Source organism: Pinus tabuliformis, chromosome 3_2 (genome assembly GCF_031772625.1).
Source record: "Pinus tabuliformis cultivar Carrire ecotype Pingquan chromosome 3_2, CPIR1, whole genome shotgun sequence".
NCBI lineage: Eukaryota > Viridiplantae > Streptophyta > Pinopsida > Pinales > Pinaceae > Pinus > Pinus tabuliformis.
Window position 1 is genome coordinate 1,229,043,197 of NC_142302.1, and position 144,179 is coordinate 1,229,187,375.

Consider the following 144,179-nt stretch of genomic DNA (forward strand, 5'->3'; position numbering starts at 1 on the left):
GTGAGGTGAGATGATATGGGATTCGTATATATAGGAAGGAGCAATGAATTATTGACATACAGGAGGAGCGATACACATGCCTTGAGGAGGAGTTACGTATGCCAAAATAGGAATGTAACTTATGCCATAAAGGAGACGAGTGTAACTTATGCATTTAGGAGAGAAGTGTAACTTATGCATTAAAGAGTTGTAAGAGGAATATTTTTATGACGGGTCATTAAAGTGTGTAAGAGAGTGTAAGAGGTGCATAAGAGAAATAAAGCGAGAGAGGAATGAATCCATTAAGAGAGTAACATATGCATTAATTGAGGGGAGTTACATATGACATGCTTGAGTCTCATGATTGAGAGACTTTAATTTCTTTTTAATAATACAATAATATCATAATAATAATAATAATAATAATATTAATATTAATATTAATATTAATATTAATATTAATGATAATATTGATGATTAATTTGAAATTGAAGTATTAGGATTGATTGATGATCAAAAGGGATTTTCCATCAACAATACTTGATTACCAATTGATACAAGGTGATTTACTATTTTTGGAAAGTCATACTTGAGACTTTTTATTTTTAGAAATTCTATTTTTATGAATTCATCCCTAAGCTGCCAATTTTCAACACTCCCTCTTAGCTAGGGAGGAATTTTTTTTCTGTAAAAAAAAAAGATATTTTCTTTCTCTACTCATCTCTATTCATCTCTATTATGTATCATCTGGAACAATAATGTCTCACTCCAATGAAGAAGAATCATCATAGGGGAGATTCATCCATCACCCTATATTCACTTAGGGGAAGTGCCACTTGCCAACATATGACAAGGATCTCACACAATCAAGTCTCATCTCTACTTGGGGGGATCCAATTGTTAACACATGACAAGGATATAGCACATCCAAGGATCATCTATGCTTAGATGATCCACTTGTCAACACATGACAAGGATATCACACATCCAAGGCTCATCTTTGCTTGGGGGATCGACTTGTCAGCACATGACAAGGATCTCGCACATTCAAGGCTCATCACTTCTTAGGGGTGTCCACTTGTCAACACATGACAAGGATCTTACACATCCAAGTCTCATCATTTCTTGTGGGGATCCACTTGTCAACACATGACAAGGATCTTGCACATCCAAGGCTCATCACTACTTGGGGGGATCTGCTTGTCAACACATGACAATGATCTTTCACATACAAGTCTCATTAAATGTCGAGTGGTGGAACACCTACATCCTAGACAAGTCTCACTACACCTATTGGCCAGATAGGTGGCTCTTCCCACGTCCCAGACTATGGTTCGGATGCATATTGAGGCCTACTCTTGCAGCACACACTAAATAAGAGGTCCCTCATCCTCAGGTTATTTTTGACATCATTAACTAATCCTATGAGCTCTAACAGGAGGGAAAGGCAGTATAGTGTTCTCGAACAGTTGTGACCACTTCCCAGAAGAGTCACATTCATAAGTCCAACCTACTCTCTAAAAACCAAGAACTTTCCTTTTGGTAAAGGATTGGTAATAATTTCAGCTATCTAATCATCAATCAGAATATGATGGATCCTCACTACTCCTCTCTGCACCATATCCTAGATATAGTGATATTTGATTTCAATGTGCTTGGACTCGTCATGGAACATAGGAGTTTCTGTAAGATAAATCCCACTCTTATTGTCACAATATATAACTATTGTGTCTACAACTTGCTCAAATATCTCTCCAAAGAGATTCCCCATCCATACTTCCTCATAGCTAGCCATGTTAGCAGCAATGTACTTAGCTTCATCTATACTCAATGCAAAAGACTTTCTAATTTTTTCTTATCCAAGATATCATGGAAAATCCCAAGCTAAAGTAGCACCTAGAAATGCTCTTTCTATCAGCGAATTTATTAGCCCAATCAGCATCAGTATATCCATGAAATCTTATGTTTTCAGTAGTATATCTCAATCCAAGATTGATGGTCCCATGTAGGTATATCAACACATGCTTTTTAACAATCCAGTGTGCATCTGATTTCTTAATCATATTTTCGCTCAAATTGTTAACCGCAAAACATATGTCTAGTCTAGTGTTCACTAAGAACATCAATGCCCCAATTAGTTGATGATACTCAAAAGGATTTTCCAAATTTGGACCTACAAATTCACCACATAGCTTCTTGAAATTCATTTCCATTGGAGAATTCATAGACTTGCATTATGTCATGCCAAATGATTCTAGTAGCTTGACAATATGTTTTCCTTTGGAAAGGAAAATCTCCCTAGGTCTCTGCCATACTTCAAGACCTGGAAATTAGTGCATCAAATGAACATATTCTATTTAAAATTAAGAATATAAATCACTCTTACACTGGAGGATAAGTGGTTCACCACCAGTCATAAATAAAACATAAACATATAATACCAAAATCAATATGCATACCTTAGACTGTCTTGAAGTAAAGATTTGGATCAACATTATTTCTAGTAAAAAAAAGCTTCATCAAGAATCTACCAATGCAGGCATACCAAGCTCTTGGATCTTGCTTCAAACCATATAGGGATTTCATCAATCCGAACACATGAGTTTTCTGGCCATGTACTTCAAATCCTTGTGGTTGCTCCACAAATACTTCTTCCTTAAGGAAGTCATGAAGAAAAGCAATATTCTCATTCATTTGGTGAAGGGACCACCCTCAGCTAGCAGCTAGAGCCACAATAGATCGGATGGTTGTATAATGGGAAACGGGTGCAAATATTTCATCACAGTATATTCCCTCTTTCTGAGAGAAACCTATAGCCACAAATCTAACTTAATATTTTTCAATACTATCATCAGCACCATGTTTAATTTTATACAACCATTTAGAAGACAAAACAGATTTACCTTGGGGTCTTGGAACCAATTCCCATACATAATTATGAATGATGGATTCATATTCTTAAGCCATTGCATATTTCCACACTTGAGCCTTCATAACTTCTTCAAAAGTGCATGGTTCAACTTGAATAATTTTTCTCATGGCTACAACATATCCCTAGAATCGGCATGATTTCATGCTTTCTCTTAAGGTTCCTCTAGGAGCATCATGTCTATCAGCATCATGTAAAGTGTCACGAAACCATAATCATATTTTTCTACCACATGGAGAAGGATACAAGGAGTCCATGGAATCCATGGGTTCATTAGCAAGATCAAGCTTAGGCTTTGGATCTTCTTGTGCATCGAAGGCATCATTTTTTCTTTCAACATTAGTAGGAGGCAGAGTGTCTATGGCTTGTCAAAGAGCTACATCTTCATCGAATGTTATACCTTTTCTAAACTGTATAGTTTTTTGTCCAGGAACATATATTCTATAAGCTTTATAATTTTCACAATAACCAACAAACATACTTTTCTTACCTGAAGCTTCGAGCTTGGTACTATTTTTCTTTGGCACATGAAAGTAGATAAGGAAATCAAAGATCCTTAAGTGCCCATTTTGTTTTGGGTTATATAGTACAGTAGTCTCTTTCTTGATTCCAACTTCTTTGCAGAAGTCTTGAGCTCGTCCACTTCATGTCCACTCAAGTCATGGGATGGCTCGATACCTTCCTCAATCTTGATACAAATAACTGTTATAGCTCCAAATCTCACTCTTATGGTTTGTGATGCTGCACTTATGGCCTAGGGCAACCCCTCCTTCCAGACCTGGTCCAAAAATTTAAAAAACAGTGTTTTATTCCCTGTACGCGACTTTGCCCTGTGTTAAACGCGTGTACACGCGGGTCTGTCATACCCAACCCGCGTGTATCTATTAAAACACTTAAAAAAAAAAAATATAATTTCCTCTTTTTCGGGCGGTGATCGCGGGTTTACCTGCTGGATCACCTGTTAGTGCCCGTGGCCCAACTGTTCCCAACCAACTCCTAACTAAAAAACTACTTTGGAGAGGGTATAAAAAGACATCAAAGGGAAGGCCAAAGGGAGAGAGAAAGGAGAGCAAGATTATTATGCTGAGATTTTTCCCTTAGACCAGGTCTGAAGTCCTTGGTGCATCCTGCACTTCCCCCATTTTGCATAGGAAACCCTTGTTTCCATGTGTATTGGTGATCATTCATCCTTGACACCATCATTGAGTAAGACTTGGAAGGAGCTCTTGTTGAAGGCTGGAGGCTGGAACGAATCCGGGAGGAAGCTTGCTTGGAGCCTGCTGAAGGTGTTCAGGTGATATCTTTCCGATATATGTACTTTATTTGCCTTTATATATAAAGAAACACGTCTTTGTTCCCGAATAATCTTTCTTTATGCTTATGAGATTCTTGTGTTGAATACTTATGAAAGTAGTTACTTAAAGATTATTTATAACTAACTTTATAGCATAAAGATGATTTATACATAAACTTCTATACATGTACTGTTGATTTCTTTGATTTGTTTGTCTTGCAGGTCAGAGAAAGAAGAAGGGAACTCCAAGAAGGGTTTGCACCCTAACGGTCTTCTCGGACGTAGGACCTTAGGTATGTACCCTAAAACATTAGGATTTGCTTAAAAGTAAAAAAGATGGCTGTGTGTGAGTGTTTCTTTGTATAAGCAATTTTCAGTCTGGTAGAGTCTCAGCCCAAAGGACTCTAGGGGTACTTTCCCTTCAACCAGAATTGGCGACTCCGCTGGGGACAACATTCTTGTTGTTCCTAGTTTGGGTAGTCCTCAAGCCAATCTAGGCTCAGTGCCTCTGTTTGTTGGTTCTGACTGTTTGATATTTTCTTGAACTCCAAGCTGTTCCAGTTTTTCAGTTTGTGTTTTTTATTTTTCTTGAAACACTTCATATACGCACTTTTTCTGGATTACAGAAGCGTATATACGCAAGTTGCACTAAGTAAACCCGCGTATACGCAGGTTTCCTTAGTTACAGTCGCGTGTACACGCATTCTGCAAATAATTGCAGGCGCGTATATCACATAATTTTCAAGATTTATAATTTTTCTTTTGGCTGAATGTCTGTCTGGTGGTTTGGGTCAGTTTAAAGCAGTCAATTTCCAGTGACAGTTCTCTGTTTAACAGGGGGCATCTTGTTTCGAACTCTCTCTAGGAGTGCTAGTCTTGTTTTTCGTTGATTGCAAGCGTCATTGATTTTTGACACACAAGGTTTCTGTTTAAGAGTCTTGATTGCTCTGTTTCGGCAGAGTGGGAAGATTGTCTTAAAATCTTTGGGTCCATTTTGTTTTCATGACATTTGTGTTTGCTTAACGAAATCATTTTTATGACCATTTGCTCCTTCGTTTCGGGAAAGTTGTTTGTTACCATTTCCTTGAAACTTGTCTTTTGATTTCTTGGACTTTCATTGCTGCTTTTGATTGTCAAAAGCGACTTCGAACACATTTTATTTTTGTTGAGTTCTCATCATTTCATTGGTGTCAATTCACAAAAGTGTTTGGTTGTTTGTTTATCAATCATTGGTGTCAGTATTTTTGAGAGTTTTTCCTTTGAAAAAGACTTTTTGGTTTGATTGAAAGAAAATCTTTTGAAAGTTTTTGAGTTTCGCTTTCTTAAACTTGCTTCTCATCTGATTTCCTTTTTTGCGAAGTGAAAGTGCTTTGTTTTTTATCTTAAAACTTGTTTTTATTGTTTGGACGAAATGATTAGTAACAAATCATCTTCTATCTAAGCATTTTAGTGGCAAGACAAAATTTGGTAAAGCAGCAACTTTCCTTCTTTGAATTTAGAGTAGTCTTTGAATTGTGCATCCACATTTAGTTCTTGCATTAGGAAAAGATTTGCATCTCTTTTTAGGCATATTTAGTTTTGTTAGTTTTTGTGAGTGTGGAGTCTGAAAAGAAAAAGGAAAATTTTTGTTTATATTACAAGTGCCTTCTGAACCTCATAGAAATTGCTATTCATCGAAAACAAAAGTGCATGTGCATGTAGCTAGGTTTTATTAATTTCTTTTGCGTCCATAAAACACCACAAGTTTCACCTACATTACCTTTGACTTAAAGAACAGCCTAATAAAATCAAGCGCTTAATTAAAATCCACTAGAACTTTTTGTTTTAGTTATTACACCAACAAGTTTAGGATTTTAGGGCCTTGGATTAGGCGAGTGGAGAGTTAACTCTCCAAGGCCACACAAAACGTCAAACATAAGAGTCTGATTAAAGAGAGTAAATCCAATAGCGTTAGGGAGACCAGGAAGACTCCGGATCTGGGAGTTAAGCACGAGGGTCTGTGAAGACAGGGAAGAGAGATACCCCCTCTCCTACTTGTCCGAACTTACCTCACGACTGTTCCGCCTGGCTTCTGCGACGAGTTGGTACCCATAGTTGCCTTTCCTAGGGATCTGCATAGGTGGCTGCGGAGGGGAATCCCGTGGCACCTGAGGTCGACGTTGTATCACTCTCGACAGTACTTCCGGAGGGCACCCTTGCGAAGCTTGGGGGCTTGCACCGGCGCAGACTGTTGTTAGGAGGTCAGCGTAACTTCCTCTGATACCTTCGCTGATAGGACTGGGCCCTCATCATCCCAGACTATCCTCGGAAGGCCCTTTGATTCACTTTCTCGTATTTTGGTGTCCGGTCTCAATCACCCGGAGCGGAAATACTTGAAAGTTGTTTGACTGGCTGTATCTTTAGGAACTTTTTAGTGTGTGCTCTGTGCTCCTAGTTGGCCTAGCTTTTAATTTTTTGAGTCTTTAGATAAGATCATAACAAAAAATTCAAAGTGGCTGACCGGTCTCCTAGACGGTCTCGAAGACTTCGTGGTCTCTCGCCACCTAGTTTAGAGCCTTCTCCTAGAAGGCGCAGAGGGAATACTACCGGTGGGGTTCGTCCCACGCCGGCTGACGCATCGGGGATTGATCCTCCTCTCGGGGATATTAGCGGCCAAGCAAGGCCTGGTACTTTTGAACAAGAGAGGGACGCTCCAGTCTTTTCTCAAGTTCGCTTTCAAGCGGAGGATAACGTAGAGGTAGAAGAACTTTCAGAATCATTAGTGATTCCAAATTCTCCACTACCATCTAGTTACCCAGACGTATTGCAATACGTTGGGCCTCCATTATATAGACCAGCGAGTCCAGGTTACGCTACGCGCTTACCATTTATGATCACTACTGGAAGCATGGCTTCCACAAGTGCCGCGACTATGCAAACCCCAACATCGGTGCAAGGGGGAGGAACCATTTCCATCCCCTCCGCTTCCTTGTTCGGATCGTTTGCTAGCACATCTTTGGTTGGGTCTACCTCCATTCCGTCCACGAGTGGAAATGCCCAAACCAATGCTTTTAGTACTGGTTCCTTCCTTTTTGGCACCCAATCACAGGGTATTCCGTCAGTTCCGTTCAATGCCGCTACGTCCATGATGGGCGGATCGGCTTCATTTCAGGGTTTTCCTTTTGGAAGTGGTCATATTCCACATTCCAACCCAACGGTAGGATCCATGCCTTTTTCTTCAATAGGACAAAGCAGCAATCCTTTCCAAGGTTGGAATAACCCTGGGGCTAGTAACGCAGGAACTGCGAATCCATTCATCGGTCAACAAGGAAGTAGGCCGTATTCCACGGTTAGCATGTTTCAAAGTATTCCTCCCCTCGCTTCGGCTTGGAACCCATATCAGGGGTTATCGACTCCTTACAATTCTATAGGAGGAAACTTTGCAAGCTATGGAGCTTATACGGCAGGAGTTGGTCAAACTCCGAATTTTGCTGGACCACAAGGCTTGCCCTTTGGTTCAGCTGGTTCTACTGGTCACTTGGGGCAGCCTGGTGCCTCTCAAATCCCAGGACAATCTTTTCAGAACTTGGGGAGTTCTGCCCAGTCTGGGTGGAATCCCCTAGGTCCTCCTAGGCTTCCATTTCTGGCAACGTTAAACTTGCCAGATCTCACTAAGCTAACGAACGACCCTATCAGATACAATCCAGCCTGGCCTCCGGTCCCAACCAAACTCCCTTCGGACATCCCAAAATTCGAAGGGAAGAGTGGTGAAGATCCGGGCGATCATGTAACCACATTCCATTTGTGGTGCTCATCTAACTCCCTCATCGAAGATTCGGTTAGGTTGAGACTTTTTCAGCGCACCTTGACTGGTAATGCGGCTAAATGGTACATAGAGTTGCCAGGGGGCAGCTTTACATCGTTCGCAGACTTAGCTAATATCTTCTTGAATCACTTTCAGTTGCCTGTCCGCTATGATGCCGGAACTGAACTTCTGGCTACCTTTCGTCAAGATAAGGCAACCCACATTTCTGATCACATACAGGAATGGAGACGGAGAAAAAGGCTCATTAAAGCCGAAATCCCTCCGGAGTACCGTCTAGAGTGGTTTTTGAAGTCTTTGCAACCTGAGATCTCCAAGGATGTCTCCATGTCTGGGGTCTATTCTGAAGAGCAAGCCATTTTCAGGGCCCAGCAGTTAGAACTGATCTACTCTCAGTCTGGGATCCTCCAAAAGTACTTGCCAGATGCTCCTGGATCTAAGGTTGATTTAGCTAAGCCAAAGCCAGGTCCGCATGCGGATGGTATCGTGGGGTCTGTAGACTCAACTACAGTGAACTTGCTAAATCAATTGCAGCAGTTGTCATTACAAACTGCTCCTAACAACCAAGTCACAATGTCTAGTCCTCCTGCTTCCCAAAATTCTTCCATTAACGCCGTCCAATCCAATAACCCCAAAGGAAATCAAAATTCCGATGGGAAAAAGAAAGGACGTGGTAAAAAGAAGAACTCGGATGGGAAGCCCGATGCAAATAAATCCGGCAACAACGCTGGTGGTGGCAAGGGTGAGTCGAGAAAGAAAGTCAAGTTTCCTTGCAAATTATGCAGTGGAGACCATCTAACTCATCTTTGCCCTAAAATCGAAGACGCTCAGCGCTTGTTAGCACAGCAAGGGACTTCTAGTTCGCAAGCTGTGTTGACTAACCCGTTTCCCCAAGGGCAGCAACTTCTTGCTGGCGCGAATTCGAATCCTGGGACCTCCTCTGGGGGCAACCAGGAAGGGGAAAAAGCATCAAATGTTTTTATGATGGGTTCAAACGTTAACGTGACTACTCGGTCACGTGATTATGGTGAAGCCGAAACATCTAAGGATAAAACGGTTCCCGGAAGTAATGACCTTCATATTGAGCGACCTCCTGTTGAGACTGTACCTAGGATACCGAAAGGTTCCGCCAAACGCGCGACAATTAACCCCAATGCTAGAGCTGCTCAAAATTACTCCATTGTGGAGGATTTGGCTCAAAGCCCATGTGCTATGTCCGCTTTGGAAGTTCTCCAGTCGTGTCCGTCTCAGAGAAGTGCTTTACTTTCCGCCATTGGAGCAGTCGATTCAGCTAACTCTCTAGTGCTCTCTTTTGACATGTCAAATGTCAAAAAGAGACTCCCTCATCATATGGCTTTCCAAGTAAAGTCAACATACCGGAAAATCAATATTTTTCGCACCGTTATAGATGAAGGAGCTTCCACATGCGTCATGTCCATGTCTTGTTGGAAGGCTATCGGTTCACCTTCGGCTGTTCCTTCACCAACCGTCTTAACTGCATTTGATGGCCATTCTCACAAGCCGCATGGGATTATCCCGGCCTTTCCTATATGTGTTGGAGGGAAGGTCGTTAATATCGAAGTTGAAGTCGTAGATGCTAACCTAGACTATAATCTCCTATTAGGAAGGAACTGGGTGTACGAGATGGAAGCCGTTGTTTCGACTTTGTTTCGTGTCATTTGCTTTCCTCATGAGGGGAAAATCGTTAAGGTTGATCAATTGGACTATGCTCCAATCGATCCTCAAGCAACCTCCGACTCTACTATTCCTTTGGTGGATAACCCTCGCCCGCCGACTGAGAATTTAGGAGTAGGGATGTATTCCTCATTGATGGGTACGTTTGATCTTCCCTCTCCTTTTGCAAGAATCAATGCTATTTCATCATCCAAGGAATCTTCTCGAGAGGGGTTCTTCCGAACTCATCATTTTTCCGACCCTTGGACCTTGCCTTCACCTACGACCACATTAGTTGAAGGGCAAGTTAATGGAATGGCGTTTCCTATATCTGCAGCTGAGCTTAGATATCAGGCTATCGTAGACTCTGCAGATAACCATTCTACTCCCTTTTCCGAAGAGGAGCTAGATGGTCATGTGGCCCCCGCTTGGAGCTTTGATTCTAACTCTGCCTTGGACTGCTTAGATTCGGTTCTACCTTCTGAAGAAGCAATCCTCGAAATTATGATGGGTATAGATCGACCTTGGGAAGACTTACACCATCGCTCATATTTTCTTCCTCCATTGCAGGAAGTAGAATCTAGATTCTCCGAGCTCGTTGGTAGTGATGTTTGTACGGTATCGAACCCTTTGGCTCCAACACACACACGTGCTGAAGGTAATATGTCGGTAATCTCAAAAACGATACCTATAAACATCTCTAAAAATCCTAACATCATCGAGAATATCTTCATCGGAAGTGAGTGTTCCCCTGAAGAAATTCAAATTTACACCGACCTATTCAAGGAATATCGTGATGTATTTGCTTGGTCTTATGAGGAAATGCCCGGCATTGATCCTTCTATAGTCCAACATGAGATCAAGACGTACGAAAACGCAAAACCGATTCGTCAAAGGCTTCGGCCGGTTAACCCTAGGAAAGCAGCGGCTATCAAAGCTGAGGTTGAGAAGCTGCTAAGGGCGAGTTTTATATACCCTGTTCCTCTTACGGATTGGGTTTCGAATCCAGTCCCTGTGGACAAAAAGCAAGGAACAATCCGCGTATGCATCGATTTTAGGGACTTAAACAAGGCTTGTCCAAAAGACAATTACCCCACGCCATTTATAGATCAAATTATTGACGAGTGTGCGGGTAATGCGATTTTCTCCTTTATGGATGGTTTCTCAGGTTATAATCAAATCTCTATCCGTCCTGAGGATCAGCATAAGACTGCCTTCATATGTCCCTGGGGTACCTTTGCATATCGGAAGATGCCCTTCGGTCTTAAAAATGCTGGAGCCACCTTCCAGCGGGCCATGTCTTACGCTTTCCACGACATCAAACATATCATCGAGGCATACTTAGATGATCTCGCTGCTCGTTCTCGCAAGAGAACTGATCATCCTAGTCATCTTCGATTAGTCTTTGAGCGATGTCGTTTTTACAAAATCCGGTTGAATCCTAATAAGTGCGTTTTCGCGGTTACATCAGGTCGGTTGTTAGGGTTTATAGTTTCCAATGAAGGGATACGGGTTGATCCCTTCAAGGTTGAGGCAATAGTTCAGTTGCCTCCCCCGTCTTCAATTCGTCAACTTCAAAGTCTTCAAGGGAAGGCCAATTTCTTAAGAAGGTTTATAGCAAACTATGCCGAGATCACTAAAGGGTTCATGCGTTTGCTACGGAAAGGAGTTCCATTCCTGTGGGACGACTTTGCGCAGCGGTCGTTCGATGCTTTGAAAAAGGCATTAGTCTCTGCCCCGCTTTTGAGTCCACCGGATTACGGTAGAGACTTCCTTTTATATCTCGCTGCCGCAGAATCTACCATTGGTATGGTTCTAGTTCAGGAAGACGATGCTCTTGTCGAGCACGTGGTTTATTATTTGAGCCGAGGCTTGATAGGCCCTGAACTCCGCTATTCTCCTGTTGAGAAGTTGGCCTTGGCAGCAGTCCATGCTGTCCAGAGGCTCCGTCATTACATTTTGCTACGCAAAACTTTTGTCTTAGCGGCGGTCAATCCATTCCAATTTGTCCTCAGTAGGCGAGTGATTGGGGGCAAATATAATAGATGGATAGTCATTTTACAAGAATTCGACCTCGAGTTCTTGTCCGCCAAGTCTAAGAAATCTATGGTCTTCGCGGAGCTAATTTCTGAGCTTCCTTGTGGAGAGGATGTTGTTTATGAGGAAAGTTTACCCGACGAACATATATTCCTCATCTCTTCACAAGACCCTTGGTATGGAGATATCATTGTTTATCTCCAGACTTCGAAGTTTCCCTCTACTTCCTCCAAGGATGAACGTCGCAAGTTACGTCACCTGGCTAAAAACTATGTTATCATTGGTGACACTTTATACCGTCGAGGGGTTGATTCAATTCTTCGACGTTGTTTAACCTTAGAGGAAGCAGAGTCTGTTCTTAATGATTGCCACAGTGGAGCTTGTGGTGGTCATCTATCCGGGCTTGCTACAGCCCAGCGCATCTTACGTGCCGGCTACTTTTGGCCTTCACTCTTTAAGGACTGTGTGGAAGCGGTAAAACGCTGTCACCCGTGTCAAATTTTTACTCGCAAGATGCGCGCGCATCCAGCTCCCCTTTTTCCCGTTGTCACCGTCGGTCCCTTTACGAAGTGGGGTATTGATTTTACGACTTGTAATCCGCCTTCAGCGGCAAATCACAAGTACATTATCGTGGCTGTAGACTACTTCACGAAGTGGGCTGAAGCCATGCCTACTTATAAGAACGACAGTGACATGGCAGCTTTGTTTCTTTTCAATCAAGTTATCTCAAGATTCGGTATCCCAAGAGAGATTGTCACTGACCATGGCAGTCATTTCCAAAATCAGCTAATGTCCGAATTGGCTTTTAAATTAGGTTTCCGTCAAGAGCATTCGTCTCCTTACTATCCTCAGGCCAATGGACAGGTCGAGGCGGTCAATAAAACTCTTAAGACGATACTCCAACGGACAATCGATAAAAATCGGTCCAATTGGCACATTATGTTGTATCCGGCTCTTTGGGCATACCGAACCTCCGTTAAAACGGCTACTGGTTTTACTCCTTTTCAGTTAGTTTACGGGGTGGAATCTATCTTTCCGGTCGAATGTGAAATTCCATCTCTGAAATTGGCTGTCGAGCTTCTTCCTGAGACTTCGAGTCTCGAGGAGCGCCTAGTTCATCTGGAACATCTCGATGAGCAGCGTCGAGATGCTGCCACGACGAATGAGGCCCATAAGAAAAGGGTCAAAACTCAGTATGATAAGTCTGTCAGACCTCGTGTTTTTTCTGAAGGTGACCTTGTCTTGGTCTATGACCAAGATAAGGACGCCTTGGGGGCAGGCAAATTCAAGCCTATGTGGTACGGTCCTTTCATTATCAAACGAGTCTTAGAAAAAGGATCGTACGAGTTAATTGATTTCGAAGGAAACAAGCTGGCGGAGCCCCGAAATGGGCTCTATTTAAAGAAGTATTTTGCTTAGTTTTACCAGGCAATGGCTTCTTTGTATTTTATGTATATTTGTACATATTTTATCGAGCGTTTTTCTGATATCAGCACTTTTGGTCTGCTTTGGCAGGTGTTGATGGATGATTTGGTTTATTTTGGATTCGCCGATGGTGCTAGTCGGCACACTCGGAATCTTGCTTCCGCAGCTTGGGTACTTTATTACCCATCTGGTCAGTTGATGACATCGAGAGGCGTGTGTATCGGTCCTGCTTCAAACAATATGGCCGAGTATACAGCTGTTATCAATTTATTATCCGAGGCAATCTCTTACGGGATCGACTCGTTGGTAGTGTATCTTGATTCTCAATTGATAGTGTCTCAGTTAAATAACATTTATCGGGTTAGAGATCCATCATTATATCGCCAATATTTAAGGGTGAGGTTGTTGCAAAGATCATTTATTTACATTAATTATTTGCACATTCCAAGATCTCAAAATTGGTTAGCTGATTCTATCGCTAATCAAGCATTAGACTGGCATATCAATCATTCATCATCATAAAATCATGCATCAAAAAGTCAAACTGTATATATATATATATCACAAAGCGTCTCGAGTGTACATATGTGTGTCCAAAAATATACAAAATTGGGACTCAAATGCCCATAATCATGTCAGGCATATCTAATGCCTCGGCTCTGGATGAGCAGCTAAATAACTAACTATAGCATTGGCCACGCGCCGAAAAACGCGAACCCAGTCACGTGGCATCCCAACCACATGACGCTGCATATCTGGAGGAAGGTCCTCTATCTCGGCCATTGGTACTTGATAGCTCAATCTCGCCAAGTGTCGCTGGACGTTGGCGAGGGTCCTTTCCGCATCCGCAGCCGCCTCTTCGGCTCCTCGGCCACGCCGTCCGTGCCGTGGGAATCCATCTGGTCGCACAGGCCCAATGTCTGAAACATGATCATCACATCAGTCATTTGAATCTCATCAAAAAATATATCTTTCAAAGTTCATCATTATGCTTGAAAAATCCTAAAAATCATAAAATCATAAAAATCAAAAAATCTTACCGATCTCGCCCCATGCTGCATCTGGTGGCAGTACTAGGTCAGGATCTCCTCGGAAATCCAGTCCAGCATAGGGGTAGTCGTCTATGGCGATGATCTGTTGCTCCCACCAAGCAAAAAAGTCGTCGTCGAATGCATTCCTGGGCACTTCCCCACCCCCCAGACGTTTCATCAAGTCAGCCCACCGGCCCATACGTGGATCACGTGGACTGCTGATGGGAACTGCTACCCTGGGACGGAGTGCAGGAACCTTCTCGAAGAAAAATGTGCATAAAATGGTCCCATACCCAAAGTTCTTGGTCTGTCCCTTCCTGATAGAAGCAAGCTGCTCCTTCATGTTGGCAAGTAGGGGAGTACACCAGTCAAACACCGTGGTGAGACAGTCCACTGCTACGCTCATGTTTACTCGTGATGCCTGATGTAGCGAAGATGACCCGTTCACTCGAGCTATGGTGAACAGGATTATCCGCAGTGACAAACTCGCCACGTGTGGGATCGAGATCTGACTCCCGACCTTCCGATGACCTGGGCAGTAAAGTTGTACATAGTCGTCTACACTGAGACTATTCCGGGTCCTGCCCCGGGAGTGGACTACCTCTCCCCTTCGGGAAAGGCCCGTGATGAAATATATATCTTCCACTTCTATCCTGAGTGGCATTTGATCAATCATAAAAGCTTCTTCCTCGACATCCCAGTAATCAATAAGTCTCTCGAGCAGACGCACATTTGCTTTCATATTCGGCAACTTAAAGAATTTTAACAATCCGCATCCCCGTAAGGCATCTAATGCCTCATCATTCTCCATAACTTCATTATCTACAGCTGAGTGCTCTCTTTCACGCCATGTGAGAGTCATCCTGGAAGAAAAAATCAATTTCATCCATTAGTTTTTTATATAAAAATTTTTCGCTGCGCACACGCGGTTTACCCTATACACAGTCGCGTGTAGGGCCGTCGTATACGCGATTTATATACATCCAACCCGCGTGTACGCCGCAGAGAAATTTTTTGCAAAAATCTAACGGTGAAACATTAATTAAACTTCCTAAAAACTATCACAATTGATTGCAAGACAAGTTTAGTGCTTACCTGGAAGTTTTCGGCAAGTTTGAACGGTTGAATAAGTCACGGGGAAAGTTTGCTCCTTTTGCTCCACAATTTGCTCTCCAAGTCAAACGGTGAAAATGGTAAGTTCAAAATTGCTTTTTATAAGTTTTGAAAATGCAAAATTTTTTCAAAATTTTATTTTGTTTGGTTTCATGTCACTTTTAACTTGGGAGCTTGGAATGTCGAGATTGAGTTGTTTTTCAGGACATTTTGGACATTTTTTCGACGGTTCGAGACGGTTCCATGACTGCTGACCCGTCATGGCAGGTATCGTGTTCTCACTGGCATATAGGTTAGGGACACCATTTTTCCGTTGCATTATGCATACTAGCCTCCATTTGACCGATACATCTGCCGTAGGGTCGACCCCATCATGTTATGGTTCGCAAGCCATTTTCACTCGCCGATTCTTTAAATCATGACATGATGGTAGAGCCATCCTTTTACATGGGCATCCTAGTTAGCACCTCACTGACATTTGTTGCCCATGCTGCTTCGTTTTGAGTAGGCTCGGGAGTCCTCTGTAGTCCCGCCATGACTTATGCGTTGAAGACTCATTCTTCCTTGCTTCTTCGCTTCGTTCTGGCCTTATACCCTAGAGGCTCCTATGTGTGTTGAGTTGTACTTCTGCATTGCATGTTGACCATTTGCACCTTTTGGCCTATAGCCGGCTTCACTTGGACTCGTGTTTAAGCCCACTTTTGACCATGACGTCTGCAAAAATCAACCTTGCATACCCTTGACCTCTGCAGCTTGACATACCCAGATCCGTGGAAGGGACATACCTCTGAGTGTCACTGACCAGTTTTTCACCTCCCTGCATTGAGCATAGGAACGTTCCTTTCCCAGGAACTAGAGCATCTGTTTCACCGACACTCGTTCTTTCCACTGTACCATAGCATTCTTTTATTCTTTTTCCGGCTTATCAGAAAAAGACAAAAAAATTAAATATTCCAAAAAGAGCGGGAACAGGGACATTATTTCCATTTATTGTTGGCAGCTAGAGTCAGTCGTGTCGCCCTTGAACAAAGCACTCAAAACAAAGTCTCCTCCGCATGGGTGGGATCTAGTTTGACTTAGGTAAGCCATAACCTTGTTATCGAGTCAGTTCTCCCCCGATTGGTTATCTCTTCCAGTCATATGGAGGGTTCGTTCGTGCCTCCTGCATGACGAACTTATACAGATTCATTATATGCTGCCACATAGTCACATTGAGTCGTGCTTTTGTTCAAGGGAAGTTAGCCTGAGTCGGCCTTTCTGCGGTGTCTCTTGACTCATTTTTCAGTCGGCCATCCCTGGTTGTCAGTGTCATGTCTATCATCACATCAGTTATATTGGTCCTTCACTCGTGCCGGTTTGAGAAGGTCCCCATTGACTTCTTGCTGGCGGGTCTTGTCCTTATCGACGACGACACATTGCTCTGAGGGCAGACCTAGAGACCGCACCCTGGCCCTATTTTCATTATTGATAGGTCACCTTGTGCTCAGCATCGATCAGTATCATGGGTCTTTGACTGGGTGGTTTCCCTTGTGTTCGACATCAGCATACATTATCACACATTGGGATTCGTGCAGTACCTTGGTTTCCATTTGACCCTATTGGTGGATACCTCGCCTCTGTGTCAGCTTTCATTATTGGTTGGTTCAGAGGGTTTCTGCCGTGCGCTAGCCACATCTTGTGTACGCCGGAAACGTACTTTCGGTTGGGTTACTACATCTTTTTCGTCCGATTCCTTCCACATTATTGGCCTACGGGTTACACTCGCGCTAGATTGATGGAGGATGCCTTAATGCCTTCCTTCTAGCGGATCTTTCCCTATCGACTCCGACTCATTGCTCTGGGGCAAAGATCTAGAGTCCATTTGGCAGTACCTTGGGGTTTGCAGTCATTAGTGGCAGATTCCTCGCTATCGACAGTGGGAAACCATCATTGTCTCCTGATTGATAGATTCTTACAGGTGTTCGACTTCAGCTCATTTATTCACACTTGTTAGATTGTACTGGGTACCTTGACGCTCATTATCATTATCGGTGAGTAGTCTCGCGTTTGTTAACGGTATACATCAATGACCGGTAATCAAACGATTTCTCACATGGTCGACTTCAGATCATTTATTCCCATGGTGTAGAAATGTACCACGGCGGTCGGTGAAGACCTCAGGTTGTATCAGCATTCATTGGTTCACTTGACAGTTGCTCCTGTTGCTGCTAGTTGATACCATTCCACCTTATATGTTGCAGTCAGTCATGGCGACATTCTATATGCTGGCACCTGAGTTTGCAGTGTAGTACCATCCTATTCCATCATGTTCAGTTGGTACCTTATGGGATCAGTCTTTGATTTCAGTGATCCGTTGCATCTTTCAGCATCATTGACAGTTTTATATGTGATATTCAGACATGTACTTACTCATTATGATCAGATGATCCATTATGTATTTTTACAGTCATTTATACTTGTATACTTAGTGGATCCGCTTGTACTTGATATGCGGACATGCTTTACTTTTCCTGAGCATGGGTATGCCCGCCTCAGACAGTGTTTCTTTCTGATCTCCTTTCGGTGGCTTGGCAGGCTGAATTCCGGTGAAGTCCTCCTCGGTTTTTTGGCGGAGTTCCTTTCCTTGTACTTACTTAATGTATTTCGGCCATCATGTTCCCCTTCTGACCTCATACATTAGGGGGCATCTGTTATAGCTCCAAATCTCACTCTTATGGTTTGTGATGCTGCACTTATGGCCTAGGGCAACCCCTCCTTCCAGACCTGGTCCAAAAATTTAAAAAACAGTGTTTTATTCCCTGTACGCGACTTTGCCCTGTGTTAAACGCGTGTACACGCGGGTCTGTCATACCCAACCCGCGTGTATCTATTAAAACACTTAAAAAAAAAAAATATAATTTCCTCTTTTTCGGGCGGTGATCGCGGGTTTACCTGCTGGATCACCTGTTAGTGCCCGTGGCCCAACTGTTCCCAACCAACTCCTAACTAAAAAACTACTTTGGAGAGGGTATAAAAAGACATCAAAGGGAAGGCCAAAGGGAGAGAGAAAGGAGAGCAAGATTATTATGCTGAGATTTTTCCCTTAGACCAGGTCTGAAGTCCTTGGTGCATCCTGCACTTCCCCCATTTTGCATAGGAAACCCTTGTTTCCATGTGTATTGGTGATCATTCATCCTTGACACCATCATTGAGTAAGACTTGGAAGGAGCTCTTGTTGAAGGCTGGAGGCTGGAACGAATCCGGGAGGAAGCTTGCTTGGAGCCTGCTGAAGGTGTTCAGGTGATATCTTTCCGATATATGTACTTTATTTGCCTTTATATATAAAGAAACACGTCTTTGTTCCCGAATAATCTTTCTTTATGCTTATGAGATTCTTGTGTTGAATACTTATGAAAGTAGTTACTTAAAGATTATTTATAACTAACTTTATAGCATAAAGATGATTTATACATAAACTTCTATACATGTACTGTTGATTTCTTTGATTTGTTTGTCTTGCAGGTCAGAGAAAGAAGAAGGGAACTCCAAGAAGGGTTTGCACCCTAACGGTCTTCTCGGACGTAGGACCTTAGGTATGTACCCTAAAACATTAGGATTTGCTTAAAAGTAAAAAAGATGGCTGTGTGTGAGTGTTTCTTTGTATAAGCAATTTTCAGTCTGGTAGAGTCTCAGCCCAAAGGACTCTAGGGGTACTTTCCCTTCAACCAATAACTTAGTTCTCACATTCATCAAATGTACCTATTGATCCCAGAACAAAAGCAAGAGCAATAGTAGAAAAGTAAATAAACATAATGAAAGTATCCCGAGTGATGAGTCAGGTACTTCTTTCTTTTCTAGACGTGAGAGTGATGTTGGGTGTGACTTTTTACCTATTTTCTACACCTTCTTTCCCCAGTTTTGATCCTATTATCCTCCAGGCCTATGAACTTTACATGCTTAATCATCCTTTTTCTCACTTTTATAACCTATTCCACTGTCATGTTATTTTGTCATATTTTGTTGAATAATACAATACTTTATTCCTTTTTGTGGCTAACTGGGGTGAGCATTGGAGTATTTTGGAAGCTTCTCCTTTTCAGGGGTTTCTCGTGGGAACAAGGTTATGGAGTAAACAGGTAGCGCTGATCAATTACAGAGTAGGATAGAGCAGTTCGTTGTTACACCCTGTATGTTGTTACAGGTTTCTATTACACATTGGATGTTGTTACAGGATGTTGTTACACTACATATTGATACAAAGGACCATTGTTACACCAAGGGTGTTGTCACCAGCGATTTTCGTTACATCACAAACCACTATTCACTCACAGGATGTTGTTGCACCAAAGCTGGCAAGTGTGGGTACTATTCCACATAACAGTTGTCGGCATTAGGAATTTTTTATTTTGGAAGCAATGGACCCAAGTGGTTGCAATCCTAACTAATGTATACTTGTATTTAGAAATAGGTTGTAACTACATTTATTTTTTATCAGCATTCTCATGACTGATCTGTTTATAATTTCAAGCATGTAATAACTATACAAAAACTCGATTTCCTATGTACAAGGACGGCATATAGAAGAGTATTGTTTCTTTGCTTCTTTAACTCTGAATCATTTTTAATATTAAATCACTATAGTGATACTTGTTGAGCCTCGAACCTGCACCTTCCCATACACCCTCTCAGCCTTCTTTTCCACTCATTTTATCCACCAAGTTGATTAAATCATTGTATTTTAGTTTTAAAACGAGCTTTTGACATGGTTTTCTAACTACGCTGGTGACTGTTGTTTGGTTTAGAATTTTGTTCAGACAGCTGCAGAAGCTTCTCAATTTCCGCAGCCGATATAGGTTTCCGCAGCTGACCTAGGTTTCTGCAGCTAGCACAGGATTCCGCAGCCGTTTTTTCAAACACCATGCTATAGGTGTCCTCTCAAGAAATGAGCCACATGGGCAAGTTACAGGAGTCAAGGACATGGATCGTGTCTCTCCAGATCATCCAGCATGACCATAAAAGCCCGCGGTCAAACAAGGGGCAAAGGATAGTCAACAGAAGTGTTCAGCAGTGGCACGGCTCTGTGTAGCTTTGTTTTTTAGCACGTGAAGCTACGTGGCATAATCCTTAGCCACGAAGACATCCTGATAGCGTGAATCCAACATCCATACCTCTCAGATTTAATAAAAATGATGACAGTTACCTAGATCCGGGCTGAAGAGGATTTACATGTCTCTGGCAGCGTGGTTAATAGCGTAGATTTAGTTAATCTGTTTTAGCTTTCTTTCCTTATAAATAATGCGTCCATGAACGCTGTACAGGTTAATCTTTTTGTAATGTAATCCGAAGCTATTGTATTTCCCCACTGCACTTTTACGTTGTTGTTTAATATATGAGAAGACTGGTTTAAATTTAAGCTTGTAGCTGTTCGTTGAATTGGTTGAAGTGGCAGAGGGCCCCTGCTTACTGAAGCCTTGTACAGTTGTTTTTTAACTCTTGCATTACTTTTTCCTGTTCATGTCTATTAGTTGTACAGTTGTCATTTAAATGATGCGTTTTATTTCAACATGTATATTAGCTGTACATAACAAAGCTCTTTGATTTCTGTTGATTTACATTCTCATTGCTGCTCTTTTATGGTTACAACTGATCAGTGTTTTTGCAGGTGTTCTTAGGTAGCCCGGGGCAATTTTTCACCTTTTCTTTCCATAACTATTGGCATACGAGATCATCTTGTCTTTGTCGCTGACTCTTGTTTTCTGAAGTTTGATTTCCAGTACTGTCATTTCCTTAAGTTGTACATTTATTTTCTGCTCTTAGATATCATGCTATTCATCTGTTAACGGTTCCTTTCTATAATCAAATAACTTTATTAGGAACCAGAATATCACTCATTATAGCTTGATTTAGTTTGCTTTAGATCTCACATTTCTTGACTTGTTCATGACTGTTTCTCACAGGGTAAATTAAGCTGAAAGGCAAAAGGTCAAGAAAGTTAAAGTAGTGTGATTAGTTTCTTTGATGCAGTTTAACTTCTTTTAGATTTCACATTGCTTAACATTTCATGATATCTTTTCACAAGGAAGATTGAGTTGAAGAGTTGAAATAGTGTGGACTAGTTGTTCTTACTTTTCATTGAATTTAGTGTAGATTTCACTTTCATTTTCATTTAGCAACAAAGATACTGGGCCGATGTCATAGTTCATTGTTTGATGTCTTTATTTCTTTTGAAGAATTGATTTCATTTCAGTTATTTTAAAGCTTTCTTTCTTTTAAGTTTTGAAAACCACTTAGAGATCACCATAATCATCCATATTTCACTTGCTTTATCATCTTTTCATCATCTCACAGTAGGGAAAGATAAATTCAAAAACAAACTTAAAAAACTAAAAACGACAAAAGACTAAGGAAATGGTTATCTAGTACATAGAGTACACTTCACTTCGTCAGTTTACGAACCCCGGCTTGACATTATAAATAGCAATTTAGATCACACTAAATTGACCAAACATTTTGGCGCCGTTGCCGGGGAAGTGAAATTAGGTAGCCAAGTTCTTAAAAAAAAAAAAAAAACAAGAAAATTTCAAGGAAGGAAAACTGATAACCTCTCAAAGTATGCTCTCCTCTTGCACTTAGTGTGATCTGGAGGATCAGAAAAGAGAAAGTTATTGGTTTAATAGTTTCTTGAGTATGCTCTCTTCTTGCACCTAGAGTGACCTGGAAGATCAGAAAGAGAATTATTACCCCGACTTGAAGAAAAATAAAAAATGACATGCATAGAGCAAGAGATTCTAGGGGAAGGTTTTTAGCTAGAGCCAAGAGTTCAATTTTTACAAGTCCATCTACTTCAAGGAATAGACAAGAGACACCTCCATCATCTCCAACTTACACTCCTAGCCCTAGGATTCCTGGAATTCAAGAGGCAGGAGTCGACTCTCCCACACCTTCCATCGAATATGAATTAGAAAGAGATCCTTTCCTTCCTTCTACAGAGAGACAAATTGTAATTGAAGAAGTAGAATCATCTGAAGAAGAAGAGGGAGAAATTCCTTCTCGTTCACCCTTAGTAGAAGAACCAGAAGACTCTGAAGTCTCCAGGGAAACTACCATGACAGAGGAAGGAGCAACTGGATTTGGTAGAGGTAGAGGTAGAGTAGGAGGAGGAGGAGGAAACAATGGAGGAGGTAGAGGTAACATTTGGCGAAATAGGGATGGAGATAACTCATTCGGATTTCCTATAGTCGATGAGGACTCCCGAGCCACAATGAAAAACATCTCACCATCTGTCCTCCCAAACTTCCATGGGTTAAGGAATGAGGACCCTGAAACATTTCTATTTGAGTTTGAAGTCGTGTGTCGAACTTATGATTATCTGGAAGACTCTCAAAAACTCAAACTGTTCCCTTCAACATTGAAAGGAGCAGCCTTGAAATGGTTCATGGGATTACTCACTCAATCCATTAGGTCTTGGAATGATATGAAACAAACATTTTTGGATAGGTACCTGGACTTTGTATGCCCACCAATCACAAGGATGAGGTATTCAAAATGATGCAAAGAGAAGATGAAAACTTGGAGGATTTACTTGAAAGATTTCAATACAACCTAAAAAGAGCAAAAATGAGTAACTTAGATGAGGAGACCTTGAAAGCCCTTCTATTAAAAGCCATTAGAGATGAATGGATAGATATTTTGAACATGATGGGGAAGGGAGATATATCTCAACTTTCACTCAATGATATAGCAGAGCTATGTGTCCATCTCTCAAGAGGGAAATCTAAAACTCAAAAAGGGCCCAGAGATCCTTCTCTCATCAGAGCAAACAAATCTGCAACTGGATCAGTAAGTAGGGCTGAGATTGGCAACATGCTTGATGAATTCAAAACTGACATCTTAGGGAGTCTTAGTGAGCAACTGGACACCCTTAAGATTCACAATAAGCAGAAAGCAGAAGCTGAGGCTTTGGCCATCTTTTTCCCAAAGTGTAGGAAGAAACATGCTCTAAGGGAATGTCCCTTGGATGCAAAAGTTGTAGAAACATGTGTAATTTGTTCAGAGAATCATGAGACCAAGGATTGTCCTTCAATTCCTGGGCTCAAAGCTGTCTTTCAAGAAGATCCAAATACAATCGAATCTCTCTGTTTTGTTGCAAGGAGACCTTGGCAGGGGCAACAAAATCAAGGGTTTAGCAACCCTATGAACTTTCAAAACCCACCAAATTGGAATCCTTAGCAACAACCTTGGTCCCAACCTCAAAATCCTTTTCAATCATGGGTACAAGGTATGAAAAATCCTTATGGGAGATTTGCTCAATTTTACCAATATCCTCCATCTTTTCAAAACCAACAAGCTCCACAACTTCCAAATCAAAATCCACAACTATCATTGCCATTTCCACAACAACAACAACCTTCTCAACAGAATTCAAATTCTCAACTCTTGCTTCCATTCCAACAGAAGTCAAATCAACTTCCTTCTCAGCCATTGCCAAACCCCAATAATAAAAACCCTCAAAATGCTTACATGATGGAAGGTCAACAATTTCCTACCTATATGATTGTTCCTCTCAATGAAGTACAACTCAGATCAGGTAGAGTCCTAGATAAGCCTTCTATAAATGCTCAAAAGCAAAGCATTTTTGATGAAGAGTCTCTTGAAGCCAATAAGGGTTCTGAAGCATCTCTTCAAAACCCAAAAACTCAAAAAGAAAAAGAAAAAGAATTAACCCCCACAACTCCCATAGTTGAGCAACCTGCATATTTATCCACACCTCCTTTTCCTGAAAGATTACAAATTGATAAAGGAGTGAAAAACAAATTTGGTTGCCTGACTATAATTTTCTAGATGAATTGAAGAATGTTTGTATCAAGATTCCCTTGTTACAAGCCATTAAAGAGATTCCTATTCTAGCAAAAACAATAAAGGAGTTGAGTCTTAAAAGACCAGGAAGGAAACCAAGAGATACCAGAAGAATCCACCTAGTAGAGAAAATTGCAGATATCATGATGGGAAAAATTACTATGCAGAAATATGTAGATCCCGGTAGTCCAATTGTCAAAACACATATCAATGGGGTAGAAATACCAAATACTTTGATTGATTTAGGGGCTGCTATCAACATCATGAGTAGACAGACTATGGAATAGCTAAAACTTCCTAATCTTCTTTTTACACCTACTTTATTGCAACTTGCAGATCGATCAATTATTAAACCAAATGGTGTATTAGAAGACATTCCAGTCTCCTTAGACTCTTGGGAATATCCAGTAGATTTCATGATTTTAACTCCCAAGAGTAATCTAGGAGGACATCCTCTTATTTTGGGAAGACCTTGGCTAGCCACAGCTGATGCTTTCATAAGTTGTAGGTCTGGGGATATGTATATTTCTGATGGTAATTCGACAAAGAAGTTCAATCTGTATCCTCCAGCAAAAGAAATCACAGAAATAGGAGATAATGAGTGGGTTGATGATGAAGATACTATACAACCTGTCTTTACCATTTCTGAAATCAGTGAAGATAGTCAAATTCTGAACACATTAGAAAACTTTGAACCATCTTCAGAATATGACCACACACAATTTCAGTTGGATTCTGACATTGAGTGTCTATCATCTAGACAAATGTCTCTTTTCTCTATGGAAGAGTTTGGTAGTTCTGCCATTGAGATTTTTCCAGGAAAAACATTGAATATCAACAGAAACTTGGAAATATCACAACAGGGGGAGCTAACCAAAATCTTGCAAAAACATTCTACTGCATTTGCATGGGAGTATACTGATATGAAAGGTATTGACCCTAAGACTTGCATTCATCACATCTACATTGAGGAAAACAGTAGACCAATCAGACAACCTCAAAGAAGGATGAATCCAAACCTTAGGGAGATAGTGAAAGAAGAGCTCCAAAAGTTACTTAATGTAAACTTCATTTACCCCATTTCAGATAGCTGGTGGGTTTCTCCTTTGGTTATAGTACCTAAAAAGAATGGTAAATGGAGGGTTTGCATTGATTACAGGGAATTGAACAAAGCAACTTTGAAGGATCACTTTCCTTTACCCTTTATTGATCAAGTATTAGATACTTTAGCAGGCAAAAAGTATTTCTCATTTTTGAATGGTTTTAGTGGTTACAATCAGATTCAGGTAGCACCTCAAGATCAGGACAAGACCACATTTACCTCTCCATGGGGAACTTTTGCTTACCGAGTACTTCCTTTTGGATTATGTAATGCACCCGCAATATTTCAAAGGGCAGTACTAGGAATCTTTTCTGATCTAATTCATGATTGTGTAGAGGTCTATATGGATGATTTTACAGTTTATGGTAATTCATTTGAAGAGGCATTAGAAAATTTGGAAAAATTCCTTATAAGATGTAAAGAAACAAATCTTTCATTAAGTCATGTAAAAAATTTTATGATGTTTACTGAAGGGATTGTTTTATGACATCATATTTTAGGAGATGGGATTAAAGTTGATAGATCAAAATTTGAAGTCATCTCCAAGTTACCTATTCCAAATTGTCAAAAAGATGTTAGAAGTTTTCTTGGATTTACTGGATATTATAGAAGATTTATTGAAAACTTCACCAAAATGGCATCTCTACTCTTCAAATTACTTACAAAAGACTGTGAATTCAAGTGGGATCCTGACTGTCAATCTGCATTTGAAACTTTGAAAACAAGAATATCTGAAGCACCCATTTTGAGAGGGCCAAATTGGAAACTTCCTTTCCATATTTCTACAGATGCTTCAGATATAGCTCTAGGAGCTGTGTTGGGTCAAAAGGATTTAGTTCCTTATGCCATTTACTACACCAGTAAAAATTTGACTCCTAGTGAGTTAAATTATACTGTGACTGAAAAAGAGTTCTTAGTTGTTGTTCATGCAATCAACAAGTTTAGACATTATATAACAGGCTATGAAACTTTTGTCCATACTGATCATTCTGCAATTAGATATCTCATGAACAAACCTGTTACTAATGGCAAAGTTACAAGATGGCTTTTACATTTACAAGAATTCAATATTACTGTGTTAGATAGACCAGGGAAACAAAATACAGTAGCTGATTTCTTGTCTAGAATCCAAAATACTAACGAAGATTCTCCTGTAGAGGATAAGTTTCCAGATGAATATTTGTTTGCAGTAAGTACTAAAACTCCTTGGTATGAAGATATTGCTAACTATTTGGTTACAGGGAAGCTACCTCCACACTTATTTCCTAATGAGAAAAGGAAAATCATTCAGGAGAGTTCAAATTATTCATGGATTTCTAATGAATTGTTTAAAACAGGGCTAGATTGTGTGATCAGAAGATGTGTTCGGGAAGATGAAATGCCTGACATCCTTAAGGCATGTCATGATGAATCGTGCGGTGGACACTTTGCTGACAAGAGGACGGCCTATAAAATCCTTTTTTTAGGATATTATTGGCCTTCTCTCTTCAAAGATGCAAAACAATATGTTAGAAGGTGTGACAGGAGACCAACTCTTTCAAATGAAATGCCATTACAGCCACAGGTACTCATCGAACCCTTTGAAAAATGGGCTTTAGATTTCATTGGACCTATTAATCCACCATCTAAACAAAAGAAGTATATATTGGTTTGCACTGATTATGTTACTAAATGGGTAGAAGCCAAGGCATTGCCTTCTGCCACTGAAAATTCAGTTCTTCAATTTCTTTTCGAGGATATTTTTACTCATTTTGGTGTCCCAAGAGAAATTGTGACAGATCAGGGAAGTCAATTTACATCTAACTTGATGGAGAAGCTGATGGAAGAATACAAAATCAAGCACAGAAAATCTACTCCGTACCATCCGCAAGCAAATGGTCAAGTGGAATCTACAAACAAAGTTCTTGAGAGCATCATCACCAAAACTGTTCATCTCCACAGAAGAGATTGGGCAGAAAGGCTTCCTGAAGCCTTATGGGCGTATAGAACTACATGGAGGAACACAAGAGGACATTCTCCCTATGAACTTGTTTATGGGAAAGAAGTCCTGCTCCCCATTGAGTTTCAAGTCAAGACCTTCAAGATGGCAGTTCAGTTGGGGATGAATCTATCAGAGGCCCAAAAGCACAGAATGGAGCAGCTGAATGAGCTAGATGAAATAAGACAAGATGCAATTTTAAGGACTAATCTAGTTCAGCACCAAAGAACTAAGTGGCATGACAGATATATCAAAGAGAGAAAGTTTCAAAAGGGAGATTGGGTGTTACTGTTTGATTCCAAGTTTAAAGACTTCAAAGGAAAATTTCAGACTCATTGGCTTGGACCATATGAGATTGACGAAGTCTTTAGCAATGGAACAGTTCGAGTTAAGACCATTGATGAGTTTCAAACTCCTCTCATTGTGAATGGCCACCGATTGAAAATTTATCATAAGCCACTCTCAAAAGAGGACTTTGTCAAAATGTTTCAAGAAAATTCTGCAATGAGGCTGGTGGAGAGGAATCCTTCTCCTCCATCAGCCTAGTCTTCATTTCTTTCAGTTAAAAAAAAAAAAAAAAAAAAAAAAAAAAAAAAAATCTTTTGTATAAGCCTGAAAACCAATCATAGATTGGCAGTCTTATACAGAAAATGTAGAGTGAAAATCAGGGGCACCTCACACTCTATATTTTCCAAAAAAAAAAAAAATCTCTCTCTCTTTCCATCTTCACTCCACTTCACTTGTCATTTCATTTCACCTCCATCTCATTTTCATCTCCATTCCACTTCACTCCACTCCATTTCCATCTCATTCCACTCATTTCATCAATAAAAGTCCCTCTCAGGACTATTTTATTCAGTTAGTTCTTCTCTAACTATCTTTGTGCAGTTAAAGGGGTGTTGTCTTAGTTTCCGCAGCTGGAAACCGTTTCCGCAGCTAGAACCAGTTTCCGCAGCCAGAAACGATTTCCGCAGCCAGCATCACTCTGTCTCCACAGCCGGCATCACTTTGTTTTCAAAAAAATCACAGTCAAAGGTTAGTGTCATCATCACCAAGTGCAGCAAAGACATGGGGCATCTTCAAGATCAAAGAACAACCATGGGTCAGAAGCCTTAATCAAGAAATGATAAACTTCCAAAGGTATGATCAAAAATCTCTACCAAATAACAATTCAATGTCATTATTATGCATAGTTATTTAAACCATGGCAAGTTCCACTAAATGCAATGATTTGATACGACAAGCCCCATACCACTCCTCTTCCACCAACGTCATTCCACACACCCCATTCATTTCTAACGGTTCCATGATCATTCTAAATTTATGGACTGCTCTTCCATTTATTGGCCGTACTTTGAGACGTGACCTACTGTACTACGGCTCTCCTTCACCATAATTTCCGCAACCGTCTGCTGAGACGTGTGCGCAAGTCATCTGATTTAAAAGGACTCAGCTGTTATTCTGCCCATTTATCACTTCACTCCCGCATGCGTTCAGTGTTGCACTCGTTACTGTTGCTTACCCTTTACTCCCTCGATACTCATACCATTCTCTGCTCTCCATTTCCGCTGCATCCACTACAGTTTGCTCCAAACCCTGGCTCCAGTCACCACATACATCCTGAACTTCGATTACGGCTACTCTAGTTACCCTAAGAATCCCGTAATCAGCCCATTTTTTTCCTGAACCTTCATACGCAGTAGAATTCTCAGTCGGAATTTAAAGCCGAGAATGGGAAAGCTACCAAGAGCTGAACCGGAGGGACCAAAGTACCTGGAGGGTTATCCTCAAACGAAGGAGTCGTTAAAGAAAGCAAGGTGGCTGAGATTCATTCAAAAGTTCACGGGCTATAATAAAGAAGTGACTAAAGCTTTTGCCAGGTCCTTTAATGGACAAACAGTGGAGGTTGGAGACTTGAAATTTACAGTGACCGAGGCCACAATAGCAGCTGCAACAAGTCTCCCACAAGAAGGCGAAAGGTGGTTCAAAAACAGAAGTGTGGACGATCAAGGATGGAAAATCATGCTCAAAAACCCAGGTATGGATACCTCTGTATTTACCAAAGGAATCCCTGTGCATGCAATAAAAGAAGAATGGTCCACGCTGTTATTACTTGTCCAGAAATTTATCACATGCGAGGGTCGTTTTGGTACCATGTACATGTATCATGCCAGGATAATGATGAATTTCATGGAAGGTTGTACCCTTAACTTGCCTTATTTTCTGTTATCAAGCTTGAAGAAAATGAGCTCTACTGTTCAAAAACACGTAGGTAGTATTGAATCCCATCTTTACCATCACGGGTTCATAAAAATCCTTATTGAAGATCAGTTGAAAAACACTAAGGATACTTGGGAAAAGTTTTTGACAAGAAACCACTTCCAAGAACTGACTGAAGCCTCTGGAAGCAGTTCCCCAAAAATTCCAAAGAGAAGTAGGAGGAAAGAAAAGAATATTACAGCCCAAGACTCTCCTACAGTAGACATTCAGGAAACTGTTCAGAAAGAAGAAGAGGAGGGAACTAAAAACAAGAAACAGAAGAAGGACAAAGGCAAGATAACCATTCAAGAAACCTATCCATCCCCTGAAAAATCCATAGAAGAATATTATCAACCTCTGTCAGAGAGGTTAATAGATCTTCAAGCTGCTGCCATAACCAAGAAAAAGCAAAGAGGAAAACAGGCTGCACAAGAGAAAAGTACTAGTTCATACCTGAGAAGGAGCACTAGGCTAAAAGGGAAGGGGAATAAAACCAAAGAAAAACAGTCTCATTTTATTGATTTAGATAAAGAGACACTTGAGAAATCCCCAACTCAGCCAAGCATTGAGCCAAGTCCTCCACGCGAGGAAAGCCCTTTTCGGCCGGAAAGAGAAAGCAGTCCTCCTTCACCAGAATTTGAGTTCAGGCCGAGAAAAACAACTGAGGTAGATTCCAACCAGCAAGAAGCATATAACTACTTAGAGTCCTTGGAACAATCAGCTGCAGGACCAAGCACCACCTTGCCACTTGATGCACAAGTACAGTCTTTAAAACAGGAAGTGTTTGAATTGGAAGTCTTAAATAGGCACATCAAACAGGAAAACAAAACACTCAAAGAGCAGAGCAAGGTAGACAAGATTGTCCATGATAACACTATGCTCCATCTAGGACTGTGGCAGAAGAAGAACAGGAAGCTGAAGAAGAAGTGTAAAAAGTTGAGCAGGGCATTGATTAATCTTAAGTTCAAATGTCTAGTCAGGAAACCAAGGACCATTTTAGCATCAAAGAGAAAGAGAAGAGGGCTAGATGTTCTTGCAGAAGCCTCAGAGCATATGGATTGAGGAAAAATAACTAAGTTTTGGTTGCATGAGGACATGCAACACCTTCACAGTGGGGGTATGTTGAGCCTCGAACCTGCACCTTCCCATACACCCTCTCAGCCTTCTTTTCCACTCATTTTATCCACCAAGTTGATTAAATCATTGTATTTTAGTTTAAAAACGATCTTTTGACATGGTTTTCTAACTACGTTGGTGACTGTTGTTTGGTTTATAATTTTGTTCAGACAGCTGCGGAAGCTTCTCAGTTTCCGCAGCCGATACAGGTTTCCGCAGCTGACCCAAGTTTTTGCAGCCAGCACAGGATTCCGCAGCCGTTTTGTCAAACACCATGCTACAGGTGTCCTCTCAAGAAATGAGCCACATGGGCAAGTTACAGGAGTCAAGGACATGGATCGTGTCTCTCCAGATCATCCAGCAGGACCATAAAAGCCCGCGGTCAAACGAGGGGCAAAGGATAGTCAACGGAAGTGTTCAGCGGTGGCACAGCTCTGCGTAGCTTTGTTTTTTAGCACGTGAAGCTACGTGGCACAATCCTTAGCCACGAAGACATCCTGATAGCGTGAATCCAACAGCAATACCTCTCAGATTTAATAAACATGATGACAGTTACCTAGATCCGGGCTGAAGAGGATTTACGTGTCTCTGGCAGCGTGGTTAATAGCGTAGATTTAGTTAATCTTTTTTAGCTTTCTTTCCTTATAAATAATGCGTCCATGAACGTTGTACAGGTTAATCTTTTTGTAATGTAATCCGAAGCTATTGTATTTCCCCACTGCACTTTTACGTTGTTGTTTAATATATGAGAAGACTGGTTTAAATATAAGCTTGTAGTTGTTCGTTGAATTGGTTGAAGTGGCAGAGGGCCCCTGCTTACTGAAGCCTTGTATAGTTGTCTTTTAACTCTTGCATTACTTTTTCCTGTTCATGTATATTAGCTGTACAGTTGTCATTTAAATGCTGCGTTTTATTTCAACATGTATATTAGTTGTACATAACAAAGCTTTTTGATTTCTGTTGATTTACGTTCTCATTGCTGCTCTTTTATGGTTACAACTGATCAGTGTTTTTGCAGGTGTTCTTAGGCAGCCCGGGGCAATTTTTCACCTTTTCTTTCCATAACTATTGGCATACGAGATCATCTTGTCTTTGTCGCTGACTCTTGTTTTCTGAAGTTTGATTTCTAGTACTGTCATTTCCTTAAGTTGTACATTTATTTTCTGCTCTTAGATATCATGCTATTCATCTGTTAACGGTTCCTTTCTATAATCAAATAACTTTATTAGGAACCAGAATATCACTCATTATAGCTTGATTTAGTTTGCTTTAGATCTCACATTGCTTGACTTTTTCATGACTGTTTCTCACAGGGTAAATTAAGCTGAAAGGCAAAAGGTCAAGAAAGTTAAAGTAGTGTGATTAGTTTCTTTTATGCAGTTTAACTTCTTTTAGATTTCACATTGCTTAACATTTCATGATATCTTTTCACAAGGAAGATTGAGTTGAAGAGTTGAAATAGTGTGGACTAGTTGTTCTTACTTTTCATTGAATTTAGTGTAGATTTCACTTTCATTTTCATTCAGCAACAAAGATACTGGGCCGATGTCATAGTTCATTGTTTGATGTCTTTATTTCTTTTGAAGAATTGATTTCGTTTCAGTTATTTTAAAGCTTTCTTTCTTTTAAGTTTTGAAAACCAATTAGAGATCACCATAATCATCCATATTTCACTTGCTTTATCATCTTTTCATCATCTCACAGTAGGGAAAGATAAATTCAAAAACAAACTTAAAAAACTAAAAACGACAAAAGACTAAGGAAATGGTTATCTAGTACATATAGTACACTTCACTTCATCAGTTTACGAACCCCGGGTTGACATTATAAATAGCAATTTAGATCACACTAAATTGACCAAACAATGCTATTACTGCTTTTCAGCTAATTCGTTAATTAATCTCGTGTTATTCCTGCACCCCTGCTAAGGAGGAAGGGCCCTCCTCTTTGGCAGGGACTGCAGTGGTAGAGGTAGTGTACATTCTTATTTCGTTTATTTGTCATATGGTTTCCTGCTTTTGTTGTACAAATTTTGAATTACATTCGTTGTTTTTCAATTTATATTATGTTGTTACACTGAGTTAATCAAATAGAATGGTAGTAACCAGTTGGAGTAGATATTAGTCATTGTGGGGTGTTCCCTTAATTTGGTAGTTGTGAAGTGTGATTTCAATTTTGTGGAGTTTTCCTATTTCTACATGAATGATTTGATTTTAGAAATTTGATTCAGTGACATCTTTTACTATTCTTTATATTTTTCATTCTTGGTTGTAGTGTATCGACACAAACAGTGTGAACTCCATTGAAACAGCAAGACCTACCCTGGGTTAACAATTAAATGTTGCAATCTCGGTCAACTAGGATTGATTAAAATAGCACTACATTTTGGATCGTTGCAAGGGATGGCAATTGACGATACAATCAGCCAACTTGTTTTTTTGATGATAGAGTGCTCCTAGTCCACAATCGTTGGGCGGTAAGAAAAGAGGTAAGAACTTGTGCATCACTCTAACATACTTGGGCAAGCTCACCATTGTGATCACTAGGGCACTTGGGGTATGGAATTTTGATGTTTGTTTTGCGTGTCTTCAACTCTTCATTCGTTGGGCGATAAGACGAGAGGTAAGAACCTGCTCATCGCTCTAACATACCTGGGAGGGCTCACCACTGTCGAGACTGAGACACTTAGGGTGTGAATTAATACACATAGGGTTCATGTGTGCAACTCTAGGAACTATATAAATACCAGAACTACACCCACTCTAATTAGTCACAGGAAAAACAGGTCATAGAAAGGAAAGGAAGAGTGTACAATTGGGAAGGAAAACATTTATCCAGGAACTAATCTCCAAGGTAGAAAAATAACAATGAAGCTCTCAAAGGGATGCAAGGAAAACAGGGCCACAAAAAGTTGTCACTCACATAACAAGGGAAGAAACATATGATTCCTCTATCTTAAGGCCATATCATTCTAAAGCTAGCACCCACACTCCCAAGATCAAGAATCCAATTCAAGAGCAGCAGGGTGAAGCTAGTAGCCAGAACTCTAGGACCAAAAGACAAGGGGAAACTGAGGGGGGAAATCAAACACCTAAGACAAGAGAATACCTATTGGTTTATCAATATCTAGATTCAGGTAGTGCGATGAAACAACCAACCCCGAGGATACCTGAGCCATCAATCACACCTGGAAGACTATCACAAGAATAGTTTGAATAATGTCTATTACAGCAAGGCTTAGAGGGATTAGTCATGAGGAATAACAATGACAGCAACGCTAAGACATATGCTACTATTACCACCTTTGAGTTCCCAATCGGGGATATTGGAGGTGAAGCTCCTATGAAAAATATTCCTCTATCATCCTTACCATCCTTCCAAGGGATGACTATGGAAGATCTAGACACCTTTTTATTTGAATTTGATGTCTTATGCAGAAGTTATGACTATATCTCAGATGCTCAAAAAACTAAAATTATTTCCTACTACTTTAAAAGGGGCAGCCTTGAGATGGTTCATGGGATTGGGCTCTGCTTCTATTCGAACATGGAACAATATGAAGGAGACATTCTTATCAAAGTACCAAGACTATTGCAGAACCAGGGACTTAAGGGAGGAAGTATTCAGAATGACACAAAAGGAGGATGAGAGCTTGGAAGACTATGTAGAGTCGTTCCAATATAATCTGCAGAGGTCTAAACACAGTGATTTAGAGCATGAAATATTGAAGACCATATTTATCATAGGAATGAGGGACGACTGAATTGACACCCAGAACCTACTATGGAAGGGTGATATATCGCAGGATCCATTCGTTGAAATAGTAAAGCTCTGTCTAAGATGATCTAAAGGATCATCTAAGGGGAGGAGCACAATTTGAGATGCCTCTGCCTGAATACAAAAATCTATGGGAGGAGGAGTAATCAAAGTAGAGATCAGGAATTTGTTAGAAAATTTCAAGACTGATATCCTTAGCACTCTCTCTGCCCAGATAACGAAAATTCAAATCAATAAGACACAAGCAGAAGCTGATACACCTTTGTTTGTGTTTTGTCTGAATTATCAGAAGAAGCATCCTTTAAGGGAATGTGAATTGAACAACATCACCTTGTGTAATATTTTCGATCTGGAACATTCGACAGGTCAATGTCCAGAGCTTCCTAGACTGAAGGCATTACTTAGAGATTCAAGCGAGGAGGTGCAGCCCTCTTATTTCATCGCACCAAGGAGGTCATGGCAACCACGACCTCTAGGTATGTGTCCACTTTTTTCCTCTTTCAATTCATGGAACAGTGCATATAATACTAAGAAATATACATGGAAATATCCTGCTCCTTCTTCAACACAGTTTCCTTCACCCTGGAACCAGTGGTCTCCATCTCCCTCTATCCAATATCCTCAATCTCAACCATACCCTTGGAACCAGAATTGGAGAGAAAATGCCCAGAATACAGCTTTACCTGGATTACCAATGCAGCAACAGTTGCAGTTACATCCTTTCAAAATTCCTGCTCCTACACTGCCTGTATGACCCCAATTAAATGTGCAACCTAACCCAAACCCGAACAATAAACCAGCTCAGGGCACAGAGACTCCGACTACCTTCTAGACCTACCTTATTACCCTTGTGGGGCTTAATGAAATTCAATTTCGATCGGGTAAGGTAATTAAACCAAGTCACTCTTGGGGCATGGAGGGTATTACAGGATATTTATAGAAAAAATTTCAAAAATTGCATCACCACTATTTTATTTTCTCATGAAGGATGTCAACTTTTTGGGGACAGGAAAGTGTGAGTAGACCTTTTTAAAGATGAAATGTTGTGTATCAGTAGCTCTGGTCTTGCAAGGAACTAGTTGGGAACTGTCGTTTCACATAGCTACAGATGAATCTGATATTGTTATAGGTGTTGTTTTGGGCCAACTGTAGGATAAGAAACCTTATGTTATTTACTACATAAGAAAAAATCTAACCCCGGCTAAGCTCAACTACACAGTGACCGAGAAGGAGTTCTTAGCAATTGTGCACGCCATCATTAAATTTTGACATCATATCACTGGGTATCAAGTATTTGTACACACTGACCACTCTTCCATTTGTTTTTTAATAAGTAAGACAATTACCAATGGTAGATTTTCACGCTGGTTATTTCTGTTACAAGAATTTAATATCACAATTGTCGATAAACCTGGAAAAGATAATGTAGTAGTTGATTTCCTTTCTAGGTTAACTATTGATGACAATTTCATTCCTACTAAGGATTATTTCCCTGATGAATATCTCTTTGTTATTTCTACTTACTCACCTTGGTATGCAGATATAGCCAATTATCTTTTTGTAGGGAAGTTTCCACAGTATTTGTCCTCCAAGGAGAAAAGAAATATTATACAGCAAAGTGCTAGCTATATCTAGATAGATGGGAATCTCTATCATACTATACCAAATTTCCAGATTAGACATTGTGTTAGAGCAGATGAGATATTTGACATCCTTAAAGCTTGTCACAAGGAACCTTGTGGAGGGCACTTCGGAGACAAGCGGGGGGTACAAAGTCCTTTTGACAGGGTATTATTGGCCAACAATATTTCAGGATGCCAGGAAGTTTGTGAAGGGATGTGATAGTTTCCAAAGGATGGGCCAACCACTACAATTATATGAGATGATGATACAACCCCAAATCATCTTAGAACCTTTTGAGAAATGGGCCCTAGATTTTGTAGGACCAATTAATCCTTCATCTAGACAGAAATATTACATCTTGGTATGCATTAACTATGTCACAAGATGGGTTGAGGCAAAGGCACTAACCAGAGCCACGGAGCAAGTTGTTTCAGACTTTCTATTTGAAGACATATTTGTCCGATTTGGCATACCTAGGGAGATAGTCACAAATGGAGGGCCCCAATTTACATCCCATATGATCCAGAAGTTGGTTGAAAAATATAAAATCCATCATAGAATCACAACACCTTATCATCCAAAAAGAAACTGTCCAAGTGGAAAGCACTAACAAAGTCATTGAGGGGATCGTTAACAAGACTGTGGCCAGTCAACAAAGGAATTGGGCCGACAAACTTCCAGAAGTGTCATGGGCATACAAGCCTACATGGAGGAATACCACGGGATTCTCACCATATGAACTTGTGTATGGAAAAAATCCCTTATTCCCTATTGAGTTTGAAATCATGACACTGAGAAAAGCATTACAGGTAAATTTGGATCTAGCTACAGCACAAAAGCAGAGATTGACCTAGCTCAATGAATTGGAGGAGAAACGATTAGCTACTATCCAGCAAACAGAGATTATCTAGCAGCAAAGAGCTAAGTGGCATGATAGATTCATCAAGAAGAAGAAGTTCCAGAAAGGAGATTGGGCTCTCTTATATGACTCAAGATTCAAAGACTTCAAGGGTAAGCTCCGCACTAGATGGCTAGGTCCCTATGAGGTAGATGCAGTCTATGACAATGGGACTGTAAATTTGGTGACCATTGACAATGCAAGGACACCATTGCTTGCAAATGGGCATTGTCTTTGGTTATATCAAAAACTTGCTTCAAGGGATTCATTCATCAACATTGTCACAAATTCGGATCTTCAGATTACAGGAACAGGGGAAAGCCCCCCTGTGCTGCAAAAATTCTAATTTTTTTCAATGAGTGTAAAAACAAAAAATCAACCATAATTGGCAGCTGTCACACCTTCAAACTTTTCAAAAAAAAAAGAGAACACAATAAAACAATCTAGCTGTGAAAACATTTTTCCGGTGCAGAGAGACAATTTCTGTAACAGTTAAAAACCACCTTGTGGTGGTTGTTACACACTCTGTAACATCATTTGTTATTTCAAAGCATACTTTACGATAGTGTTTTTACGTGATGTTTTCTTCTCTATTTTTGTAAAAATTAATAATATATAATAATCGTCTTGGCTATTCCACCTGTAACAACCGACGACTTATAGAAATAAGTGGAATACGATATTTTATTGAAATAGACAGTAGGCATCATCAGAGTTAAGTTCACGCATCTCACCACCAATGAATTCTCCCCACGTCACCCAAGTACGTCATATAAAGGTAATATCGTTATCCGCTTTATTCGGTAATTATGGCAACTTAACACGACATCCCTTTTGACGGCCGAGGTCGGTTGTCACATTTAAGCCATGGGGTGAATCATATTGCGACATGACCTTTGCATGACTTATGATTGTTTAAAAAACCCGTAATTAAGGCATGGTGACCTGGTAATCATTGTTACTTAATGCTTGATCATACCAAAAAAGGGAAGTGTACCTTTGACGAGACCTCCAATAACCCAGCATTAATAAGGCAATATTACTATGCAGTACAAACCATGATTGCAAAATCTTAATTTGAAATTCTCACTTGTGCCACCCTACCATTTCCCATGTTGGAGCATTGGATCCCCATTCAGGGTGCTCAGAGAAGTGGGAAAAGAACAGTTGCAGGCTAAAACAGCTAAGTAGTCTGTCGACTACTCTAAAACTTCTGAAGGAAAGGAAAAGGAAGGAAAACAACACTGAATTTGCGTAGCAATGGGTGGAGCAGCAATTCAGCATGAGCCAGGGTCAATAGAGGCCTTGGAGAATTGCCCCGAAGCATGCTAGATTTTCAAGGACGCAGGCTAGTTTGAGTTCTTCCAAAGGTTGGAGGGACCAAAAAGCGAAGTTTCCATGGAATTTGCAAAGAATTTAGATATAAATCAGATGGAGGTTAGGGGGTTGAAGCTGGAGGTTACAGAAGGGGTGGTTGCCTGAGTGACGGGATTACCAATGGAAGGAAAGAGGTGGTTTAATAGGAAGGTCAATGACCCGTCCCTGAAGGGGGATTTCCTCCAAGAGGAAGAGTCACTGGTGAAGAAAGGGAGGAGGATTGATAGGTTGTCACTTCCCCAGCCATGGGTTGATGTTTCCTTTACCTCATCAAGTACATCACCTGCAAGGGAAGGGAAACAATTGTGTTCAATTACCGCTTTCCATTACTAAATCACCTTCGTCATCGACAGTTGATAAATCTTCCCTACTTCTTGTTGGGAAACATTAAGCATATGGTCGCGGTTGTTATGCTCTTAACCTACAAGACGATACTAGAATTCCAAATATGCGAAGAAATATACCCAGAACATAGAACAATGAGAAATAACAGCAAGCATTTTATTATTCAGAAAGCAATGTTCACTTGCCTCTTCGAGGGGGCAACCTCCAATAGAGCTGAGCTCAATTACAAAATAAGACACAATGCTCCTCGAGGGGAGTCTCTATCCTTCATATAGGATTCATACATGCAATACCATGGGGCAATACCATGGTTCTTATTAATACCATCTATCTAATACCATGGCCCATTCGCAACTAATTGTGGTCCCTTCATTAAATGCGGGTTAACAACTTACAATTATTAATATGGGCTTTATTGACTCTTTACTTAACTATAACTATGACTCGATCCTATTACATAAATAAGGGGGTTAGGGTGGGAGCCTAACATGCCCTCCCCCATAAGAATATCCTTGTCCTCAAGGCTGAAGCTGCGAAAACTGCTGAAGAATAGTGGCTAGTTCCCAGGTTGTATCTTCCGGAGAGGTTTCTATCCACATGACGAGGACTTCCTTGATCATGTGGCCACGCAGGAGCTGTTCTCGTGTGTCAAGAACCTGTTCATGTTGGAGTCAGATTGACCCTTCTTCATCTAGTTCAGGTAGACTGGTTTGAATTCTGCAATTGCTCCCAATCACTTTCTTGAGGCATGAGACATGGAAGACTGGATGGATTTTTGTAGTGGGTGGCAAAGCTAGCTTGTAGGCAACTTCTCCAATGCGCTGAAGTACTTGATATGGTTCGTAGAATTTTGGAGATAGTGTAGAAATTTTGAATAATATGACACTTATTCACAGAGATTATCCCGATTATACACTATTTGTGGAATGCATGCATAATACATAACCTCCTCTATGTTGATCATCAATTTTGCAGTATTCAGAAACAATCGCATGCGCACATTGAAGCATCAATCACACATATCAACACAGCATATCACATGGAAAGAATATAGCTAAAAACCCCCAACTATCTGTATAGTATATTGATTGATAACATTTAACAATACATAGTACAATACTCCTCACAAGTACTCAGTACTATCTCCACCTGTTACACACAAACTAGCTCAGATCTGAATCAATCACTGGTTCAAATCTCCTCCGCTGCTTGCCTGCCTCCACTGCGCAATCCTGCATGAGAATAGATGAGAATGGCTCATCCAAACTCATATTTCCCTTGGCTGAACCACGCAATCCTCATTAGCAATACTCAATCCATTGATTGTGCAAATCTCATGCACAACTATAGTCACAACTTACAGTTGTCTTGCCCTTTCACTCACCTCTAAAACCTGTCTCCACTGAACCGTCCATGCACTGAGTTAACTGATGTATTCTTTAGTTGCTTTATGAGTTAATAATTAGTGAATTAATTAATAATTAATTCACATCACTCATCACTAGTGTATTTTGCAGTTAGACTAAATACAACTAGTTCAACTAAGTCAAACTGAACACAACTCCATCAACTCCTCAATCAACTCCACCAAAATCAACCACATGAGTTCTAACTGAAGTCCACCATGCAATAGCTCAACTGACTCATATTAAGAAAAGCATATTTCCTTCTGACAGTTGCATGTGCCACATCCGTAGCTCGAACTGAAGTGCTGCAAGAGGATAAGATAATTTTTATAGTCCAAATATTATTAAGAGCTAATAAAATTCGACTGTTCTATTTTTAGACTGGCAGTCTAAAAATAGACTCCGCCCATATGTCTAAAAACAGAATTCCATCTATTTTTACCAACATGACCAATCATCCACAAATAGCATCCTGCAACTCATAGACCATGATCCATATGTCTAAAAATAGACATAGTCTAAAAATAGACTTTGCGCCAAAAATAGCCTGTGGGCCCACTTAGTGAAGGCGACTCCTTTCCACTAAGCTCCATCATCTTGTTGCATTTTTAACACTCCCTCTCAACAAGATATGGATTATCTGCAACCCCTATCCTGCAACTTTGCAATTTTCTGCATGCAACACATTTGCCCGGTCCACTTGCTCCAACAACACTTGGAATAAAAACACTCCCAACTGACCACTCTGTTGGGCTAGGAACATACTCTGATGCTGAAGCTCTACCTGCTATTGACAAGTTCTCCCTCTCTGACATCGGTGCTACTACAACATCTCCATGCATCTCGCACCATTGCACACTTCTCTGTGCCACCTAGGATTGTGCAAAACACTTGTGCCTCTCTCATTGTTGCAGCCTGCTAGCTATGTGTTGTCCTGGGATTCCCTACATTGTCGCTCTCTCTTCCGCTCCATCCACATCTGTCTCTACCCATTCAGTCAGTTCCTACTAGTCCACATCGGGGCTCCCGTAGCAAGGTCTCATCCAAGAGGTTGGGTACCTCAAGGATCCTGCCCCTCCTCCTTGGGACAATCACTCTATATCGCCCCACCTCCTACCTGGAGGTATGGCTGCATGTGATCCCTCAGCCCACCTGGCTCAAAGTTTCCCCCTACTGGAGGTCTCTACATGAGTAGATGTCTCTACTCAATCTCCTCTCAGCTTCCCTTGTTGTGGCTGCTCCACAACCTCCTGAAGCTGCTGCACCAATCGTGGCTCCTCCACAATCGTCTGAGACTTCTTCTAGCTCTACATATTGAGAGGTAATATACACTCCCTCTCAACCACCAAGTCTCCATCAGTTGCCTCGTTGCTCAAGGCTTTGCATGCATCTTGAACCTCAAGAGCATACAGGTTCTTGACCCATGAACCAATCTGCTTCACCTGTCTAGTGATGATGTGTCTAAGGAAAACCTTTCCCTTACTGAAGACTACATCATAGCCTCCATCTTCCAGCATCACGATCGACACCAAGTTTCTCTTCCGTCCTGGTACATACTTGACATCGGTCAAGTTAAGGTGAGCTCCATGCTCCCTCTGAAAGAATAACCGTGCCTGCACCTGAGACACTATACTTCTCATCATTACCCATCGTTATGAGTATCTAGAGATATTTCTCCTCCAAAGTACTGAACAAACTCTTGTCGTCGGTAATGTGGAAAGAAGCTCCACTGTCAAGAAACCAACCACTTCCCACCATGGATGAAACCATGCATGCGAAGAGTGTGAAATCCAACTCAAACTATGAAGCAAGTGCCTCACCTTCAGATCCTTCCTCGGATCCCTTCTTGGATTTCCTCCATGGACAATTTGCAGCATAATGGCCCACCTCATGACAACGAAAGCATCACACTTTCGATTTGTCAACCTTCTTCCCATCATTGGAAGAACTAGATTCAAAAAGAGAACCCTTCTCCTTCCCCTTCTTTGCTTTGGTAGCCAAAGCACAATTTTCTTCATCAGATGCCTTTGATGAAGACCCATCCCTGGTGTTCCGCCTGATCTCCTCTTGCACAAGATCCGACCAAAATCTGTCCCATCCTGGAAATTTCTCCCGACCATTGACAGAGTCCTAATAGGAATGCCGACTCTTTGGCAGACCAAGGAGAGCCAAGCTCACCAAGTCCTCATCATCGACAGTCACCCCCAAACTTCCCAGCTCATCCTGGCATTGGGTGAACTTCGTGAGATACATGGGCATACTGTCTCCATTCTCACACTTAATGTTTCAGAGTTTATCCTTGAGCACCAACTTCCTCTGGTCGCTCTTGCTTTGGAATAGATCTGTCAACACTTTCCACATCAAGTATGGAGAAGCCTTTCCATGCAGGCTGGATACAATGTGATCCTTCACGCCCTCCAACAGAATCCTTCAACACTTTGCTGTCTTCTTTTTCCAAGCCACGGCTTCAGCAACATCAGTAGGTTTTGGGACTTCAGCATCTATGAAATCCTTCAACCCATTGTCATCTAACACCGCCTCCATCCTGTCTTTCCATGCAATATAATTCAAGCTGCCCTCAAGAGCATACTCCAATCGCAATCCGTTGAAAGACATTTCAACTTTGACACCAAGAAAACACTGCTGCAAATTCGAATTCCACCAGCTCAAAACTCAACCGCTTCTGATCTAAAATTCGTGAGAACAAAGTATTTCTCATACAGAGATTGACTATATGGGCATTCACCGAATATCTCACCTTCCAAAAGAAGGATGAATCCAGAGGCTACCTGGCCCAATTACAGACTCTGCCTGAAGAAATAAAATGTAAACACTTTCTGAATAATAGATATGATGATCAACAGCTCTGATACCATGTAGAAATTTTGAATAATATGACACTTATTCATAGAGACTATCCCGATTATACACTATTTGCGGAATGCATGCATAATACATAACCTCCTCTACATTGATCATCAATTTTGCAGTATTCAGAAACAATCGCATGCGCACATTGAAGCATCAATCACACATATCAACACAGTATATCACAGGGAAAGCATACAGCTGAAAACCCCCAACTATCTGTATATTATATTGATTGAGAACATGTAACAATACATAGTACAATACTCTTCACAAGTACTCAGTACTATCTCCACCTTTTACACACAAACTAGCTCAGATCTGAATCAATCACTGGTTCAAATCTTCTCCGCTGCTTCCCTGCCTCCACTGCGCAATCCTGCATGAGAATAGATGAGAATGGCTGATCCAAATTCGTATTTCCCTTGGATGAACCACGCAATCCTCATTGGAAATACTCAATCCATTGATTGTGCAAATCTCATGCACAACTATAGTCACAACTGACAGCTCTCTTGCCCTTTCACTCACCTCTAACACCTGTCTCCACTGAACCGTCCATGCACTGAGTTAACTGATGTATTCTTTAGTTGCTTTATGAGTTAATAATTAGTGGATTAATTAATAATTAATTCACATCACTCATCACTAGTGTATTCTGCAGTTAGACTAAATACAACTAATTCAACTACGTCAAACTGAACACAACTCCATCAACTCCTCAATCAACTCCACCAAACTCAACCACATGAGTTCTAACTGAAGTCCACCATGCAATAGCTCAACTGACTCATAAGAAAAGCATATTTCCTTCTGACAGTTGCATGTGCCACATCCGTAGCTCGAACTGAAGTGCAGCAAGAGGATAAGATAATGTTTATGGTCCAAATATTGTTAAGAGCTAATAATATTTGATTGTTCTATTTTTAGACTGGCAGTCTAAAAATAGACTCCACCCATATGCCTAAAAATATAAGTCCATCTATTTTTACCAAAATGACCAATCATCCACAAATAGCATCCTGCAACTCATAGACCATGATCCATATGTCTAAAAATAGACATAGTCTAAAAATAGACTTTGCGCCAAAAATAGCCTGCGGTCCCACTTAGTGAAGGTGACTCCTTTCCACTAAGCTCCATCATCTTGTTGCATTTTCAACAGATAGTTTCTGATAACCCTTGTCTTTGAGTGATGTTTGCTTATATGGTTGCAGCCTCAAAAATACCTGATCCCCTTCTTGAAATTGACATTCTGAGCGATGCTGATCTACCTGTTGCTTCATGCGGTTTTCAGCTTGATGAAGATTCTCTCTAAGGTGGGCTAGCATGGTTGTGCGGTTCTATAGGAGTTGATCCACTGCTTGTACCTTCGAGCATCCCTTGATATAAGAAGTAGGGGAAGGAGGGAGTTGACCCTAAACTGCTTCATATGGAGTCATTTTGGTGGTGGCATGATAGTTGGTGTTATGCCACCATTAGACTAGAGGTAACCACTGTACAGAGAGAAGTTTCTTTTCTGAAGTGAAACACCTAAGGTAGGTCTCCAGACATTTGTTGACTGCTTCAGTTTGACCATCAGTTTGTGGATGATAGGAAGTAATGAGTTGTATTTGGGTACCTTGTAGCTGGAAAAGTTCCTACCAAAAGTTACTGGTGAAGATTGGGTCACAATCAGACACAATGGAAGTGGGCATGCCATGCAATTTGAAGATCTGATCCATGAAATATTTATTGACCAAAGTCAGTGTAAAAGGGTGGGGTAGGGCACAAAAATGAACATACTTAGAAATTTTGTCTACAACCACCATGATGACTAATTTGTTTCCTGACTTTGGAAGGCCTGTAATGAAATCCATAGAAACCTCCGTCCAGATTGAGGCCGGGATGGGCAGTGGCTGTAATGTGCCTAGGGATTCGACTGTTTCTCCTTTGTGGTGCTGACAGAAGTCGCATTCAACTACAAAAGTAATAATGTTCTTTTTCATGCTTGTCCAAAAAAATGATCTTCGAGTGTGAGCATACGTCTTCTAAAATCCTAAATGTCCTGCAGTGGGAGATGAGTGCAACTCCGCCAAAATGCGGCTTTTGAGGGTGGATGTTGGTGATATTATGACTCTATCCTTGTAGCGAAGAATCTCATCCTGCCACGAGTAGCCCATTGTGGAATTTGGGTTCGCCTGCAATTGATTAATGAGTTGGGAGAGCTAGGGATTTGAAAACCATTCCTTGTGAGCATCTTCAATCCATTCTAGAATGGGAAGGGAAATTGTGAGCAGGGTACTTTCCTCCTCAAATTGGCGAGATAACGCATCTGCTACAATAATTTCATGCCCTTTCTTGTCAATTATTTCATAATCATATCCCAGAATTTTGGTGAGCCATTTATTTTGTTGTGGTGAGGATAGGCGTTGCTCCAAAAAATATTTAAGGCTTTGATGGTCTGTGTGGATTTGGAAACGTCGCCCCAATAAGTATGGTCCCAAGGTATCTACTACATGTAAGATGGCCATCATCTCCTTCTCATAGGTAGATTGTCCTCGATTATTCCCACTTAGTTGTTGGCTCGTGAAGGCCAAGGGTCGACCTTCCTGCATTAAGACTGCCCCAATACCTGTACCCAAAGCATCACATTCAATCACAAAAGATTTTGTGAAGTCGGGTAGTGCTAAGACTGGAGTGGAACACATGGAATTTTTGAGAGCTGTAAAGGCCTGTTGTGCTTCATCATTCCAGAGGAATGAATTTTTCTGGAGGAGTTGAGTGAGGGGCCTAGCAATGCAACCATAATTGCGAATAAATTTGCGATAGTAGCCTATGAGACCCAAAAATCCTCTTAGGCTCTTCAAGGTCTTAAGTTGAGGCCAATCCTGCATTACCTGGATATTTTTAGGGTCGACCCTAACACCTTCACGCCCCACAATGTGGCCCAAAGACTCAACTTCTTCAATGCCAAAAGAGCACTTAAACATCTTGACAAATAATTTATGCTTGTGAAGCAGTTGCAAGAGTAGATCTACATGTTGAAGATGTGTGGCCCAGGTGCGACTGTAGATGAGGACGTCATCAAAGTAAACAAGGACAAATTTTCTAAGATATGGTTTCAGCAGGTGGTTCATAAGTCTCTGAAAAGTGGATGGGGCATTACAAAGTCCGAACGACATGACCAGGAACTCATAATGGCCTTCATGAGTTCGAAAAGAAGTCTTTGGAATGTCTACTTCTTTCATGTGAATTTGGTGGTAGCGAGAGCGAAGGTCGAGCTTAGTAAAGAATTGAGCCCCATTTAGTTCATCCAGCAAATCATTGACAACCAGGATGGGAAATTTGTCTTTGACTGTCAACATCTTAAGGGCCCTGAAGTCTGGACACATACGTCATTCCCCATCTTTCTTGAGCACCATGACCACTGGTGATGAATAATGACTAATGTTGGGACGAATGATGCCTGCTTCCAAGAGTTCCTTTATTATTTTTTCTATTTCATTATTTTGGGCGAACAGATATCTATATGGATGCACATTTGGTGGTTGGGCCCCTGGACCAAAGTAATGCTATGATCATGTTCCCCTCTCGAGGGTGGAAGCTCATGAGGCTTGTCAAAGACTGGAAGATGGTTGTTTAAGATCTGTTGCATCTCAGGATGAATATGAAGAGAATTGGGTTCGAAGGCTTGGATGGCATTAAATTGAGCTATAACTCCATGGTGGCCCTTTTTTAACAATTTTTCCATCCGATGTGAGCTGATGATAGAGGGAACTCTCACCTGGAGTTCGCGGAGGGTATGTGTGTGGTTTTTCTGCTTAAAGCTCATATATAACTCCTAGAAATCCATTGTGATTGGGCCAAGTGTGCGCAACCATTTAGCATCGAGGAAAATGTCGCACCCTCCCATGTGTATGGCAAACATGTGGATCTTTAACTGATAATCCCCCATTTGAAGTTTGACATTTTCACAGCGGCCTTCACATTTCATTGTCCCCCCATCAACAATTTGGACCTAGAAGTTAGAAACTGCTCGAACAAAACAATGCACTGCTTCCGCGACTCTTTGATGGATAAAATTATGTGTACTTCCACTATCAATCAAGACTACTACTGGGCGATGCTTAAGAAAACCTTTGATTTTGAGAGTTTGGGGTGAAGAAATCCCTGCCAAAGCATGTAGCGAGATAACTGGTTCTTCAAGTACATTGTCCTACTAGTTGTCCTGTTCTTTATCCTCTGGTTCCTCTAGTGGTGGGCCTTCCTCTAATGAACTGTGATCAGTAGCATCAATTTGAAAGAATTTGGGCTCCTTGCATTTGTGCCCAGGGGAGTATTTCTCATCACAGTAGTAACATAATCCTTGCTTTCTTCTTTCCACCATTTCTGTTGGTGACACCTTTTGAATCTTGAGTGTTTGGGTAGTCCTTTGAGCGTGTGGGGGGCGACCCTTGGCGATGAAATTTGGGCGATTGGACTGGGCCGCTAACGCACATTCTACTTCACGAGCTATCTTGCAAGCATGCAGCCATGAGCTAGGGTGGTGCAGTCAGACGTGGGCTTGTATGGCTTCTTTGAGACCACTGAAAAAACATTCCACGTAGAACTCATCATGTAAACCTCCAGTGCAGAAATCTAAGGCTTCAAAGGCGCAATATATTCATTCACTGTTCCTGTCTGTCGAAGCTTAGTGAGACGACCCAAAAAGTCAAATTCAAGGTCAAAGAAATCCATAAGAGCTTTTTTGAATGTATCCCAAGTTGAGGGCCTTCCATAGCAATGTTGATGCCATTGCCACCATTGCCATCTTTCATTGTCCAAGTACATGATACCCACACTAAGTTGAGTCACATTATCCAGGATGTAATTCAGTGTGAAATATTGCTCCATTTGTGCTATCCATGCGGCCGAGTGAGAGCCATCAAATTTATAAATGTCCAGCTTGGGTGGTCGCCGATGGGATTGTTGGTGGGTGCCAAAGAGGTGAAGAGACTGGCTAGACTCACCCTCACTGTTTTCATTGCCAATATATGCCTCCTCACATGCCTCCGCCTTGCCGTTAGAGAGTGTTGCATTTAAGTTCTACAGGTGCAACATGACCTCGTTCAATGTTGATTCAAGTTTGTTGATCCTCTCATTTGCCATAGCTTAAGCTCTAGTTTGTACCATGCACCGATCCGATGTACTTGAATTTGGGACCACCCAAATTTTTTGGCACGAACAATTGAATGGTACCGCCTTGCTCAGCTCCTTACTTCGAATGGAGTTTTACCCCTTGCTTAGGAATACTACAGTAGAGGCATCCCAGAAATGTCAATGCTGCCAAAAGTCCTGTGAAAATCACACCCGGGTATAGGAACCCACACAACTACTCAAATCTGGATGGCGGATCTGATGGATTTGAGAGATCTGGATGGCTGGTCTGATAGATCTGAATGACAGAACTGATTGTTTCTGCTGCGACAAAACCCCACTTGCGAGATATGATCTGGAAAATATTATGCGTGATCTAGGGATAGAGAAGGGAACATGGTCCCCAGGAGTATCAGGTGCTACAGATTGCAATATACATAAGGGTCTGACAATAGTACTCGGCCAAATTTTTCAGGGCACTAACCAAGGAGGATCAACCGTACCCTTAGCTGTACAACCCGACTACCCTATCGTATGCACGAGTAATCTCTCTGAGTGTTGTTCTCAGTGTACTGTGGTAGCAAGACGACTGACGGTTTATCTATGGCGAGGTTTCAAGGGAGCTAGGGGGCTTCCAATATACCCAGAGGGTACTTGGAAGACAGTCCGTGCGCGGTTCTGTCTAATGCGCTACTACTCAAAGGGGTACCCACAAGGGTTACAAGGGAGTCCAACAAGCGTGACCACCTCTTGTATTTCCTGCATGCATGCCTCCCCAAATCTACAGGTTTATGCGCTCAACGACAGATCCTGTGGTTTAAAGACGCCGGAACACGTCTCTAGCCAAAAAGATAAATTGCTAAAAATTGGAGATCCCACCGGCCCTAGAAAGCACTCTGATACCATTTGTTATGCTCTTAACCTGCAAGACGATACCAGAATACCAAATATGCAAAGAAATATACCCAGAACATAGAACAATGAGAAATAACAACAAGTATTTTATTATTCAAAAAGCAATGTTCACTTGCCTCTTCGAGGGGGAAACCTCCAATAGAGCGGAGCTTAATTACAAAATGAGACACGATGCTCCTCGAGGGGAGTCTCTATCCTCATATAGGATTCATAAATGCAATACCATGGGGCAATACCATGGTTCTTATTAATACCATCTATCTAATACCATGGCCCATTTGCAACTAACTGTGATCCCTTCATTAAATGCGGGTTAACCACTTACAATTATTAATATGGGCTTTATTAACTCCTTACTTAAATATAACTATAACTCGATCCTATTACATAAATAAGGGGGTTAGGGTGGCACCCTAACAGTGGTTGTGAAAACAGCTGCTCATCGAGAAACATGTGTCACCAACCATGGCCTCATCAATCTCATTGTGATGGATTCCTTAAGCCGCCAAGGCAATAATTGGGAGGAATTCATGAGGAAGAAGGCCAAAACCACCTGCAGGAGACAAACTGAAACGTTTGAGGAAGCTCCAGCGGTGACAAAGCAGCAGCCCCAGCCTTCGACAGTAAGGGTTAGTAAGAGACCAGTCAACAAACCAATTGGTGATAGGCGACAAAAGAGGAGAATAAGGGTTAGTGGGCACCCAAAGTCCCCATCCATGTCAAAGAATAACAAAGAGGCAGTAGAGCAGAAGGACGAGGAGCAGGCTCAGCCAGAGGAACATTCTTCACCTGGTAAGAGTGAAACTCAATCCTTGTTGTTAAAAATTGAAAAATTAGAAAAATAAAATAGATATCTAAGAGAACAACTAGGAGAGGGGAAGGCAGAGGCAAGAGCCCCAGAGTTAGACACTTTGGCCGAGGTCGTGGATAGGGCCAATAAGGGAGATGTCCAAGGTATTGTGCGCACAGATTGTGCTGAGAAGCTAGTGACAACGAGGTTTAGATTTTGTGCAACAGACACGATTTTGAGGGAAACACAAACTAAAATCTGGGAGGCTTACACACAAAAACCTGTTGAGGACATTGTTGTTACACAAGAACCAACAACTGAGATGGCGCAATCCACAGAAATTAATCTGGTAGCGGATACACAGGAGACCTTGACTAACACTGTTGTTACACAAGAACTAGAAGTGGAGACAAGTCAGCCAAGGAAAGGAAGGAGAAGCGGACATCCACGAGCTTTTGGTTGACACTACTGTTACACAAGAACCAACGGTAGAGACGGAAGCCTACCTAGGGAAAAACGATATACAAAAGTTTGTGGATGACACTGTTGTTACACAAGAACCAGTAGTGGGAATGGAAGTTGATCAGGGAGAGAAGGAAACTGTAACAAAAACCACTGACTAAGTTGATGTTACATAAGAACTAGTAGCCGAAGTGGAGCAATTTCACCCTCAGGAGGCTTTTACACCCTCAATTGGTACTGCATGTGGGAGAACACCGGATCCTGATGAAGGATGGTGTTCTGAAAAGATGTTGTTGTTACTAGAGCTACAAAAATGGAAGAAGTAGGTTCTCTCTCTACAAGAGGGGATGATCTCACTCAAGGCACACAAAAGGATGATGGATTCCCTTATGAAAAAGTGGTTAAAGGAAGAATGGGAGAGAGAATGGGAAGCAAAGAGGCACAAGGAAGTCATCAAGAAGAAGGATGAACAGTTGTATCAGTTACAACGATAGGTCTTGGACCTAATGAATGAAAAGACCAAGCTCCGTGATCTTGCCCTGAACCTGCTATCATGCAGGTGATCATCCCCTTCGTATCCAGTGTTCCTTTGCAAACGATATTATTTATTTCAATTGAAAGCAGTTTTTGAGAATAGGTCTTATTTGGGTTCTTCAATCCGAACTTTTCTTGAGATTTTTTTCTCCTGCAATTTTGATGAATAGAGCTTGCTTTGTGAGTGATTTTTGCATAATATCATGTGTGAGTATTTGAGCAAGAAAATTGTAGCAAGTGTCTTCTCCTATATGGGAGATTTGCAGTTGCGGGCATTTCTTTCATTTATGAGGAACCAGATTGAGTGGCATATTGCCATGAAATCAACAGAAAGTAATGAAGAAAGGATTGTATTATGGGTCAGAGTAGAACCAGGGATGGTTTATGAACTCAGGCGTGAGTTTAAGCTATTCCTGAGCACTCCCGAGATCAGAGAACAATCAGCCATCTATAGGAAAAGGATTGTGAGGATTTTCCTTAATTTGCATGCCCATATGAAAAGTCGAGCACTAGCAGGGTGTCTTAAACACATCGAAGCTTGTAGTGTTGAGTTGCAAGAAGGGGATCCTTTTGAATACATAAATTTTTTGGTTTTTGTTACACGGGTGCCTAAGTATGCTCAAATCGTGAAGACATTGGGGGTGTTTTGGATTGGGCTAAGATTTAAATTTCCTTTGATTTGGTTGCCAGTAGAGGAGTATCAGTGGGACCACCACATATGTGATTATTAAGAAGAATCTTGGCCATGTCATTTGATGGCCATTCAAGGGTATAGAGCTCCGGGTGAAGACACTGTTGGTGCTTACAATTTTACAGACTTGCATCGGAGGTATAGCAAGAGAAGCTGAGATTCTGCATGTGGACATACAGTTGCTTCAATTGGGGGGAGATATTGGGTGTGACTTTTTACCTATTTTCTGCAGCTTCTTTCCCCAGTTTTGATCCTCTTATCCTCCAGGCCTATGAACTTTACATGATTAATCACCCTTTTTCTCGCTTTTATAACCTTTTCCATTATCATGTTATTTTGTCGTATTTTGTTCAATAATATGATGCTTTATTCCTTTTGTGGCTAACTGGGGTGAGCATTGGAGAAGTATTTTGGAAGCTCTTCTCCTTTTCAGGTTGTTGGGTAAAATTAATTGCTTAATAAATAAATAAAATAACTAATCACCTAGACATTAATTATCAACTCGAGGAGCATATTTTTATTCCAAGGAAATCGGCAAAATATATCCATAACAATACCAATAGCTAACACTGGTTCTATATGATTGTGTTCTATACTATCAATCTCATTCAACGAGAAACAAAATGTAAGACTTGAATAAGAAAACTAAAATTAAAAAGAAGAAAGTAAATGACAGAAAAAACAATTATGCTAATCACACAACTTGAATCATTGCTAAATTAAAGCACGCATTGCTGAATTAGAAATTTAATCTATTGCACCCAACATAATTCAAATGCTAATCTAGAGCAATAAATCAAATGAAATCTAGAAATTGGATGAAATAACAAATCTGGAAAATGCAGCAAACAACAAATTAGTTAAAATAAAGGAAATCTACTTCAAGGAATGACAATTGAAATTCAAATAAATAAACACATAACTACATTAATTTACATGTTCAAGGCAGCACCTTGTCCAAGGTAGTGGCCCCAGCTGCCCAAGAATCAGTTCTTTCTTGAGAAATAATTCAGATCAGATTACAAGTAACAGATGTAGAACTCATTGGATAGCTTCCTTTATTAAAATATATGAGAGAAATAATTACAGCATAATGAAGCTCTTAGCTTTGCCTCAAATTCAACAATTATTCATCTCCCATCTCTCATCTCTTATATCTTCTCCTACATCCTATCTAATAATTATCCATCTCCTATCTCCTAACTATCCTTCCATTATCTCCCATTAATCCCCCTATTATCCTCTTCTCTTTGATCTATGTTTTCATTTAAATACACAGAGAGCAAAGAGAAGTTACAACAACGTTGATTACAAAATGATTTCCATTACAATTTTGTATTGATTACATAATCTTAATAAACAAGATCAGATCTAAAAGATCTTTTCATCAACATTCAATAGGAACAAGTTGAATTTGGTATTGCAATTGGAAGAATTTGGAAAACGGCTGCAACAACAAATTTCAAAAAATCACATTTGAAGAACCTTGTGTTTCTCTCAATCCAAGTCGAAATTTGGAAAACTATTCATCACATAACTAATTTGGTCCATTCTACACAAAACCCATGTCTCGGGTTTTCATGGTTCTCCTTAATTTGTTTGAATCATCCAATGCAAAAATTTCACTTCTTATTCCAGCGAATTTCTGAGTTGGAATATTTGATTATGAGTTGGAATCATATTTGCAATTTGGAAAAGATCTTGGAGGCTAAAATCATGAGTGATGTTACAACAAATTCATTAATAAACCATCATTGGTAAAATCATGCATAATAATCATCAATTTATTAAAAATAAAGGAGAAGAAATAATATTTATCCATGAGCACATAAACAATTATAAAATGGAATTATATAATAATTTATGATAAATGATGTGATAAAAAATGGTATAAATGGATAAAATAGACGTTAAAAAGTGATAATAATAATGACAAATTAGTGGCCCAACATACCTCCAAACTAAATATGTTGCATGTCCTCATACAACCCAAAGCCTCTGTATTAACTAAGATATAATACAAAAATGTTCATCCCAACTCATGAAATTGATGGAACAAATGAGTTCTTCCTCAAATAATGAATATTCAATTTTAGCAATGTTGATGAAGGCGTAACAATTTTCACATTGAATTTCAACCATATGTATATGAAGTTGCAACAAAATATGATATAAGTAATGGAAATTTTCATTAACCATTTTCTCAAAAACTACAAACCATATTTTGCTGAAATTTTGCAAGCAGATTTCTACTCTATTAATGCTTCTCTAATCCAAAAATCAAATCGTTTTGATGCACGAATCATGAGATATAAACAAAATAGTTGTAGGTGACAGTGCATGATTTCTGGAATTTTTACAAACTAATTTAACTTGAAATTTTTTGGGTTTGTATATTTTAATGATACCTCTTTGTTGTCCAAAAATAACAAGAATTCAGTTCATAGTTTTAAAGATATACGCAAATCAATTTATGCACTATATAAAAATGAAATTGTGTGTCTTAAATGAGAAAGAAAGTAGAAAACATCCATCATGTGTAGCAATTCCTCCCCTAGACTGGAGAATTAGCATGCCCTCATGCAATACTAGAAAACAAATTGAGGTGGTTTCTACAATCGTTGTTGAAATCTATGCTTGGTGTAAAACAATATGGAATAAGGGAGGTTTTGAGAATGAATAAAGAGATCGATGGATGATGGTAGGGTTATAATAAATAAATGAATGAAAGTAACACTCCCCCAAACTAAAACCTTCTATGTCTCTGAAAAATGGGAAGTGGTAAAGATGTGGAATGAATGATGATAAATAATGCTCAATGGATTTTCATGAAATTCTCCTAAATTTTTAATAAATCAGAAACTTATGCTATTTTACCTCAATTTTTCCCTTCGAAAAAATGTGGAATGACATGTATGGACTGGCATTTGTTAAAGCTGATGTAGGTTGAACTAATGATGAAAATGATGCAAAAGGTGGAAGTCATGCAAGCACATCATGTCTGATCAATTGTTCGCATTCGCGAGTTGCTCGAGCCTCTTCTGTTAGTTGCAATAGTGTGGGCTCATGCGAATAGAGTTTCCCCCCATACGTTTTGTTCCCCTGTAAGCAATTCACTATTTTGCATGCTATTTTCTTGAATCCACAATTTTAGTTTTGAACTGCAACAGATAAGCCGCATGAAAAAAATTCAATCAAAAAAAAACTTTTGTATAAATGCAATAATAATATTTTGTCAAATCAGCAAGTTATGGCGGAGTTCGGCAATTATTACGCATGTTATCCCATAATGCCTACCTTCCGCCGTCCAATTATAAAATGGCGTCCATGACCATAAAGCATAGGAAAAAGGGAAAGGACGTTGAGGATTCATAAATGCAGGTTGACAATCAATGAAAGCAACATAAAATACGACAAAAGCAATCAGAACAGTACAGGTCAAAATATTTGAAATGCCCATAAAAAGAATAAAACAGAGATTATATCATTATGTAAATAGATATTTACCTTAGGTGGAAAGGTGACGAATGCACGACCAACGATAAATGTTGATGACTGTTGGTATCGAGTGATTGGAAAATAATGATATAATGCATATAAAGATATAGTTTACCATGCATGTTGCCTAATTGAATTAGAAATGTTGTTCAAATGGTAAATTCACCTTTAGAAATGAATCCATAGGGGTTAACAGGATAGAGAGTATTTGGCAATGTAACATAGTACTTCAATACCACAAGCAAAGCCACTGCTGCCAGTAGGCGTTCATAGCTTCAACATGGTTGCTTTTTAACCCCAAAAATGAGCCAGATTCTTCCTTTTATTATTTAGATGATTCTCCTTTTCCTTGCTATAAAGAGACCACTACGCTAGCATGGTCACCAGATAATCATAGTGCCATTCACCAGGATATAATAAAGTGATTAGGCTGGCTCATGATGAGACCCCTTATCCTTCTGATAGTTTTAACTATCAAGAAGGTCATTACCTTGGTGTGGTGGTCATAATGGAATGTCACCTGTTACATCCTTATGATCATGGTAGGTTGGCTCGTAATGATACCCCCTATCCTCTTTAAGACGATGTGTTTTGCATTTTCATATTTTCATATTTTCATGTTTTTATTGTAAAGGGAGGGAGGCTCATTTACTCCTTAAGTGTCAGGGATGGCGTAAGAAGTAAAAAAAATGCCAATGAATGCTATGTTGTTATCCCTATATCATCATATCAAAGGGATTTATCCATTTGAAAGTGTGAAAGATAAATCAACATGGTATTAAGATAGTAAAGCATTTTATGATGTGTTCAAAGAGAAGATATTCAACCAGTCATTATACAGATGAACCATGTCAATTTTGAAATAAAGATGACCATCAAAAGGTTTTACAGGTCATAATGATATTAATATTACTGTTTTTCTTTATCTTAGGCACAAATCCAACCAGATGGTTTTTTATTCAAAACATAAAAGAGAAAAAAAATGGCAAAAAGAATGACCGACAATGAAATAGCAAAGAGAAATCACAGTTATTCATTCTACCGATTTAAACAAAAAACACATAAAAAGCAAAATCAGGGTTGTTCAATTGATTGAACAGCGATCATTCAATCGATTGAACAGCAATCGTTCAATCGATTGAACAACATACACTCAAAAAGTGTTGTTCAATTAATTTAACAGAAATCGTTCAATCAATTGAACAACAACACAAAAACACAAAAATTGATGTTCAATTGATTGAACAAAAATCGTTCAATCGATTGAACAGCAAAATCGTAGAAACACAAAAGTGATGTTCAATTGATTGAACAACAATCGTTCAATCGATTGAACAAAAAAATCGAAAAAAAATGCAAAAGTGTTGTTCAATTTATTGAACAGCAATCATTCAATCGATTGAAAAGCAAAATCGAAAAAAACACAAAAGTGTTGTTCAATTGATTAAACAGCAATCAATCAATCGATTGAACAACAAAATCTAAAAACGGATAAGTGTTGTTTAATTGATTGAACAACAACCGTTCAATCGATTGAACGGAAAAATCTTAAGAACACAAAAAGTGATGTTCAATTGATTGAACAGCAATAGTTCAATCGATTGAACAATAAAATCATAAAAATGTAAAAAGTGATGTTCAATTGATTGAACAACAAAATTGAAAAAATGAAAAAAGTGGTATTCAATTTATTGAACAACAATCGTTCAATCGATTGAACAGCGAAATCGAAAAAACACAAAAAGTGTTGTTCAATTGATTGAGTAGAAATCGGTTGATCGATTGAACAGCAAACTGAAAAAAATGCAAAAAGTGTTGTTCAATTGATTGAACAACAATCGTTCAATCGATTAAACAACAAAATCGTAAAAACACAAAAAAATTTGTTCAATTGATTGAGCATCAATCGTTCAATCAATTGAACAACAAAATTGAAAAAACACAAAAGGTGTTGTTCAATTGACTTAACAGCAATCGTTCAATCGATTGAACAGCAAAATCATAAAAACGCAAAAAGTGTTGTTCAATTTATTGAACTACAGCGATTCAATCTATTAAACAACAAAATTGTAAAAACACAAAAAGTGATGTTCAATTGATTGAACAGCAATCGTTCAAACGATTGAATAGTAAAACAACAAAAGTGATGTTCAATTGATTGAATATCAATCGTTGAAATGATTGAACATAAAAAAACCAAAAATGTTGTTCAATTGATTGAACAACGATCGTTCAAAGGATTGAACAACAATTGTTCAAAGGATTGAACATCAAAAACGCAAAAAGTGTTGTTCAATTGATTGAACAACAATCTTTCAATCGATTTAACAACAAAACACATAAGCTATTGTTCGATTGATTGAACAACAATTGTTCAATCGATTGAACATCAAACGCACAAAGTGTTGTTCAATTGATCGAACAGCAATCGTTCAATCGATTGAACAGCAACACACACAAAAATAAGTGTTGTTCAATTGATTGAACAACAATCGTTCAATCAATTGAACAGCAACACGCATGCAAAAATAAGTGATGTTCAATTGATTGAACAACAATCGTTCAATTGATTTGAATAGCAACATGCACACAAACATAAGTGTTGTTCAATTAATTGAACAATAATCGTTCAATCGATTGAAAAACACTTACTAAACACACCCAAAGACAAATCAGATTTTTTCATTCTACCAAACAACAGTTGTTCAATTGACTGAAAAAACAACTATTCAATTGATTGAATAGCAATTATAAACACACCAAAAATAAACTAGAGTTGTTTGTTCTACCGAACAGCTGTTATTCATTCGCCAACGAAACGGAAACTACAACTTTGAAGGAAGCAACACCTGAAACACAAAAACATAAGAGAAATCAGAAAAGAAACAACACTTTATTTAAAAATAGTAAATTAATAAATTAATTAAGCTACAACATCTATGATGTTGTTTCCTAAGAGAATGTCAATCTGTCAATGGAAAAAAACAAAAAACAAAGAATCTCTTGGAAAAATGCTTTGGCAGCAGTGACATGAATCTTAAAATGGAAATCAATTCTCCATTTCTTCCGTTATGAATCCATTAGGTAATGAATTGGATGAAATTCTCTTGTTTCATTAACATTTATTTCAAGAATCACTCGTTCATAAATTGACTTCTTTATTCTCCTAGGACCTGCAAAAAAACGAGCATCTAGCTGAAATAAAACATTAAATCATAGAGAAAAAAAGGTGATCGGGCTCCCCTAATCTAAGAAGTATGGAAAAAAAAAACTATTTTCTGTGTAAAACAAATCCACAGAAAAAATTAACAAAGTAAAATTAATTTATTACCTACGTGAGAGGAGTGGCCAATTATGCTAACTTACAATGTTTTAATCATAACTTCTTTGTTTTCGTCCAATTTGAGTGATTACAAATCCAAATGAAAGTGAATTTAGAGGGATATCTCCAATAGAAATATGTTTTAAAAATTTCATGATATGATCTGTCAAATTTCATTAAAATGACCTGCATAACAGAGTCATTTTCAATTTCCCAACTTAGACCAACAATGGATATTTTAAGCATATCTTTTTTCGTTTGATGACAAATTCAAATTATTAAAATTGGAGATTAAAGTATATTCATTTATTTATCTCCAATAGAAACAGGTTTTGAAGACAAGAAGAATTGATGGGTCAAATACGCAAATGAATTGTTGGAAAAACAGAGTTTTGAAAGTGCATATTTACAATAGACAGTCAGTATTTGGGTCATAACTTTCTCATACGATATCAAAATAGAGTGATTAAAATTTAATTGTAAACTATATTCATAGAAAAATATACCATAGAAACAAGTTTTAAAAATATATTCATTTAGGCCTCCAAAAACTGATTGTCCCAGCTCTGTTCCTAAGCTGCCTCCTAGACACCCTTTCGATGTTTTGGTTATAAATTTTTTGTTTTAAATCCAAATAGAGTAATTCAAATTGGGTTGCAAAGTAGACATCAAAATATACCTAAGATAGAAACAATCTTTAGAAATATTCCCTTTTGGTCCCTCAAAACATGACTGTCTCGACTGTGTTTTCAGAGCTTTCATCAAACCCACAAGCCAAAAAATATGATATTCAAGAAATTTTTCCGTATTGGTGATAAAAATGAATATGATTGTTTGCAAAACTATTATTTTCATTATAATGCATCTACATACACAAATAAATTCAAACATTTATCATCAATGTTGATTTCCACAGCGTGTTGCAATAAAAACAATTATTTTTACAAAAAAAAATGTATTTATTTATGTCCTTATTTATTTTATTTTCTACACTAACCTACTCTACTTTGAAAAATGAATATGCTTATGTATAAGAGTACTTCCAGTGGATCCATTTTTGAAATAAGGCTTCAAGTATGTACAGACCCAAATTTGAAAAATGCATGTTAATAAATATTAGGGTATGAGAAGCCAACTTCCCTTGAAAAGATGGTGTCAAAAATTGTTGAAGTATGAAGTGAGGCTGAAAACAAATGATGGAATGAAACCAATCTTCAATATATCCTTTATTTTCTATATTTCTCATAGCCTTCATACCATGAAGTTCTTGATTTTTTAAAATGGCTTGCTGATGCAAACTAAAAGAAACCTCATTTTCTTTCATAACTTCTACAACGTTTTGGATTTGAAACATTCCCAATCTCAATATAAGTTTTGTGCAATGGTCCATGTGAGATAAAATCGGTGGGAAGGGTAGGTAAAGTTTGCAGTTCAACACTGTAAGCATGTTGTACTGGTTTATTATGGTGAAGGTGTGGAATGAGTTGAGCAGGAAATTGTGTAGGGCATGGAGCACTTTGATGATGTGGTTGATTGCGTTGTGTGGCTGATTTTGATAGAAAAACAAGATTTTGTTGAGAAGCTAGAAAAGAATATGGATGATGTGTTTGTGCTATAAGATGTGGGAGAGTATCCATGTAATCATAAGATGAACCATGCCAAACTTGTAAACAAGATTGGTGGGGGTTATATTGAGATTGACATGGCTGCCCTAACACAGGAGTATTCCATAATGGATTATGCAAATAAGAAAATGGAGAGGAAGTGTTTTGAACCATACATGTAGGTGACGATTTCCATGGTTGTGAAATTGTAGTAGCTTCTCCATCTATTTGATATGATGCTTCCATCCTAGATAAGAAAGAACAACTATCTATTGGATGCTCCTTTTGGCAATAAGGAAAAAACACTTCTTCAATTTCTTGATTTTTCTGAACCTACAAAACATCCAATTGTGAATTTAGAGACCTAATAATATTAATTTTAAAATGTTCAAATAAATCATTGATTTCAACTCCTATATCTCCTATTATTGTAGTAGATTTGGAAAAGAAAGAAGAAACTTCTCTAGAATTCTTACCAGCCTTGGAGATTCCTCTTGAATACCTTATGCATAATTCAAAAACACCATCATATGATAACTGAAAAACATCACCTTTTCCTTTTTGATTTAAGAGTTCTATAAATTCATCTTTGATTCCTTTGAATAGGAGTGGTTTCAATGCATCTTTTTTCAAATGCTTATGTTTTGATTTTTGAAGGTTATATCGAAATCGCTCTACATAGTCCTCCAAGCTTTCATCTTTCCCTTGTATCATACTAAAAATATCTTCACTAGCCTTGCAATAGTCTTGGTACTTTTTCAAGAATACATTCTTCATGTCCTCCCGTGTTTGGATGCAGTTTCCACCAAGGCTCATCAATCATCGGAGAGCTGCTCCTTTTAGAGTAAGGGGAAACACTTTCAACCTTTGATCATTAGTACAATAATCATATCCTCTATAAAATACTTCAAACTCAAATAAGAATGTATCTGGGTCTTCAGTTGCCAGACCATGAAAATTTGGTGGAGAAGATGGGGGAATTATGTGCATTTGTGTCACTCCTCCTAGATCTTTGATAAGGAATTCAAAAGTAGCAATGTGAGTCATTTCTTACCATAATAGAAGATGTTCTTCGTGTGTTGCTTTGAGGCTCCTCCTTCAAATGTTCCTGTCAATTGGTTAGTTAAGTGGGTGGTGCTTACATCACCACTTGAGTGGAATCATGAGATTTTTTTTTCAAAATTCTACCTCTAAAATTCCTACTTCTATCAGTACATGCTATATGACCTAAGCCTGACTACTGAGGGTAGACCCATCACTGGATCCCCAGGATGTGCTTGTAGGTTCTTACCTTCTGCCTTCAATATCCAACTCTCACGAAGTGAGGTATGCATCTACATCCAGATATTAGTGTGGTAGTGAAACTTGACTGGCTCTCCGAAAATGGTGCCAAAATGTTGGGTAAAATTAATTGCTTCATAAATAAAGAAAACAACTAATCACCTAGACATTAATTATGAACCCGAAGAGCGTCTTTTTATTTCAAGGAAAGCGGAAAATATATCCATAACAATACCAACATTTAACACTGGTTCTATATGATTATGTTCTATGCTATCAAGCTCATTCAACAAGAAACAAAATGTAAGACTTAAATAATAAAACTAAAATTAAAAAGAATAAAGTAAATGACAGGAAAAACAATTATGCTAATCACACAACTTGAATCATTTCTAAATTAAACCACACATTGCTAAATTGGAAATTTAATATATTGCACCCAACATAATTCAAATGCTAATCTAGAGAAGTAAATCAAATGAAATCTAGAAATTGAATGAAATAGCAAATCTAGAAAATTCAGCAAACAACAAATTAGTTAAAAGAAAGGAAATCTACTTCTAGGAATGACAATTGAAATTCAAATAAACAAACACATGACTACATTAATTTACATGTTCAACGTAGCACCTCGTCCAAGGTAGTGGGCCCAGCTGCCCAAGACTCAGTTCTGCCTTGAGAAATAATTCAGATCAGGTTACAAGTAACAGATGTAGAACTCAGTGGATAGCTTCATTTATTAAAATATATGAGAGAAATAATTACAACATAATGAAGCTCTTAGCTTTGCCTCAAATTCAACAATTATTCATCTCCCATCTCTCATCTCTTATCTCTTCTCCCACATCCTATCTAGGAATTCTCCATCTCTTATATCCTAACTATCCTTCCATTATCCCCCATTATTCCCCATTATTCCCCCTATTATCCTCTTCTCTTTTATATCTATTTTCATTTAAATACACAGAGAGAAAAGGGAAGTTACAACAAAGTTGATTACAAAATGATTTCCATTGCAATTTTGTATTGATTACATAATCTTAATTAAAAAAGATCAGATCCGAATGATCTTTCCATCAACATTCAGCAGGAACAAGTTGAATTTGGTATTGCAATTGGAAGAACTTGGCAAAAGGCCACAACAGCAAATCTCAGAAAATAACCTTCGAATAACCTTGTGTTTCTCTCAATCCAAACCGAATTTTGGAAAATTTCTCATTGTAAAACTAATTTGGTCTGTTCTGCACAAAACCCATGTCTCGGATTTTCAAGATTCTCCTTAATTTGTCTTAACCGTCCAATGAAAATTGTCACTTCTTATTCCAACGAATTTCGGAGTTGGAATATTTGATTGTGAGCTGGAAATCATATTTGCAATCTAGAAAAGATCTTGGAGGCTAAAATTGTGAGTGATGTTATACAAAATTCATTAATAAACCATGTTGGGCATGGAATCCCCCCCAAGGCATGTTTTGGGGCTCAAAGCCCAAGTTTTGACCCAATCTTGTTGTAAAGCTCCGCGAATTGCAGGCGCAGAGCGTGAAAGTATGATAGATTCACAGGGTTGTCCACCTAGTTTTGTATTGTAATGTCATCTGGATAGACCTACCCATGGTCCGCAAACCATGGGATTATATAAATAGAGCAAGCCTCTAAGTAGATAGAAGAGGGGAGAAAGGGAAGAGCCTAAGTAACTAAGTGAAGTGTGTCTTTGGGTCATAGAGTAGGAGAAGGCTCTACACCTGAGTGTGCAGAGGCCTAATAGTTCGTAACTGAGTGCGTGGACCCCTGCAATTGAGTGCACAGGGTGGATTCGAGTCTGTAACCGAGGAAGGAATTAATAAAGAGAAGTTTGTTATCATCTTGTGTATCTGTTCTCGATTTAATGAATGATTGATATAATTTGCAAATATACTGTTTATTTACTGTCACACCTTTATGAATGGTTTATGTTGTTAAGTATAATTTAAAGCACACAAGTAGGCTAAAATAATCAACTAACATTGGAATACCAGTAAGATCTTGCGTAATAATGTAGAGTGCGATGCTCAACCCCTGAGTAGGGTTGCGCGAAGGTAGTATATCGGGTGGCGAAGGACGGGAAAGTGTGTAAAGCAACCTGTGCATAGGGTCGAACCGCAGACCACTTGAACTCATCAGACATCTCCAAGGTGCGGAAACCTAGTTCTAGCACCCTCCCATACTACTTTGGGTGAGACCTCAGTCCGCACTCTACAGATTGTTGCCGAAAGGGCTAGTAGTACTGGGATTTGTTTGGCTAAATTAACTTTGAACTTGGGTTAGGCCCCAATAAGCCAACAAATGGTTTCATTGCTGGGATCGAGATTTGCATAGATATGTCTGACGTCATATCACTAAAATCCGACAAAGAAAGGAATTGAAGAGTGGTTGGACAGAAAGATTCATGAGTTCATGGTGCAGGAAAATAGGAATCTGCGATTATAAAAGGAAGAGTGGTTAGATTGCTACTTATATATGGAAATCCATGAAATTTTATTTGAATCCTTCCCCTCTGAGTTGTACGAGTCAATCGCGAAGCTAGCAGATAGTCAAGGAAGGTGTAGGCTCGACAAACCTATTGTGTGGACTCCAGAGGTTGTGCGCAGACTGCAAGCATCAGAAGATAAAATCGTGCATGTTGTGGATCACTGGCTCGATCAAATTATAGGAGGATTTATCACCGAGTTCACAGTAGATACTTCAGTCAGCTATAGCGAAGCAAAACGACGCTTCCTCAAAGGACCGCGAGGTAAGTACGTTAAATATTTGAACACTTGAATTAAAATTCTACGTGTGAAAAGCGAGTTATGTGAATAAATTGATGTTTGGGGCTACGCGAAGTGGGAGGATCTACAGAAACGAAGGTTGCAGAGAACTAGAAACTAGCCCTTTGATTTCACCTCTGCGAGAAAGCGAGGAAGAGCTCGCAAAGGTCTCACCAAGAAGTGTGATCAGATTAATAAAGCAGTGAATTATGCACATACCACTTCTACCTACACCAAAGCAAGTTTCACCATCTTCACCCCCGTCTTCACCCACACCACCTCTGCCACCAACACAATTCAAAATGGAAAGCGCAATAAAAAAAAAATTGGTGTTCAAAAGAGTAGGGAATGAAGATCCAGACCAATTTTGGTTCGTGGTAAAGGTTGTATGGGAAGTGCATGGAGTCACAGATGACAATATAAAGAAAGCAACGATGGTCAGCACTCTGCAGGATCGCACACTGACATGGTACATTAAGCACTCCAATGACAATCAGAACGTAGGGATCGAGGATATCCAAGCTGCACTAAACAAGGAATTTAGCAGGTTAAAATCAGAGACACAGTCGATCATCGGATTTAAGGAAATCACGATGCTTCCAGGCGAGACCCACTGGGAATTGTATCAAAGACTAAAGTGTATGATTCGTGAAGCCAACATGACCTTCACTGATGGGCAACACCGTGCATGGTTTGTAACATCTCTAACGCTGCATCTAAGGAATGCAATGTCACAGCAGAAGCTATCCACGCAGGCTGAGGCCTTGGAGATCACAATGAGACTGCATGAGACCCCGATACAAGATCCTAACTTAGGAGTCCAACATATCCACGCGCAGTTGAAAAAGTTGTGCCTTGAGATGCAGAGTTTGAAAAAAGACAGGACAGCTCACCCAGAAGTGCACGAGGAGGTATGGTGCGTAAAGTGCAAAGGCCAGGGTCATGACAAGGATCATTGTCCAGTATTCACAAACTACCTGGCAGGAGGAGGACCAATGCCATTGAGACTGGAGGCACAAGCATTATGGTGCATGATTTGTCAAATACGAGGAAAGCATGCTACAGAGAACTACCATCTATTACAGAAGTATACGTAGACTTCCCAGCAGTTGTTCTATAATTTCTGTAGGTCAGTAGGCCATGATGAGCGCACCTGTAGAAGTTATGAACTAATGATGGATCGCACTCCTACCTACAGAGTTCAGACTGAAACACGGGCCCTCGATCAAAATGTAGGGATGGCGTGCACTGGATTTTAGGGGCGTGGACGAGGTCGAGGTGGAATGGGACTAGGAAGAGGCCGCGAACCACTGATATGCTACAATTGTGGAGGATCGGGGCATTATGCTTGTGATTGTACAAATCCGACGAAACCATCATGTTTATATTGTACCCAGTTTGATCATGAGATGAAGGACTGTCCCATGATGATAGTGAGGTTGCGTGATAAAGGAGCACTCCAACATCCCCTAACTTAGAACCTGCAAATGATGAGGTCTGAGTCGCACAAGGAAGACCTGAATGTAAATATCATGCTCTAAAGTGGTATTATGATAGGAGATGACAAAGGCAATCAGCCCGAAGAGAGTGCCTAGGTTCACAAGGCTCCAACAAAGGAACCATAATTTTATTTGGAGCACGCTAAGGAGACATTCATGGAAGCTAAGAAGAGCTTCACAGAGGCCTCCACTTCAGGAAATAAAGACAAACTAGAACCGGAAATGGACCCATCAATGCTCACTACATTTTTGAAGACATGCATGAAGCTGCTATGCGAAAAAAAAACTGTGAAGGGATTGCAAGAACTCATCACTAGATGTGATGGGACTGCGCCAAGAGAATCGTGCATAGTCCAGAAGCTCGGGAAGCACACAACGCAAATAGGAAGAGAGATGAGATTGACCACACAAATAGGGGAATATGAAATGGATCAAGTGATTTTGGATCTAGGATCAAATGCGAATGTCTTGCCAAAGCAGACATGGGAACGCATGGGCAGGCCTACGTTGCAATGGTCCCCTATTCAATTTTGAATGGCAAACCAGCAAAAGATCCTACCTATGGGAAGATTGCAGGGAATAACGGTAGATATCGAAGGTGCGAGCGCTTGCAGATTTCGAAGTGATAGAGATTGTTGATGACAACAATCCCTATCCCGCACTACTGGGAATAGATTGGACCACTGACATGAATGGAGTGATAAATCTAAAGAAGTGCAAGATGATTTTTGAGAAAAAGTCACTACGCGTAGTGGTACCTTTAGACCCTGTGGAAGGATCGTACTACATAGAGTCAGTGCATGACTATGATAGCGACAAGGATCTAGACTATATCTACAAGATAACCACACGGGAGTAGGACAGGTTAAATCCAACAGCGGACGGTAGACTCTCGTGGGAGCATGAAATCTCCTGCACCTCAGATTCATACGAGGAAATAGAGCGATGGCAGAACCGGTTACACGAGGTAACCACGCTCAACTGTAACATGATGACAAGGTCGTTGCGCTGCGTGGCAACAAAGGTAAGAGATCTGCCTATGTATGATGAGTTCAGTGAGGTGGATGATTTCCTGAACAAATTTGAAAAAGAAGTGTCGGAACAACAATAGTTTGATGCCATGAAATGGGTACTACGCGCTACACCCGCAAGGTGGTGGGGCACACATCAAGGAATTTTTGAGAACTGGTGTGAATTCAGAAGGATGATGCGCATGCGATTTGGGATGCCTCAGATGAGGCTAACAGACAAGTATGACAGATGGGATGATCCACATGCACACCTCGTGAAATGGACCAAGGACTATGAGGAAGAGCCACAACTTGAGTGGGTGCACCTGTTCTGTCATACCCTGGATATCATATCCATGAAGTGGTATACTGAGACGGAGCTCCGCCATGGCACGAGAGAATGGGATATCTTGCGCAAAGGATTCCTATTAACCTTCACGTTTGAGGATCATTGGTGGGATACTGTTGATGATGCGCTACAAGCAGTAAAAGCAGCTATCTTCAGGATGCCCCAGGAGCCAATGGAAGTGCTTCAACCGAAATGGATGACCCAGCTAAGCTGCGTGCTAAAGTGTTACAATGTAAACATTGCGGAGGATGATGAAGGTCCACGAAAAATTAGCATTCATAAAACTGAAGGTTATCGCGAGGTTCAAGGACCATTGATTAAAGATCCTGACATCACTACGTCGGGAAAAACAAAGTAGGTGAACATTGGGACAGAGGTTGAACCGAAGTATAAAATGCTCAGTGACTATTGGGATGACACCATGGTGAATAAGGTCGTTGAGTTACTGCATGAGTACCAAGACTTATTCCCGACCAAGATTACGAACTTAAATGGGATTGTTGGCGATTTAGGGATGATGAAGATCACCCTAAAACCTGACACAAAGCTGATTCAGCAAAGGCCTTACCGCTTGAATCCGAAGTACAAGGAAAAGGTCCGCGTAGAACTAGACAAAATGCTCGCAGCCAGAATTATTGAGCCGGTGGAAGAATCCGACTAGGTAAGACCTATGGTAGTACAGGAGAAAAAGTAGAAGGGCGAGATAAGAATATGCATGGACCTCAGGAAGTTGAATGATGCCTATGTACACGACCCATTCCCGACCATGTTCACAGATGAAGTATTAGAAAATGTCGGCGGGCAAGAAGCATATTCTTTCACCAATGGGTTCTCAGGGTACCACCAAATCAAAATCGCGCCAGAACACAAGAGCAAGACCACCTTTGCCACTAAATGGGGCTACTTTCAATACAACATCATGTCATTTGGGTTAAAAAATGTGCCAACCATCTTTTCACGCATAGTTGTTGCCGCCTTCAAATAATATATCCACAAATTCCTGGAGGTCTATCTAGATGATTGGACTATTTTTTATTTGGTTAAGCACCACGTAGCGAGATTACACTTGATGCTGGTTACTTGTCGATGACACCAGATTGCGTTAAACCTTAAGAAGTGTACATTCCTCATTCCCTTTGGGAACCTACTAGGACATGTGGTCTGCAAATAGGGACTAATGGTAGACCCCACAAAGATTGTAGTAATTTTGAATTTGGAAGCACCGTGAAGTGTTAAACAGTTGCGCGCTATGTTGAGACACACAGGGTACTATACTGAGTTCATCAAAAGCTATGCCCAGATCACCGCGCCGATGGAGAAACTATTGAAAAAGGATTGTTACACTAAAATTTGTCACCATGACTATTCGCAGTTAGTATGGCTCCATCAACTGTCATACTATCCTCCTTGGCAAGCCTCATACCTCTGCTCTCCATGTCAAACTCCAAGAAAGAGAGAAAGTCATTAAAAATCTATATATCTCTGGGTACGCAGTTTCTCTTAGCCTTACCTGAGTGTACGCACTCCAAGTTCACAATACCTGCGTACTTGTACGCTCTGTATGTAAAGCAATGGGTGCGTACTCCTGTAAAGGTCAAAAGGCGCAAGTTTCACTCCAAAAAAGTTACTTGTGGTCATTTCTAGAGTATTCTAGAAGCTTGTTTGACGTGTATGAAGCGCCTCCAGATGGTTCATGTATCCCTTCCAAAGAGGAACTTATCCCATCAAGAGGGGAGCTATCCCATCCAAAGAGGGGCTTATCCCATTGATGGTGGACCTGAATAACTTCCTCTAGAGCACTATAAATACAGGCATTGGGCCAGAGGGAGGGGAGGTTGAAAGCTGAACATTCCTAAGGGTAGATGCTGCTGGAATTAGGACTCCCTTGTAAAGCTTGAGAGGAGAGATTCCCATCCTTTCCTAGCCTTATTTGAGAGTGGGTGAGCTGATCAAAGTAAAGGAAAACTCTTGCTGGACCCTAGGAGGGACTTGCACAACACCAAGGCTCAGGTTGTAATGGTTCCTTTTGTTACCTTTTAATGCAAATGAACTTATTTTTCTCAACAGATTGTTATTCATGGTTTTTTTCATATACTCCTTGGTCTATATGATAGATATGTATTGTTTTATGAGTTTATCAGTTGCTATTTAATCTTTTGGCTTGTTAGTGAATGCAGGTTTCGAAGAGAAGGAGGAGCTCATCCAGATCGGTGAGGCTGGACTACTACAAAGCATTGGACTAAAGGTATGTTAAAGATACCCTGATTACTTGTATTTGCAATGCATGTTTAGAGAAAGGTAGGATTTATTTGTCTTGTTTTTCACTAGAAAGCTTTTGCTTCTAGGGAGGTCGGTTGTGTCCGCACTAACGACTCTTTCCGCATGACAAAATGGCAACCATACTGGGGAATCCATTGATGTGAATGTTTTTGTTTCCTTTGTATCAACTTTTGATCTGAGAAAAGTTATTTGTTTTCTGGTTTTTGGCTGTCTGACTGTGTATTTGGGTGGGCTAGCTTAGAGTTAAATTAGATTTTAGTCTTTCTTTGTTTTGCTAGAAGTACGCAATCTCTGAGTTGAGCACAGTGCGTACCTGTATGCACTGTCGCTTTGTGCACAGAGCGTACCCGCACCTGTGCAAACAGGTCGCCTGCGTACCCCTGTCAAAACTAAGAAAATTTCAATTTTCTTCTTTTTTGCCTTTTACATTTTGTTTTTAATTTGTTTTTTCTGCCCAGATCCACTGGTTTTCTGCCATAAATCTTCACCTAAGCTTGTTTCGTCAGTGTCGAGTGTTTTAGTGAAATTCATAGGGATTTTGCCTTAGGGTTTGATTTTTAACTGGTTTTGTAGTGACTTTGGCGTTAGAGGTTGTCAAACTTTGGATCTCCCTGGTTTTGTTCAGTCCTCTTAGGAGTCGGGCCTGTCATAGAAATCACCCTTGTGAGAGACCTACCTTTGTGTCTTCTCTTTGCGAATCTCGAAAAAGTTTGTTGTTTGAACTTTGAATTTTATTCTTGAGAAAAGAACAAAAAGATTTTGATTTTTGTTTTGACTGGTTTTTGGTTCTGCATTAACTAGTCCTTAGTTATATTTTGACTGAGTAAAACATCCAGGAATCATCTTTAGTAAGCTTTTGACTCGTTAGATTTACTTTTAGGTGCTTTTCTCTTAGATTTGCTTTTGAGTGAAATTCAGTTGATTTGATTGCCATAGCTTTTTTAACTTTGATTTTTGTTAAAGTAAGTTTTACATGCTTTATTAATTAGGAAAAAATACAAAAATATCTTTTGAAGGAAAGTTTTCTTTGGTAGCATTTGTGTCTTTGAAAGAAAAAGGAATTTTCGTGAAGTGATTAGTGGTCATGTGTCGTATGTTTTGAAAAAGATAAAGAGTTTGTTTCTTTGTTTTTCATTGCCAAGAAAGTTGTTTTTATATCAAGTTTTCATTCTCCAACTCTCTTAGCTAGGGAATTCATTGAAAAAGAGAAATTAGTATAAATCATCCTAAGTGCATCTTTTTAGTGGATTTCGGTCGAGTCTACACACCATCAGTTTCATCTCCACTACCTTTTGTCTTAAAGAAAAGCCATAAAAATTAACGCTTAAAGTAAAATCAACTTAGTAACTTTTATTTACTAGGGCTCTGAAACACCAATATAGATCAGGCTAGTGTCTTGGAGTAGGAGAGTAATTAACTCTCCAAGACAGCAAAACCAAACAAGTAGCTCATCTTGTGGTAGGATAAATCCAATTGTTTCATTTGTACTCTGGGAAAGCTCCTCTTAAAGGAGAAGCACGAGCTCGTGTCCGAACCAGTGAGGGGATCAATCCTCCCTCGTTGGGAATGATGCCAGACACGTACGTATTACAAACGGTAAACCTCAGATTAACCATTGTCGAGGAGCCAGGGGTCACTTGTCGGTAAACCTTGGATTATTGTCAAGGAGCCGACAAGGGGATTGAGCTTGATACTCTGCCCTTGCGTGCTGTCGGAGTAGACTGTTCCCCCAGGTGCATTTGTTGCTGTTGGTAACCTTAGTGACCATTATCTTTAGGATTCTACCGAGGTGACGGTGGAGGGAAGATCCCACTGTACCTGGAGCAGACGTTGGCTAGACTCACTTGGATTTTCCGGGGGGTTCACTTCACTCGAGACGGTTAAAGTGGAGGAACTTGTGCCAGTCTATTCATTAAGCAGGTTTCCGGGGTAACTATTCCGCCCACCACTTCTGTACTGAATTCAACGATGTTGGGTTTCATCTCCAACTAGTGTTTTCGGTCCGGAAGGCTACTGTTTGTGTATGGTTTGACGCCCTAGATTCTTTAGGCGTGTGATTCAAATTTGTTTGGTTCTTTAGAGACTTTAGGTGGTTTGCTTTGAGATTTTACTTTTTTTGTGTGTGCAGTAGTTAAAAGTTTTTAACTGTGGCTGAATTACCGAGACAATCCCGTAGACTTCGGGGCAAGTCTCCTGAGATTGTTACCGTGGCCGATTTGTTGAGGAAGTCCCGTAGATTGCGGGGCGAACATCCTGAAGAGGTCCCGAGTCATTACGAAGGTTTGAAGGTCCTTGTAACTCCTAGTGGCAGTAAAGTAGGTTCACCTGAAGAAGGAGAATCGTCATTGGTAGTCCATCCAGATTACCAAAGTCTAGAAACAGGTTATAATCCCGAAGCAGTTGCAGTTTCCGAGCTTGCTGGTAGTTTCTCATCTACTAGTGATATAGGCGAAGAACCTGAAGTATCTGAACCTGTTACTCCAACTTCTAGTGCACCTGATTCACCTAGGGTAGAAAGAGTCATCACCGAAAATCTTCCTGCTGGTTTGATAGCTATTGAAGAACTTGCTCCAGAGGAAGAATTAGGCTTGTCTATCCTTGAAGATCAACCTACTATTGATCTAAGGGAGTGTGAATCTATCTTTTACAGTCCTCCTAGAAGTACTACTTGGTACCTTTCGTTAACCAATTATTTAGACAACTCAGGGATAAGTTTTTCTCCACCTCAGACTCCTTTTCCACCTGGAGGTATTTATACTCCTGTAAATATGTCTGGTCAGTCGTCCGTGTTCACTCAATCTCCTGAATCTTTCTTGTACGGAGGTCCTTCTGTTCCCTCCGGGTATCAGTCACTTTCTGGTACTTTTGCGGGAGCATCTCCTCAACCCATTGAACATGGGTTATTAGCTGGAAACAATGCTAATAAACCGTTGGGTGTAGGAGACATTTACATGATGTCAGGTTCAGTTCCTCGTTCTCAACCTCAAGGTGGCCAATTACCACCTGGGGGGCAACCTCAAGGTACACAAATTGTGTCTGGGGGGCAACCTCAAGGTACACAAATTGAGTCTGGGGGGCAACCTCAAGGACAATATGTACCCATAGTACAATACATTCCTCAAGGTCAACCCCAGCCTCAATATGTACCCCAAGGTCAACCTCAGTATCAATATTTACCTCAAGGGTATCAACCTCAAGGTCAAGGTCAACCCCAGTATCAGTATTTACCTCAAGGTTATCAACCTCAAGGTCAATACTCAAGTCAAGGTTATCAACCACCTCAAGGTCAATCATATGTTCAAGGTACGGGAACTGTGCCTTTCAGTTATCAATCCTATCCTCAATCCGGTTATGGATCTCAATATCCTCAACCTGTCATGGGTCAATACCCTGGAATGAACATAGTGTGGGATCCATCGCAAGTTCAACAGGTATTGCAGCCAAGTATACAGTTGTCATCTCAAGCTGGACAACCTTTAGTTGCTGGTTCATCCCAGCAACCAGTCCAGTCTAATGTTCAAACTTCTGTAACTTCGGTAGTTACTCAGCCGCCAATTGCACCTAGTACTCCATCTCAAACGGCTGCTGCAACTACCACAACATCTGCTCCTTCCACCACACTTGCTTCTGGAGTATCGACAGCTCCGGTTTCTACTGTCTCTGCAACTACTCCTCAGACATCTTTACCCTTGTCTAGATCTACGATTCAAACTACGGTTCAGATGCCTGTAGGACAACCTGGTTTAAGTACGATTGTCACTAGTCAACCACAATTCACTTATCAACCGTACCAGGGACAATACCAATACGGGCCTGCTGTCCAACAGCCGGTTTACCAGTATCAACCGTATCGTGGGTACACTTATCAACAACCTCAGCAACCCCAGTACGGTCCGGTTAATCCTGGTTTTCCAGGAGGATATAATATCCCGAATGCGATTCCTATTCCAAGTTATCCTAGATATCCTCCTCCTGGGACTGGTCTTGTGACCCAGAGTTTTAGGGATCCTAATCGGCAGTTACCGTTTATCGCAACTTTGGATTTACCAGACTTGTCACGCCTAACGAACGATCCAATACAATATCTTCCGTTCTGGTCGCCAATGCCAAATAAGTTGCCCAGTGATATACCCAAGTTCGAAGGTAAGTCTGGAGAGGATCCGTCCAATCATGTGATGACTTACCACCTTTGGTGTGCTTCAAATTCCATCTCGGATGATTCGATCCGCTTACGTCTTTTCCAGCGTACGCTCATTGGTATCACGGCCAAGTGGTACATTGAGTTACCACGAGCCTCTTTTTACAATTTTAGTCAGTTAGCTACCTCGTTCCTAACTCATTTTTAGTTGCCGGTCAGATATGATAATGGCACGGAGCTACTAACTTCACTAAAACAGTCGACATCCACTTATATTTCCGATCATATACATGAATGGAGACGTCGACGGCGATTAGTGAAAGTTTTTATCCCGGACCAAATCTTAGCTGAATGGTTTGTTAAATCATTATTACCGAAGATTACTGAAGATGTAGCTAAGGCCGGAGTAGTTACTGAAGAGCAAGTAATTGCTCAAGCGCAGTACCTTGACTTAGTTTACACTCAGTCAGGTACGTTACATGAAAAGATCCCAGATCTTCCAAAGTCAAATCAAATCGCTGCTGCTCCTTCGGGATCTCATGCTGCTGATGGCATGATTGGTACGGTAAATACTAAAAGCAAGAAGAAATCTTCAAAGAATTCTTCGCCCATTATAACCTTACCAGATTCCCCGACAGGAGAGTCTTCTCCTGAAATTTCCGCCGATATTCACGCTGTAGAGTCATCTACGGCTAAATCAAAAAACAGTGGGAAGAAGAAGGGTAAGAAGAAGGGTAAAGCAGACAAAACTCCAAAGGAGACAACAGAAAAGTCGGAAACCAATGACGAAAAGGGCAAACCTCGATATCCTTGTCTAATTTGTGAAGAGGATCATTTTACAAGAGATTGCCCCCATCGGGCCGAGGTTGTGAAAATCGTCAAAGGTTCCTCAACTCCCGCTGTTTTGAAAGATCCATTTCCAAAGCAGGAGAGTAAGATGATAGGTTCTTCCTCGAGTGCCACTGAAGAACCCATATTGATGATGTCTCATGTAAGGATTGCGACTCGATCTCACGATTATGGTAGTAAAAGTCCTGTTGATGGATCGAAAGAAGCAGAATCTTCTCATTCAAATCCATCAACCTCAGCTCCCGGTTCCGATCCACTACAGATCGAGACACCTAACCCTGACTTAGTAATAAAACCGCCCACCAAGGGTGTACTTCGAAGGTCTGCTTTCAATCCACATGCGAGAGCGGCCCAGAATTACAACATTGTTGAGGATTTAGCTGTTTCACCCTCAGCAATGTCGGCTTTAGAAGTGCTGCAATCATGTCCAGCACAGCGAAAATTACTTTTGTCGGCTATAGGAGTTGTTGATGTTCAGGACCCGAACCTGATAATCTTTGATCTAGAAAATAGTACACCGCGTCTCCCTCATCAAATGGCTTTCCAGATTCCAGTGATAGTCAAAAACAGGCCTATTCATCGGACTGTAATTGACGAGGGAGGTTCCACGTGTATTATGTCAATTCAGTGTTGGAGATTGCTTGGTTCTCCTTCGCTGAACCAATCCCCGACAATTCTTAAGGCCTTTGATGGCCATGGGTTCCATCCGTTTGGCATTTTACAGGATTTGCCTATAGGGGTTGAAGGAAAAACTGTTAGTCTAGATGTGGAGGTGGTTGATGCCCCTCTAGACTACAACCTTCTTTTGGGTCGAAGTTGGTCTTACGCTATGACAGCGGTCGTTTCATCGGTCTTCAGAGTAATAAAGTTTCCATATAATGGCAAGATCATGACAATAGACCAGCTGGCTTATTTTTCATCCGACCCAGCCTCTTCAGAGAGTATCCAGCATGTCGGTAAAATGACTATCCCTTATAAGGATGTTGGCGTAGGATTAGTTAAAGATTCCGGTTTATTGGGAACTTTTCCTTTTCCTCCAATCAACGCAGACCCTTCATTAGCATTCATTCATATGATTACATCAGACACTATTATTTACGATGATCCTTGGATTGTCCCATCTGAATCTGAGATAGACTCATTCGGTGATGCAATGCCTTTGAGTCCATATGAAATTGCTTATGAAGCCGTGCAGTCTTTTTCCGACCCAAGTTCAACCCAAATCGACCAAATGAATGTGGTTCGTGAGGAATCCCTTTTCGAATCAACCTCGGAGTTAATAACGTTTCCCGAAGTTGTGTCATCTAACGAACAACTTTGTGAAATTCTGTGCGTAGACGATTTACCATGGGAAGATCTCCATCATAGATCTTCGTTTTTACCTGAGGATGATCGTTTTGAAAACGATTTCTCATCAATCTTTACAGCTGAATATATCAAAGACGCTCAGATTCCAATGAAACATCCTGATTCAGAGCTGAATTTGGGAAACGTTTCTCGCACTATTCCCATTGACATTTCAGTGAAGCCTGGAATTGTTGAACACATTCATATAGGTGCCTCGTGTTCAGATGACGAAATTCAAACATACAAGGCCCTATTTCAAGAATTCCGCGACGTGTTTGCCTAGTCCTATGAGGAAATGCCAGGAATTGATCCCTCCATTGTTGTTCATGAGATCAAGACTTACCCGGATGCTAAACCCGTTCGGCAACGTCTGCGTCAGATACACCCTCGGAAAGCAGCTGCAATTAAAGCAGAAGTTGAGAAGCTGTTGAAAGCAGGTTTCATTTATCCGATCCCGTTAACGGATTGGGTATCGAATATTGTTCCAGTTAACAAGAAGCAGGGAACAATAAGAATATGTATCGACTATAGGGATATCAATCGTGCTTGTCCCAAGGACAACTATCCAACACCCTATATCGATCAAATAATTGATGATTGTGCCGGCAGTGAAATATTTTCCTTTATGGACGGTTTTTCCGGTTACAACCAAATCAATATTCTACATGCCGATCAACCAAAAACGGCTTTCATTTGTCCATGGGGGACATTTGCTTATTGCAAATTACCTTTTGGACTTAAGAATTCCGGAGCCACTTTTCAAAGGGCGATGTCTTATGCATTTCATGACATCAAGCACATTGTGCAACCGTATCTCGATGATTTTCTCGCTCACTCCTTACGTCGAGCTGATCACCTTGTCCATTTACGAGCAATTTTTATGAGGTGTAGGCATTATCGTATACGGTTGAACCCACACAAATGTGTCTTCTGCATCGAAGTGGGACGATTTCTGGGATTTGTAGTTTCAAAAGCCGGCATTCACGTCGATCCCTCGAAGGTCGAAGCTATCATCAAATTGCCTCCTCCTTCGAGTTTGCGCCAACTCCAAAGTTTGCAAGGGAAAGCAAACTTTTTACGCCGATTCATTCCTAACTACACCGAGATTACCAAGGGTTTTACCCGGTTGTTGAAACAAAATGCTCAATTCTCTTGGGATGAGATAGCTCAGAAATCTTTTGATGCGCTAAAGCACGCGTTGACCCATGCACCGTTGCTGCATCCTCCCAATTACAACCAGGATTACTTTTTGTACCTCGCCGCCACTCATTCCACCATTGGAATGGTCTTAGTACAGGAAGATGAATTCGAAACAGAACATGTGATATATTATCTTAGTAGGACGTTAAATCCCACTGAGCTAAAATATTCGCATGTGGAGAAATTGGCCCTGGCAGCTGTTCAGGCTGTCCAACGTTTTCGATTACATTCTTCTCCGTAAAACTACAGTCATTTCGGATTGCAACCCTATGATCTATATTTTGACTAAACAATTGCTAGGGGGCAAGTACTCTAAATGGATTGTTATCTTGCAAGAGTTCGACTTGGAGTTTGAAAAATCTAAGTCTAAGAAATCTTTAGTTTTTGCGGAATTGATGTGTGACTTCCCGCGTGCTGATACGGAAACTGTGGCAGAGGAACCCATTGCGGATGAATCTTTGTTTCTCATCAGCACTTTAGATCCGTGGTATGGAGATATAATCGTCTATCTCCAAACCCAATCCTTTCAGCCCGAAGCTTCAAAGTCGGAACTCCGAAAAATTCGATTCCAGTCCCAACAGTACCAAATTATTGGAGATACTCTTTATCGTCGTGGGGCAGATTTGGTTTTTCGTCGTTGTTTAACTCATGAAGAGGCAGAAAGGGTTATGAATGACTATCATTCTGGAGCGTGTGGCGGTCATATGTCTGGGTATGCCACAGCTCAGAAGGTGTTGCATGCTGGCTACTTCTGGTTGTCCATGTTTAAAGATTGTATCATTGCGGTCTGAAAATGCCACAACTGTCAAGTGTTTGATCGCAAGATGCGTGCACCACCTGCTCCTCTCCACCCTATAATTGCTGTTGGTCCTTTTGCTAAATGGGGTATCGATTTTATTACATGTAACCCTCACTCGGCCGGGGGGCATGCGTATATCATCCTTGCGGTTGATTATTTTACTAAGTGGGCCGAGGCGATGCCTACATTCGAGGCAGACGGCAAGACAGCTGCGATTTTCGTATTCAATCATATTATTGCTAGGTTTGGTCTCCCACAAGCGATAATCACTGACCATGGGCGCCATTTTCGAAACATTATGATGACAGAACTTACAAGCCAGCTTGGTTTGCGTCATGATAGTTCTACTCCTGATTATCCCCAAGCAAACGGTTTGGTTGAGTCCATCAACGAAGTTCTAGTTATCATGATCCGACGAATCATTGGTATTCATCGGTCGAATTGGCACGACATGTTATTTTCAGCGCTTTGGGCGTACCGAACCTCAGTGAAAACATCAACAGGGTTCACTCCTTTCCAACTAGTTTATGGTTTGGAAGCAGTGTTGCCCATTGAATGCGAAATCCCATCACTTCAAATGGCTATCGAATTACTTCCAGCTACTTCCGAAGAGGAGAAACGTGTATTATACTTATCTAAATTAGATGAGACTCGACGTGACGCTGCATTGGCAATTGAGACTCACGAAAAAAGAATGAAAGCTCAGTATGATCGCAACGTGACCCCTCGTAGTTTTTCGGAAGGAGACCTAGTGTTATTATATGATCAAGCTAACGATAAATTAGGTGCTGGCAAATTCGTTCCCATGTGGCATGGGCCCTACATTGTTAAGCGAAAGCTAGCAAAAGGGGCCTATGAGCTGGTAGATTTTGATGGGGACTCTTTGGGTAAGCCCAGAAATGGACTTTACCTAAAGAGGTATTATGCTTAAATGATGGGTATGGAGATTTAGTTAGGTTAGTTTTTCTTTCTAGCTGGTGTGTTTATGGGTATAGACAGTGTGCTTAGCTTAGAGAGTGTGTTTTTCATCGTTATTCTGGCTTATCTTGGTTTTACTCTTGATATTGCAGATGTCGACGCCTCTCCAAACGTACATTGGATTTGCTAATGGTGCTTGTCGTAGTACACGGAATATCTCTTCCGCAGCTTGGGTTATCTATTCGCCCTCTAACGAGTTAGTTTCTATGCATGGGGTGAGCCTCGGTCAAACAACAAACAACATTGCAGAATACAGTGCAGTGATTGAGTTATTATCTAAATCTATTTCATTCGGGATTCGGAGTTTGATAGTGAGGTTAGATTCTGAACTCGTTGTATTACAGCTTAATAGAGTATATGCCATTAGAAATCTAGTGTTATTAAGATTATTTTTGAGAGTGCGCCTCTTGGAACGTGAATTTGATTACATTGAATATCAGCATATTCCAAGGTCATTAAATACATTAGTAGATGCAATTGCTTCTCGAATGTTAGACAAACATTTGCGATAATCATAAATGTAAATTTAAAAACATTTCATCATACATGTTTAACAAGATAAGCCGGTAATAATGATATATATATAGATAGGAGTGTGTCAAAAATATACATCGTCTTCGATCATAGGTTGAAAAACACCTTATGATCGGCAAAAATGATAGGTACAAAAAACCAAAAATGTCACATGTGTCTACAAAAAGTGACTAGCCAATCACTGGTGGTGCTCTCTATACGAGACCACTGCCTGCGCTACCCTACACAGGAACCTCCTGAAAGGTCCTGGGACTGCGACCACATAGCGCTGAAGTCGGATAGGAATATCGTCTATAGTCGTCTCTGGTATGTCCGTCGTGAGATGCTCTAGGTCCTGTTCCAGCTCGGCTAAGGTCTCTGTGGCCGCATCCTGTGGTGCCGGTGCTGGTGCAACTGGTACTTTTCTCTCGAATGGCCGGAGATTGGCCGGACGCTGTGGACCTACATCTGCATTTTGGAAATTGTCACTGTCAGTTTTGAGATGATATAAAAAACAAAAAATAGTAAATAATTTAAAAACTTGTGAAAAATGAAGTACCTCTGTCATCCCATTGTTCTCCCTGTGGAAGAACCATGTCCGGATCACCGCGAAAATCTACTCTGGCATAAGGAAAATCCTGGATCGCAAAGACCTGGTCCTCCAACCAGTGAAAGTAACCCGCAGGAAATCGAACAACTCCCGCTCCCTCATCAGGATGTCGGGCCATCACCGTAACCCATCGCATCAACTTTGGCTCCCGAGGAGGCCCAGCTGGAACAGTGAGATGCTGTGGGATCAGCATCGGAACCCTCTCTAGGGCAAAGCTCACAACTAGAGGCCCATACCCAAAGGTCTTTAATTGCCCGTTCTTTGCCCTAGTCAGTTGGCCCTTCATATTGGCCAACACAGCGTCACACCAATTGAAAATGGTGCCTCGGTAGCAATCTATCGCCATCCGCATTTGGGACCCGGTGGCAATATGCAAAGCGGCTGCGCCGTAGAGTCTGATAACTGTAAAGGCAATTACCATAAGTTCAGGAAGGGATATGTATTTGATTTCTATCCCTTTCTCCTGGTTTTGATTGTTGCACCACTCTAGCCGGAGGCTAGCAAGGGATTGGCCACCCGGCCTAGTCCCGGAGAGAGTCAGTTGCTCGCCCCTATTAGGCAAACCAGTGAGAAAATATATATCAGAGGGCTCTATCTCGAGCTGGTGCCCTCCGATGTAGAAGCATTGATCCTGAACGTTCCACCTTTCAACCAGCCATTCTAAGAATCGCACCTGGGCCCTCATGCCAGGTATGGCCCAGTATTTGTAGAGACCATATGCCTTCAAAGCATCAATGGAGGGTTGATGATCTATTGCGGCCAAATCGACATCTTCGTGTTCTCTTTCGCGCCAATCAAGCATGGTGAGCAATCTACACACCAGAAAACATTCTTTAGAATTCATTAAATCAAAAATTGATGGTTTAGTTTTGAGATTTAGGGTTTTGAATTCACTTTGCGCGGAGTACGCACCCCGCGTTCAGAAAACAGAGCGTGGGGACGCAGCTGTTCTGAAGGTAGGCTGCGTACTCCGGCCATTTTCCCATTAACGAAAATGTCGGGGTACGCAGGTCGCCCATGGGGCACCTGCGTACCCTGAAAGGCGGATCCTAAAACCCCAAAGCCCTCAAAAAATCAAGCTAGGGCTTAAAATGAAATTCTAAACAGATGAAAACAAAGAGGAGGATGTTGTGAAATACCTGAAAGAGACGGCACTCGATTCCGACGGTCAGATTCTCCGCAAAGTCCACGGGAAGTTTCTTGCCAAAAGCCCTTTTCTCTCCCTCAACAGTAAAATGGTAAAAATGACATGGTAAAAGGTCTTTTTATAGGTTTTTTGGATAAATGAATGCTAAGTTTGTTTATTTTTTACCATGGAAGGATATTTCTCAATGCATTTTTGATTATCTTAAACAGGTATGAGTAATGTGTCGTTTTTGTGCAGGACAATAGGATTTTCAAGGAAAATTATCATTTTTCACGAACCAAAACATCAGAGTCATCTTTTAAGCCCTTTTCTGACTCCTAAAACATGAAAAGATTGCCGAGCATTTCTTTTACACTCGTTAAAACGGAATTAAAAGACGGTCCCCTTATAGCCCTTTTCTAACCGTAAAAACAGGAAAAGATTGCCGGGTTTTTGTCGTTTCAAACTCGATACGGAAATAAAACGACATTTCCTTGATCGCTTTTTACTTTTCAGGTCAGAGGCACTAATCATGAAAGTACTCCTTGGTCGCAAGACTAAGCGATTCTCTCAAGTATTATTTTATACTTTTTCGGGCTTGGGAGACACAACTTTACGAAGAAGTTCAACCTGGAGTCTTCTTAAGTTTTTTAGACTCTCTAAAAATGAAAAACGCCGAGTTTCTCCTATACTGGACTCGTTAAAATTTCACAGTAAAGGACCTGTTCGATTACAAACAGGAACGGACCACTCCTTCTTAGGGTTCGAATCAAAACTAAGTTGGACTCATCCGAAGGATGAGCTTATAATCAAGCATATGTTATCCTCCTCAAGCTTGTAAAAAATAAAGAGGTAATTGCCAGAAATGGTGGGGGAAAAGAGAGAAAAATGAGCCCATTTTGTATCCTTTGTCTCAGAAGAAGCCTTATTACCACTCTTGAACACGACACTTTTCATTCACCTGGGTTGGGAAATCCTTTGTCTCACAGTTGATCAAACCACATTGAAAGTCTTTAGCCGGGTATTAACTTTGGGTCAAATATTACCAAGCCATCTGTCGTGTCATTATGTGTTCAAGAGGTCTCTGCAATAAACATTCATCTGCAAAATACTCGTCATCCATTTTGACCATCCCTGAGTCAGTCCTTACAGCTATATTTCTTCAACTTGATCTATGATTTCGTGTTGTGGGCTTGCCTGCAACGAGTCGCTTTCTATCGACATCAGCACATTATCTAGAAAGATGACCTAGGAATCGTCAGTACCTTGAAGTCTGCATGCATCAATGGCAGGTTTCTCGCCTTTGACGACAGTTTACATCATTGACTTTCGATCGAAGGATTCCGTGAAATGTTCGACATCAACTCATTCATTCACATCTCATGGATTGTACTGGGTACTTTGAGAACCATTGACATCACTGGTGGTCTCTCTCACGCTTGTTAACAGTTTACATCATTGACTGGTAATCAAGTGGTTTCTACCATGTTCGACATCAACTCATTTATTCGCATGGATAGAATCGTACCTGTTCGGGAAGTAGAAATGAAGACCCTGGATCTAGTTTCCACCATCCAGGCTGCGAGGAGTTTTGTATACATTATACAGTAGACTAACTATAAACAGATGGCTGCGTCCATACTGTGTCTACAAAAGTCTATGATTATGATGTACTGCAGACTCATTCCTGTATCAGAGCAGTAGATAGTCAATTAGTTAAAGTTTTCAATCCGAGTATGGGAATGCCTACCTCAGCGATGATATAATCATATATATGTATTTTTTGTTGAATACTTGCAGGTTTCGACTGGGCTCTCCACAAGATAATCCTTGAAATTATAAAGTACTTCACCCTTCCTAGAAAATATGAAACCCTAATCTACTTCAGGCTTCGCACTTTAGGGGGCAATCTGTTACACTAAAATTTGTCACCATGACTATTCACAGTTAGTATGGCTCCATCAACTGTCATACTATCCTCCTTGGCAAGCCTCATACCTCTGCTCTCCATGTCAAACTCCAAGAAAGAGAGAAAGTCATTAAAAATCTATATATCTCTGGGTACGCAGTTTCTCTTAGCCTTACCTACGTGTACGCACTCCAAGTTCACAATACTTGCGTACTTGTACGCTCTGTATGTAAAGCAATGGGTGCGTACTCCTGTAAAGGTCAAAAGGTGCAAGTTTCACTCCAAAAAAGTTACTTGTGGTCATTTCTAGAGTATTCTAGAAGCTTGTTTGACGTGTATGAAGCGCCTCCAGATGGTTCATGTATCCCTTCCAAAGAGGAACTTATCCCATCAAGAGGGGAGCTATCCCATCCAAAGAGGGGCTTATCCCATTGATGGTGGACCTGAATAACTTCCTCTAGAGCACTATAAATACAGGCATTGGGCCAGAGGGAGGGGAGGTTGAAAGCTGAACATTCCTAAGGGTAGATGCTGCTGGAATTAGGACTCCCTTGTAAAGCTTGAGAGGAGAGATTCCCATCCTTTCCTAGCCTTATTTGAGAGTGGGTGAGCTGATCAAAGTAAAGGAAAACTCTTGCTGGACCCTAGGAGGGACTTGCAAAACACCAAGGCTCAGGTTGTAATGGTTCCTTTTGTTACCTTTTAATGCAAATGAACTTATTTTTCTCAACAGATTGTTATTCATGGTTTGTTTCATATACTCCTTGGTCTATATGATAGATATGTATTGTTTTATGAGTTTATCAGGTGCTATTTAATCTTTTGGCTTGTTAGTGAATGCAGGTTTCGAAGAGAAGGAGGAGCTCATCCGGATCGGCGAGGCTGGAATACTACAAAGCGTTGGACTAAAGGTATGTGAAAGATCCCCTGATTACTTGTATTTGCAATGCATGTTTAGAGAAAGGTAGGATTTATTTGTCTTGTTTGTCACTAGAAAGCTTTTGCTTCTAGGGAGGTCGGTTGTGTCTGCACTAACGACTCTTTCCGCATGACAAGGATGCCACATTCTGCTGGAATGATGATTGCATGAAGAGCCTGGATGTCCTCAAAGGGAAATTGGCTTCTGCTCCAATCTTGGTCTTCCCAAAATGGGATGTGGAGTTTCATGTCCATGTTGATGCATCATGTATCGTGCTGGGAGCAGTGCTCACATAAGAGGGTTGAGAAGGCTTGGATCACCCTATCGAGTTTGCAATTCATAGATTGTTCAAAGCCAAAAAGAACTATTCCACAACCGAGTGCGAGGGATTGGCTATGGTGTATGCACTCCAAAAATACCGGTGCTATTTGCTAAGAGGAAATTTCAAGATGTATACAGACCATTCTGCGCTAAAATACTTGGTCAATAATCTTGTGTTTGGGGGGCGCATATGTAGGTGGCTCTTATTGTTCCAAGAATATGACTTTGAGGTCGTGGTAAATCCTGGACGCCTGAACGCAGGACCGAATCACTTGTCGCATATTGAGATGGGCGAGGAACCTACTAGTTTGGAGGAAGGATTACCTGACACACAGCTCTTTGTTGTGCACGTCACAGACGGACACTTTGAAGATATAATCCACTTCCTGACAATAGAAACTACGCCAAAGGAATACTCTGTTCAATAGAAGAAGGAATTACTGGTGCATGCGGCGGATTTTTATGTCATCGCGGGGAACCTATACAAAATGGGAAATGATAAGATACTGTGAAGGTACATACCTGAATTTGAACGAAGTCAGATCCTCACAGAAGCACATGGGGGCGTTGCAGGAGGAAACTATGTTAGAGAACTATATATTACAGAGCAATGGAACACATAAAATATTGCAGAAATATAAACACAGAAAATGCATAAAACAAGAGAGACACAGATATACGTGGTTCACCCAGTTTGGGCTACGTCCATGGAGAAACAGCCAGTCCTTCCTTTTATATTATCCAGCAAATGGAGATACAACCTACAGCAGATCCATTGTAATTCCCTCTTCGCTCTCAATCTCCTCTCTCTTCCTCACTCAGAATATAGATATACATTGACGCAATACAATTCCCTCATATATAGCGAGGGGTTTCCTTCTAGGTCAAAAAACCCTAAATTAAACATAACTTCTACCAATAGATCTCTGCCCAATGAACGACCCATATTGACTACGAAATTACAACATTTTACAAGGCAATTTTACATTTATTCTTAGCTCCAGGGGCGTTGTGGCGGGGGGGACTCCCAAAGGTCGCAGTTGCCCCCCACCTGGACCCCCCTGCAGCAAATATTTTGTAGGTGGTGTTGCCACCCCATTACGAACTGGGGTCCAATGCGGTGATACCTTTGAATACATAAGATAATCAAGCTCCACACCCAGCAATCTCCCACATGGAGACTAGTTATAGCAACTCCACCATTGCTTTATTTGTTGGACAATGACTCCACTTTGGACCTGGTTATTTCTCATCTTCTTCATCATACTTGAAGACCAATTGAAACTGAGCAAATTCTCAGTTTCTCCCTAGTTACAACTTTTATTAACATATTTGTAGGATTCTGGCTAGTGTGTATATTTTCCAGCTTCAATTATCCATCTTCCAACGCTGACCGTATGAAATGGTACTTGAGTTGTATATGTTTAGTATTGGAATGAAATGCAGAGTTCTTTGCAAGATGTATGGCACTCTGGTTGTCAATGTATAACTTGCCCAACTCTTGCTTCTTACCCAATTCATCTAGAAATACTTGTAACCAAATCATTTCTTTACTAGCCTATGTAGCAGCAACATACTCTACTTCTGTTGTTGAGAGTGCAACAACACTTCGCAATTTTGAGACCCAACTGACAACTATTCCACCTACAAAAAACACATACCCTGTTGTGCTTCTCCTGCTATCTCTATCACCTGCCATATCTACATCAACATATCCCTATAGAGCAATGTTTGAACCACCAAAGCATAATTCTTGATTTGTGGTACCTCTCAAATACCTGAGAATCCACATCACCGCCATCCAATGTTCTTTTCCTGGATTGTTCATGTACCTGCTTACAACTCCCACTGCATGTGCAATATCAGGCCTTGTGCAGACCATTGTATACATTAAGCTTCCAACTGCTGATGCATATGGAACTTTAGACATATGAGCCATTTCTTCCTGAGCCTTGGGACACTCCTCCTTACTTAATTTGAAATGGCTAGCCAATGGTATACTAACTGGTTTTGCATTCTGCATATTAAACCTTTTCAACACCATTTCTATGTACTCACTTTGAGACAATGTTAATTTGCGATTCTTCCTGTCTCTAGTTATTCTCATACCAAGGATCTGTTTTGCAACACCCAAATCCTTCATTGCAAATGACTTTTCCAATTTTCTTTTGAGCGCATTTATATCCTACATGTTAGAACCTGCAACAAGCATGTCATCTACATACAATAACAATATAATGTAGCTGCCATCATTTTGCCTTTTGAGATAAACACAATGATCAGAGTGACATCTAGTATAACCTTGTTCAGACATAAACCTGTCAAATTTTAGATACCACTGCCTTGAAGCCTGTTTTAAGCCATACTTCAACCTATTCACTAGTTTCTCCTTCCCTTTTACCTCATATCCTTGTGGCTGCTGAATATATATCTCTTCCTCCAAATCCCCATGGAGAAAGGTTTCAAGATGCAAATCTTCAACTACTACTAGACTTAAAATAGTTCTAATTGAAGTCATTTTAACAACAGGAGAAAATATCTCATCAAAGTCTATACACTTTTTCTATGCAAACCCTTTCACCACAAGTCTAGCTTTATACCTTTTTCTACGTCCATCTTCTTCCTTCAACTTGTAAACCCATTTATTCTGCAAGGTTGTTTTACCTGCAGTAAACCTGACTAAGTCCCAAGTCTGGTTATGTGCTAAGGAGTCCATCTCTTCTTTCATGGCTTGCTCCCACTTCTTCCTAGCTTCTACCTACACTTCTTCTTCATAACATTATGGTTCACCAAAATCAGTCAACAATACATAATATAATGAAGGAGAGTATCATTCAGGGGGTCTACTTATCCTGGTAGATCCTCTAACAACACTTTCAGGTGTTTGAGGTGCTTGTTGCTGTTGTGGTTGTTGTTCTGGCTATTGATCATTATGATTTTCAGGCACCATCACTTTTTCTGTGATCTCGTCAAACACTATGTATTCTCTATTTTATTTTTCCTGTTTCTTTTCCTGCAGCTGATCCTTATACAAAATTCTTTCATTGAATATGACATCTCTGCTCCTAATGATTTTGTGGTTTTTATAATAATAAAAGTGATAACCAAAATCATTAACGCCATATCCAATAAAGGTACATTTCTTTGAGTTTTCCTCAAGCTTTGTTCTATTTTCTTTATTAATGTGGACAAAGGCTTCACAACCAAAAGTCTTTAAAAAAGAGTAGTTTACCTTTTTACCTGTCCATGCCTCCTTTGGAATACCACCATCCAAGGAACTTGAAGGCCCTCTATTTATCAGATAAACAACAGTATCTACAGCATCTACCCAAAATTGTAAAGGTAATTTATTCATGCAATCTCATGCACCTTGCACACTCCATGATTGCCCTGTTCATCCTTTCTAACACACCATTTTCTTTGGTGTTCCTGCAACTGTCTTCTCTCTACAAATTCCATTCTCTGAACAGTGCCTATCAAACTCTTTGCTGCAATATTCACCTCCATTGTCTGATCTAAGACACACCAACCTTTTTCCTGTCTCATTTTCAACCAAAGCTTTCCATTTCTTGAAAGTATCAAATACATCAGATTTATTTTGAATACAATAAATCCAAGTTTTTCTGGTTGCATCATCAATAACGAGAGTCACCAAGAGATGATACTTGAGCAGGTCCCCATACATATGTATGCACAATCTCTAATTTTTCGCTCTTCTTTTCTTTCCCAACTCTAAGGAATCTGACTCTCTTATATTTTCCATAAACACAATTCTCACAAAATTTTAAATCAACATACTTCAAACCTGGCAACAAATTTCTTGAGTGAAGAATCTACATCCCCTTCTCACTCATGTGCCCGAGTCTGTGGTGCCACAATGTCGTATCTTCTCCTGTATAGGTTAAAGTATTAACATAATTAGAAATATCATTGCATAAATACAATGTACCAACCTTTCCTCCTTTCGCTATTACCAGGGATCCTTTAGTGACCTTCCAGGTTTTATCTGTGAAAGTAGTTACGCAACCTTCACCTCCCAACTGCCCTGTTGAAATCAAATTTTTCTTCAGATCTGGAACATGCCTTACCTCCTTCAATAGCCACTAATTTCCATTTTGTTTTTTTATGAAAACTGTACCCATTCCAATGATTTTACAGAGTTTATCATCACCCAATCGAACCTGTTCAAAATCTCCTTGAACATAATCATAAAAATGTTTCCTATCAGGTGTGGAATGGAATGAGGCCCTGAATCTACCACCCAAGCATCAATAATATTTTCTAATGAAAGAATCAAAGCATCTTGCAACACATCACTTGTTACATTCGCTTCATGATTAGTTTCTTGTTGCGTGTCTCCTTATTTTCCCTTTCGAAACATGCATTCTTTCTTCAGGTGTCCTTTCTTCCCGCATTTCCAGCACACTATCCCCGATCTGGACTTGGATCTACCTTTTCTTGACTTACTACGATATCCAGGGCTCTTTCCTCTTTCCATTTTTCTTCCCCTAGTCTCTGTAGTCAAAGCATTACCTGATGTCTCACCAAAGCTTTTCCGTCGCATTTCCTTGCTAAGGATTGCACCGACAACATCCTCAAACTTTAAAGTACTAGATCCAGAGATAGAGTTACTAATGGCCATAACTAAACCATTCCAACTTTCTGGCAATGAGCACAGAAATAACAGAGCCCTAACTTCATCATCCAACGTTACCCCTACAGAACTTAACTAACTGGTAACTGTATTAAATTCATTTAAATGATCAGCAACAGATCCACCTTCTGACATCTTCATATTAAATAAATGCTTCATAATAAATACCTTATTTGAGGCCAAGGGTTTTTCATATAGTTTGGCCAATGTTGACATTAAACCCTCTATTGTCGTTTCCTTTGAAATATTAAATGCTACCGATGCTGCTAGGCACAACCATATTATTCCAAGTGCCTTTTGTGGAGCACTGGAAAGGTATGATTTTGATGAACAATTTAGTGACTTTTCAGTAACAATTGTAACCCTTTCTGCATAATGAACTTAAATAAATAAAGAATTTTAATAGAATGTGTGAGAATTAGTATGGAAAGCTTAATTGCTGATAATTGTTATCTTTCCATGCAGGAAAGGGTGGAAACGAAGGGCTGTCATTCGAAAGGAAAATACAAAGGAGGAATAACTGTTGTCCCTTTAGGAGGGAACCGGATGCGAACAAGATCGAACAGATCGAAGCAGAACGACCCTAGAAAGGAAGAAGAGTTATCAATTCGGCGGAACAGGGGAAGAAAAGTAAAGGATTAACGGCTTGGCGAATCCCTCAGGATCTTTGATCCTGAGGGATCGCTGTTTTGCTTATTTTTGCTACTTAGATACCTCCGCCGTTATTCTTATAAAAAGGGACAGCAGTGTTAAGCAAAGGGATCTCCTTTTTCATATATGTAACTGTGAATTTCAGACTCAACTTTGATCATCGACTCTCACTAAGACTTGTTTTACTATATATTTGTTGATGCATTAATACAAAAGACTTGGTGTTTATTTCATCTCTGCGTCTGGAGTAATCTAAGGCAGTGTACCGTTGGAAGCTAAGGGCCCGGCTCCGAAGGACACTTGCTTTTGTATCATTATAATTTGGTTTCTGTGTGGTTTGTTTATCTTTATAGTTTGGTAATCTGACGTGTTTTTCATATGCTATTCCATGCTCTGTTACGATTAATTCATTAATGGTTTCTTTCAAGAAATGTATGTAGTGACTCTGTATTGTATGAGTGAATCGTTTCAAAGTTGATTGCATGTTAACAATCTAAGCCAACTGATTCTGTTACAGAGCCTTCATAGTGAATATTGCTGTATTGGATTCATTCGAAATCTCAATTATTGGAATCCGGAAGTAATGTTATTCTATTTGGAAACATAGTCATATTCTCTTTAATCATCAGATTGCTATATTAGCGTGGTGTGTGAGTATATGGTTGATGCTTGCTGTTCCATAACCTATCAGTAAAGTATATTTCATCCAATTTTCTTTAAGAGAGAAGATTGCTATTTGATTGCAGAATGTGAGCTTAATTCAATAGAGCAAGTTTAGTCTGACTCGCGAGATTTAGTTTATTGGATTGCTGTTCCATTTATTGATGTTCCATTTACTGTTGTTCCATTTCAGATTTGTTGTTCCATTTCCTGTTTGCTGTCCCATTTTACTTTCTGCCATTCCATTTACTTGCATTTGCTGTCTTAGTGTGAGAGAAGGTCTAAGGCTGTAGTGAGCCTCAACAATCGCTGCCTAGCTCCCAGACCTATGGTCCATGCTCTAATTTCCTTTCCATCAATTTCTATAGGGATGGGTTATCGCTTCCGTACCCTTGACTGATAAGCTGCTTTGTGTGATTTTATTCTTTTAGAGCAATTTAGTCATAAGTTTAGCATCCGTTTACTCTTGTATTTTCTAAACACTGTACTACTAAGCATTACTCTGACGAATAGCCTCGGATTGAGTTACTCTTTGCAATAATAAAGCGTTCCCGGATTGACTTATTAATGTGGCATAACTAGAGGTGAAAGAGACCCTTGTTACAGCTCTACATTTTGGCGTCGTTGCCGGGGAAAGAGTATAGCCATTTGTCTTTTACAGAGTAGTGTACGAGTCTGCTAGGGGAGAGTTGGATTTTAAAAACGGAAGGTAAGAACCTGCGTACGGAGCATGTAAAAGCCCTGCTCCACCGTCCGCTTTCCTGGCAGAATTGTGGGTTGAATAGAATTTGGTAGTTTATAGAGTGCATGACTAAGCAGAAAAAGCCAGAAAAAATTATCAAACCTCCGTTCAAACCCGAAAAAGCCAAAGGGCCGGTGACCCTTGGTCGAACAACCTTCATAGACGAAATCTATAAGAAAACTAAATCTCAGCCATCAGTAGGGTTCAGGAAAACTAATTCTAAACAACCTACTAGCTCCCTTCAGGCCGCAGGATCACCATCTGTAGCCTTCGCTGAGGTGCATAGTCAGACTGATGAACAGGACTTTCAAGAAATTGAAAATTCTATTCCAGAACGACTGCAGGAAGGAAATCTAAGCAATCTTTGTGAAGGAGAAGGGGAAACAGGAGAAGTTGAGGAGCCAAGATCTCCTCCTAGGATAATTCATCCATTAAAAAGCCCAGATAAAGGAAGCGTTGTAAAAATCATTGTTGAAGCGATTCAATCTCCTCAAGCAACAGGGACTCTCGTTATTCCAGACGAAGGAAGTGCTATTAAAACAATCCCTGTTAAGGTCGTTCCTTCTCCACCTAAGAATACCCTCTTAGAGATCCCGGAAGGTTACTGGCACATATTCGATCCCATGGCACAGAATCAGCCAAACACTCAAACTTCTACATTACAATATCCTATAGTGGATTCTGCAGCAAATGCTCCTATGAAAGCAATTCCCCTTCAACATATTCCTACATTTCATGGACTTACATCAGAGGACCCCGATGCATTCTTATTTGAATTTGATGTATTATGCAGGGGATATGATTACACCACTGACCCCCAGAAATTAAAGTTGTTCCCCTCCACTTTGAAAGGAGCAGCTTTAAGATGGTTTATGGGTTTAGGTGGTGGGGTTATAAACAACTGGGAGCAAATGAAAGAATCTTTCCTAAAGAAATATCAAGATTATTGTAGGTCTAGAGAACTGAAAGATGAAATATTTCAGATGACAGCTAGACCAAATGAAACACTAGAAGAATATGTAGAACGTTTTCAGTATAATTTACAAAGATCTCCATATGCATCATTACCTCTGCCTGATAATGTGTTAAAAACAACATTGATTAGAGGCATGAAGGAACAATGGATTGAAACATTAAATATCATGGGAAAAGGGGATATTTATCAAGAAAATTTTGCTGACATCATTGATTTATGTATCAGGAGCTCGAGAGGTAGCACAAGGATAAAACCAACAGAATATGATCGGTTTGTCAGAGATAACAAAGTATCAACAGAAGGAGTAACACGTGTAGAACTTGGAAATTTATTAGAAAATTTTAAAACTGATATCCTGGGGACATTGACTACACAACTTGATATTGTGTAGGCTAAACAGAAGCAGATAGAGGCAGAACAGAATTTGGCGATCTTCTGCCCCCGATGTAGAAGAAAACATAGCCACAAGGAATGTCCACTAGATACAGTTCAAACATGTGCTATCTGTACAAAAGATCATCTTACTGAAAGTTGCCCCTCACTTCCTGGATTTAAGGCAGTATATAAGGAAGTAGAAGAAGATCCAGAATCAGCATACTTCGTTAACCAGTGTCGCCAATGGCAACCAAGGCAATCGAGTATGTTTTCAGACCCAACTTCTTCTTTTCAGCCTCCACAGTATAACGCTCAGCAATATAGTATGTGGCAAAACCAATCTCAATCCCCATTTCCGAACTGGTCATCACAACCATTTCCTTCTCCAAATCCATGGATGAATCAGCCAAGCCAATTTGGTTGGCCGAATTTTCCTTACGCCCCACCATATTGGCAGAATACCTCATATCCTCCACAATGGACCCCCCCTACTTCACAAAGTTCACCCTGGCAGACAAATTGGCCAAGATCAACATATCAGCCAACAGGAACTATCCCGCTCCCTCAACCGACTCTGCCAGCTTTGCAACAAAATCCCCAGACTAATCTGAGGCCGCAACTCCCAGCCCAACCCAATCCTAATCCTAATAATAGGCCGTCCAATCCCTCCAAATTATAGAATCACCAGAAATCGGACCTGAACTGAGGGAGTGCAATGATCTTCAGTTAAGATCTAGATGTATAATAGAAATAGAGGGAGATAAAACAGCTCACATTGAAGATCAGTTACCAATAGAACAGCCGTTACAACAAGAGGGTGCAAATAAGGAGCAGACTCATCATCAAGCGAATACGCCCTCTCCTCCCTTCCCAGAACGATTAGTCATACCACGACCTGTACAATATCCAGACTTTGACATTCTGGGAGAGCTACAAAACCTGTACATACGAATTCCTTTCCTCCAAGACATACAAGACATCCCTATATATGCAAAAACTATAAAAGAATTGTGCATAAAAAAATCGAGGAATGTAACCACTAACCCAAGAGTCCAAGTAGTCGGTACTTTATCTGACCTGTTATCAGGAACACCCATTAAATATGAAGATCCAGGAAATCCAATCGTAACTGTTCAAATCTATGGTCAGACTCTGACTAATGCTTTAGTTGATTTAGGAGCTGCAATTAATATTTTGACAACTTCTACTTGTCAAAAGCTCGGTATTACATCGATAGAACCCACTTCTACTCTGTTAGAATTGGCTGACCGATCTATAGTTCGACCGGAAGGAACTCTATACGATGTCATGGTCTCTATAGATTCTTGGGAATACCCAACTGATTTCCTGGTGATTAATCCAAAAACCCGACTGGATGGACACCCGCTAATTTTAGGTAGACCTTGGCTTGCTACTGCCGATGCTTACATTGGTTGCCGGCAGGGGAATATGACCATAACCAGAGGACCAGATATTAAAAATCTAGTTATATACCCTCCAGCACAGCCAAGTCTTACAATGATAAAAACTAACCAGCACCCTGTATCATACCTTACTGACAATATCAGATCACCATTGACTATACAGAAGGCCCTAGACTTTAAAGACCAAACAGAAGATGATGCCATCAATAACTTCGTTAGTCAAACTGAATCTAGACCTCATGCACAGTGTGTCATGATAGAGGCTGCATTCGATAGCGAACTAGAAGAAGATCCCTTGAAAGATACACATGACCAAACGATACCTGTGACTTCTGTTGCCAATAGTAAGGTAGTGGAAACTGAACCGGGAAAAACTCTAAACATCAATGCTAACCTTACACCGGACCAAGCAATAAAACTCATCCATCTGTTACGGAAGCATCAAGAAGCATTTGCCTGGGATTACCCTGATATGAAAGGGATTGACCCCCAATTGTGCACCCACCATATTTATATAGAAAAAGATGCGAGACCTGTCCGTCAACCGCAAAGAAGACTCAACCCTCATATAAAAGATGTTGTAAAAGCAGAACTTCAGAAGCTTTAAGATGTTAATTTTATCTATCCTATTTCTGATAGTAAGTGGGTCTCTCCACTTGTGGTGGTACCCAAGAAGAATGGGAAATGGAGGATTTGTGTGGATTATAGAGAGTTAAACAAAGCCACACAAAAAGACCATTTTCCCCTCCCATTCATAGACCAAGTATTGGACACTTTAGCAGGAAATAAATTCTTTTCTTTCCTGGATGGCTTCAGTGGATACAATCAGATTCAGATTGCCCCTGAAGACCAGGATAAAACTACCTTTACTTGTCCTTGGGGAACGTTCGCCTATAGAGTTCTACCCTTTGGCCTATGTAATGCTCCTACCACATTCCAAAGGGCCATTCTTAGCATCTTTGCAGATTTAATAAATGATGGACTTGAAGTATACATGGATGACTTTACACCATATGGAGATGATTTTGATCCAGCTTTGGACACCCTAGAGAAAGTCCTACAGCGTTGCATTGATACTAGGCTTTGTTTAAGCCACGAAAAATGTTATATGATGATGACTGAAGGGCTCATTCTAGGACATTTCGTCTCAGCAGCTGGAATTCAGGTAGATCCGGCCAAAATTCAAATTCTTTTGCTTATCCCCACCCCCACTACTCAGACAGAGGTACGCAGCTTTCTTGGATTTTCTGGGTATTACAGACGATTTATAGAACATTATTCACACATTGCTGCACCTTTATATGCATTAACTGGTAATGTTGATTTCATGTGGACAGAGAAATGCGACCGCGCTTTCCAGGAATTAAAGAAGCTTGTATCAACAGCTCCAGTCCTTCGAGGACCAAACTGGAATTTACCATTCCAAATCTCATCTGATGCCTCAGACACAGCAATCGGTGCAGTCCTTGGGCAGGAGGAGGATAAAAAACCATATGATATTTATTATATCAGCAAAAATTTATCCCCTGCTGAATTAAATTAAACTGTCACCGAAAAAGAATTCCTCGCTCTAATACATGTTGTCAATAAGTTTAGACATTATATTACAGGCTATCCCGTTGTTTTATATACAGATCATTCTGCTATCAAATATTTAGCGAATAAGCCTGTTACAAATGCTAGAATAACGAGATGGTTGATCTTATTGCAGGAGTTCGATATCACAATCAAAGATAGACCCGGCAAGGAAAACCCTGTAGCTGATTTTCTCTCACGAATACCAAAATCAATTGAGGCAGCAGCAGTGGAAGACCAATTTCCGGATGAGCACCTGTTTGTTGTTGTTGTTCAAACACCTTGGTATGCTGATGTTGCCAACTACCTTGCAGTAGGTAAGCTACCAAAACACTTAACCCCTAATGAACGTAAGCAGATTGTTCAGAACAGTACTCGGTTTTCGTGGATCGGGGGTTATTTGTTCCACACAGGGGCAGACATGCAAATTAGGAGGTGTATTCGAGAAGATGAAATTTTCGACATCTTAAAAGCTTGTCATAACGGACCATGTGGGGGACACTTTGCCGAGAAAATAACAGCACATAAAGCATTGCAGACAGGATACTAATGGCCTACAATTTTTAAGGATTCGAAGAAATTTGTTCAAGCCTGTGACAGCTGCCAGCGAGCAGGAAGACCTGGTCAAGCCGACGAAATGCCTCTGAGGCCACAATTAGTCATTGAACCATTTGAACGATGGGCTCTTGATTTCGTTGGACCCATTAACCCATCATCAAATCAGAGAACATATATCTTGGCAGCCACAGAATATGTTACCAAATGGGTTGAGGCTGAAGCGTTGCCTAGAGCTACAGAAGATTCGGTAATACAGTTCCTGTTCCATTTGTTTGTATGATATGGCCTTCCGAGAGAAATAATTACAGATGGAGGACCATAATTTGCCGGAAACAAATTAGCTGCAACACTTAACAATTATCACGTCCAACACAAAATTACTACCCCATATCACCCGCAGGCGAATGGGCAAGTAGAAAGTAGCAATAAGGTAATAGAATCAATTTTAACAAAAACCATTGCTTCACATAGGCGTGATTGGGCCGCTCGACTACCTGAAGCACTCTGGGCTTATAGAACTGTTGGAAATAATACTGAGAGGGGGGGTGAATCAGTATTATTAAGCAATTTACCAAATCTTCCTTATTTGATCTTTTGAATTATTCTTGCATATCAGTACCATAAAATAATGAGCTTGAATAAAGAAAATAGACAGTCACACCAAAGAACACAAGATGTAAGGTGGAAACCCAATGCGGGAGAAAACCACCTGCTGCAATATGTCTCTATCTTCTTTCAAGAAATTCTTTTACAATGATTTTGTACTGGTGCAGTCCTTTACCAGCACGCAGGCTGCAACCTGCAGAGAGCTACAACTCTCTCTCGTTTTCCAGTTTCTCCTGGAAGGGAGCTACAACCCCCTACTTCTTTTCATGAAGAATCAAATGATCAACAAGTATATAACAGATACAGTCCACTACAGATATCAGATCAGTAATTACAGAAATAACCCAGAACACCTCATGAACAGAAATATACAGTCAACAGATCATCTTAAGACAGGGACGCATATTTTCTTTCTGTGGCCTGCGACTGGACGCAGTCTACCCTCCGCTGTTCTGCGTGCATACGCACTGTTCCTCTATGCTTTGCTGCGACCGGCGCACCCCGAAACACTATCGCGCCGCGTCTTTTGCTTCAGAGACGCACCCAATAACACTGTCGCGCCGTGTCCTTTGCCTCAGAGACGCACCTGAGCCTTTACTGTACTGCGTCCCGACGCACTTGCCCTTCACTGAACCTGCGTCCCTTCAGATATAAAAGATATGAGGACTTCAGAACCAACCCAAACACTCAGATCCACAGATCTGATCATGCGCCATAGAGATCACAGTCCATTAGAAGATTCGCCCTCATAGATCTGGACTAGATCTCACCAAAAGATATTCAACCAAGATGATGCTTAATCCAAATGAACTCCTTTGCTTTATATAGGCAAGCTTCTCCCCAAAACATGGAACAATACCACGAGCCGACACCATAGAAACACAAAACCGTCGGCTAGATACCACGCAAGAAACCCCCACGTGCTTTTCTCTGCCTTGAAATGTGTGCACTGGGCGGACGCACCTCCTGAACGACTGGCCGGCGTCCCTGGACGCGGGTTCTGTATGGTATATCTGCGGGGACGCACTTGCTGAACATATTTCCTGCGTCCTTCTTGATTTATCACCTGAATGGGTTTGCCATCAAGGACAACACCTGAATCATAATGCCAACAATCTCCCCCTTTGGACTTGATGGCAACCATATAAGCTTCAGCTTCATTCTCCCCCTTTGACATCAAGAGCAAAGGGTATGCTCCCCCTATGCTCATGCATCTCCAGATCTGTAACCAGAAATCCATCATGAAGGAGATAGAGACATATTGCAGCTATTTCCAAGATCTCCTTCTCCATAATGCCAACAATGCATTATGTGCTCCCCCTGAGCCTATACCACCAATAGGAAGATGATCAACAGTAAGATGATGCATCAACAACCCCCAGCTTTTGCCTGAGGTATTCAAAAGTGTCCCTGGGCAACGGTTTGGTGAAAATATCAGCAACTTGTTCCTTAGAAGGAACATACTCCAACTTGACCTTCTGTTCAAGTACTTGTTCCCGGAGAAAATGGTACTTGATTGGTATGTGCTTGGTTTTTGAATGCATAACCGGATTCTTTGAGATGCTGATTGCACTTGTGTTGTCACATAAGATAGGGATTGGAGGAGTACAAGTGATTTGATAATCCTGCAAATTCTGCATCATCCAAAGGAGTTGGGTGCAACAAGATGCAGCAGCAACATATTCTGCTTCAGCTGTAGACAAGGCAATTGAACTCTGTTTCTTGCTGAACCAAGAGACCAGTCTGGGACCCATAAAGAACGCACCACCACTTGTGCTTTTCCTGTCATCCACGCTTCCGGCCCAATCTGCATCTGTATAGGCATGAAGAGTAAGATCTGTATCTCTAGGATACCATAAGCCATAATTTTGAGTCCCTTGAAGATATTTGAAAATTCTCTTCACTGCTTGAAGATGAGTCTCCTTCGGATTTGCCTGAAATCTTCCAACTATTCCAACTGCATGCATGATGTCTGGTCGGGTACCTGTCAAATATAGTAAACTTCCAATCATAGATCTGTAGGTTGGTTGATGTACTGCTGCAGATTCATCATTTGCACTGAGACTACATCCTGTGACCATGGGTGTACATACTGGTTTTGCATCTTCCATGCCATATTTCTTCAAAATCTGCTTGAGATACTTGGTTTGAGATAAAAAGATTCCTCCTTCCTTCTGTTGGATTTGCAAACCAAGGAAATATGTCAGTTCTCCTAGCAAGGACATTTCAAATTCTTTCTGCATGACTGAGGCAAAGCTTTGACTCATAGCTTCTTCATTGCTGCCAAAAATAATGTCATCTACATACACAACAAGTATTAGCAATTTGTCATTTTCAACTTTTATATACAGATTGCTATCTGCTGAACCTTTTAAGAAACCTTGTTGATGAAGATATTTGTCCAACCGGTAGTACCAAGCCCTTGGAGCTTGTTTGAGACCATAGAGAGCCTTTTTCAATCGGCATACAAGATTTGGATCATTTCCAAGAATGAACCCATCTGGCTGTTCAATGTACACTTCTTCTTCCAAGTCTCCATTCAAAAAGGCTGATTTCACATCCATTTGAAATACTTTGAAGTTCTGAAAACTTGAGAGAGCAAGGAACATTCGGATGGCCTCAAGTCTTGCAACAGGAGCAAAAGTTTCTTCAAAGTCTATTCCTTCTTGCTGCGCATACCCTTTACAGACGAGTCTGGCTTTGTTTCTAATTACTTCTCCATTTTCATTCAATTTATTTTTGAAGACCCATTTTGTTCCAATAACATTCTTATCTTTTGGTCTAGGAACCAGCTCCCAAGTGTTGTTCTTTTCGATTTGCTCAAGTTCTTCATCCATTGCTTTCACCCAACATTCATCTTTGCATGCCTCTTTCACATTTTGTGGTTCGGTGGAGGAAAGTAATGCCAAATAGCTTGAAGCTTCTGCAACTGTTCTTCTAGTTTGTATACCTGCTTCTTTTTGTCCCATGATCTGAGATTCTGGATGGTTCTTCTGAACATATCTGGATGGAGTCTTTTCTTCTATTCTTGTCCGTTCTTCTGCTTCTTCGTGAGGTTCTTCTTGAGATTCTTCTTGAGGTTCTTCTTCTTCATCATTCTGTCTTTGAGGGTAGCTCTCATCTTCTTCGATGTCTTCACGATGTATTTGCCTAGGAATATATCCCTTTTCATCAACCACTACATCAATGCTGTCAACAATTCTGCCAAGTCTTTTATTGTAGCATTTGTATGCTTTGCTATGTGGAGAATAGCCAAGAAGAATGCCTTCATCTGCTCTAGGATCAAGTTTGCCAAGCTGCTCCTCAGTATTCTTGATATAGCATTTGCTCCCAAATATTTTGAAGTGCTTTACCGAAGGAGTTTTACCACTCCAGAGCTCATGAGGGGTTTGAGTGCTGTTCACCCGGACATTTGTCTTGTTGAGAATAATAACCGCAGTATGTGCAGCCTCACCCCAGAAGGTTGCGGGGGTTCCTGATTCATCAAGCATAGCACGAGCCATTTGTTGGATTGTTCTGTTCATTCTTTCAACAACTCCATTTTGCTGAGGCGTTCTAGCTGTAGAGAATTCTCTCCTTATCCCATGTTCATCACAGAAATCGAAAAATTCATTTGAAGTAAATTCCCCACCTCTGTCAGATCTGAGGCACTTAATTTTGTGACCTGATTCATTTTCAGCCAAGGCTTTGAAGGTTTTGAATTTTTCGAATGCTTCATCTTTGTGCTTCATAAGACCTAACCAAACAAACCTGGAGAAATCGTCAATAAATAATATCAAGTATTCCTCTCCTCTAGGTGTTCTTTTTCTGAATGGTCCACATACATCTGTATGTACTAGCTCAAGAGGCATGCTGGCTGATCCTTCTTTCTCTGGAAAGTTAGTTCTGGTTTGTTTTCCAAACTGACATGATCTGCATATGGTGTTGTCAGGAATTTTGATATCTGGAAGATCGCGAACTGCCTGATATTTGCAAGCTTTCCTTATTTGTGAGAAGCTTAGATGTCCCAACCTTCGATGCCATAACCAGTGCTCTTCATTCTTGCTTAGATAGCATTGTTGTTGTCCTTCATCAAATATGTATAGATTATTTGGAGTTCTCTTTCCTTTGAGAACTGTTTTACCTGTATCAAGATCACGAACAAGGCATCCATTTGATCTGAATATAACCTCGGTTCTTTGATCACACATCTGGCTGACACTTAGTAGATTATGCTTCAATCCATCAACAAACAAAACATTTCCAGCCTTAACATCTTCTTTTAAAGGAGCAATACCTTTTCCTTTTATAGTTGCAGGAGTATCATTTCCAAAAGAGACTTTCTTTCCCTTTTCTAAATTAGAATAAGACTCAAGTTTTTCTTTATCACCTGTCATATGCTTCGAACATCCACTGTCAATGTACCATAGATTTTCTTGTCCTTCTGCATAAAATGCTATCCCACATCTTTCTGTTTGAGGTTCCTTTATTCTCCATGTTTTGGCGCCTGAGGCTTGTTCCTTTTTCTGCTCTTGTACCTTTCTTTCCGGAAACCTGCTTCTGCATTCAAAGTCTTTATGTCCAAAATTATTGCAAATAGAACATTCAACTTCATTTTCAAGAGCTGAAAAGTTGTTATAGGTCCTTTTTGTAATCCCTGTCATACTTCTTTGTTTTTGAGCTTCCCTAGTCATGATTGTTTTATACGCAACACATTGAGCTGCTTTGTGACCAAAGTTATGGCAAGAAAAGCATTGTCCATTGAAGAAGCTTCTGCGATTATTGGATCTACCAGCCAACTGATTGTAATTTCTATTTTCATCTATTCTTGAACCAAATTGAGAAGATTTTACCTGTGGCTGGTTGTGGCTTTTGTTCACCCTTAAGCTGGATTGCCCCTGATAGTTTCTGCTTGACATTTGTCCCTGCTTTACCTGATGATCTTCCTTGTGCTCTTGCTCATTTCTTCTTGCTGCATCAAGATAACTTTTTGAAGTGGATGCTTGAGAAGTTTCTCCATTATAGCCCAAACCTGTCTTATTTAGTGGAGACCGCTGCACACTGATAATCTCATCCAAAGTTTCAGATCCTTTGACAAACTTGAGATTAATAGTTTTTGTTTTCTCAATTTCTTTTCTAAGACCAACAATTTCACCTTCTAATTTTTCAAGATGTTTTTCCTTTTCATCAATTTGGAATTGTAGAGTATCAATAATCATGTTCTTTTCTTCTATGCATCTCTTGAGTCTAGTAATTTCATCATAAAGGTTATCCACATCTACAGCATCCTCATAATCATCATCTTCAAATGCCATTAACAACCTATATTTATTACCTTGTTCATCTTCATCACTGTTTGATAAGCCATCACTATCTTCATGGGTGTAGTAGCTTTTCTTATTTGCGCTTTGTTTCTTGTTCCATCTAACTGGTTCCTTTCCTTTATCCTTATAAGAGCATTTTGCAGCATAATGACCTACTCTTCCACAAGCAAAGCATTTGAAAGGTAGCTTACCTCTGAACCTTCCAGAACCTCTTTGAAGATTTCTGACAAAATTTGATTCTTCTTCCTCTTCTTCTGGATCATGGCTTGCTTCATAGTAATCTTCTTTGCCTGATGCTTTAAAAGCAGCCTCCCTTCTGTCTGATGGTCCTCCCTTTCTCATTTCATAAGCAGTTAGAATTCCATGTAGCTGAGACATAGTAAGAACACGGAGATTTTCTTTTTCTTCTATTGCAGATACTTTGGATTCAAACTTGGGGGATAATGATCTTAGAATCTTTTGAACTACTAGAGACTCCTTTACTTCTTCACCCAAATTTTTCATACAATTTACAATCTCATCTACCCGAAGAAAATAATTAGCCACACTTTCATCATTATACATCTTGAGAGTCTCATATTGAATTCTGAGAGTTTGAAGTTTGGCTTGTTTTACCTGTTCATCTCCTTCATAGCTTGTGATCATTTTGTCCCATATTTCTTTTGCTGATTTGAAGTGCATTACCTTCATGAATTCTGTTTGGGATATACTTCCTAATAGAGTACTGACTGCTTTTGCATTTGTTTCATACTTCTTTTTCTCAGCTGGATCTGTAGGAGTAGCTGAAGGAAAAGCATAGCCTGTTTCTACAATGTCCCAAACTTCAGTACCAAGAGATTGAAGATATGCAGTAACTCTTACCTTCCAATAATTGAAGTTTGTCCCATCAAAAACTGGTGGCCTGATTGATGCTTCTCTCTCGTAGTTGCTCATGATGAACGATCTACCTTCAAGCGATCAAGCTTTTCTGAAGGACCTGCTCTGATACCAATTGTTGGAAATAATACTGAGAGGGGGGGTGAATCAGTATTATTAAGCAATTTACCAAATCTTCCTTATTTGATCTTTTGAATTATTCTTGCATATCAGTACCATAAAATAATGAGCTTGAATAAAGAAAATAGACAGTCACACCAAAGAACACAAGATGTAAGGTGGAAACCCAATGCGGGAGAAAACCACCTGCTGCAATATGTCTCTATCTTCTTTCAAGAAATTCTTTTACAATGATTTTGTACTGGTGCAGTCCTTTACCAGCACGCAGGCTGCAACCTGCAGAGAGCTACAACTCTCTCTCGTTTTCCAGTTTCTCCTGGAAGGGAGCTACAACCCCCTACTTCTTTTCATGAAGAATCAAATGATCAACAAGTATATAACAGATACAGTCCACTACAGATATCAGATCAGTAATTACAGAAATAACCCAGAACACCTCATGAACAGAAATATACAGTCAACAGATCATCTTAAGACAGGGACGCATATTTTCTTTCTGTGGCCTGCGACTGGACGCAGTCTACCCTCCGTTGTTCTGCGTGCATACGCACTGTTCCTCTATGCTTTGCTGCGACCGGCGCACCCCGAAACACTATCGCGCCGCGTCTTTTGCTTCAGAGACGCACCCAATAACACTGTCGCGCCGTGTCCTTTGCCTCAGAGACGCACCTGAGCCTTTACTGTACTGCGTCCCGGCGCACTTGCCCTTCACTGAACCTGCGTCCCTTCAGATATAAAAGATATGAGGACTTCAGAACCAACCCAAACACTCAGATCCACAGATCTGATCATGCGCCATAGAGATCACAGTCCATTAGAAGATTCGCCCTCATAGATCTGGACTAGATCTCACCAAAAGATATTCAACCAAGATGATGCTTAATCCAAATGAACTCCTTTGCTTTATATAGGCAAGCTTCTCCCCAAAACATGGAACAATACCACGAGCCGACACCATAGAAACACAAAACCGTCGGCTAGATACCACGCAAGAAACCCCCACGTGCTTTTCTCTGCCTTGAAATGTGTGCACTGGGCGGACGCACCTCCTGAACGACTGGCCGGCGTCCCTGTACGCGGGTTCTGTATGGTATATCTGCGGGGACGCACTTGCTGAACATATTTCCTGCGTCCTTCTTGATTTATCACCTGAATGGGTTTGCCATCAAGGACAACACCTGAATCATAATGCCAACAAGAACCACCTGGAGAAGTACCACTGGTTATTCACCCTATCAATTAGTGTTTGGGAAACAACCTATTTTCCCCATAGAATTCGAAATCCAAACACTACGAACTGCACAAGAAGTTGGCCTAGATTTAAGTGAGGCACAAATCAATCGACTACAGCAGATCAATGAATTGGACGAAATAAGGCTCTCTGCATTACAAAATACAGCACTTATTCAACAGCAGCGCGCTAAATGGCATGATGCACTTATCAAGAACAAAGTCTTTCATGAAGGAGACTGGGCTCTGTTATATGACTCTCCGTTTCAGGATTTCCCTGGGAAACTGCAGACTCGTTGGTTGGGGCCATACGAAATCCAGAAAGTACATGATAATGGGACCCTTACTCTCATCACAATCGATGGTTCTGGATATCTATTCAAGGTAAATGGCCACCGAGTTCGTCTCTATCGCAAGCCACTCACTCAGGAATCCTTCTGTCAGCAGCTACGTCAAGACACTGACATGGAAATTTTAGGAGAGGAAGTAAAATCTTCCTCACCTATAATTCAGTAAGGAACGCATTTTTTTTTACTTGTACATAAGTTCTTGTATATACGTTTCCTTAATATTTCTTTGATATTTCTTTCTTAAGTTTGCTTTTTACAGTCAGCGTGTCTTTGCTGTTCCTTTTCCAAAAGGAACAGTAGCTACTTGTTTTCATGTTTTTATTGTTCCTTTTTCAAAAGGAACAGCACGTGTGAGATTTTGTTGTTCCTTTTCAAAAGGAACAGCATTTTTGGCGTTTTGTTGTTCCTTTTCAAAAGGAACAGCAGTTGAAAATTTTTGTTGTTCCTTTTCCAAAAGGAACAACAGTTGCTTGTTTTCGTGTTTTTGCTGTTCCTTTTCAAAAGGAACAGCATTTGTGAGATTTTGTTGTTCCTTTTCAAAAGGAACAGCATTTGTGAGTTTTTGTTGTTCCTTTTCAAAAGGAACAACATTTGTGAGTTTTTGCTGTTCCTTTTCAAAAGGAACAGCAGTTGTGAGTTTTCGTTGTTCCTTTTCAAAAGGAACAACATTTTTGGGTTTTTTTTGTTCCTTTTCAAAAGGAACAGCATTTGTGAGTTTTTGTTGTTCCTTTTCAAAAGGAACAGCAGTTGAGAATTTTTGTTGTTCCTTTTTCAAAGGAGACAGCACTCATGATCTTCGGTTGTTTCTTCTCAAAGAATGACATCCCAACTATTTGTTTGCATGGATTCTTCTCTTTCAAAAGGAACACCATGGCCATGTCTCTGCTCTCAGTAATGATTCATATTGAGGATGCTTTTCGCCCATGATCTCTCCAGTCTTTAAGATACAGCTATGCACTTATGCAATGAACATCAATTACAACATGTCGAAGTCAGCAGATCATAAGATCGCTATCTTTATAGAGCCTAGTATTGATAAGAGGACAAGAGGAGGGACATACTTACTTCTCATCTCCGTTGTCATTGACTTATTCCCATTGTCTTGGTTGGTTATCTTTACGGCGATTTCCCTAAAAAAAAAAAAATCTCAGATTATTACTCAGGAATAAGAACAAGAGGATTTATATCTTCCCGTTGAGATGATAAGACTTCTTCCACCATTCCCACTCTTAAGGAGTGATGAACCACCCTTATGTGTAAATAAATAAGAAAAGTGCTTTGTAAAAGAAAAAAAATGATGAATTGTCAAATGCAGGATAGGGGGTCTCATCAAGAGCCAGCCTACCATGATCATCAGGTTGGAAGCGAAGTGGCATTCCCAGTATGGCCACCACACCAGGGATATGGTCCAAAAGGTACACTAAATAAACAGTCGGCCTGCCCACGTTTCGCACCTTCCTTGTGAATGGCATTATGGCTAACTGGTTACCAAGCCAGCATAATGGCCTGCGTTTTGACAAAATACTTTTTATACACATAAAGGATCATGGTTCCGGGGGTGAAATAAACAACTCTGCCAAGGTTATGAACACCTATCGGCAGCAGAGCTCTGTTAATGGTATCAAAGTCATAATGGTTACACCAACAGGGATGATATTAATACCTCTTTGTCTCTTCTATCCTATGAATAATTCATATTTTATTTCTCGATGAACATATCGCACGAACACTCATTACTACCAATCATGGCAAAGGAACTGACAATGACCTCTGGGGATTTCGTACGATTGACAGACGTCCCATCCCCCGGCCTCGCATCATATTACGCAGGCTCTTATGTAAAATGCGATCCACCTTTTTGCCTCGATTTCGGTATTTCGTTGTCCATCTAAAACATGGCGTAATTTTATATGCTGTTCCTTTATGACTGGTTACACGATGGCTGCTGCTCCTCTATTTGACGGCTGGGGCAGCCTATCACACCACGGGGGGGAAGGTAATCTCATTACTCCACGAGTTACGTGTCAGCACACCATTCGGGGTAGATAGTGTACGAAAGTATGGCATGGTTTAACGGTATGATAATTCTATTTTACGCAAAGTTTTCATCCTCAATCCATTTTTGTTGCATACTCTGTTTTTTCGCGACGATCACCTTCTCTGCAACACAGGCAGTTTCTGTTCCATTGGAAATCCTTAGTAGAACCACGGGAGGAAAGGCAGTCCGAAGCGAACCTCAGGAATTGACAGTCTCTGCTGCTGCCCGGGAGATCCTGGAAAAGGTTGGATGGCTGAATTATTTCAATCGCCTACAAGAATCAAATGAGACAGTGGCGTTGGAATTTCTGAAAAACTTGCAGGAGGACTACTCCATAGTGAGAGAAAGGCGGATAACGGTCACTGACGATGTAATTGCAGAAGTCTCAGGACTACCAGCCACCGGACCTGTATGGACGCTGAGGAAAGAAAGACTGCAAAAGATTATGGAGATTTTTCAGGATGAAGGCCAAAGCTTGACAGTGAAGGGGAAGGGAGTTCTGCCAGCAATGTTAGGAGAACCCTGGACCGAACTAGCAAGGATAGTACAGAGCTACATTACTTGTGAAGGAAGGAAGGACGTGGTAAGACCACGCCATCTTAAACTCTTAGCTGTTTTGAAAGAAAAATGTTCTGTAAATCTTCCTGCACTTTTAAATTCACTATTGCATGATGCGGCCCGGAGCCTGAAAACGGCACAGCACGTAGAAGTAGTTGTTAGCCTCCATGGATTGATTTGATTGATAGTGAGCCATAGTCTCACTCAACAGCAAAGCAGCTGGGATGAGCTCGTTGGATTGATTGAGGGGAAATTGGCTGCACCATCCCCAAAACCTAAACATTCCTCTAGCACACCGGAACGATCAGAAAAACGCAGAGAAGTGGCAGCAGGAAAACATGTTGCTCCAAAACGTAAGAATTCTTCAAGTACACCGGAGCGACCAGAAAAACGCAGAGAAGTGATAGCATAAAAACCTGTTGCTTGTACACCTGAACAACCTGAGAAACCAAGAAAATATGTCCGGCTAGCTCGAATACGAGGGAGGCTGGAAAAGATTCGGGAAAGCACCAGCCAACCAATTGAGATTATAGACGAACCCCCAGAACCAGAAGGAGGACCTTCCGAAGAAAATGTTGGACAATCTGGGGGCGAGGCTGAGCAAGCCAAAGAAGGAGGTGAGGAGAAAGAAGTGCACTCAGAAACAGAAGTTGAACACTCCAAGGCAGTCACTGAGCAGGACAATCGGGAGGAGGAAGTAGTACAGCCAGGAAGCAGCCCGCTGCGAGACCCTGTGGGCGAAGAAGAATTGGCCGCAATCCTGGCCAGCTTGGGGGAATATGGCCAACCCTCCAGCCCAACAGGTCCTCCCGATGGACCTCCAGAGGAAGACATACCTGAAGATTCACATGCAGAAAAGGAAGGAGAAGAAAACCCGCCCGTTCATGAGGAAGAAATAAGGGACACCAACCGGGAACAATCTGTTCCCAAGGCACCAGAAGAAACTCTAGAGAGAGTAGGAGCAGATTTAAGGGCCAGTCATAAACCCTCTGCTGAGGCAAGGGAAATCAAGAAATTAAGGACTAAATAGCAGAGGCTGCTGAACACTATAGCCCGGCTCCGACAGCAAATTCGGATTTTGAAAGCCAGTCTGAGGATACAAAGGACCACAAGGAAAAGAAAGAGGACCACTGCAGGTAAATCCCGTAGAACAAGAAGACGAAGGACTTATAGTCGCCCTGTTGGTCGAAACCCGGCTGGAAGACCTACTGCTGTTCCAATTGTCACTGAAGAACAGACTGCTATTCCAAATGACGTTGAGGAACAAACTGTTGTTCCAATTGTTACTGAAGAACAGACTTCTGCCCCAAATGATGTTGAGGAACAGACTGCTATTCCAATTAACAATGAGGAACAGAGTGCTGTTCCAATTGATAATGAAGGACAGACTGCCGTTCCAATTGGGACAGAGGGACAAGAGGACGTTCCATTAACAGAGGAAAAACAGCAACCTTTCATTCGTGTTAAGAAAGAAAAGGAGAATAAGGAGATCCAAACAGAGGCACCGCCCTCAGGGGTGATCCAGGTTCTGAACTCCAAACAGTATAACAAAAAGGTTCAGGTAAAACTCCCGGCCTCTACAGCCCTATGGAAAAAGGATCCAAAAACAAGAACCTTGCACAAGATGATGAAGCAAGCTCAGCAAGAAGCTGAACAGTTGAAGGAACAAACAGTCCCCCGAGAGAAATATGAAGAATTGCAATAGCAACTTCGGGATATTAGTCAGTCCGAGAGCCAGGCCTTCGAAGGCTGGCAAAAGGAGCAAGAAAAGGTTGCAAAGGTAACTCATCGATTAGATATTGTTGTTAGGCAGATGGACACTGTGTGTTCTTTGTATAATGACGTTCTGGCCTGTAGGGCCCCTGCTAAAAACTATGCTTTATTTTTGCTTGAACGATATTTACGATTAAATATAAAAGTTGTCAGGGCAGGCGCCCCTATACAAATCAATACTGTTAATGATTTCATAGATTGTTGCAAGCATTATGGAGTTAAGGTTCAAAGATTATTATGTGAATTTTACTTGCATAACCTCGTGCTAGACTAGGAAACTGATTTAAATCCTGGCCCTTTTGTTGGGGACATCCAATTGCAAGCCTTCGTTTCATTCGGGGTTAATCAGCTAAAATGGCTCAGGGCTTATAACACTTTTCAGAGACAGGAAAATAGCCTAGACTTGTGGGTAAGAGCCGAGCTTAGTGTTGTGGGGAAAAATGCCTATGCAGGACGAACCTATCCACCTAAGGTGTGACAGTGCCTTAGCAACAAACGAATACAGCTACACTGGTTTCTTCCTTTATGAAATGTGAAAGAGGGGAGATCGATAGACTTACCGTTGTCTTCCGTTTGTCCCTCGATCTAGATCCTCTTCTCTTTGGGTGTTCACAGCTACTTGCCTCCTCGCTTGCTCAAGAGAACAGCTACTTGATTCCCACGAGATCACAAGAGAACAGCTACCTGTGACAAGCGAACAGCTACTTGCGACAAGAGAAGAACACAACACAAAGGCATATATTCATATTCATAAATGATTTAGGATTAGAAGTAAATCAAATACACTAATGCAATCATACAAATACACCAGTATATGGGAGAAAACCAAGATAGCTTTATTGATTGATAACAAGGTTCAGGAAGAGATACAACCCAGAGGGCTCCAATCCAGCATCTCCTTCCCAGCAGAATGGAATTCCTTCTTCAGCTCCCTTCAAAGCATTAAGCATCCAATGTTTCCAGTCTTAAACCAACAACAATTCTTTGCAATAACAAAATTCCAGCCTCCAGATCTCATGGAGGAGAGATCTATATATAGTTATTTTGGAGAGAGGATGAGTCAGCTTGAGATCTGACTAGTGTCCTCTCCCTCTCTCAGTTCTTGAGTCCACTTGGAGGTTCTTGCTTCCACTTGGAGATTTGGAACCTCTTACTCATCACCAGTCGAATTCCCTGAGGCAAGTGTCATTTTGGAAGCTTCCTGAGCATTGACACCTTGAGGAATGACTCTGCCACATGTCCAAACTCGCTCAGCGCAGGTAGCTAGTGTTGGAGTTGACATTCAACGCAGGTAGCCAGTGTAGCAGTTGACATTCAGCGCAGATGCTCAGTGGAGCAGTTGACATGATCCTGAATTGACTTGTTTTTGAGTGGTTTCAGGTGGAGAACTTCTGTGAATTGTTGTGGTTAGTTGGCCTTGTTCCTCTAGGGGTAGGAACAACATGTTCTAGGGACTTTGGATCCCTTAGATTATGGACATTTCATGCTCAATGCTGTAAGGCACAAAAATGTCTATAACAGTTGCCCCCTAAAGTATGAGGCCGTTTATCGGGTGAAATGCTTTATCCAGGAGGGTCCGAAGTTCATCCGTTTGCTGGGAGGAAACCTGTAATAAGATACAATACAATACATTATGATTCATACTGCTTTCATGATCTAGCTGAGGCGGGCATTCCCATGCTCAGCTTTATAAATTCATTTTTGTACATAGAACAGACGATCGTCTGATGGTAGACTGATAATTTTGGCGAAATTATCATCCTTTGAGTAGGATGATCATCTACTGCAATGATGTACGTGTCAAATGTCTTTATTTTTCCTGAATATATATCGTAGCCCGGATGGATGAAACTAGATCCGGGGTCTTCAAACTTGTTCGATCTTCACTCTAAGTACAATTCGGTCCATGTGAGAATTGCGCTGAAGTCGAACATGGAAAGACATCGCTTGATTACCGGTCAATGATGTAAACCGTTAACAAGCGCGAGAGGAATCACCGATAATGATAATGACCCTCAAGGTACTGCAGTACAATTCACGTGGTGTGAATAAAGGACTTGGCGTCGAACACCATGCAAAATCTTCTGGTCGAAGGTCATTGATGTATACCTGTCGCCAGAAGTGAGAAACTTGCCATTGAGGCATGCAAGCTTCAAAGTACTGAAGTGGTTGTTCCTAGATCAACTTCTTGGATAATGAGCTGATGTCGACAAGAAGCGATCTGTCAAAGGAGGGCCTTGATGAATCCCACATCAGTGACATGGAACGGAGCTAATGATTTTAATGGAGGTGAAAACGATCTGTGACATATGATTCAGGGTGGCGGTCATGAATGGATGAAGGATAATGTATGGCAGTGGATGGGACCCGGTTGACTCTTTCTGAACGAATTCTCTTGAACATATGGCGACACTGATGCGATGGATTGGTAGCATTACCCCAAATATGGATGGTATGGCGAGACCATGGTGATGTGACCGGTGAATGAGACAACCCAACCCGATTGTGGTACGGAGGAAAAGTGTCATGTTCAAGAGCGACCTGCTACCATCAAAGTTTTCTCGATTTTCTCCCAATTTTTCCCCAGTCATTGTTGACCAGTACCTCTTTATTTTTGTCAAGCTTGAGGAGGATAACATATGCTTTTTCTATAACCTGCCCTTCGGGCAAGCCCATCGCTATGTTTTAACGAGCCTAGCGATAGTGAAACTCGTTCTTGTCTAAAGACAAGATTGTCGCTATTTAATAATTTTAACGAGTCTAACAACAAGGATAACTCGGTCCTTTTCATTTTTAGAGAGTCTGAAAAGGTACATAAAGTCAACTCCAAAATTCCTTTTTCGTCATCTAATCCCTTAAGTCCGAAAAAGTATAAAACAATACAGAAGGGATGAGTTTTCGATAGTTTTAACGAGCCGAACAAAACAAGCGCTCAATCTTTTTGTGCAATAATCCCTCAGGTCCAAAAAGATTAAAATCTAGAGGAGGGATAGCTCTTCCTGTCCTTTAACGAGCTGGAAGGCCAAAACTCGGCAATCTTTTCATATTTTACGAGTCAGTTGAAAAGAGCTTAAAGAAGACTCGTCTTTTGAGGAACGAGTGATAAACAGGGATAGCAGTTGATTCCAGGTACAGGTTGGAATTTTCCAATCACGGCAGTGTCACAAGGATGGCTAGGTGAAATCACTCTTCGCAGCTGTTCCTCAAAATGGGTAAACAATCATATGGAGGTGAACGATCGGCCAAATGAAAAGTGGAGGTGGCAGGTGCAAACACGACCAAGGCTTTAATGGCTGATGATATTACATTCACAGTGGTTATTTACCGGGATAGGTTCATTTTTTAATGAGCTTGAACTCTGGAGGAAACTCTTGCTCACTGCTTATATTTATTTTTTAACGAGCATGAAGACCGCGTTAAAACTGCTCGGATCTTGCGTTTATTTTTTAACGAGCATGAACTTTATGCTAAAACTGCTCGAATCTTGCGTTTATTTTTTAACGAGCATGAACTTTATGCTAAAATTGCTCGTTTATATAGTCAAATTTTGATTTTTTACCATAACTAGCTTTTCTCTTTTCAAGGATAGTATTGCATCTTCAATTGCTGCATCAAACTTAGTTAGAAATGAATAACATTTGCATGGAAATGAGAATATAACCCTATTATTTCGCTTCGAACTACGTAAAAAGCATTTAAAAAGTGTTTTTACCTCTCATTTTACCATTTCATTTGAACTTGGTTTGTTGGAGCTTTGGAGGTGCCTCTTCCCCCTTGATTTTCACCAGCTGATTTCGGGAGATTCTGTGGACGATTCTCGGCGCCGTCTGGACCAGGTAGGAGCTAAACCCTAGCTCTTTCTTTTCATGGTTTCATTTTTCCATTCTGTGCCTGTTTCCCTATCTTTCTGAGCACCTGGGGTTTTGCCAGGGCGCCCTGTCATCAACGCAGGTTGTCCACTCGAAACCTGCACTAAATGTCAAGCTGCCTTGAGGCAGCTTGACCTTCAACGTAGGTGGAACACTGTCCACCGTCGTTGGGACTAGAAAACTGATTTTGTGGCACAGTTTTTGATGAAATTTCGCCATTTTCTCATCAAATCCAGGATCTTACTCATTCTCTTGTTTGTTTTGCAGGGACCTTTGAGCAAAATGTCACTTACATGGCAAGAACGAGAACATGAAGAAGAAGATATGATTGCTCTCCATGACCCTGTCGCGGTGAACGCGCTGCGGAACTGTGGCCTGCTGAAGTTTTCCCGTATCTCTAGCATGAGAGCACAGATCTCTTTACTGCAGTATATGCTTGATGCTTGGGATCCCATTAACCAAGTATTCCAGATTAGGGGAAAATCCATTCCCTTGACCATAGTGGACATTTACTTCTTGACTGGGTTGTCAAGGCGAGGTGCCCCCATTTCTTTGTCAGGTTCGGCCCGGGGGAATGACTCCATGAGAGATTATGTCCGCCAGTATTGCAGGGAAGGTTCCCAGCCGAGCAGAGACGGCAAGGTTGTTATCCGTGAGATTACTGACAGGTCTCTCAGGTCCATTCTGTATACTATTGGTAGGATGGCCGGTAGCGCATCTCTACATGTTGCCAACAGGTCTTATGTTCAGCACGCCTTGGAGTGTCTCCAACCGAAAGTATTCAACTGGTGTGATGCAGTACTTGTTCAGATGAAAAGTCAATTGACCAAGGTAAAGGACGGGAAGCTGAAGAACTTTGGATTTGGTTCCATTTTGACTACCTTTGCCTTGGAGAAAATACCACTGATGCAGCCTCAGTATATTGCACTCGACTTGCCTTCTCCGACCGAGCCACGCATGCAGAGATGGGTCGATCACATGTCTAGGCATGCTGGTCAACCTCAGATTACTTTCACTGATACCTTCTTCAGGTGGTTCGAGCGCCAGGAGATGGTCTATTCTGAGTATCCATATGTTGGTATGGATTTCCGAGGTGATCCGGACTTGGTACTGCCGGATGGCGAACAGTGGGGCGCTATTGGTAAAATCTTCGACCATATTACTATTTACTGTTCTTATTTATAATTCCCTTGTGCTTTATTCTATCAAGACTTTAATCAAACTCATGTGTGCATGCAGATGTTGGTCCTGTTCGTCCAGCAGTTCGCCCGAGAGCGCCAGTTGCTGCCCCAGCAGGGGAGACTGCTGGGAGAGTTATTCTCCGCGACCTCGACGTAGCCGAGACCCTTACAGCTGTGCAGGAGCAGGTTGAGAGCCTTACTCTCAGCATTCCCGATGTGAGGATTGATGAGTTACCTTGCAGCGGCATACTACTGGCGTGCCTAGACGATGGACTCGTCTCTTGCGCATGATCGCACAGGCCGTGACGTGCTATCATGAGCATCACTAGACCAGGGTGCCCCCTAGCACTTTTGCATTTTTGGGTCATATGACCAATTTTTTCTTGGTTACAGAACATTATGTATGAACGATAAACAGCTTATATATATTTTGATTTTCGAGTTTTATTCTGGTTGAGTTATATGATCCATATGTACAATCATTGATGATGTGTCTCTTTTTATAAATGTCGCAAATGTCTATCTAACACATAGTTTGCTAATGAGTCGGTTAATGTGTTTAAGTTTCTGGAAATATGCTGGTATTGAATTGAATCAAATTGTCTTTCCAAAATCTTAACCCTTAGGAACATGCGATAAATAGCTGGATTGCGAACGGAATATATACCATTGAGTTGCAGTATCACGAGTTGTGAGTCTAGCCTGACGATTAGTCGGCGTATACCATGGGCGATGGCATTAGAGAGGAGTTCTATCAACGCGCTATACTCAGCGATATTATTCGTTGATTGCCCAATACACACACCCCTGAAACTCACTAGCTCGCCGCTTAGATCAAACATGGCCCAGGCTGCGGAGGATAGGTTCCGCGAACTACGACTCGCTCCGTCGGCATATCCAACACATGTCTCCAGAAGGTTTGACATCTGCAATAAATGAAAAAGGTGGATCACTCGACCAAAACAAACACTTTAGCGAAAACAAAATACAACAAAAGCATACAGGTTACTATTTAGGCATAGTAACGCTTGAGATACAACCCGTTGCGGGGTTGCGCCAGTGGAATTCCGTCATAATCCATTAACTCGTAGGCTCCTTTTGCTAACACTTGTTTAACAATATAGGGGCCCATCCATAAAGAATTAAATTTTCCTGCTCCCAATTTATCGGATTCTTGGTCGTAAAGCAAGACCAAGTCACCTTCTGAGAAGACACGGGGTTTGACATTTTCGTCGAACTGCACCTTGACTCGTTTCTTATGGGCTTCGTTAGCCAATGCGGCGTCACGACGGGTTTCATCCAGTTGGATTAATTCCAAGAAACGAGCCTCTTCTTCCGAAGTTCCGGGGAGGAGATCAATTGCGAGTTTAAGTGACGAAATTTCACACTGGACTGGTAAGACTGCTTCCAGGCCATACACCAGTTGGAAAGGTGTAAACCCAGTCGCATTCTTTACCGATGTTCGGTAAGCCCACAGGGCTGAGTATAGGATTAGGTGCCACCTTCTTTTATGAACCTCGATCATCCTTTGCAACATACGCTTCAGGACCTTGTTGATTGCTTCAACTTGTCCGTTGGCTTGCGGATAATACGGGGTAGAGCTGTCGTGAGATAGCCCTAGCTTGGCAGCTAATTCGACCATCATGTGATTGCGAAAATGCGATCCATGATCTGTTACTATAGCCTGTGGTACGCCGAACCTGGCTACTACATGATTGAAAAAGAAAAGGGCAGTTGTTTCACCAGTGTTATCTAATGTAGGCATCGCCTCAGCCCATTTGGTAAAATAGTCAACAGCGACTATAATATACCCATGCCCCCCGGTCGAGGTGGGGTTACATTGCATGAAATCGATGCCCCACTTAGCGAAAGGCCCAACAGCAATTATCGGCTGTAAAGGTGCGGGTGGTCTTCTGGTTTTGCTATCGAAAATTTGACAAGCATGGCAACTTCTGACTGCGGTTATGCAATCTTTGAACATGGTTGGCCAGAAGTATCTTGCTCGTAAGATTTTCTGTGCTGTTGCATATCCAGATTGATGCCCCCCACACGCGCCTGAATGACACTCATTCAGGGCTTTTTCGGCCTTCTCATGGGTAAGGCACCTCCTCAGGACTGTATCGATACCACGACGATAAAGCGTATCACCGACGATCATGTAGTCTTTAGCTTGGTATCGTATACGTTTCTGTTCTGAGTGAGAGGTGTTAGGCCTGCATTTTTGGGTTTGGAGATAAATTATGATATCTCCATACCACTCATTGCTTGTAGATATCAGAAACAAACTTTCGTCCACGATTGATTCTTCGGAGGTTTCATCGTTGGACGACGATGGGAGATCGCACAATAATTCTGCGAAAACTAGGGCTTTCTTTGATTTGGATTTTACAAATTCCAGATCAAACTCTTGAAGGATCACTATCCATTTTGAATATTTGCCCCCCAGCAACTGTCGCGACAGTATATACGTCATGGGGTTGCAATCTGATAAAATGGTAGCTTTCCGAAAGAGGACATAATGTCGAAATCTTTGAATCGGTTGAACAGCTGCAAGCGCTAGTTTTTCAACATAAGAATATTTGTTTTCTGTATCATTCAAGTTTTTACTTAAATAATATATAGGATGTTCAATTCCATCGACTTCTTGAACTAAAACCATCGCAATGGTCGTATCCACTGCAGCCAGATACAGGTTAAAATCTCTTTGATAGTCTGGGGCATACATTAATGATGCCTTTACTAGAGAATCTTTCAGAGCATCAAAGGAAGCTTGCGCCACCTGGTCCCAGATGAAAGGTACATACTTTTTCAAAAGACGAGTGTAACCTTTAGCAAGTTCTGCGTAATTTGGAATGAACCTCCTCAGAAAGTTTTCTTTCCCTTGGAGTTTCTGAATCTGAAGCAAATATGAAGGTGGAGGCAAATTAATGATTGCCTGAACCTTGCAAGGATCGAGACGAATCCCATCCTTAGAGACTACAAAGCCAAGTAAACGACCAGAACCGACGCAAGCGGATTGAGTCTTATCTTGTAGTGTCGGCAACGTAGAAATATCGCTCTTAAATGCTGCGGATGATCAGTCCGCTTTCGCGAATGAGCCGGAAGGTTGTCGAGATAAGGTTGAACGATGTTCTTGATGTCATGGAAGGCATAATTCATTGCCCTCTGAAACGTCGCCCCTGCGTTCTTTAAACCAAAGGGTAATTTTCGATAAGCGAATGTGCCCCACGGACAAATAAATGCAGTCTTTGACTGGTCCTGTGGGCGGATATTTATTTGATTATACCCGGAAAATCCATCCATAAATGAGAAGATTTCACATCCGGCGCATTCATCAATTATTTGGTCGATGAAGGGTGTAGGGTAGTTGTCCTTCGGACAAGCTTGATTTACATCCCTATAATCGACACGCACTCTAATTGTCCCTTGTTTCTTCATAACAGGGACAATATTCGATACCCAATCGGTTAGAGGAACCGGGTAGATGAATCCAGCATGGAGAATTTTTTCAACTTCCGCCTTAATGGCAGCGGCTTTCTTGGGGTGCACCTGCCGAAGCCGTTGTCTTACTGGTTTGACCTCAGGATACATTTTAATTTCATGTTCAACGATACTCGAGTCAATGCCTGGCATTTCATCATATGACCAAGCAAAGACATCTCTGAACTCGCGAAAAAGAGCGTTATATATTTCCAGTTCTGAAGGGGAACAACCTTTGCCGACATAAATATTCTCTACAACATTCGTTTTAGTCGAGATATTTATGGCTATAGTCTCTTCAATATTGGATAAGTTTCGCTCGGAATCCACCGTATTTACAGTATTTGATAGGAATTCAAAAACTTAAGGGTGATAAAGGTCATGTTGAGTATCCTCTTCATACTCCTGAAGAAGGGAACGATGGTGGCAATCATTCCATGGTGCCCCCTCAATCAACATTGATTGTAGAATTCCTTCGTCAGTCCCATGTACTTTCAACCAAGGATCTAATGGGGTACCATATTCTCTAGACCTATCTACCCAAACGCTTGACGAGCGTTGATTTGGGTTCGCCTCCCATGCCTGAAACATTGATTGCTACAATATTTCTATAGGGCTTGGGGGCAAAACCATTGCATGATCCATGTCGACATCGTCTTTTGCGACCTTCGTGGAAGATATCATGTTGCAGGCTCTTACGAATGCTACTTCTCCTATATAGAATGGAGGTGGAAGTGCGAAAATTCCCATCATTGTGGGGTCTTTCAGTAGGCCTACTCCGATATCTTGAAGCGAATGGTTGCTTCCATGGATCATGGGAATGCTTCCTGTAACTTGTGAACCATTAGGGAGGAAGTTTTGTTGGTCGACGATCGTAATCCCTCCTTCAAACGGGAATGCGATCTTCCTAAAATAAATCGACACAACAGCTGCCATGGCATAGATCCATGGTCTTCCCAGTAGGATGTTGTAGTCAAGATTTCCATCGATGACTTCGACATCTATTTCTATTGTTTTTCCTCCCAGTTCAACCTTCAAGTTATTAAGGATACCGTACGGGGTATAAGTCCTTCCGTCGAAAGCTTTTAATGTTGTCGAAGATCGCGACAAGGTTGGAGATACTAAAGTTTTCCAGCAACTCATCGACATAATACATGTAGATGCCCCCTGATCAATAATTGTTCGGTGAACAGTTTTGTTGAGGGCTTTCACTTGAATAAGGAAAGCTAGTTGAGCCGGTAACTGAGGATCGTATCCTTTGTGATCAAAAGATACAAGATTGGAATCCTTAGGATCAACCCCACCAATAGCCGATAACAAAGCCTGCCTTTGGGATGGGCAATTTTGTAGTACCTCAAGAGTCGACATAGCGGATGGCGATTGGGCCAAATCTTCCACTATGTTATAATGCTGCACCGCCCTGGCGCAAGGATTAAATGTCGACTTGTGTACTACTCCCTTTGGCGGTTTTATTGTTAATTCAGGAATGATGGGCGGTACAACTTCTGTCGAAGTTGTTGTCGAACTACTTGGTTGATCTTTACCTTTGTCGTTCAACAGCTGCGGATTCCCGTAATCTTTGTTCCTTGTCGAAATCAAAGCATCATTCTGCTGCTTGGAGATCGACAACATTAGCACTTGCGACGGGGAAGCATTTCCACTATCAACCAGATTTTGACCTTGATTAGGAAATGGATCAGTTAACACAGCTGGATTTTTTGGACTCTTAAAGAATCTTTTTAACTCAGCTTTGTACGGGCAATTTCTTGTCCGATGATCCTCCTCATCACATATTAGACATGGATATTTCCTATTTCCAGGAGGGTTTGAAGAAGTTTTTCCAGGAGATGACTCACCATGTTTCTTCTTCTTCCCTTTGTTTTGCTTCTTCTTGCTTCCTGGTTGATTGGTTTCTTTGCCTTTATCTGCTGATACGGCATTTACTTCCGAAGCAAGAATTTCTTCTTTTGCATTTTGATCTGAATTCTTACGGGCTTTCTTAGACGAAGCCTTTATCGATTTCGTGTTTGCCGTGCCAATCACGCCATCACCGGCATGAGAGTCACTATTGGATTTAGGAGGAGGAGGAATTGAAAATTCCGGTCTAGGGGCGTCAGGTATTTTGTCGTAGAGCGTGCCAGACTGAGTATAAACTAAGTCTAGATATTGTGCACGAGCAATAACTTGCTCCTCTGTTACGACTCCTCCTTTTGCCACATCTTCTGTTATAGCAGGAAGTAACGACTTTATAAACCATTCAGCTAACAGCTGATCGGGAACGTATGTTTTCACCATCCTACGACGACGACGCCACTCATGTATATGATCAGATATATGAGTGGCAGTTGTCTGCTTGAAGTTGGTTAATATTTCGGTTCCCGTTTCATACCTTATCGGTAATTGAAAATGGGTTAAGAAAGTCGTGGCTAGGGAGCTAAAATTGTCGAACGAGGCTCTAGGTAATTCAATATACCATTTTGCCGCTGGACCCGTTAACGTCCTCTGGAAAAGGCGAAGCCTTATCGAATCATCATTTAGGGTGTTTGATGAACACCACAAATGAAAAGTCATCACGTGATTCGATGGGTCTTCACCTGGATTTCCATTGAATTTAGGAATGTCAGATGGAAGTTTGTGAGGAATCGCTGGCCACCAAGGGGCGTAAGAAATCGGATCGTTGGTTAATCGGTGTAAATCGGGTAACTCTAAAGTTGCCACGAATGGTAACTGTTGATTCAGGTTAGGTGAAGCATAACCAGGGTACGATGGAATCACTTGAGCAGTGGGCCTTTGCATACCAGCATAATGTAATTGATGTTGGTATGACTGATACAGTTGGTGGACTTGACCACTGTAAAGCGGTTGGTTTTGACCGTTTTGAATATACGGTTGTCCACTATTCACAAAGATCTGCTGCTCAGAACCTTGGTACACTTGCTGGAATTGTGGTTGTTGGTATTGCACAAGCCACGGTTGTGAAGCCATGTTCTGTTGCGCTATGCTAACCGTAGGACCAAGATGTGGGGTAATTGTACCCGTTTGGACCTGTGTCATCCCACCAGTTGGCGATTGCGGTTGTGACCCAGGGTCAAGGGGCTGTTGCATTACAACCTGAGAAATCTGAAGTTGACATACAACAGGCAACGTTTGAACCTGCGACACTGTCACAATAGCCGGTGTGGTTGGGATATTCGACATAGGTACACACTGTTGCATGGAATATACAACCCTTGGTTGTTGAGGTAGCATAGGTACCCAACCACTTGATGTAATTCCAGTATAACCTGAATACTATTGTGAACTCCCGTATGGATACCCTCCCGGAGGGGGTAATGAAAGAGCATACTGCCCCCCATACGGTAGCAATCCAGAACTCAAGGGGATTGTTTGTCCTTGTGGACTGGATTGCCCAAATTGACCTCCAAATGGATCAATCTGGCGAGTCTCAACATAAGAGTTGCCGGATATCATTCTGGATGAACAAACTAGAACATACCACACTGTCGAAATAGTCCCTTGGTGGACTCCTTCTAGCGGTTGTGAGCTAGTTGGGATAGATGGTATGCCGGCAAACATTGTCGGAGTGACGGCAGGGGCTTCTGCTGTCGCTGTGTCGTTCGACACAGTCCTAGATGTTGACGGTTGTTCAGACATTTTAAGTCTATCCAATAGATTGCCTAGCAATTCTACAGGAACTTCCACTTGTGGTGGATTAACTTCTGATGAAGGAAATAGAGTGACCCCGACTCCAAAATGGGTTGGAGTACTTGCTTGCGGATCCTCTACAATTTCCTCTATCGTAATCAAACCTGGTGGAAGAGGAAGACCGTCTGGTCCGTAAAATATTTCTGGTGCCGAAGAAGGGGTTGAATCGACAGCGACAGTTGTTTGAGGAGCAAGACCCTCTAAACCGGTTACAGATGTAACTGGTTCAGTAACGCAAGTATTTGCCCCCACACTAGGATCAGTATTACTGTCCCTCTGTGGCTATTGAACTTCTTCTACAGAGGCAGGGTTTCCAGAAATGTTTGGAGTAACCGGAATCTCAGATGTAGTTGGAACACTTGTTCTAACTTTGATAGGAGATTTTGAACCGGTTAAACGAGTTCGCTTTGTCCGTACTGTTTTCGATTCCGGAGACAAAGACGGTTGACTCGTAAGCCTCCGCGAACGACGGGGTTTCAATTGAATTTCTTCCACGATTGCGGATTACTCGATCAACCAAAATACAAAAGGGGAAAATGGTGTTTCCGAATTGAATGAATTTTATTAGACGCTTTAGACACAACTTGCTTTTTCACTTTTAAAGAGTCGAGAAAAAGCTAAAGATGACTCTAGTCTCCTTCGATGTTTTAACGAGCCCGAAGTGACAAATGCTCGGATGGACTTTTTCTGTTATAGAGTCTGAAAAAGGCCAAAAGAAACTGCTCTGGAGTTCTAGGCAGAGGGTGTGCCAAACTTTTCGCAAAACTGCAGAATACTTTTTAAGGTACGGGCGGTCGATCTTCGTGAATGCTGTGTTCACTGCATTGCGATCAGTAGGGCGGCCGACACGGCTTCCTAAGGATAAAAGATATATGCCTATAGGGGTCTCCCAATATATATGCGACGGTACATGGGAGCACAATCCATACTAGCGCTATCGTCCCTCAGGAGGAATGACCCACCTTCCACGAGATCGACAGTCACTAGGCTTAACGACGCCGGAACACGTCTCTAGCCTAGACCTCTATGTTGTGTGTTATGTTACAAAGCGTTGTTAGGTTCATTCAGTTTATTTTAGGTTGATCTTTTTAAAGTTTGCCTTTCAAGGTTCACCACGAGATGTATGATACAAATTCCTAAATGCATTCTAAGATGATAAGCAAGCTTTATTATCTTTTCAACTTTGAAAATCCTAGCTACTAAGGGAAAAGAAAGACACTATCTTTTCTCAAAGAGCAATCAGCACACTCTAATGCACTTTTCCTAAATCCAACATGCAAACTATCAAATGAAAAATGCACAATGCAGGTGTTTGTTTTCCGCTTTCTTAGTATTAATGCCTACAAAGAAAGCTTTTTGCACAATTTCGAATTTGCTTTTAAAATGATCAATACAAACAAGTTCACTTTTTCGAAATCAGAGAAGATAGAAGAGATTGTGATGCTTAACGATTTTCGAAATAAAGACTTGTTTTGACACTTCAAAAGAGACAAATTCAAACCAATAAGCAAAAGTAAATCTATAATCAATCTGCAAACAGCCAATGAACTCTCTTCTAAGATCACAATCAATCAGATCTGAATCAAAGGCTACAGGATGACTACTTTACTCATGCAAAGGAAAACTGTAAATGACGCCACAAACACATAAAAACATTCACAGTCTTTTTGTACAAAAGGAGGCGGAATCTAAGCAAAGAAAAGAAGTTATCTGACTGGTACCTATGCTGGTTAAAGGCTGCAAAAACAGAGATCAAAACAGGGCAACAAACAGCAGAGAACCCCAGCTGCACAAGGCTAAACTGGTTCAGCACAAGTCCAACACTGTGGAGTTGACATTCAGCGCAGGTAGCCTTCACGGGACCTGCGTTGAAATGCAGACTTCCTTCACAGTGTCTACGCTGAAGGAGAAACTCTCGTTTCCCTTGGGTTCTGGGTCACAAAATGCTCAAAAATCAACTGTTTCAGGCCAAATCAGAAACACAAGCAAGGTATAAACAGAGGGATGATTTGAGAGGGTACTAAAGACTATCACAAGGATCATCAAATCATTTTTGGATCCATTGTTTAAATCATAGACAAGTCCAGCAACTGGATCAAAGCAGCAACTTTCTACTTTGCATCCGGGAAAGATGCAGTTCGATTGTTGTTGTGAAGGCTATGAAGTAAACAAATGACAGAAACACAAATGAAATGAATAAACAAATTTTCCCCAGTGGAGTCGCCAATTTGTTGTGGGGAAAAATGCCTATGCAGGACGATCCTATCCACCTAAGGTGTGACAGTGCCTTAGCAACAAACGAATACAGCTACACTGGTTTCTTCCTTTATGAAATGTGAAAGAGGGGAGATCGATAGACTTACCGTTGTCTTCCGTTTGTCCCTCGATCTAGATCCTCTTCTCTTTGGGTGTTCACAGCTACTTGCCTCCTCGCTTGCTCAAGAGAACAGCTACTTGATTCCCACGAGATCACAAGAGAACAACTACCTGTGACAAGAGAACAGCTACTTGCGATAAGAGAAGAACACAACACAAAGGCATATATTCATATTCATAAATGATTCAGGATTAGAAGTAAATCAAATACACTAATGCAATCATACAAATACACCAGTATATAGGAGAAAAACAAGATAGCTTTATTGATTGATAACAAGGTTCAGGAAGAGATACAACCCAGAGGGCTCCAATCCAGCATCTCCTTCCCAACAGAATGGAATTCCTTCTTCAGCTCCCTTCAAAGCATTAAGCATCCAATGTTTCCAGTCTCAAACCAACAGCAATTCTTTGCAATAACAAAATTCCAGCCTCCAGATCTCATGGAGGAGAGATCTATATATAGTTATTTTGGAGAGAGGATGAGTCAGCTTGAGATCTGACTAGTGTCCTTTCCCTCTCTCAGTTCTTGAGTCCACTTGGAGGTTCTTGCTTCCACTTGGAGATTTGGAACCTCTTACTCATCACCAGTCGAATTCCCTGAGGCAAGTGTCATTTTGGAAGCTTCCTGAGCATTGACACCTTGAGGAATGACTCTGCCACATGTCCAAACTCGCTCAGCGCAGGTAGCTAGTGTTGGAGTTGACATTCAACGCAGGTAGCCAGTGTAGCAGTTGACATTCAGCGCAGATGCTCAGTGGAGCAGTTGACATGATCCTGAATTGACTTGTTTTTGAGTGGTTTCAGGTGGAGAACTTCTGTGAATTGCTGTGGTTAGTTGGCCTTGTTCCTCTAGGGGTAGGAACAACATGTTCTAGGGACTTTGGATCCCTTAGATTATGGACATTTCATGCTCAATGCTGTAAGGCACAAAAATGTCTATAACACCTAGAGACCCAGTACTGTTATGGAGAGCACATAGGAACCTTATGAGAACCCCGGATGTTATGGAGACATTAGGACCCATGCACGAGGACCTAATCCGACAAAATCTGGAATATTTTCTGACTATTAAGGACCTTGCCATCGATGCTGCAAAATTCCGATACCAGACTTCGAACCCAAACATCCAGCTGAGAGAACCGTTCAGATATGAAAATTTTGAGCTAGCTGCCAGCCGACTGAACCTTTATGGTGAGCGTATTTTGCAAGCAGGGCCATCCTGGTTAGGGTATCGATTTTGTAATCCAATTATTTGGCACCCTGCACCCGGATATCAGGCCTTGTATGAAATGCCTGAAGGTCAAACAAATCAGTTCTTTGATGATCTAGTTGCTCATCACGGCTGTAGGCCTCCACACGAGGTTCCCTCTCCAGCCTATTCTCTCACTGCCCTGCATGTCAACTATAATGTTTTCATGAGGGCATGAAACAGGGTGAGCAGGGGGGTGTGTGGAGCACTGGAAAGGTATGTTTTTGATGAACAATTTAGTGACTTTTCAGTAACAATTGTAACCCTTTCTGCATAATGAACTTAAAGAAATAAAGAATTTTAATAGAATGTGTGAGAATTAGTATGGAAAGTTTAATTGTTGATAATTGTTATCTTTCCATGCAGGAAAGGGTGGAAACGAAGGGCTGTCATTCGAAAGGAAAAGATAAAGGAGGAATAACTGTTGTCCCTTTAGGAGGGAACCGGATGCGAACAAGATCGAAGCAGAACGACCCTGGAAAGGAAGAAGAGTTATAAATTCGGCGGAACAGGGGAAGAAAAGTAAAGGATTAACGGCTTGGCGAATCCCTCAAGATCTTTGATCCTGAGGGATCGCTGTTTTGCTTATTTTTGCTACTTAGATACCTCCGCCGTTATTCTTATAAAAAGGGACAGCAATATTAAGCAAAGGGATATCTCCTTTTTCATATATGTAACTGTGAATTTCAGACTCAACTTTGATCATCGACTCTCACTAAGACTTGTTTTATTGTATATTTGTTGATGCATTAATACAAAAGACTTGGTGTTTATTTCATCTCTGCGTCTGGAGTAATCTAAGGCGGTGTACCGTTGGAAGCTAAGGGCCCAGCTCCGAAGGACACTTGCTTTTATATCATTATAATTTGGTTTTTGTGTGGTTTTTTTATCTTTATAGTTTGGTAATCTGACGTGTTTTTCATATGCTATTCCATGCTCTGTTACGATTAATTCATTAATGGTTTCTTTCAAGAAATTTATGTAGTGACTCTGTATTGTATGAGTGAATCTTTTCAGAGTTGATTGCATGTTAACAATCTAAGCCAACTGTTTCTGTTACAGAGCCTTCATAGTGAATATTGCTGTATTGGATTCATTCGAAATCTCAATTATTGGAATCCGGAAGTAATGTTATTCTATTTGGAAACATAGTCATATTCTCTTTAATCATCAGATTTATATATTAGCGTGGTGTGTGAGTATATGGTTGATGCTTGTTGTTCCATAACCTATCAGTAAAGTATATTTCATCCAATTTGCTTTAAGAGAGAATATTGCTATTTGATTGCAGAATGTGAGCTTAATTCAATAGAGCAAGTTTAGTCTGACTCGCGAGATTTAGTTTATTGGATTGTTGTTCCATTTATTGCTGTTCCATTTACTGCTGTTCCATTTCCTGTTTTTTGTCCCATTTTACTTTCTGCCATTCCATTTACTTGCATTTGCTGTCTTAGTGTGAGAGAAGGTCTAAGGCGGTAGTGAGCCTCAGCAATCGCTGCCTAGCTCCCAGACCTATGGTCCATGCTCTAATTTCCTTTCCATCAGTTTCTAGAGGGATGGGTTATCACTTCCGTACCCTTGACTGATAAGCTGCTTTGTGTGATTTTATTCTTTTAGAGCAATTTAGTCATAAGTTTAGCATCCGTTTACTCTTGTATTTTCTAAACACTGTACTACTAATCATTACTCTCACGAATAGCCTCGGATTGAGTTACTCTTTGCAATAACAAAGCGTTCCCGGATTGACTTATTAATGTGGCATAACTAGAGGTGAAAGAGACCCTTGTTACAGCTCTACACCTTTCTGTCAAGAATATCCCATTCTGTGTTTGTCATACTTGTCGGCTTCTTTATCTTTCCACTCAATGGTTGGTACAGATCTCTCTGATACAGATAATATTACATCTGCATCTTCCACAGCTGGTAGTTTTGGCCGTTAAATTTTCAACCCTAAACCTACCATCTTCCGCCATTGCTCCCACTCAAACTAGGAACCCTTCTCTCCTGCAAGTTTATCAGCCAAGTAAACCTTCAGCTCTAATACCAGTTGTTAGAGAATTATATATTACAGATCAATGGAACACATAAAATATTGTAGAAATATAAACACATAAAATGCATAAAACAAGAGAGACACAAATATACATGGTTCACCCAGTTTGGGCTATGTCCACAGAGAAATAGCCAGTCCTTCCTTTTATATTATCTAGCAAACTGAAGAGATACAACCTAGAGAAAATCCACTGTAATTCCCTCTTCGCTCTCAATCTCCTCTCTCTTCCTCACTCAGAATACAGATACATATAGACACAATACAATTCCCTCATATATAGTGAGGGGTTGCCTTCTAGGGCAAAAAACCCTAAATTAAACATAACTTCTACCTTCAGATCTCCGCCTAATGAACGGCCCATATTGACTACAAAATTACAACATTTTACAAGGCAATTTTACATCTATTCCTAGCATTAGGGGCGCTACCCCCGATCCCCCCGCCAAGGGGGGGGCTCCCAAAGGTCGCAATTGCCCCCCTTGGACCCCCCCTACAGCGAATATTTTACGGGCAACGTTGCCACCCCATTACGAACTGGGGTCCAATGCGGCGATACCTTTGAATACAGAAGATAATTGGGCTCCACACCCAACACACTATGCAGGACGAGCAACAACACAAAAGATTCTCCGCACAGGGTTGTGGTGGCCAACCCTTCATTAGGATTCAAAAGCACACTGTAAGGCTGGCGATATATGTCAAAGGACCGATAAACCATTGCGAAGGGAAGAGATTCCTTTGAATCCACAAATTATGTTGCAGCCCTTAGAAAAGTGGGCAATCGACTTTGTGGGACCTATCAAACCCCAGGAAAAAACAGGCGTGCAATACATCATCACCGCAATGGAGTACCTGACACGCTGGGCAGAATCGCAATCGGTCAAAGACTGCATGGATGCTACAGTTGCAGAGTTTTGTTTGAACACGTGTTGACCCGATTTGGCTATCCGAAAATCTTAATGACTGATCGCGGTACACATTTCCTGAATGAAACCATCAACACACTCACAAAAGAGTTCCAGGTGTATCATCAGAAAAGCACACTGTATCACCCACAAGCCAATGGGACATTAGAAGTGTTCAACAAAATACTGGAGACTACGCTAACCAAAGTATGCAACGCTCAGCGAAGCGATTGGGACCTGTGTGTACCTATAGTATTATGGGCTTATCAGACAACGTTCAAGAAACTAACGGGACAAACACCTTTCCAGTTAGTTTATGGCATGGAAGTTGTCATGCCGATGGAGTATACTGTACCTAGTCTGTGCATAGTAGCGCTCACAAGTATGACGAACCGTGAAGCTCTAGAAGAAAGGCTCGCACAATTGGAAGAACTTGAGGAACGGTTCTTGGTTGGGTTTCATCAGCGGGTACAAAAGCAGCATGAAAAATCCTGGCACGATCACCATATTAAGTTGTGCACCTTCAAGGTAAATGACTAAGTACTACTGTATGACAGTAAGTTCGAAAAATTCCCAAGAAAGTTCAGAATGCATTGGTTGGGACCATACGTGATTAAGGAGGTCACAGACGGAGGTGCATTATAGCTAGTCAAACTAAATGGAGAGCCTTTCCCAGGCAAGGTGAATGGTAGCCACTTGAAACCCTAGACAGGTGACCTGGCTATCTGACTAACCGGTGGAAGCACATTCTTCGCGCTCCAAGGATCCGGACAAAGGCACGGGACTATAAACATATGCAACAGATACCAATAAAGATGTATAAAAGTAGTTCAGACACAGAGGTCTCAGAACAACGCATGCAGCAGATCCAGCAAGCAGCAGTTCAGACACATAGGTCTCAGAACAACGCATGCAACAAATCCAGCAAGTAGCAGCTCAGTGCGTTTTTGACCTCCGCGCAGTTCGACAATAATTTGAGGGACTCCGTGCAAAGATCGTCATGCCAACAGAGTGACTCAAGGGCGAGTCACGATGTTTTTGTTAGGGGCCTGTTGGGCATGGAATCCCCCCCAATCTTGTTGTAAAGCTACGTGAATTGCGGGCGCGAAGCGCGAAAGTATGATAGAGTCACATTGTTTTCCACCCTAGTTTTGTAATGTAATGTCAGTGTTGGTCACTTTAATTGCTTATTAATTCAAACAACAAAGTGCTACATAAATTTTCAACCCAGGGAAGTCTGTTATTTCAAAGGCAACTACGTACTATATGTACTCAATCTTAAAAGAAATAAAAGTTGTAGTAAAGACTAGTCACACTTTGCCTTAAGCAAACTGAAGCTCCACTCTGAGTTACAGCAAAAACAACCTATTGCAGACAGCTGCCAAAGAATGCTTAAAATAAGTAATCTAAAGAATCAATCTGCAAAGGAAAGCGCTGGCTATGCTGTAACAGAGAACAAGACCCTATTCCCAGAGCGGGAATCTTCAGCACCTGTTCCTGATTATCAAGCTACCACCTTGCTCTGTAAACTTAATTGCAACATACATGAATTAACTGTGGATAAAATAAACACTGCAGCAATCAATTGGGAAGAAAACAGAGTTTCAGCAATAATGCAAAATGATATTCAGTAAACAGTACTGTTAACAAAGCATGAATGAAAGACACACTTAACACACTGCAGAAATATAATGGGTGAATCTTGTGATGAAGGTGGGCCCTGTCCTTCTCACAAGATTCCCCAGGAAACAAGAACTAGAAAGAAATGTTCAGAACAAGATTTTATTCATATGTCAATATGTCATGTTATAGAAAAAAGGATTCCCGTTCTGTTCCTTCAACTAAGCCTTTTCCCGCAGCCTATTCATCCCCCTCTAATGTAGATGTCTCCTCTTTTTAAAGAGGAGATATCTATTACAATAGATTATATTGTAAGTTCTATTTTAACCCTTTATACAAAAATAGGGAAGTCAGTTTTCCCTTTAACAAAATGCTGTTACAAAAATACTATCTTTAGATCATAATCGTTGCATCTAGTGTAGCAGCTCCTTCGGTGATCTTCTTTTGTTGCTGTCAAATCTAGACTGCAAATCAAAACTGTTTAGCCACGAGATTTGTGCATCGTTTCTGCTGTTTCAGCAACTGTGGAAGTAATCTTGCAATCTCCAGGCAGTTTCAGCAACGTGGACTGCACATTGTTCTTTAACTGTTCAGCAACTATCAATTCAATGGTTAATAATGAAGATAGCGTAATTATATGTAAAATAATTAAATGTATAGTGATGAGAAGAAATATTGTGTACCTTTGCGATACTTGGGTTAAAACAATAACAAGGACTTTAAATATAAGCTGAAAAAGGGTGACATCATAGCAAAATGTATGGTCAAAAAGAGACAATATGAGGTCCTAACATCCCCCCAACTGAAAGGGTTGCATGTCCTCATGCAACTTTTACTATGATTCTGAGTCTGAGTACTGGGTTGTACAGTGCAAATTGCTTAGACAGTAAGTATAGAAGGTGCTATCAACCAAATCTCTGAAACCCTGGACATTTTGTATTCTTTGCCATGCTGCGAGCTCCTCTGTTTTGGGCAACCTGAAATAAGCCTTATATTGTTGTACTGGCAACCATAGAAGAGGAAAGTGAAAATGATATCCTAACCAATTTTCAACACACTGTTGAATGCATTTGAAATAATTAGGTAGCTGTGAAATTGTTGCTTGAAGATTAAGCGGGTTAAAGGGATGATATTCTTTTCTCTCCTTAGGGCAGTGTTCCCAAAATAGATTGTTTGCCTGTAAGGCAAGAGCTCCCTTGGCTTTGACATAATATTGGCAATCGTGTAAGACTGCTGCCTGTAATTCTTTCAGATGTTCGGTCATTCCTAGCTCCTTTAGAAACCGATGATGTTCAACAACAAAAACAACAACATTCTGTGGTTCGGATCGAATCCACAAAAGGTGATTGTTTTCATTATGTTTTGCTGGAAGGAAGGCATTTTTCCACGTGAGATGATTGGTCAGGAAAGAGACAAAGGCTCTAATCTAAATGTCTCCAACTAAAGGAATCAAATTAAGTTTTCTATCCTCAGGCATGGCTTCATTATGGAGGTATAGTTCACAGAGTAAATTTTGTTCGCTAAATGATGCCCCTGTGAATGTTTTGATAAACTCTTGAGGTGTAGATACCTCATGAGATCGTCCATCTCTAATTGCCTTTGCTTGGAAGAACGATAGGCGCTCTGCTAGAAACACAGAATAATTAAAGGATGGTTTCCTGGTGGCCAGTAGTCTTTGAACCAAATTAAACATGAGGGACAATTTAGTTTTTAACTATTTATTTTCCCTGTGTTGTGCACAAGATTGTTCCAACAGATCCCAATTTGCATATATATAATTCTACCATGATAATTTATGTTCTTGCAAAATCCTTGCCTGTGACATAACATATTCCTTCTTCCATGCATCCCTTTGTGCTTGGGTGCTTGTGGTCTAAGTGAAGACAATCTTTGAATGCCAAGGTTTAGTCTGGGTAAACATAGTCTTTCTAGGCCTTGATGCAGGACTTTCAATTTTAACAACCAGAGTAGGCCGAGATATTTGTGGTTTCAACTCTTTTTCAAAAATATTTGAAGGCCCTGCTTGTTCTTGTGTAACAACAGGGCGATCCTTTTTAACTATAACAGGATTCGATGCAGGAGTGGCTCCAAGCAATGGGACTTCGACTATCTTATAACCAGCTTGATGATAAATATTATCACATTGGCTGCACATGTATTCACTATATTGATCTTTCTCTCCACTTTTCTCGGCTGCAGATGCTACATGAGCTAAGGTGTACAGATTAAGCTCTCTTTCATAGGCTTCCCGTGCCACTATTAGTTCCTACATATAAACCTCGAGCTCTGATTTCAGAAAGTCGTTTTCTTGTAAAAGGGAAGCCATGGTGACTGGGCTTTGTGTAGCAGTCACAATCTCAATACCTGATTCCAATGGATGGAAGGGCTGTTGTTCGGTAGCAGCTTCATTGTTTGCAGCTTCAGCAGGTAATTTTTGTGTGACATCAGTTGAATCATCAACTGGTTCCGTAACTGCTATATCATGCTGCGCATCCAAATTTTGCATATCAACAAATGGTTCTTGTGTGGCAGCTGCTGACTGCGTAGTTGGTTCCTGATTATCTATATTCAGTTCATCAGTAGGTGGTTCTTGTGTAACACTTGCTGAGTCAGTAGCTGGAGCAACTACGTCCTGGTCATTTGTTTCATGGACATCAGCAGTTGGTTCTTGTGTGGCAACTGCTGAGTCAGTAGCTGGAGCAGCTACGTCCTGGTCATTTGTTTCATGGACATCAGCAGGTGGTTCTTGTGTGGCAACTGCTGAGTCGGTAGCTGGTTCTTGTGGGACAGCTACATCTAGGTCGTCTATTTTATGGACATCAGCAGGTGGTTCTTGTGTAGCACCTGCTGAGTCGGTAGTTGGTTCTTGTGGGGCAGCTACATGTCGTATATCATCTTGGGTATCCACTTTTGATAGATCAGCAGTTGGTTCTTGTGGAGCAGCTATTGAGTCGGTAGCTAGTTCTTATGTAACATCTACATTCTCTGAAATGAATGATGCCACAAAATCCTGTGCATTTTGCATTTCAGTACCCGAGAGTGAGGTAAGTAAGGATTCAGGGCCTTGGGACTGTGGTGGGGTATGGGGTTTTAGGATAATAGATGGGGAATTTAGGGTAGTGGTTTTAGTTGTTGCTTCAGAAGACGTCCTCATTCGTCTTCTTAGTAAAAAGGCAGGAAGAACAGTGGGTTTTCTTTTATGAGTAGCTTTATCTGGGGTAGGAGGGTCATCAAAAGTGATAGCTTCTTTAATTGAGGCCCTTGTTCATCTTTTTGGTAGGGGCGCAGCCTTTTCTTGCATTTTCCTTTTCAGCTTAGCAATGGGAATGTTGTCATCTGAATCATCACTGGGGATATGGACAGTGGGAGTGGATGATTCAGCTAAATTATGGGGTGGGGTCGATGCAATGGAGGGATCAATTGGATTAACTACTATGGGTGGTTGGGGATTTTCAATATTTAATTGGGGAGTTTCGGCTGCTATTTGAGAAATTTTAGCAGATTCTTGAGGATTTTCGGCTGCTGCTCGAGGAAATTCAGCAGTTTCTTGGGGGTCTGGGGGTGGGTTGTTAAGGAGAGGGGGATTCTATTGAGAAAAGCCCCTCTAAATTAGAAGTTGAACAAGATGATGGTGAGTGAGGGAAAGGAGTGGGTACTTCGCATTCATGGAATAATGTGACATATTCTTTAGACACCCAAGAAGATAGTATGGCATATTTAACAGACGACCATGTCTTAAATGATTCAATAGGAAAAAATCATGCTAATAAACTACCTGGTAACGTCCTTCGCAGGTGAGATAGTGCTTGACAAACTTGGCAACTTTCGGCCATGGAAGTGGTAATGAATGAAGTGTAACACCCCTGCCTTTAGGCTCAACCCGCTCTCCTGGTAGAAGGAAGTCCTACTATGCGTTCAAAATGATGTGTTTGCAACTGAACCATCGAATGCCAGCGGCCGGTAAACCTGAAACCTGTGCTATATCATCCTCTATTACTGGAATTCGGACTCCTTGAACGGTAGAGTAGCCTTCCTGTAGATTGCGTGCAAATTCAAGGACTTGCTAAGGATCAAATTCTTGGAGCCTTCGAAAATAATCTACCCAGCTTGCCTGTTGAAAAATCTGATATACCTCTGGGTGCAATTCCAATAGAGCTATTGAGCCAGGTCCATTCCGAATAGCATTGCCTCCCATAGTTACTTTCTTCAGTAAAATGCACAGTACAGAGTCGAGTTACCGCACCCAAAACAGAGTAAGTTTTGGAAATAAGGTCATGACATAATAAGACAAAGATGGGGTGACGGGACATAATCGTGGTAAGAAAACAAAGGTGATTGGCATATCGTGAAATGATTGCAAAACTTTGGTATTCCCCCCCCCAACTGCGGCTAAAATGATAAGTTTGAATGTACGGCAATTGCGGTAATCATGTCACAATCTTCTCATTAACTATAGTTTAATATTTACACATAAAAAACGCATACCTCATGTTTACCTTCGATTGATATTCTGAAAATATAATGTCATCGCTAATAGATCACCAATGGTTATGAAACGGGTCTTGTAATATGAGGGTATTTATATGAAAGGCTTTTATAAACATAGGAGGAGGTCGTGAAAGAACAAAGTTATAAGGATCAATAGATATTTCTCACAATGGAAAGTAATATGTATCCATTCTTTTGAGAAGAATTAATGTTTCAATTACGGGAAAAATGGGAAAAATTGGTGTTTTAGGGAGAGATGGAAAAAGTCGGTGTTTCAGCAATGGGGAAAATTGGTGTTTCAGCAACGGGAAAATGGGACAAATTGGTGTTTTAGCAATGGGAAAGTAAAGAGAGATGTTGTTGTGAAGAAAAATAGGAAATTGTTGCTCAGAGGTAATGTGGGGGAATGAGCTATGAATTGAAGTGAGATGAGAATACTTCTGAAAATGAAACTTGATCCTACTTGCAATACAATTGTTGTTTTCAACCAGCCCCCCAATCTGAGACCTGCAAAATAATAAATTATAACATGGAAAGCCTTGACAGGGATTATTAGTTAATCTAATCTAATAATAATAAAAGAATATATAATGCAGAGATTAAATGCAATGAGGGGCAGCAGGCTCCCCCAAAAAAATATAGTGTGAATCTACCATGCAAGTGGCCTTAAAATCCTCTTTAGAAATTGGTTTCTGGTACAGACGAATCCGATACCCATTCACTAACAATGGTGTTCTAGAATCATCAATTGTTAGGAGCCTTACTGTTCCATTGGGAAAAACAGTATCTATCTCGTAAGGTCCCAACCACCTTGTTAGCAATTTTCCTTGAAAATTTTCAAACCGGGAATCATACAATAGAGCCCAATTACCTTTTTGAAACTGCTTATGCCTAATAGTTTTATCATGCCACCTGGCTATTTGTTGTTGAATCATAGTTGTTTGATGGATGGCATCCAACCTCTTTTCATCCAATTCCTGACGCTGCTGCAACCTAGCTGTCTGTGCATCAGTCAAATCAAGGTTAACAGCTAAAGCAGTTCTTAAGGTCTTGATTTCATTTCCACAGGAAAAACAACACTTTTTCCATAAACCAATTCATAGGGTGAAAAACCTGTAGTGCTCCACCAGGTAGTTCTGTAAGCCCATAATGCCTCAGGCAGCCTTTGAGACCAATCCTTCCTATTCTCCTTCATTGTTTTTGTCAAAATGGCTTTTATGACTTTATTTGTACTTTCCACCTGACCATTAGCTTGGGGGTGGTAAGGTGTAGTCATTTTATGATTGATATGATATTTTTGAAGCATAGCTTTAAAACCATGAGAATTTAAAGGAGGTCCTCCATTTGTGACTAGTTCTCTAGGCACTCCAAACCTAACGAAGATTTCTTCAAATAAAAAGGTTAAAACAGATTCTTCATTAGCTCTAATAAGTGCCTTAGCTTCCACCCATTTAGTCATATAATCCGTACAAACCAATATGTAAACTCTTTGGTTGGATGGAGGGTTGATGGGTCCTACAAAGTCTAGAGCCCATCTTTCAAAGGGTTCAAGTATTACCTGGGGGTTCAATGGCATTTCATCTCTATGATTAGGTTGGCCCATTCTCTGACAACTATCATAGGCCCTAACATATTTCTTTGCATCCTTGAAAAGTGAGGGCCAATAATAACCCATCCTGAGAATTTTATGTGTTGTTCTCTTATCAGCAAAATGCCCTCCACAAGGGCCATCATGACAAGCCTTCAATCTATCATAAACCTCATCTTATCTAATGCATCTTCAGATTTCCTGATCAAGTCCTGTATGAAAAATACACCCACTTATCCAGCTATACCGAGCACTTTGTTGAATGATCTTTCTTTTCTCCTGATGTGATAGGTGTGATGGTAACTTCCCTGCAACCAGATAATTGGCAATGTCTGCATACCACAGTGAGTGAGCAGATACTGCAAACAAGTATTCATCAGGAAAGGAATCATCTACTGGAGTATTATCATCAGTTTTTATCCGAGAAAGGAAATCAGAAACTACATTTTCTTTACCTGGTCGATCTACAATTGTAATATCAAATTCTTGTAGTAACAATAACCACCTAGTGACTCGAGCATTTGTGACAGATTTGTTCATTAAATACTTGATAGTCGAGTGGTCAGTATGAACAAAAGTAGGATAACCAATAATGTAATGTCGAAATTTATTAATAGCATAAATGACTGCTAAGAATTATTTCTCAGTAACTGTGTAATTAAGCTCAGTAGGGGTCATATTCTTACTAATGAAATAGATAGCATAAGGAAGATTATTTTCTTCTTGTCCCAAGACAGCTACAATTGCAGTATCTGAAGCATCAAAGGATATATGAAAGGGAACTGCCCAATCAGGTCCCCTCAGAATAGGAGCTATAGACAACTGATGCTTAAGTTCATCAAATGCTTTCTGACAGGCATCAATCCACTTAAATTCAGCATTTTTCATAAGTAACACAAACAAAGGAGAAGCTATTTTAGAAAAAAAATTGGTAAATCTTCTGTAATATCCAGCATGTCCTAAAAAACTTCGTACATCAGTTTGTGTTTTAGGAATAGGAAGGGTCTGAACTACCTTTAATTTGGATGGATCTACTTGAATCCCAAGGAATGAAATGAAGTGTCCCAGTACAATTCCTTCGTTCATCATCATATGAGATTTTTCAGTACTTAAGTAAAGATGATCTTGTATGCATCCTTTAAGTACTTTCTCAAGGTTTTGTAATGCATCTTCAAAAGTCACACCATCAGGAGTAAAGTCATCCATAAATATCTCCATATAATCATTAAGCATATCAAAAAAGATTCCTATCACTGCTCTTTAAAACGTTGCTGGAGCATTACATAGTCCGAATGGGAGAACTCAAAAGTTCCCCAAGGACTAGTAAAAGTGGTCTTGTCTTGATCTTGGGGTGCAATTCTGATTTGGTTATATCCGCTAAAACCATCTAAAAAGGAAACAAATTTCTTCCCTGACAAACTATCCAGTACCTGATCAATAAATGGCAAGGGGAAATGATCTTTTTGAGTGGCTTTGCTTAAGGCTCTATAATCCACACGCACTCTCCATTTCCCATTTTGCTTACGTACTATCACCAATGGAGAAACCCATTCACTGTCAGATATGGGGTATATAAACCCTGCATTTAGCAACTTTTGAAGTTCTTCCTTAACAATTTCCCTCAAATTGGGATTCATTCGCCGTTGGGGTTGAGAGACTAGTCGGGCCCCCTCCTTAATATAGATACAATGAGTACATAATTCAGGAGAGATCCCCTTCATGTCTGTGTAGTCCCATGCGAATGCTTCCTTGTTTTCACGGAGCAACTTCATTAGCTGTTGTGTTTCAGCATCTGATAAATTGGGGTTTATGTTCAATGTTTTGCCAGGTTCAATTTCTACTATTATGCTTTTAGAGGAGATAGCAGTTGATGTTTGAGGTAAATTTTCAGATTTAAGCTTTTCCTGTGTTTCAGGTTCCAGAATTGCAGTTAACTGATTATATGTTTCAGAAGTGACCGAGGAAGGTTCAGAAATAAAATTACTAATTACTTCATCTTTCGTGGTGTCTTTGAGAGTTAAGGCTTGTCCAATGGTCAAAATGGGTTGAGTGTCATTATCCTCATAGTCTAACCATACAGAATCATCATTGTTAATCATAGGTGCAGCATGAGGGTAAAAAGTAAGTTGCTTAGTTTCACATCCATTAGAAATTGTCATTGAACCTGTCTACAGCTGATAAAGGCATCTGTTGTAGCCAGCTAGGGTCTCCCTAAAATCAGAGGATGCCCCCCCAACTTTGCTTTAGTCTGTAATACAACAAAGTCAGCTGGGTAATTCCAAGATTCAACTGAAATGATCAGGCCTTCAATAACCCCTTCTGGTTTGATCGTGGAACGATCAGCTAATTCCAGGATAGTTGGTGTCTCTCTAATTACATTTTTCAACTGTAACAGTTGTGCAGTTTCAAGGGTCATAATATTTATAGCAGCACCTAGGTCTACCAGAACTCGTGAAACCATAGTTTTTCCAACGTGTACTGTGACCGTAGGATGGCCGGGATCACCACATTTTATAGGAGGATCTTTTCCTGACATTAAAGCAGCTAGATCACCCATCACATGAACTGTAAGGGGATCTTTAGCTTTCCTACCAAGTTTCTTGATGCAGATGTCTCTAACGGTTCTGGCATAAATTGGTACATCTCTGAGTGCTTATAAAAGTGGAATTTTAACGTAAAGATTCTACAATTCCCCTAGAATATTAAAAACAGGCGGCTCAGGTGTCTTAGCGAGAGCTAGACGTTCAGGGAATGGTGGCTCTACTGTTTCAGAAGTTTTATTAAAGGGTGGCTTGACTGTTTCAGCACCCTTATTAGGTAAATTATTCTTTTTTGCCTCTTCTTTGTCAGAGTCAGAAGAGGTAATAGCATCAATAATCGGCTCAACTAATCTCCTAGATCGTAAATGAATATCATTACACTGCATAGGAGATGTAGGCAAGTTCTGAATATCGATGACTTGCACAGCTTTATTATTATTAGGGTTAGGGTTCGGTTGTACAGGAAGCTGGGGTTTCATTGTCTAATTATTCGGTGGAGTACCTGATGGGAGAGAAAGTTGTTGTTGGAACTGAGGAAATTGGCTTGGGAACGGAGTTTGTTGAGCTCTCTGGTTTGGGTTCCATTGATTAAAATAAGATTGTTGTATAAGCCAAGGAGTCCACATTGCAGGGTCTACAAAGGGAGGGTTTGTTTGCTACATGGGTGGGAAATTCATTTGATTAAAGGGTGGGAAATTCATTTGGTTGAAGGGCGGGTAATTTGCTTGATTAAAAGAAGAATAATTATTCCAACGATTAAATGGCATACTAGATTTCGTACCTTGTCCTCGTGGTTGCCATTGCCTCCTTTGTGTCAGCGGATAAACTGCTTCGGCTTCCTCCTCAGCTGGTTGCAACGCTGCTTTTATCCCTGGTAAAGAAGGGCATTGTTGAGTTTCATGGTCCTTCTCACAAATGGTGCAGATTGGTACCTTGTCCAATGGACATTCCCTTAGTGGATGTTTTTCTCTGCATTTAGGACAGAATATGGACAATGCGGCTTCTGCCTCTGCTTGTTTCTTTTTTACCTGCAAGGTATCAATCTGTGAAGCAAAAGAACTTAACATTTCAATTTTGAATTCCTCAAGTAGATTACCTATTTCAGCTCTTGTTGCTCCTCCACTGGCTGATTTTTGGACCCTTGAATAAGTATTATCCCTACTTTTTGATTTATTTGCAGCTCCTCTTGAACATCTCTTGTAGAGGTTAACGATTTCATCATACGATTCTTTAGATATATCCCCTTTACCAAGCATATTTAACATATCTAAACAATCATCCCTTACCCCTTTCAATAATATTGTCTTAAGGATATCTTTACTTACGTCAGGGTGTTCGGATCTCTGCAAATTATACTGGAGTCTTCCACAAAGTCCTCCAAATTTTCATCCTCCTTCTAAACCATCTTGAATAGTTCCTCCCTTTTCTCTCTCGTCTGGCAATAGTCTTGGTATTTGGCCAGAAACTTCTCCTTCATCTGATCCCATGTTGTGATCACATGACCTCCCAAGCTCATAAACCATCTTAGTGCATTTCCTTTTAATGTTGCTGGAAATAACTTCAATTTTTGAGCATTATTAACATAATCATAACTTCTACACAATATATCAAACTCGAAAAGAAACTCATCAAGGTCTTCAGAGGATAAACCATAGAAGTTAGGTAAGGCTGAGAGTGGGATATTCTTCATAGGAGTTGTTCCTCTGGGAAGTTCCCCAATAGGGAATTCCAAGGTGGAGAGAGAATTCTCACCTCTTCCTTCTCCTCCTCCACATCCTCCGCCAAAGAGTCCTTCATTGTTTCCATCCATTGGTTGTTTTCCTATTGCGCTTGCCCGGTCTTCACTGCTTTCTGTTGGAATCTCAATGTCCTGAACTAGTTCCTCAACTTCAATATCTTCTATTGGTTCTTCAATTTCCTCCACTAGTTCCTCAGTATGTTCTACTATTTCTTCAACCCTTTCAAGTCCCACTACTTCCTCTGTTTCATAGTCCATGTGGAGAGAATGCTGAGTCTATGGCCTTCGAGAGCTTAGCCTCTGAGAAGTCTCAGCTTTTGAAATAATATCATTAATGAAAGTTTTTCTTCCTCATATTCCTTTTCCCTTGCCACCTGTAGGATTAGTTTTCTTGCTTCCTCTCATGCATCCTGCATATCTAAAACAAAATCATCAGTGCTTTTAAAATCTATGATTGTCGTCCCCGAAAACGGCACCAAAATGTTGGTCACTTTAATTTCTTATTAATTCAAACAACAAAGTGCTACATAAATTGTCAACCTAGGGAAGTATGTTATTTCAAAGGCAATTGTGTACTATATGTACTCAATCTTAAAAGCAATAAAAGTTGTAGTAAAGACTGGTCACACTTTGCCTTAAGCAAACTGAAGCTCCACTCTGAGTTACAACAAAAACAACCTATTGTAGACAGCTGCCAAAGAATACTTAAAAGAAGTAAAGAATCAATCTGCAAAGGAAAGAGCTAGCTATGCTGTAACAGAGAACAGGACCCTATTCCCAGAGCGGGAATCTTCAACACCTATTCTTGATTATCAAGCTACCACCTTGCTCTGTAAAATTAATTGCAACATACATGAATTAACTGTGGATAAAATAAACACTACAACAATCAATTGGGAAGAAAACAGAGTTCAACAATAATGCAAAATAATATTCAATAAACAGTACTGTTAACAAAGCATGAATGAAAGACACACTTAACACACTGCAGAAATATAATGGGTGAATCTTGTGATGAAGGTGGGCCCTGTCCTTCTCACAATATTACCAAGGAAACAAGAACTAGAAAGAAATTTTCAGAACAAGATTTTATTCATCTGTCAATATGTCATATTACAGAAAAAAGGATTCCAGTTATGTTCCTTCAACTAAGCCTTTTCCCGCAGCCTGTTCATCCCCCTCTAATGTAGATGTCTCCTCTTTTTAAAGAGGAGACATCTATTACAATAGATTACATTGTAAGTCTTATTTTAACCCTTTATACAAAAATAGGGAAGTCAGTTTTCCCTTTAACAAAATGCTGTTACAAAAATACTGTCTTTAGATCATAATCGTTGCATCCAGTGTAGCAGCTCCTTCGGTGATCTTCTTTTGTTGCTGTCAAATCTAGACTGCAAATCACAACTATTTAGCCACGAGATTTGTGCATCATTTCTACTATTTCAGCAACTGTGGAAGTAATCTTGCAATATCCAGGCAGTTTTAGCAACGTGGACTGTACATTGTTCTTTAACCGTTCAGCAACTATCAATTCAATGGTTAATAATGAAGATAGCGTAATTATATGTAAAATAATTAAACGTATAGTGATGAGAAGAAATATTGTGTACCTTTGGGATACTTGGGTTAAAACAATAACAAGGACTTTAAATATAAGTTGAAAAAGGGTGACATCATAGCAAAATGTATGGTCAAAAAGAGACAATATGAGGTCCTAACAGTCGGCTGGATAGACCTACCCATGGTCCACAGACCATGGGATTATATAAATAGAGTGAGCCTCTAAGTAGATAGAAGAGGGGAGAGAGGGAAGAGTCTAAGTAACTAAGTGAAGTGTGTCTTTGGGTCGTAGAGTAAGAGAAGGCTCTACAGCTGAGTGCGCATACCCCTGCAGCTGAGTGCGGGGACCCCTATAGCTGAGTGCGCAGGGCAGAGTCGAGTCTGTAACCAAGGAAGGAATTAATAAAGAGAAGTTTGTTATCATTTTGTGTATCTATTCTCGAGTTAATGAATGATTGATATAATTTGCAAATATATTGTTTATTTACTGTGCGTACCTGTATGAATGGTTTATGTTGTTAAGTATAATTTAAAGCACATAAGTAGGCTAAAATAATCAACTAACATTGGAATACTAGTAAGACCTTGGGTAATAACGTAGAGCGCGACGCTCAGCCCCTAAGTAGGGTTGCCCGAAGGCAGTATATTGGGTGGCGAAGGACGAGAAAGTGTGCGAAGCAACCTGCGCCGTGGACCACTTAAACTCATCAGACATCTCCAGGGTGCGGAAACCTGGTTCTAGCACCCTCCCATACTACTTCGGGTGAGACCTCAATCTACACTCCACAAACTATTGTTGAAAGGGCCAGTAGTACCAGGATTTGTTTAGCTAAATTAACTCTGAACTTGGGTTAGGCCCCAAAAACCCAACAATAGCAAATCTCATAAAATAACCTTCGAATAACCTTGTGTTTCTGTCAATCCAAACTGAATTTTGGAAAAAAATTCAACGCAAAACGAATTAGGTCCATTCTGCACAAAACCCATGTCTCAGATTTTCAAGATTCTCCTTAATTTGTCCGAACCATCCAATGAAAAGTTGTCACTTCTTATTCCAGCAAATTTATGAGTTGGAATATTTGATTATGAGCTAGAAATCATATTTGCAACCTAGAAAAGATCTTGGAGGCTAAAATCATGAGTTATGTTATAAAAAATTCATTAATAAGCCATCATTGGTAAAAGAATGCATAATAATCATCAATTTATTAAAAATAAAGGGGAAGAAATAATATTTATCCATGAGAACATAAATAATTATAGTATGGAATTATATGATAATTTATGATAAATGATGTGATAAAGAATGGTAGAAATAGATGAAATAGATGTTAAAAAGTGATAATAATAATGAAAAATTAGTGGCCCAACACAGGTGTTTCTCGCAGGAACAAGACTATGGAGTAAACATGCAGCGCTGATCAATTACAGAGCAGGATAGAGCAGATCATTGTTACACCCTGTATGTTGTTACAGGTTGTTGTTACACATTGGATTCTGTTACACTACGCGCTGATACAAAGGACCACAGTTACACCAAGAGTGTTGTCACCAGTGATTTTCGTTACATCCTGAACCACTATTCACTCACAGGATGTTGTTGCGTCGGAGCTAGCAAGTGTGGGTACTATTCCACATAACAGCTATCGGCATTAGGAATTGTTTATTTTGGAAGCAACAGACCCAAGTGGTTGTAATCCTAATTAATGTATACTTGTATTTAGAAATAGGTTGTAACTACTTGTATTTTTTATTAGCATGAGAATCATGAGATTCTCATGACTGGTCTGTTTCTAATTTCGGGCATGTAATAACTATAAAAGAAGCTCGATTTCCAATGTACAAAGACGGCATATAGAAGAGTATTGTTACTTTGATTCTGTAACTCTGAATTATTTTTAATATTAAATAATTATGGTGATGTTGTTACTCCCTTTCAACTAATTCGTTAATTAATCTCGTGTTATTCCTGCATCCCTGCAAAGGAGGAAGGGCCCTCCTCTTTGGCAGGGACTGCAGTGACAGAGGTAGTGTGCATTCTTATTTCATTTATTTGTCGTATGGTTTCCTCCTGTTGTTGTACACATTGTGAATTACATTCGTTGTTGTTCCAATTTATATTATGTTGTTACACTGAGTTAATAAAAAAGAATGGTAGTAACCAGCTGGATTAGATATTACTCATTGTGTGGCATGCCCTTACTTTGGTAGTTGTTAAATGTGATTTCAATTCTGTGGAGTGCTTCTATTTCTACATGAATTATTTGATTTCAGCAATTTGATTCAACGACATCTTTTACTATTCTTTCTATTTTTCATTCTTGGTTGTAGTGTATTGGCACAAACACTGAGAACTCCATTGAAACATCAAGACCTACCTTGGGTTGACAATTAAATGCTGCAGTCTTGGTCAATTAGGATTGATTGAAACAGCACTACAAGTGGCTCTTTCATTATCATTGCACCATCTTCTTCTTGGAGTTTGCTCTTCCTGCACTATTTTGAACCCTAATGATATTCAAGATTTATTTTTCTTGATCACCATCTCATCAAGAAGTTAGTGAAGGAATCATTCAAATACTCATGCAAGAAAAATAACCAATGATCTATACAAATAAATCTAAACAAGAATGGTGACATAAAGAAACAACATAAGACTTGAAAATACTTTGGGATTGAACGCATTTCTTAGCTTCCTCTTGATTTGGCCTCTATAGGTTACCATTGTCCATAAGTCATATGTCATTGGCAAAAGAAATGCATCTTCTTGATCACCACTTGGAAAACTCCATCATGATCCACTCTAATCTCAGCTATTTCAGAAACCATCTTTCTAACATGAGGTAATGCTTTATAATGAAGATGAGCGAAGTTTTGGTGCCGCAGTTTATATTGATAATTACTTATCATGAATCAATGCATGGATAGGTCTTCCATTGATTTTATACAGATTTTCAAATCTTAATCCTAGAGTGAAAGAATGTCATAATAATTTTACATATTGACTTCATTGTTTGCAATGATATTAGCTATAATCCATCTTTGATCGCTACAACGGAGTTTAATTTAGAAAACTATCATTCCATCTTTTGCAAAAGTCATGATTCTTACCTACGACCACTATTGTTAATAAACTTTAATATCAAAATTAATAAAACCCATAATATTATGACTATTCTCATATAATGTGAGAGAGTCAAAATCCCCCTATCTTCAACATTTAATTTATATCAGTGATTTGTTCATAATCTTCTATGCATTATACTTCTTTTCAAGGCAACACATTCTTGCACATGCATAAACAGAAATAAAACTACTCTTTACTTTTGCATGCATTAACACATACCAAAACCACAACTCTTAAACACATGCAACACCTTAATTACTATCTACAAAATTACTATCATATCTTGGGTTCCTTGAAATCTTGGAAGAATGGTAGCAGTAAAATTTCAGCAGTAAAATTTCAACAACAAAATTTCAGCAATCAAATTTCAGCAGTAGAATTCAACAGTAAAATTTCAATTGTAAATTTCAACAGTAGAATTCATCAGTAAAATTTCAGCAGTAAATTTCAGTAGTAAAATTCAACAGTAAAATTTCAGCAATAAATTTCAACAATAAATTTCAGTAATAAAT